We start from the raw sequence: 117,705 nt of genomic DNA on the forward strand, positions 1-117,705 counted from the left end.
GATGTTACGGGAACTATCGTTTATAAGAATAAATGTCGAATTATTAAAATTAATAAAAAACTTGAGATATTATTAATAGGGGACATGAGGATTTTCGTTGAGACTTGATTGTGGAGTGTGGGGAGGAGACCTTTTTGGTCTTCTTGTCCTTCGTGAGCGCTCACGAGAGGGAGGTCTAACGACTTCTGCATTAGGTCCGATTATTTTAAATATTAAAACAAAAAAAATGTTGAGGTTTACTAATTAAAGATTAATTAGTTATTAATGGTATTATGGGGAAGTCCTCCCTTGAGATGTTAGGATACTGTGATTATTCCTTAGCATATAGAATGCCAATTGCACTTCTTCCCTGATGACGAAGGCAGCCTCACGTCCTGCAGCTTTCCATTTTCGGAAAAATCAAATATGTAAAATCAATCTTTGTTTTATATAAAAGTTTTTTTTCCTTTTGAGACCCGATGCTGGGTCGACTATAATTATTTACGAATAAAATAATTCATGTGCATCCACCCATTTGTAGTGTGTACTTTATTATAGAAAATTGTACTAATTGCTTTAACTGCTTTGCATGTAGTGGAGTCTTGGAGGTGATGGGTGGCACAATCGAGATCGGACACTCACAGTTGTATCTCTTTAAAGTAGGGGCGTTTGACATGGCCACGAAATGCACGCCTTCAGCCGGCATTTCTTGCGACGATTTTGTGACATCACAACTATTTCAGTCCGATCGTAAATGTCGATTTTGTGTGAAACTGTGCGGCCTACCTCGAGACGAAGCTAAAAGAAACATGTGATAAGTCCCGTAGTACAGTCTGAGCGACTTTCAGCCACTCAGAGTGAACTACGGATGATTTCTTTCAGGCAGACCAAATGGTCTTGTAAGAAAAATGTGAGTAATTTATTAAAATGTCTAGAATTAAGGTTAAAAATAAACAATAACGTGTAAACGACTTGTGTGATATCATTAGCTAAATGCTGTAAACAAAAGTTAATTTGTAACTAATTCATTTTTTGTATCATATAAAATTAAAATTTTACTTACGTAAAAGAATTTGAAATTTCATTCGCGACGTATCTGCCGCAGAACATTGTAAAATATCTTAAATAAATAAAATATGATATCAGATAACGTCGTAATTAAAATGTAATGATTAAATACTGTAAGTATTGGCTGCGCACACCAAATTTAAATAATAAATTAATATAATTAATTGTAATAAAGTACGTACGAATTTAGTACCTACTTCTGTAAAAAGTAGATAAGGAAATTACGAGAATTGAAAATCTAATAATGGAAGTCAGAGGAAACTATTATTCTGTTAATTTACAAATAAAAATTATTTCTTAGATCTGTCAACTAAGCCCTACAGATCATTTTCAAATTGTAAAAAGTTACTCTAAACAGGTAAATTTTGAACCCCGAAAAACCACACTTGTCGTTGGAATATTAATTAGATCCAGGGCTTTTTTTTCCATTTAACGCGGTGGAACGGCGTTCCGGCACCTTTTTTCACGGTTTTATTTCAAAAACAATTAAACGAAAAAATATTTGCGCTTAAGTAATTACAATAATAATTCGTTAAAATGATAAAATAAGGTACAGGTGGAAGCCATTTTGAATGTTGGCGTGTTAGTGTTAGTGAAGTAACCGTATAGTTTAAATAGCAAACATGCGTATGTAACTAGCTTCATACGTATGCTGCGTATTATGATTTTGACAGTTTGACGTTTATCGCATGGCAGCATCTGCGTATATTGTTATTTACGTTTGTTTAGTCAGTTTGTGTTACGATTACGTGTTGTGCAACTATTTTATATATTATTTAGTGCAACCCCAAGTTTAAATATGAAAAAAATTTCCTGTTACTTCTCAACCACCGGCAGCGGCGCCGATTCCGCAAATAAAAAGCTCAAAACAGAAACGATGACAGAAGATATGGAAATATCGGTACATGTAGATGTTCCTGAATCATCTCTAGCTGATCTCGGGGATCAAGGTCGAACTCAAAACGATTGGCCAGACTGCTGGTCATTAGATCAAAAAAACGATTTTTGCTCAAAAAACGAATGGTTGAACGTACACAAAATGAAACTTGGCTGCACAATTTGCAGAAATGTTGGAACTCTTGGAACTGAAACGACAATGGGAATGAAAATATCCAAAGAATGGGCCAATAATGAAATCACGTATTCTGGGAAAGAGAGGAAGCTACAATTGGGGTCACTTCGAAAAAAAAATTTCGATCACAGAGGATCTATTGCACACAAAGCAGCGTTAAAAATCATTTCTGAAGCCAAAAAAAAGCAGATTGAAAATACTTTTTTAAAATCGTTATCTCGCGAAAAAGTAATAACAGCAAACATTTTTCGAACTGCATATAAAGTAGCTAAGGAAAATCAATCATTCAATATGTTTGAAAGTGAAATTAATCTCCAAGAACTAAATGGGATCGAAATGGGTCATATTCTCCATTCCACTAACGCATGTGTTAACATTGTAAATCATATATGTGATGAAATGAGAAAAAATGTTTTCAAAGAAATTGTTCAATCGAAAAATATAATTTCTTTGATAATTGATGAGTCTACCACCATAAGCCAAAAAACCACCCTCATTGTGTATGTTCGATGCTGTGTCGAAAGTGTGAATGAATTCACCAATTAATTTGTTTTTGGATTTGATTGAACTTAAAGACGTAACGGCAAAAGGAATATTTGAATCATTACTCCAATCTCTTGATTTATATGGGATGACAGAAGAATATTTAAAAAAATATTTAGTTTCGGTTGCATGCGACGGCGCTGCTGTGATGTTAGGTTCTAAAAATGGAGTGAAAAAATTGCTGACAGAAAAATTTCCTTCAATTATAGTTTGGCATTGTACTAATCACAGATTAGAATTATCAGTAAGTGATGTTGTAAAAAAAATTTCAGGGATCAATAGATTCAAATCATTTATTGATAAACTTTATGTTTTATACCACGCGTCGCCGAAAAATAATAGAGAGTTGCATTTATGTGCAGAATCACTAGGCGTTGAGGTACTGAAAATCGGAAGAGTTTTAAGTACCCGATGGGTGGCATCTAGTTTTCGTTCAGTTTCGGCTGTGTGGAATAATTATGAATCCCTTGTGCGTCATTTTGAAGAAGCGATGAATGACCCTACAAGAGATAAAAATGACAAGTGTACTTACAGTGGCTTAAAGAACAAAATAACATCAACAGCATTTTTATTGGATCTAGCATTGATGTGCGACGCTCTCCAAGAATTGTCGGAACTTAGTTTGGACCTACAAAATCGCAATGTGAACCTTTACATTGCAAATCGAAAAATAAATGAACTCGTTCAAGTTTTTGAAGAAAGAAAACAGAATTTTGGACCCTATTATAAATGTGCTGCAGCTGCTATAAGCAATCTGCATTTTCGTGGAGTTTTACTTCACGAAAAAGTTTCTAAAAATGATCCTCCTATTGATCCGAAAATATTTTATTCCACGTTGAAAACGTCAATTGAAAAAAGGCTGCTAGATAATAAAGATGTTGAGTTTGCACTTTGGGCTCGCGTACTTGACCAAAAATATTGGCCTGAAGACATTGATAATCGGTTGACATTTGGAGAGATGGAAATTAGAAACATTTCGATCAGGCTACAACTAGATGAACGAGAAATGATTCGTGGATTTCGCGAATACATTCTCGAAAAGACATATTCTGAAAAACTCTTGCGTTTGGTATATGCTCTGAATTCTATTCCCATTTCTTCAAGTGAATGTGAACGGGGGTTTTCGCAAATGAATCTTATTATTACCCCAACAAGAGCTTCGTTAAACACTAAAACAGTTTCGGCACTCTTGTTCATCAAACTCGTGGGACCACCCTTGACACTTTTCGATCCTTCAAAATATGTTGATAGGTGGTTACTTAAAGGAAGACATTCGGCCTTAGACTCTAACACTAAGAAAAGGAATCGAGATGATGTATCAGACGAGAATTGGAAAAAACTTTGGAAATCACTCTAAACTTTTATTCAAGTTCATAAATAAATACATTACATATGTATTTACAATTATATTTTAAAGTTAGTCTTATTTAGTCTTATTTGTACAATATATTTCAAATATAATGTATGTATTTTATTGTTTCTGTAGCTTTGTTTTGACTAAAATAAAAAATTATCGTAAAAATCAACCTTTTTTTGTTCGCTTCGTGGCATAGCTCCTTTAAATTTCATTTAAGTGACATTTGAATATAATTTTATTTAGTAAAAAGCTTGACATGAAGTGAGTTCCGGCACCTTTTTTTTTTAAAAAAAAGCCCTGATTAGATCTAAAACTTTATCTCGAGCTTATAGTGCCCCATAAATGTAATTGTATAAATTTGAGTCGTACCTACTCCTTGATGGAGTAAAACCGGTGCGAAAGGTACGGCCTATAAAAGAAAAGACGAGATTGAATTTTGACCGATTCAGACTTCAAAAATCTGGTAATTGCAATTTCACAATTGCAAAAGACTATGGAGCAAGCTACCACTATGGTAGACCAAGCCACGAAACTTGTCCAGCAAAATGGCTACTAAGGCCAATCCGTCCTCTCTACAGACGGCCATCTGGAACGCTCGCGGTACTTTAATTATTGATAAGGGGGAAATCATCAATTTCCTATCCAAGCACGACATCGACATACTCCTAGTTAGCGAGACCCACCTTAAACCTACCTCCCGTATCCATTTTCCAAACTACACCACGTACAGAACAGACAGACTAGCGAACAGAGGCGGCGGAACCGCCATCTTTCAAAGCCGGGCACTAGAATCATGCTCAATTATAGTTAACACCTAAAGCCGGGCACTAGAATCATGCTCAATTATAGTTAACACCTGTTCTTCCGGCAACGTTAAATTCACTTCTGTTTACGTTCCACCTTATAATATAGCTGACTCGATAACCAGATCAGATCTAGACAGCTTACTGGACAATAATGTTACCTCCACAATCATCGCGGGCGATTTCAATGCCAGGCACTCCGCCTGGCATAATCGTTCCAAGAATTTCAGAGGTAAAATGATATATGAATTCATTGAAGACAACAATATAACCTTAGCCGCCCCATCTGAACCCACTCACTATCCTCTAAATCACATAGGTCAACCTCTTATCATAGACTTTGCTTTGCTCGCGGAAACCGATTTCATACACGAAATTAGTGTAGTCAACGAACTATCCTCAGACCACAAGCCGGTACTTTTACACTTAGGTGACCCATCAAATGTGGTCCTAGCAATCAATAGACGCATCAGAACCCAAACTTCTTGGGATGACTTCAAATCAGCTTTAGAGGAAAATCTCACGCAGCCAACCCTACTTAATAATGAGGAGAGCATAGACTCCGCATTCGCGACATTCACGGGCGAAATACTAGATGCCGTAAACTCAGCCACCGTAGTTAGTCCATCAAATCATACACTCCGCCCAGACATCTCACAGCGCCTTAAAGATAAAATCAGAGAGAAAAATATAGCACGTAAGGAGTGGCAGGAGCAAAAACTCCGCACATCCAAAATCATATACAACAGGTTGATACCAGAAATCAGGAAAGAGCTAGCAGAACTTGATGACGCCAGTTGGTGCCAAAAAGTCAATAACTTAGTCAAGGGTAGCCCACCATACTGGTCCCTAACAAAAATTTTAAGACAGACCAAGCAGAAGATGACATATATCCAAGGACCTAATGGTCCGGTATATTCGTCTATAGATAAAGCCGAAGCATTCGCAATCAGCATAGCCAAACAGTTCTCTCCAAACACAATAGACAGGAACAATTCGGAAATAGTTAATCATGTTAGAAAAATCACCAGGAAAATCTACAATAAGAGGTCAGATCCTCCGCCAAATCCTCTAAAACCGGCCACAGTCACGGAAATCGGTTGCTTCATTAAGTGGCTTAATAACCGAAAAGCCCCTGATAATGACGGTCTAACAAACAGAGCTGTCAAAAACCTCCCAGACAGAGGTATAGAAATACTTACGCAAATAATCAACGCCAGCTTAGAACTCCAATATTTTCCAGCAGCATGGAAAGTAGCGGAAATAGTCCTTATTCCAAAACCCGGCAAAGACTTGACTAGACCAGAATATCATAGACCTAGTAGCCTCCTGCCTACTTTACGTAAAATCTTTGAGCGAGTCATAAAGCGCAGACTTCAAATCATGATCGATGAAGCAGACCTCATCCCAGAAATCCAACACGGATTCAGAGCAGGACACTTGACCAACCATCAATACTTAGGGTTGTCGAATACATAATCAAATCATTTAACTATAAAGTCTTCACAACAGGACTTTTTCTAGACATAGCTAAAGCCTTTGATAAGGTCTGGATCAAAGGTCTTATAGTTAAACTTTCAGAATCAGGACTCGACATAGCCATGCCATAGCCATAAGCTCCTTTCTCCGGAATAGGAGCTTCAATGTTAAACTTAACGGAATTAGATCCACAACAAAAACACACACAGCCGGAGTCCCACAAGGATCCGTGTTAGGTCCCACCCTGTACACGAAGGACATACCGATTCCCACCGACAGTTACGGTAGCTCGACCGTCGTAGCCCAATACGCAGATGACACAGCTATCCTAAGCAAATCGTACAAGTTACTAAAGTAATCAAACAAGTCCAGTCAGCGGCAAACCAAATATCCAACTGGTGCGATAAATGGCGTATTCAGATTAATCCATCTAAGAGCGCGGCCATTCACTTTGCCAGGCATACGAATAGGCACCGCCTTAAAATGATAAATCTCAAAATGCACAACCACATAATCCCTTGGGATAAGTCGGTTAAATACTTAGGTCTTACGATAGACAGCAAACTCACATTTAACAAACACATTCAAGAGAAAAAACGCCAAGCCGTAATAGTCAATTCAAGACTTCGACCCATGATGGGTCCCAGGAGTAAACTGTCTACTCGAGCAAAACTTCTGCTCTATACAGCAATCACCTACGCAAGCCCCATATGGGCTTACTCAAACCCCAGGCACATTCAACTCTTTCAGACCAATCAAAACAAGACATTGCGACAAATCACGGGCGCACCATGGTTTGTACGCAATACTACACTTCACAGAGACCTTAAAATAGAAACCATCCACGAACATATCATGAAGTTGTCGAAGAAATTCTACAAGTCCATGATAAACCATCACAACGCGACTATTAAAAACTTATTGATCGAAAACGGAAGCGACACAGACTACGTCTATAGGAGGCCGAAGGCAATCCTGCTGGACAAGCAACCACCATAGTTCCTTCACATCCTTACCACAGACTTCCTATCATCCAAGCGACTAATCTGTTATTTTCAGTGCAACAAGGAAAGACATTGATACCCGACCTTCCCCCGAGGATAATAAAAGATGAAGGGCACCCCGCCGCCTGACGCATGTGCGGGCGGAGGGAACCTTCCTCCCTAGTATTAAAAAATATAAATACACCATTCACTCATACAAACATCACAGGGATATAAGTATTAAAGATTAAATACTGCTCGGGGGGGGGACAATCGGGCTATCAATGTTACTGCAGAGATCTTCACCGGAAACCACCTGACCAGTGATATGACCTGAATCTGGGTCACATCACGGCCAGAATGAATAAAGTTTGTATATGCGAGTATGTAAACCTGTGCGTGTTTTTGTATACAGTTACAAAGGCACGCACCCTGTCCAAGCCTACAAAAAGCCAACACTTAAGACGAAGGAGATAGGAGGCCTAGCCCCGGAGCTCCAATTAGAAGTATAAAGGCTATATACTGAAGAAGAAAGAATTTTGACTCATTCTCTTCATCAAGATTCAAGTCGATTCTGACACAACTTCACAACACGATTCAAGAACAGTCGATTCTGACACATTTGTTAATATTACGCGCCGTTTTAAACCGGCAATTTTTCATTTTTGTAATCCTGATAATTGAATCAGAAGATATTTATCTAATCTACGTCAAAAGTACCAGAATGGCTTTTGCAATGATTATGAAACTTGTTTCACCTACGGGCCCGCCTGTTTTAATTTAATTAGATGCTCGTAATTTTCCGGAAAATCAGGGAAATAAACCGCTTTTCTCTAATTGGTCCGAAGGTCTGGCTCCTGGTCTGATGGAAGGAGGCAGAAAACAGCCCCATTGGTCCACTTTTTGCGTGTGAACACGCCCCGAAAAGTCATGTACGGCTTTTTCCTATCCTTTTCTATACTTTAAGTTATTAAAATCTATAATATAATGACAAGTATCGGAACCCTTACATGCTGACATAATTTCCTAATCAGAATTATGAACGGTTCTTTAGATAATTGATGAGAACCTAAATTTAGAGTCAGTTTTTCGGGGAGAAAATTTCCACATGAGAAATAAACGACGCGTCATATTAGTGACGTCATCGCCGAACTGCGACATTGATATAAAACGCGTCGACGGAAATCATTTGTACGTAAACGTATACGTCACTAGGTACTTTGTAATAAGTACCTCGCGAATTATCTATAAATGGAACATGGTTTCCCAAACTTTAAAGTTGGTGCCTCGATAATATAATAAGTGTGCAGCCATACTATAAATTAAGAATAAATATAAAAATAAATGTAGATTGTTTTATACTATAAATTAATTAAAAAAAAAAAGTTAATATAATAATTATTTAAAGCAGTATTGTCGAAGATCTTTTTATTTTTGAAATAATTCCATGATCTATTTCACGGGAAAATAATCCGGAATAGAAAATGGGTGACAGCTAAACAGCTGTTCTTGACGTTTCGTGCACGTGGGTACGAAACGAAATTGAATTGAAGGTTAATGAAGTATTTAAAGGATATTGACGTCATCCCTATTACTAGGTGGCGATTTTCTTTGAACAATTAATATAATAACATTGTTACGGTGTGTTCGATAGTGTCGAAATGAACTTTAGTTGACTACCCCCTCCGACTTAGAGCTGAGCTAGCCCAAAGCTAGGGTTCTCAACCTGGTCTAAGGGCAGGGCCGGTTGAGGGTATAATGCCCTTGTGGTCATACCAGGACCGGGGTAACGTCACCAACTTACAACAAACTCAAATTACGATGAATTCAATTTACGACGTATCTCAGTCGCATGTCGAGAAATACTTGTACTTACCTTTTTGGTCAATTATTATTAAATGAAACATAATCCAATGACATTTCGGAAGATAGTCAAATACTCCACCTCTCTTGCATGTCACGGATGACAGTTAATAAAAGAACATGAAGTCTGTACGTCTTTATTACATACTTTATTCAGCAAACAATAGTTTGATTACAATAATATTATTCTATTATAAAGGATGAACAGTCGCAGTAGTCATAATAATGTATCCATGAACTATCCACCATAATAATTTATTTTGTCTTATGTACCTGTAGTTGAACATTATTTGTTTGAGTGTTTAGCGTCTTACAGTGAGTAAGAAGATTATTCTGCAAACTTTGAACCTTATTGATATAAATTTTGTACTTTTCCATTTGAGTAATTTTTGCAACCGGGTTTCACCTTTCGTCATCTTCAGGCATTATCCACACTCACCAATGGCAAATGCACAACTGACAATTACCGTTTATATACCAAATTAAATCAAGAAATCATTATTATTAAGTAAAAAAGAAAATTCAGTAAAAATGAAAATTGAAAGTGTTGGAAATATCGTACATTAATTTAAATACCCACCGTTAATATGTACATTCAACAAGCTAATAAGATTCCAAAACTTAACTCAATTAAAATGCGAATTTCATCTAGTACCCTCAGTAAAGGATTGGTATAAAGCTTTACTGAACTACGCCTCATTTTTTGTGAAAATGATTTACCAGCAGATCAGTGTAAACATTACAATATTTCTGTAAAAAAACTATTAATATTACGCAAGTATTTTGATGTATCAAGTTCGGTTGGCAAGACTGCAGTAATTTCAAAATATTACACAGATTCTACTCCATATTACTAAAGACAAATGCGCAGAACTAATTATAATATAAAATCACACAAAATTGAAATATGATTAGATTATTGATTATTGAGGATTGATTTACAAAATCTGGGACAGCTCATAAGCCCTCAGATGGCTGCGTGGTGAGAGCACAACTGCCAGTCACGTGAATGATACGACTACTCAACAATGTATACTGATGTATAGAGGCCATTTTATCGCCAATATTCGGTCCAAGCACACAATAACCTTTTTGTTATTGGTTTTACCGATCTGAAATTTACACCAATCGATTCTTTGTGTTTGCAGATAGAAATGTAAAAAAAAATTGTCTTTGATCTATTTTCAAAGAAAGGCAAATATTTCTGTAAAACAACTAGGTAAGAAAAACAAATATACAACAATAATCCACACACTAACCATAAAAACCGCTGTTGGTAGATATTTTCACACAAAATATATTCATATAAACATACAGTTGTATTTTTCTGGTTAGTATCAATGTCATTTTGCGACTCACGCGCGCAAGAATTCATCATTATGACTGCAACTGTCCATACATATAAAATGGAAGGTGTATTACAAAAAAAAATATGTACAAAAACATTATAGGATGCCCAAATTATGCGAAGATTTTCACGAGATTGGTTTGGTATGATATACGCAGAATTGTTTTGCCAAATTAGCTGTCTTCAAGTAACACTACTCTAGTTTCGCCGTTTGATTGTGGACGATGATTAATTATTTACACAAAATTGAAAAGATTCACAAAGAATTTATTATGTTTAAAATTATAATAAACAATAAGACAGTAAGGGGGCAGTGTTGCCATCTTTTCCAGTGCTGATTATAGTACAAATCGTCACTGTTCTGGCAGAAGACACTTATTCGAAAAAATGACATATTGAGTTAGTTATATCAAAATGTTCCTTATTTCAAACTTTACCGTCTGGAAACGTTCTTAATAAATAAACAGTCTTTATTTTAAAGTCATCCTTTTTACGATTACTTAATAAACTCACATGATAGACCATTTCAAACATTTTAACAACTTCAAAGTCAAATTACTCAAAACTAGTATTCTCCAGTTAGTGTGTTCTGCCAAAACAGAGATGAAATGTGAAAAAATTATAGTACATATTTGGTATAAAATTGTAGTATTTTACATTTTACGGTGAATCAAAATTATAGTATTGTACTATAATTATAGTATGGTTGGCAACACTGGAAGGGGCACAGTATCAATATATAACATGCCGCCACCGATTAAATCAAAAATAAAGTGATGTTAAAAAATTCTAAAAGCATTTTGTTTATACAGTATATCGATACATTTTTAATTTGCCATAGAGGATTAATTGAGTTAAGTTGTATTTTCAAATAGCGATAAGTCCGCAATCCGGGTAATTTCCAAAGTGGTCAACTGGTAATGCTAGATCACTCTTCGACAGTGCTGTGATTTTCAGAACTAGTTGAAAAATTAATAGCCAGATTTATTTTCAAACAGCGTCAAATCCAATTTAACCAATCATATCATCACAAAGACAGACGGCATCTTGCTGTATGCCGTACATTATAAAGGTGATCACAGATACGTGTTTATTTTGTCATTTAGTAAACAAACTTTTCATGGAGGAATGAAAATATTGCATTTTCTCACGTTGCCAAAAATGGATATTATTAAAGTTGAAAACTACGTCCTGATTTGTGGTAAGTTGTCATTTTAGTATTTCATAACCACAGTTTTGTTGATTTTGGACACAAATCACAACAAAATAAAAAATAATTATGAACCCATATCGTGTTTATTAATGTTTAACCCCCTCCCCCCCCCAACTCCTTTGTCAGCAAAAATAAGTAAAATTTGACCCCCCCCCCCCAAACATGCTCACATAATACTTGAAGAGCCCCTAAATCACGTTTTTTTTGTTTCAAACGTAATTGGTTGATTTTAATGTTAGCTTCATTTTTACCATTGTATTATATTTTCAAATTCGAATAGTATGACCATTTTTATTAGTCAATCGACCCGTAATTGAACCGGAATTTACGTGGCAGAACTTCATTATCGTCAGTAGATGTTCCGAACAGCAAAACACTGCATTTTAATGCAGAGGTGTCTTCGATTTAAAGAGGAAAATAAATAAACTGAAAAAAAATGTGTATACCTAAAATAAAAAATCAAATTCATACAAAAATTATTAATTTCACAATCTCGGGTTTTGAAAATCGCAAAAAAAATTAATATCACTGACAATTATTGCAATGATAATATAACACATTCTAAACAGCATTTACAAAGTGCTACACGTTACAATCTAAAATTCATTTTATTGAAACTAGTTATTTCGTTAACACATTTCAACTAGAATTTTACACCTTAGTAATATATATATATATTCGAAATAGGTTTGTCGATAAATTTCAATAGTTGTACTCACTTAAACATATTTTTTCTAAAGAGGCATAACGCTAATATTTCACTTATCTCCTACAAAATAGAATACTAAAAATTGTCTTATAATAATATTATGTCAACCTGCCGATTGCGACGCACAATTTATGCTACATATAAAAATAATAAAACACCTCTTTTAACAAGACGTCAATTCATCGAACGTCAGGGAGTTTCATATCGGCGGGAAAAATCAAACGGTAAAATGGGGAACTGTAAATTGAACTAATACCAGTGCACTGGGACAAAATTCAGTCATCGACTTCAAAGTTAAATATGCAATTGTAAATTCTAGATAACTGTTTTCAATATTCCGTAAATGATCAGTCGTTTTCAAATGATCCATTATTACTATGGCGATATAAAATATTAATATTTTGCCATTTTCGCCATCAAAATAATATTAACATTTTTTATACAAAAGTGGCTGTAATCCAACATTGGGAATAAAATATTTATAATTTTTCATTTAAAAAAACTTTCGTTTACGAGGTAGAACTCCATTATAATCGTTTCGAAGCACTTATTTTTGTTCTTAAAAATCCTTCAGGGAGTTGTCTCGCGCTATGAGGCTGTGTTCGACAGGCCGCACATATAAATTTCGCGAGTTATCTCGTCCGACTTTAAACTTAACTTACTAGCCACCGTCGATTGATTTGCATAATCTAAAAAATTAAACACACAGTGACATATGTTTGAATAATTATGAAATACTAAACAAATTATCGATATTACAGCGATTGTATTAAGAGCTTCGCTCTACATTCAACGTGTGTCGTTAAAAATCTGCGGCCTGTCACTGCCATAGTAATATCGTGAATCATAGAAAAGGTTAACTGAATGAATGACTCAATTAATACTTTGGACGCGGAAGATGCACCCGGCGCGTAATGACCAGGTGGCCGATCGATGTAATTAACGTGCATTTTAAAGGTGCTAATTAAAAAATCATTATCTACTCAGCAGCGAATGAGTTAAAGTAGAATTAACAAAAATAACTTTGTTTCAGAACCATCATGTTAAGTAAAAATTGTTCCTGACTCATTTTCTATATATATATATACGTCTCTTGTACTAGTTCAATATTCAGCACCTCATAATAATGTGATAGTTGGACCGTATTTTGAATTAACAGACCGAGTGACATATCCAAAAAGTGTAAGTAATGAAATACTGAACATAAAAGTGGTTTTAAGACGGTAAAAATACTTATTCACGTTAGTTCAGGACCTCTAGTTTATTAAGCTATCTCGCGTTTTTAAGCTATATCTGATATCCTTTATGGTAAGTACTGCTTATTTCAAAAATTAAGCCATTGACAAAATTATTTGGAAAATGTGAAATTATATATAAGATACAGAGGATGGCTCGGGTATTTTGTAAGCCGGCTCTATATTCTTTGTTAATGGTTATTGCCCATTCTACGTACACACGTATTTCAGTTTGAAAGAAACCTAACTTGATCGATCAACACAAAACACCGTCCAGTTTACCAAACTTTCAAAGATTCAATGTACCCACATTCTATTGAATTACTTTTCACAAGATCGTATTACGATTTTATCATCAGTCTATCTTGTACATCCAAAACACCTTCTTTTTTTTCCAGAAGACGACAAAAACTGTCCAATTTTCGTTTTAAATAGAATTTTAAAAATGGAATATTGACAAAACTCTACACAATAATTCTTGATATTTCCGAGTTTTGCGAATTTTTGCGAAGACAAGAATCGTGAGGATTTTCTGAATTGAGTCACTTAGTAGCCAAACCCGCTCTGGACGATTTCTCAATAAAATTAGTTTTGAATGTACGTATGTGCTATATCGATAGGTCCACCAGCCTATCAAGGTAGGCGAGTTTTAAATTCCACCCTGTTTCGTTAAAAAATTAATATGAATATTGACTTGAGTCACTAAATCCGCTCTAAGGATAAATAACAGGCTACTAAATCTGACCAATCAGACGTCGCGATTTAAACTATGATTTTTAGCATACGTTTAAATCGCTATACAAACATCACCACTACAGCAGTGCCTAGCATCAACATCATCGTAAATGCACGAAACAGTTTTTCGTGATTTACTCGAAACTCAAAAAACCTTCAGAGCGGATTTACCAACTAAGCGACTCATTTGGTTTTTGAAATGATGAGATGTGTTATGGGTGCAAAAATCTTTCACAAAGGTGTCTAATTCGTATTATCCAAAATGGGATTTACAAGTTATACAAGATAAACCAACGACGTGGGATTTCTCTGAATAATTAATGTCATTCACTTCCGTCTTCACATCTGATCTTCCTTAATTAATAAATAAACAGTGCACATTAATCCGCCCGTAAAAGACTGAAGAACTTAAATCACAAAATTATATCCACTTTCATGAAACACTGAATTTATAAATAAAATACATATGTATTAAGAATAAATTATAATCGGGTGGTCTTATGCAAACAGCAACACAAAAGCAGTTTAGGGCATATTCAAGACTCCAAACCAACACAAACGCATCTTATAACCATCCTAATTAAAGAAGCGTTCCCTCCACCACCCACCGCACTCATTCGGGTGTACACCATTGCGTAACAAACAAACATCATCCTGGAAAATTGAGCTGGGAGGGTCACAACTGATCTATTCCAACTAAGTAAAACATGGTAACAATATTTAGTTTATTTTTCTGGATCCAAGATAACAACTTTGCGTACGAGGGACATCTAAATCAACACTACGACTTAGCCAAACAGTGCTGCGCATGCACAATGCCTTTACTTTGGTATTAATTTCCAAAAAATTCTAATCTACAAGAACCCAAACAAAAGTGAATGCGTTATAATATAACACTACTTTTCAATTAACTATTTCTTTTATTCAACGAATAATTCACAAGATTTAAGAATGTACCATTCTAATTATTAAACATACATAATTCTGAAAACACTCATGAGAAAATATAGCCAATAGAAAAAATCTTTTTCGAAAAAAGGGGAAGGAATCGGCAGGAATCGAACCTGCGTCTCTTGGATTTTGCGCCCTATGCATTATCACTATGCTACGACTGCCATGCTTAATTGCGACAAACTTTAAATATTGGCCTTTTTAATACCTGCTCATAAGCGATCTCCAAATTGAATTACGAGATACCTGCAGGGTGTCTTACTTTTTTCGAAGAAGATTTTTTCTATTGGCTATATTTTCTCATTAGTGTTTTCAGAATTATGTTCAATAACACTACTTATGATATATGACGCCAGTCTGAATATAAACAAAATTTAATTATCGAAGTACACAATGTTTATGATTCGTAACTTAAGATTGCTACATACTTATTTATCAGCTTTTTATTAGTAAACTATTTCTATCTTAGATCAACATTTTTTTTTTCACACACACGCAGCTACACCGCAGGCGACTGCATCATAGTGTATTATTTCGATTTTTAATATTGTTTCTGGAGTTAAGAGTTACGTTAGAATAGATCTGCAAGAAGAACTTCCCAAGACAACTTACCATTAATTTCTAATTACCGCTTGGAACAAAATAAACCTATGCGTTGGTTCATTAATTGCATAAGTCCACCCGATTAATTCTTTACTAAATTAACACAAAAAAGTCAAGCGCAGTCTTTCGGTAGTCAATAAGCTAGTTTAAACATTCTCGAGTGTCCCGGATAATACTGAAGGGAGTTTATCTCCTGTAGAAGGCGTCGATGATGCCCAGCGAGGACTTGTGGTTCATAGGATGATAGTCGACTGGGAGGGGGAGGGGCGCCGTATTGAGTGGGCCCCCGTCCATGAGGAGAGCGGAGGAGGACTGCCGGTCGCTTGGCAGGACGGTGAGAGGCGCCGACAAGTCGGGGTTGCGGTTCTTTTTGTTTTTGTAGGGCTTCTTTAACTTGAGGTGCACCAGTTCCACGTGGGTCTTGAGCGCCGTCTTCTGTCGGAAGGGCCGATCGCAGATGTCGCACACATGAGGCTGTTCCCCCGTGTGTGTCAGGATGTGATTCTTCAAAGTCGTCTTGTACTGCAAAAATGCGCAAATGTTATTTTAGTTTTTGAACTGAACGATCAACTCCAATTTTATTATGCCTGTTGAAATAAAACCCCTTTGGGAACCACCAGAACCAAAATCATCTACTCCAGAATTATAGCAACACCGTATCATATTGAAGCAATATGGCGGTGAATTCATTTGATAAAATAACGCATAATATAAAGTGGAAGTAGAGAGGAATACTCACAGCGAATCCCCGGCCGCAGGTCTCACACATGTGCGTTTTGGCCATGATCTTGCCCTCGTGCGTCCGTTCCCGATGGTGCTTGAGACCTCCGCGAGTCTGAAAGCGTGCCGAGCATTTCTCGCACGTCCACTTGAAGAGGTGCAAGTGGACGCACTCCACGTGCAATTTGAGGCGCCGTGCCGTCTCGTATCGCTTCTCGCATTGGTCGCACTTAAACCTAAAAAGGAAACATTCAAGATGACATCGTAGTTTAACCACAAATCTTGCTTTATTTCAATAATCTGTGCGGAGTCACGTTGCCCATTGCCCAGTCGCCGAATCGTCTCATCCCAAGTAATGTTATTGTCAGCTTCATTTACATAACACATAAAGGTTATGTCAAATTCATCCACAACCATATGTAGGTCCTGGCCTTGTCAAATAGTAAACACCAATCTCTCTATACAAGATATTTTTTTTTTTCAATATTTTTTGATGAAGCGAAAGATAGCGCGACTTACTTGAGGAAGGCAGGGTTGGCGTGCTTGACGGAGACGTTGAGGTGGGCAGCGAGGGAGGAACGCGTCTTGAAGCTCTTATCGCACTCTACACAGTAGAATTCCTTCTTCTCCGAGTGGCGGATGGAGTGCGCTTTGAGAGCTGTCTTGTTCACAAAGGCCATACTGCACACCTCACAAGAGAAGTTCTTTTGTCCAGTGTGGGCTCGACTGTGCAAAATATATCCAAATGAATGCAAAATTGTGACAATCGTGCTGTAATCAATTACAGGACAACCATGGCCTATACCAGCGCTTCTCAAACTAAAGGAGGAGTCTCCTCCCAGGTACAGTAAAGTAAAAAAAATTACTAATATGTATTTATAAATCGTTAGCGAAATCGAAAACCATGAGACAATAATACCATCATAGAATAATGCAGATTGCCAAATGCTATTCAACTGCAAGCGCAAATACTGCATATCTTTTGCTATATAATGTGAACATTAAATTAAACAAATTATAATATTGACAGCCATGCAGTTGCCGCGTCAACTTATAATGTCAACGGTCCAGGGCTCGAATTCCGGGTCTGGTAAAATTCAAATGTTGTTTTTCAATGTGTGATTGGACGGAATACGTCGAGCAAGTGGCTAACATCCATTGCTCATAAAAAAAACCAAAAAAATCTGATCTTCTTAGGGTTGAAAAATTTGAAAAAAATAATTCGAGAAACAGAATTTTTGAAACGGAACAGTCGACTATAACTATAACAAATATTTTTCCTACAAGGCTGTCAGATGCCCAAATCATCAGACAGGTCACGATCCCAAGTCATAAGATCCTAACGAAGAAGAGAGATGACACTCTTAAAAAAGTAAAACAAATGTGTTTGAATCCCACTTTTGTCTAAGATTCTATCTATTTTTCTAATAAATGAGACTTTTTAATAAAAAGAATGCTACATTCTTTTATCTTGTGTTTACTTAATCAGTCAGTTAAGATATAATAATTTTTAAATCGTTTCATATATTTTTTACTATCAATCGTAACAGATGAAAAAAATGTTAAGATTTTGCCAGTCGATACTCACGCTGTGTGGTCGTTTCTTGTGGTGCAATGAGTGTAAACCTTCGGACAGTAGGGGCATTTGAATCTCTTCGGCTCAGACGTGTGCATTCTCATGTGGCGTTTGTGGTTACTCTTCGATCTGAAAAAGAAAATTATTTTATTGATAAAATAATATCAGTTGGCGTTATCCAAACCGTTGTGTCTGAAACATCATTTCATGGTGGAAAGACGTGGCAGATGAAATAATCAATAATTTAGATGTCACTATGAAAACCATGAGGATATACAGTGTCCTCAGCTAAATATAATACGTTTGTTTAGGTTTAGGTTGAAGAATAACAATGAGAGAGTGATCGAGTTTTGATACTGAGTACTTTGCTTACTTGAAGTTGGACATGCCTGGTCTAAAGTATTTAGTTTGAACGGAGCACTAGAAGAAAGATAAAAATGTGGAGAGCCGTACGTGCTACTGCTGCCGCATACGTCGCACTCAAACGTCTGCGTGATGCCCTTGTGTTTGGCCACGTGCTTTGCCATGTGCGAGCGGCCGCACAGCACCTTGAGGCACTGCTTGCACTCCAGCCGCTCCTGGTGGATGAGAGTGTGACAGCGTAAACTGCGTGGCGTAGTGTAGCGCTGCTGGCAGATGAGACACAGGTACTTGCCTGCCGACTGCAACACACAAAAATTACCATATCCAATCAGAGATGACCTATTTTGGACAAGGTGCCGATAGTGCACAACTAAAATTTCTGGAAAATGGACATCTGGGATGATGAAAGGTGTCGATCGATTTCCCATCTATAAACGTATTTTCAGCAACAGTGCAATGTAGCCATATTAACAAATAGTTTTGCATATAATTTCTCAGAACAAAAATCCTAGGGCTATTCCGCACAATGAAGTAAATGTGTGAAGAATCAAAACTAGAGCTGTCGAACTCCAGTATTTTTAAAGATTCGGTGCCAATGAAAAAATAGCAAGTCTCCGTTGTATCAATATAAAATTCGGGACCCCAGTTCAAGGGTTCAGTTCAGGTTGTCAGAATCAAATCTTCCTCCGGCAGACAACATTTAGTATGGTTTCAAAAATTTAGGATGTGATTTTTAGTTTAAACTCTATCAAAAATTATATAGAGCATCATTATGTGTCTAAAGCCAAGATGCATAATCACTAAACACTATTTGGATCATTAGTGTTTTGATTGTGCGTCTGCGTCTTGCTTACAATGATATGCGCATGTCACTTATAACATATTGAGTGAAATAACCCTGACATATAGTTGTCTACTTGTTTCTGATGAATAAATGCGAGACTGACCTCCTCATGCCTGAGCATGTGTGCCTGCCAGCTAACTTCATAGGTGAACCACTTGGCGCATAGCGAGCATTTGTAGGGCGCGTCGGCGTACTGTTTCGTCTTCTTGGCGTCCTCCAGGTCCTGGATCTGCTGTTCCGTAGTAAGCTTCAGCACATTCACGCACGACTCATCAAAGTGGTAGATCTGCAGGCCCGTCTTCTCCACTATTCTCTTAGGTGGTCCTTTCTTCTCCTTCTTTGCTTTCGCTCTCTTCCTCTCTGCTCTTAGCTCACTTTTTTCTTCTGCGGATTCGTAACGATGCACGGCACTGCGCTTCCTCCTGAGAGTGGGATCCGATTGCTTCTTAATACTGCTCAAGTTCAATTCGTCTTCCGCATCGTCATCGGGAACAGTCGTGCTTCGTTTGTGTGTTTTTCTTTTTTTTCTCTTTTTTGGTTTGATTGATTCTTTGTTGTCATAATCAGAATACTCCTCCTTGAGGCTGGGAGACAGCGCTCCAGGATCAAAGTCCGCATCGTCATCATTATCATCGTTGAATTCAAGATCATCCTCGTGTCCCTTTGTGACTTCCACATACAGATTGTTACCGACCTCTTTCTTAACGGACGTCTCGCCTTTCCACGCGTCTCGATCATTAAAGTTAGGAAAATTATTCGGAAAATTCTCTCCCGTAATCGTGGAATCGAAAACTAAAAGTTTATCAGAGATTTGGTCGCATATGATCTCAGGGCAGGCAGCCTCGATCTGATCGAAGAACCATTCACCGTCGTAAGGGTTACAAGGGATAAAATTGTTAGGCGGATTTCTCCCTCGGGTGCCGATGAGACTAAGCGGCTCGTCCTCCTTGAGATCGAGATCGGCGAAGGGATCGGGGAAATTAGTCTCGGAGCTCTTGATGATGTTGGTAAAGGTCTTAGCTTGCTCGATGGTGCCGCGCCCGCCCTTATCTGCGCACTCAACCGTCAGCGTCTTGGACAGCGTCAGTTGGTTGTCATTGGAGATCTTTTGCCTTTGGGTGCGAAGATCGTTCAAGTCGAACTGGAAGAATACAAAAACCTATATATTTTACTCATCTAGCCTACGTCTATATACATCTGCTCACAAATAAATACAATTATTTGTAAACTTTTGCCCATACACAAATGCTTTCCTGGAATGTTTTTTGTGCTTCAAATTAAATGTAGATCGGACAATCCACATCGTAAAAAATTGTGTGATTATTCAAAACAACACAAATCATTATAATATTATGTTGCATTGTATTTTATCTGATCATGAAAATGAGAACAGACAGGAAATACATCATTCCTATAAAGTCAAAAATTATTCAGGCTTAGCTCGCTCACAGACACCAAAAATTCTTCATTTTCAACCTTCACACGGACCAGAACGTGGGTCGATTTCTTTGTATTAGTTTTTTGTAATATCTTGAGTGGTAACATACAAAGCCAAAATATAGGAATGACATAACAATATATAATGACTGCAGACATCTTAGCACTGATCTGTGGTACATATCTAAGCCCAACCCCCGCGTATGTATCGTTTCAATCATCTCGTAATAACTTTTGAACAAAAATCTTTTTGAGAGTGAGTGTTCAAAATACCATACCTGTCCACCGAACGTGAGGCTGGTCTGCAGCAACTCTGCCAAAATTCTGTTGGAATGCAGACATCTGTTTTTAAACCGGATTGTCTGTTTGATGGATCTTGAGCAGTCAACGCATAGTCTATGCGGGAGTCTGCTGTCTTTGGATACCTGAAAAATATTTTATAATTTACTCGACAAACAAAATAAAAATTAAAGAAAGCAGGCAGGATTAAAACATAGATCTTTCAACTAGCAAGTGTACACGTTGGCAACTGCACCATTCCAGCCATCGGGTAAGTGACAATTTGTTATCCATAGAAGAAAACTATTGTAGAGATTAATGTTGATTGCAGAAGATACGATTTGGACGGTTACAGCTAAATTGCATGTATATAGTTCACTGTGAGCTGTTAACAGATGGCCATAAATGAAATTAAAACCTGAGCTCTTAGAACCCTCATTTTTAAAGGTTGCATTCTAATGTAAAAATTGAATGGATTTCAATTCCATCATATCAAAAACTGGAACTTCAATTTTTGTTTTGTAATGAAACAATATTGCAGTAATAGAAGTAGGATCACATAGATACCCAGACTTTAAGAAAATCACATATATGTAAGTATTATAACTTCGCTGTGAATCAAACCCGGAGTCAATACTTTACGCACAAAGTTCAGTTCTGGTTAAGGTAAATGTGCCGCAGAGGTGGACATGAGATTTTAAAACTTTCTTTTTAGACCAAACCTAACCTAACCTATTCCAACCTAATATTACCTCATATAATCTTAATTTGTAGTAATCGTGGTAATGGTGCATCAAAATGTATGAAAATTTCAAATTTTCAATTAACGATTATTGGATCGAAAAGCCGATGCGCCGATAGAAAAAGGTATTTATTATAATTGTCTACATGGAATAAACTGTTTTCGTAAAAAAAAAAATATAAAAGCTCGTGTCCACCTCTGCGGCACAATTACCCTGGTTAATTTAAAAATCTATATATCTACGGATTACACCTACCTACCTACCTTACTATATTACTTATATATTATACATTTTTAAATTAATTTTTTAAGACATCCTTACCAGATAGGGTTAGTAAAAAACTTTTGTAAAACAATACGCCAGAATGTATAACATAATTTATAAATTAATAAATTTTGGTAGGCTCCAGCGAATGATGACCAGGATTAATAACATACTCCGGAAACAGGTTTCAGTTCCAAAATAGTTGAGGGGTTCTCAGGAAAAGGATTGAATATATCAGAATATCTCATTCACTGAACTTTTGTTTGAAATCACTAATAAACATTGGCTGGTATTCTTTATTGACATTGTACACAGCATAACTCATTTCATTAATTCATTAAAATTGATTTAATAATTAATTCTTAAAATCAAAAGCGGTGTAACGTCTTTTAAAAGAAATAAAATGCAGAATAATGATAGTATTACTTCGAGGAAGATATCGTAATATTAGTTGTTAGAATGTTGTGCTGTTTGCAAACAATAATGAGATGTCTTACATTATGCGCCAAAATAATGAATAAAAAACACCCACTAATTATCAACGATGCTTCATAAATGTAAATAGAACATTTAGAGGTTTAATAAACTTACGTTTATCCCTGATAATTCTGTGAATGAGCTAAGAATTCGATCGTCAAGAGGTGAGAATTCGACAGTCGATACAAACAAGCATCCTCTGCAGACGTTGTACCTGAACTCGCAATTGAGGGTTTTCCCATTATCAATCGAAGCCATTGTCGTCATGATTGTATCTGCAATAAAATACCATTTATCTTGTCATCAATTCTGCATTTTCCGAGATAAATACACTCGCGTAAATGACATTTGTTTTCACGGAGTTTTGACAAGATGACATCACGAACAGGTACAATAAACTATAAACACAAATGAAACACAAGCATAGAGCAAACTTGCTATAACTAAAAATAATATATTTTTTACGTTTATACCTTTTCATATTTCATTCTAAACAAAATATAAATGATACCTAGATCTTTTTAAATTCAGTACTATTTTTTTCAACATCAAAATCTTAGCGAAAATCTCCAAAAAAGTTGTGAAATGTGGAATGCTATTTGAAAAAAATCGATTTTTGTATTGACGTTTATTCTTGTCTATGGGTATTTGGCGGCATTTTAAAATAATATTTTAATTGATTGTGGTCAATGACATTATTAATGGACAACGCACGCAGTACAGTAGCTAGCAAGTAAATTCGCCCAAAGCGACATCGCATATGTATAGGTAGACGTCACGTGACAAAATTTCACAATTTCCATTATGCGATATCACGCATCGGGAATTTATAGCAATTTCACCTTTATTGTAATGGCGTTAGAACAGTGTTTCCAGTGTCAATGTTTATTTGTGCGAACGACATTGATATTAAAATATGAATTATGCCATTCGGCAGACCCGACAGAAAGCATCGGTAATTTATAGCAATATCACCTTTATTGTAATGGCGTTAGAACAGATTATGCCATTCGGCAGACCCGACAAAAAAGTGAGTGTCATTTTTTTTTTCCAGATGATTCGTCCATATTAATGTCATTGATTGTGGTACATACATTCCATAGAACACAAAATTAAACTGCTAATTTGTACGAAAGAAAATTGGTCGAAATCATCAAGCTAATTCACAAACGGTAGAGAAGCATTAAATTCGAGTGGAATTTTTGTTGATTAACTCTTTACACTATCAGCAATTTATACAAAAAAAATTAAAATAACTAGCTAGAATATATTTGAAAACAATTTTCTTCTCATTCTCATCTTTTATTGTAGGTTGTCAACCGAAATGCAGTATATCTCCTTAAGCCTCAATTACATTGAGCTGTGTGTTGGCGAATTTATAATCTGCCTGTAAAGTCGCCCAGTGTAATCATCGAACAAGCTAACATGTTCTATGATTACACTGGGCGAGTTTACAGGCAGATTATAAATTCGCCAACAAACAGCTCGTAAAGAAGCTCAATGTAATTGAGGCTTTACCAACGCCTAGGAGCCACTTATGAAGTTTACGTTGTCAAGAGAATCTCCTTTTGGCTACACCTCTGCTACGCTATACCATTACATCCCTACATTATAAGCTGGAATAAAGCATATTTCAAACATGGTTGAGCTATACAACATTTCTGCTGGTTTTTGTCGTTCGACTGTATGTTGAATGATAGTTGAAAGTCAATTGATAAGTGGAAACCATATTTCAACCATGTTGAATTGAATGAAGTAGGGGTCCTTGGACTTTTAGTTGGTTCAACAGTGAATCAATCAAGTCAACTAGTTGCCTAGACAAGTAAAGTTGTCTACGGTAACCGAGTTGATATGTCCTTATATCTCATATAGGCATGTCTAACTTGTTTCTAGTTGCAGGTGATAGTGTTTTCATCCAAAAAGGTTTGACGATATTAACGAACTAACAAATTTGCTTAACCTCATCTTGATTACAAGTATCGTTTTAACGTGGAAACATTCCATATTAATTTCTTTTTTAACATTCAATATTCAAAATCAATTATAGCAACAAAAATCGACACATGAATACGAGGCGTTAGATAAGATTGGATTTTTATTGGAAATAAATATTAAATGATAATTATGTGTACTCACCACATTGACTGCTGACTAGATAATTACTTTTTAATTATAGTCTAGCAAAGAAAACTCACGTTAAATATGATTTATTGTCATAGATGAGGATCGCTTCTTCCCTTCATTACATTAGTGTTGGTGAGGTTTGCGTATTTTTAATAGTCTGAGCGAATGAGCAAGGCCAAGATAATATCATTATTATAACACGTCACTAGAAATTTATAGAACGACATACATACCTACCTAAGTTATGTTATTTTGAAGGATACAGGTTTTTGGAACAGAAAAAAGTACAATAATTATTATGTACATTCATTTATTATACATATTTTGTTGATTGCACAATTCAGTGGTTATTTTTAAAAACAGAATACACAGAGTATTTATTTTTACAAATTATCAATGGTATAATTTTATTTTTCAGTGTTCACCATAAAAAAATATCAATACTATACTTTTTACAGGTTTCAAACAGTGAGCATGATAAAAATAATAATGGGTGAGAGTTTTACCTATCTTTCAATATTTGTGTCTATGGATGGAGTTTTAATAGATCTTTGTGTTTATGTATTTTTCAGATAGAAATAGTTAACTGTCAAAAAAAGCTTTTAAAAATATAATATATAAATAATTAGATACTTTTGTAAAGGAGTTCTGGTGTTCAAAAAGTAATAAATAAATTGAAATATCAGCCAGAGATACAACCTCAGAATCTATAAAATAATTTACATGTACCTATACGTATACATGGATAACGCCAAACATATAAAATTTTCCTAAAAAATGCCCGAACCTTAAAAAACCAATATTAAAAATAAATTTCAAGCAATCTATAAAAATATTACAGATATACATACAACCTACCATGATCGAAGGTACAAAAAGGTACAAACGAGAATTATGCAAAAATTTATTAATTATTAAATAATTTGTACATCACATGGTAAAGGTGGTAGCATTAGTTTGGTGTCACGTGTCACCAACCGTATCCGTCATTGTTGACTGTCTAATAATTAATAATCAAGTAAGTATTGCACAAAAAAAGTATTATAAATGTCAAGGCAAGTATTTACAGTAAACGGTAAGTATTACGAACCACTGCTTCGGCGACGACAACTGTACCAATTAGTTGACCAGAATGCTAGAAGCAGTAGCATTGATTGAGACGAAAACCCTTTATGGTAAAAAGTTTCACTCCTAAGCAGAACATAATATGGGCCTACAAAGGGAGCATTTTATATTATCAACTTTTAAAAGTTTTTAGCTATTAACCCAAACCATTATCTGAATCAAGCACACATTGAAAACTTTTGAAGGGTGTGGGACCGAAACAGTGCCCATGGTTTCTACGCCAATCGTGGATCACTTTAAATATGTACCTTGTATTTTTCGATTGGCTAGCAAATCAAGATTAAAATGTCACACGTCAATTTTGTATGTTGGCTGATTAGATAGAATTTACAGTATATACTTGCCATTTTATAATGATACTTACCAAAATTTTTGCAAAACTACTTCCCATTTATTCATACTTTTTTTTAGTTTATGCCATAATATGAGGCATCCGATTGTAAAGGTGTATCAATAAGAGCTGACAGTTTTAATTTTTTCACCATTTTGCACTGGTGTCACTGTGTCAAACGTAATATCCGGCACTTCATCGGCGATATAGCCTAATATAGCAAATATGCCTAAAAGAATAATCACCTGTCAAAGGAGCCGAGGTGGTTGTTTGAATAATGTTGACAAATAGTCCTGTTACTTTTTATCCAAAAAACAAAACCGTCAGTTTTTATTGAAACACCTTTATATTCAGAAGGCCGTTAGCAATCGAAGAGATTGCACAACCATAACTAGTGTAGAATTAGGATAATGGGTCATGGTCGTTTCACCGATATCGATCCTGGATAATTGACTATTCAGACGAGATTCAAAAAAACTTAAAAAACAATGCTTGCGTATTGACACTGCTTCACCACAATTTGATTTTACAACCAATTCAATTTTCCATTAACCGACGATTCATCATGATACCTCTCCTTTCTACAGCGAATTCTACATTTCAAATGGAACTGCATGTATGAGTGAGAGGAACAATACAATTACAAGCATTCTCAAACATAATATGTATTCTAATACCCAAATTATACCAGCAGAATCGGCAATTCCCGCCAACTGTCTAGCTCAATAGAGAAATGTCATTTTGAAAAAAGCACCGTGAACGAAATGGAAATTTCTGTATTTTAACATATTGATTGGCTCGAAGACATTCTTTCAATGTTGTCAACTTGACGTTTGCTTTTATAATGATAGTCGCTTGACTTCATTAATTTTTTTAACAACTACAATTTGAGGTACAGTGGTTTGAAGAACTAATAGCTCGCAATACTCACATTGCGACACTACCGCCAAGATCTATAAATACAATCAGCAACTTGTCCAAATGAAATCTCCAATTCTCCATCTCCGCGATGACATTTGAATAAGGCCAACTGTATTCAGGCTGTGGCATTATTTTACTTTATTAATTACAAATTACCACGGTAGTGCGAATATTTTGTTCAAATTATTACCATTTATTTCAATAAATAATATACAAGAAATATCATTTTCTTCAAAATTGCATTCGAAGTATGAGCAATTAACAATTCTAACACTGTCATAGAAGTCTACAGTTTCATGGCACGGCCTGACTATAGTGGGCCTTGCATTTGAAGTAAGAAAATATGTGGGTACTGTTTAATGTCGCCACCAAACCGTCCAATGCATTGATATTTTGCTTAATAATCCTGAACACTAGCAATACAACGTATGTTCAGTGACGTCCCGTGGGGGATATTTGTTTGCGTGTCCGGAAACTTGAACGTATGCAGTTCTTCATATCACACTTCACCGTAAAATGCTGTATCGGAAATATATGGCCGTATATTAACTCATTACGCGCGTCCAATGCAACTATTGCGTTGACCATTACCGGCCATTAGATATAATTAGCATGTTATTTAAATGTGGTAATTGAATAGTAATTAACAGGTCTGCAGTGAATGCGTTAAAGACCGTCCAACCTCTTTGGGTCGTATAGTACTGACATAAAATTTGTGTCTAAATAAAACACGGTTCTTGTCGGTTTACACTTTACAGTTTACAGGAAGCCAGCAGCAAACAAGTTTTCAAAATAGCCGATATACTGGATTATTTGTTAGGTTAGGTTAGGTTTTCATTCTTGAATTCATGAATTTTGCCAAAATCAGCTAAACTCACAGCGAACTCTGCCACGGTGAAATGTTTTACGTACAATTTACATGTAACCATTTTTTTGTTTAACTTAGCTGAAAATAAACAATAAAATAGGTAAGGGGGTACGTAACGAATTTTTAGACAGCTTGAAACTAAGAATGAAAGGGGGAGGCATTCTGAAACTGCTTAAAGGCGGCACTTTGTCCAGGGACATCACTGCGTATGTAAATGTACCTTATTCTTTCGTATAAAAATGATATTTCAGGTTGACAATCAGCAGCGTGAGTCGCCGAGTCTGCTTAAGTAATAATAACATAACACGATCGGAGAAATCTCGTTGGTTTGATTCGTACACAATTACTAATCTAGTACCGCCAAATATCTGTGGCAGTATTGATGCTTTAGTCGAGTATGTAAGGCCGGTCGCTAGTGTGTGTGCGATGATGTATCTTCAGTTTGTACTTGGACTGAAACAGAAAGAAAATAATAAAGGTTATGACAGGTGTTAGCCAATGATTGGCAGGCAGGCCCAGACTCCGCTGGTTGGACGGCGTCAATAAGGATGCTAGTGCTATCGGTGCAGACACTGGGCCGTTGGCTATATCATAGTTCATCGTGAGTATCGGAAACCAATGTCTGTGTAGCATTGAGATTCATGTCTATATAGACTTAAAACCATCGAAATACAAGGGAAATACAGAAGAAAATAGGTAGGTAAGTAAATTTGAAGTACAATTATACCATATATTATATTTATACTAGCTGACCCGGCAAACGTTGTTCTGCCATATAAATTATTTCTAGTGAATATTTTGGTTGTTAAATAAAAAATAACGAATGTATCGTAAGTGTGTGGGGATGGGATCTATGACAGAAAGAGGAATAGAGCGCTGTAGACGATGACCGCCGATAAAAACAAAAAAACATCAACCATTCATTTTCTCAATTCAAAATGAGTAATGATGTTCATAATGAATGAATTACATGTGACAGGATCTCGTTGTTTACTGTTTATGCAATACCCGTCTTGTCCCTACCAGAAAATTAGCGGATATTGGAGAGCGTCGTATGAACGGTGTGTGTCAGCGATGAACTCCAGATTATTGTTTCTTCTTCGAATCACGATTTCTCGCGTCGATGTGCGGTCGCCAACCATGATTCCAGCAATGTCGTCAACAACAGTCGCATTGAATCGACGTACGTGCTCTCCAGCTGGTGTTTTATCAGGATTGATGACAATAGCGTGATTGTCACTTTGCAATTCGTGCATGTGTGCTTTGAAGAATTTCAATAATTCATTGTGCTCATTCAACAGGGCGTCCAGTTCGCTGACGATGCGCCTGGCATTAGGCGAATTGAGGCTATTGTAGCCGCAACGTGCATCCACATGATTGATGTCCTCACCGCCGCGCCGCGCCCATGAAATAGATTTGTAAAAATGTATGAAAAATGTATGTGGTTCGTTTGGCATTGGCAGCAATGAGCCTACTTTGTGGTATACTTGGCCTTTGATTTTGAACGTAGAATGGAATTGTTGACCATTTGCCGCAGTATTGTGAACTATTTCTGTTGCTCCGGACGAAGTCATTTGGAAGCATGAATTGAATGTGCGAATGGACTTCAGGAACAGGTTTGAATCTGGAACCGTGCCGATGAGCAAGCCGTTCAATGGTTCTGGTGGTATCTCAATTTCTGGTAGTTGCACTTTTCCTGATGCGCAACACATCCCGGCTGACTCATGTTTGAATTTGAGCGCATGACAATTGGGACATTCTTTGTCCATAGCACCAATCAGCACTTTCGGATGAGCGGAATATTCAATATCTAGCTCGTACTCGAATGCGAGACGAAGGAACGAAGCGGATGTAAATGTTCGATGTACTTGTTGGCGTTGTCGGTCATTTGCTCTGCGTGTGTTAACTACGAACCGGCGCGCTTGGCTCCGTTCCAATTGTCGTTGTTGATTTCGTTCAGCTCGTGCCTCTTGTGATTGAGATGCACGCAATTGCGACATGCTTACACGCACGTTTTTGTTATCTTGTTGGATTTGTTCGTCTGTTCTTTCTGCTCTACTATTTCGCATGTTTGTTGCTTTATTCGTTCGACGGCCCAAATGGCCCTCCTTGCGTCTTGCTGGCATTGTGCACTGTAATACACGCACATAAAAATAGATAAATTAAAATAAATCGTATAAAATTTTGCACGCACTGCGTTGTGATATGCCGAATGAAATGTCAAAATGACGCGACGCTTCTCTTGAATTCTTCTCGGACGTAGCGCCATCTGTCATTCAACAACATAAATAATTTCGTTCTGTTTGAAATACGAACGACGGTTAAATTTGTTCATACAAAAATAATAAAATCGCGATTAAAAATTGGGAGGGTAGGGGTAGGAGGGTGAAAATTTGGGGTTATAAGTATTTTTTTATGCCAAATAATAAAAAAAATACAAAAAAAAAATTGTCAAAAAAATAAAAGAAAAATTTTCTGGATAGAGATACCCTAATCACAGAGCGGTATGAAATATACTTGTTGACCTATTCTCATACCTAACAAATATACATAAAAAAAATCATAAAAATCGGTCGAGCCATTTCGGAGGAGTTCGACCACAAACATCGTGACACGAGATTTTTATATATATAGAGATTAAATTAAGTAACGTAGGTAACAAGTCGTACCTATCAATTATCTGATATTAATGACAGCGTTAATATCAAATATTTGATACCAATCAATGTCGAATTAATGTTCTCATTGAATCGAATAAAATTGAAACATTAATGTCTGCAATGCTCCACTAACACGTCATTTTTCGATCTCAATACTATACGGTCATCTCTTTCACGGTGAACGTAATAATATAATACGTACAATTTACATGTACCCTGGGCTAGAATAGGGGAGATGGCGTTTTATGGAAAAGGCTAGAACCAACCGAGGGTTGTTGGCCCACTGACGACGATGTAGGTGAATGAAACAGGAAAGGCGAAAGTAACGGCAGATTGCTTATTGGTTGTATGTAAACGACAAGAATAATAATAGCACATCAGTCAATATACACAATAACGTGCGACAATTTGCCCCCGTTAACTGACGCATCCAAAGAGTTTCATTACAAGAAGAAATCATTTTATTACTAAAACACTGACGATCTTACCTTTAATTAAGAGATATTGAAGAAAATCTTCTCCCAAAAGATGGAGCTCAAATATATGGCAGTGAAGAGCTGTTTCTATAGAGAAAATTTTTTCAATGTCTTACTAATTTAAGAAGCTCTGACAAAATAAAATGTTGATGGCAGCTTACCGAAAATGAGCGTCCACATGTGTCGCACATTTGATTCTTGAGACTGACTTTCCCCTCGTGCACGCGATCCCGGTGATGCCTCAGGCCACCGGGTGAGCGAAACCGAGCGGAGCACTTCTCGCAGGCCCACTTGAAGATGTGCAAGTGCGTGCAGTCGATGTGTAGTTTCAGCTTGCGCGCCGTGTCGTAGCGTTTGTCGCATTGCGTGCAATGGAATCTGCAATCCGACAACAATGCTTTAATAGCCCAAGCAAATTCAGCAGATTAGTATTAACTATCAACGAGCTGAACTTGCAATTCATTTGTGTATAAAGATTCTTTCACAACGCCATATAAAAAATTATCTGTTCTCAGTAGCCAATCGAGCAGTTTCCTCAGAAACGGACGAATCGCTTGTCTGAGATGCCAATTGAAAACTTTCTGCTCGAAATGAAATACATTTGGGATTTTTTCTACATTTTTCGAACTGCCTAAAATGATCATTATTAAGATCAGAGAATTTCAATTGCCACAAAAATGATGCTTTTGCAAACATAAGTGTTCCCCATATTTTTGTATGGTGTCGAGTGATGGACCGTGAAGGCAAACGAGCGCAAGGCAATCGATCCCTTCAAAATGTGATGTTGGCGCCGAATGCTTCTTGGACAGAGCACTACTGCTAACTACTGCTACTACAGAGACTACAGATAAAGTAACGGCTTTTGACAATATGTTTGAGACGCATTCTGCAGTTTTTTCGGACATAATGTCAACTGAACCAACTTACTGGGAGCAGCCTTCACTCTGCCCTGAGAAAAGCAGAGGAACGAAAGGAGTGGAAAGTCTTGGTCGTTCAGAAGATGACGAAATTTGATAATGGTTAAGATCCTCACCCATAAGGGAATGACCAAGAAGAGAGAAGAAAAGAATTATTGTAATATTGAGTAACAATAAATGCATTAGTACTTGAGGTAAGCAGGGTTCCCGTGCTTGGAAGATACGTTTAAGTGGTGAGCGAGGGAGAAGCGCGTCTTGTAGCTCTTGTCGCACTCCACGCAGTAGAAGTCTTTTCGCTCCGAGTGCTTGATGGAGTGCGCTTTCAGGGCCGTCTTATTCACAAACGCCACGTTGCACACCTCACACGCAAACTGCTTCTGGCCAGTGTGAGCACGACTGAAAAATAAAAAAATTGTTAATCTAAAGACACAGAATGCCAACCGGAAGTGGCTGAGAAGCCGGCGAAGTGTGGTTGATATAGGCCGGATTTAATTGAATTTTAAAAACTGCTAACACAATCTGCAATCTATTCTTAGTTCAATGAAAACAAATAAATAGCACTGACAAAGTATAGGGTGCACTATTCAGGTCATATCTCCAGAGCCTACATGTACCCTTCGTCACTGCAGCCCACATACTTGTACAGTGTAACCAGCAGTTTACAAGCTTCTTCACAGTGTCCTTTGATATTAAAAAAATTGGCCCCATAAAGTAAATTACCAAATAGTAGAATGGTAAGCCTGTTGTTCATCATAGTTTCTTAGAATTATTTATAATTATCCTCATGTAAGTGGAATATATCAATATTCGATTTTGGTTGAGCACAGTTATTGCCCGCCCAATTGGCATTACCAATGGCAAGTTAGTTCTGCACCTTGAGAGAACAAACAACCTGATGTTTCTGATATTAATAATAATTACATATAAATGAACACTATCAAGAATGGTAGAGTTCATATTTACATCGTATAAGTTGGAAGAAGTACGTAGCCAAATATAGACTTCGACTACAATATGTCAACATACCTAAGTGAAAGTCAGTTGGATAAAACCACGGATAGTATCCATATAGTCACAAGTAAAGAAGTTTTAAGAATTTCTTCTTAACCCTCTCCACCATAAGACCGTACTTCAACTGATGCGGTGCCAAAAAATAGACCCACTCTCAAGCCAACTTCGAACTAAGAAATTATAAAGAATATTTATAATCATCATCAATCATCTGAAAAGATCCGGGATGGAGGTAAGACGAAGCCCAAAATTTGTAATGCCTTTTTACAAATGGTAACTATATTGCCACAAATTAATGTCAGTTTACTGCAAAACGTAATGCCAAGATCCCTTACAGATGATATTCACAAACTAACAGTAGATTTCAACAGTAGACTTCACAGTTTTTAGAGAAGGTTTTCTTTATATAACAGTAGCCCGAGAAAAATAGTATTTCAGCATTTTCAATCTCAGGATTTCAGGAATCAAGAAATCTAGAGGGATCCTGAGATCAAAAACATCGGTACAATTTTCTAAATCATAATTATTAAAGTTTATATTATTTTATGACAATCAATCGATCTGCGGATATTAAAGGGTGCAAAAGGAAGCTTCCGTTGTATTAGTCAGTTACAATTGTATTTTCAGCATACACAAGAAATTCGAAGAACTTTTATCACTGTAAATTGTGTCCTGAGCAATGGAGGTGAAAGGATAAAAATAATACTGACATGATGTGGTCGTTCCTGTTAGCTGAGTGGTTGAAAGCCCTCGGACAGTATGGACACTTGTGTTTCTTTGGTTCTGACGTGTGAATTGTCATATGGCGCTTGTAATTACTCTTAGACCTGTAATTAAACAAATGTATTAATTTGTTGCCATGTTCAGTTTGCGAAAACAACTGCAAAATCAATAAAACGCAGAATTTCTGGGACTCATGGTTTCTACTTGATTAAAACATTCAACTCAACTTGTTTTTGTCTTCCGAAAGTTCACTGTATACCGTCCGACTCATTCCTGCCTTGACAGCGTTCGCGAAGTTTCCAATAACTCGCTCCTATCTACAGAACATTCTGACATCTGAATCAATCATGACACATGCGTATAAAACTTGGTGTAAGACTGTTTCACGGTCAGCCTCTGACATACATGTTTCATGTCAGTCGTACAGACGCATGTCTAGTCAACAAACATTATTCAGTGAGTTAAAATATTTGTTCACAACATTCTCCAATGAAGTCACTAAATTGTCACCAACTAGGCTTAGAAAAGTCCATATAGTCAATCACTGACAATTGATGGTTGGAAGAAAATGAGTCTATGTCTTACGTGCTGGTGCTCCCACAGATGTCGCACTCGAAGGTCTGTGAGAGGCCTTTGTGTTTCGCCACATGCTTGGCCATGTGGGAGCGTCCGCTTAACACTTTGAGACAGTGCTTGCATTGCAGCCGCTCGTCGTGGATGGCCGAGTGGCACTGCAGGCTCCGCGGGGTTGAATAACGCTGCTTGCAGATCTTGCACATGTATTGTCCAGCCGACTGAAGTCAAACATAATTGACAATAATTTGTATTATTTATTTTCATTTTTTAGCCAGGAAAGCTCCGGAAAATATACACAAATGTGATTCTTGCTACAAATTTATTTGCAATGTGTTAATCTTGCCCATTTTTTGAATAATAAAATGCCTAATTCTTGTCAAATTTGGGATCACAGAGATTATAAATACAATTTTTTATCGTAAATATTTCACTATAATAATGTCGATATAAATTATACTGATGGTTTTATAAATGCGTTTAAAAATTAATAAATGTAAAAAATCTTAACACCACTGCACAGTTATGTACTGAAATATGACTATATTCTAAAACATTAGAGCGAGAGGTTTAAAAGAATACTATTTTATGTAATAAAAATACTTTATGCAGTCATCAAATATTTAAAATAAATATAAAGGATAATAAGGCTTCAAAATTATATAAATAGATTATCTACAACGTTTAAGGTATGTCCAGGATCATGCTTTGAAAATAGAACAAAAGCTTCATTTTGACCTACGCTGAGCATGTTTACCCCTTAAGCTAGAAACAGTATACCATCATAACATGTGAGCACACATAAGCTCATGGTAACCTCTAAACAGTGTGCAATTTTGTTTTGTATTTAAATCTATCAGAACCATACTGAGGCCACCTCACGTGTATCACACCACATTATCACCCTTAGGTGATAGTACTCGAAATAGTACATTCTTTTATTTTTAGAGGTTTGAAAGGAAGCTACAAATGACAGTTAATTGACGAATGATTTCGTAGAACGTAGATTGTCAGTTTATATCATTAAATGTTCTTGTTGCTCTAGCATGTGAGCTCACGTGACGTGATGGTAATGTGTTTCTAGCATTACCGATTGAAATGACTCCCAAACTTCAAAACAATATACATTACAATAATTATTGGTTCGCCATCAAGGATTGTATTGGAAACGGAATACGATATTGTTGACTGACCTCTTCATGTCGCACCATATGCCCCTGCCAGGTCAGCTCGTAGGAGAAATATTTAGCACAGTCATCGCATTTGAATGGGGCATCTATGTACTGCTTGGTCTTTTTTGCTTCAGCCAGGTCCTGGAACTGCTCCTCCACAGTGAGCTTCTGCACGCTGACACTCTCTTCGTCGAAATGGTAAATCTGAAGACTCCGCTTCCTCACCATCTCTGCGGGGTCTTTCTTCAACTCAGTATGCTTTTTCAATTTTGGCGTTTTTGATTTTTGCTTTTTCAGCTTACCCGATTTTGCACCACTCTCGTATCTCAGAACCGCGCTTCTCTTCCGTTTGAACGATGACGGCTCAAGGGTGTATTCTTCATCATCTGAATCTGACACTTTCTTTTTTTTCTTTGATTTCTTCTTGATTTTGGGCGTAGCCTTTTCGGGGACCTCGAATAATTCTTCTTCTTTGATATTAGGCGATGCAGATCTCGCATCGAAGTCATCATAATTTCTATCTTCATCATCATCCTTTGTCACTTCAACATAGAGTGAATTATTAAATTCGTTTTTAACAGTTGTCGCACGTTTAAAATGATTAAGGTCCTCCAAATTCGATTGATTCTTTAAACTGTCTTCTAACGATTTCGAGTCGACTACGAAAAATTTATTCGACACTTCATCGAAAACGCTTTCAGGGCACGAATTATTAAAATTATTTAAGAATTTCACACCATCGTAGTCGATGAAAGAATTATCCAGAATCTTTCCTTGGGCTCGACCGATGATATTCAAGGGGACGTCATCTCTTAGGTCGAAGCCGGCGAAAGAATCGGGAGGCGTTTGTTGCGGTGAATTTTTAACAGTGTCAGTGAAGGTATCGGTCTCTTGGGGTGGACAAGTGGCGAGTGACTCCGGGCATATGATTGTCATAGTTTTTGAAAACGTAAGTGGATTTGTGGTGTCAATATATTTTCTTCTTTCTCTACGTAGATCATTCAAGTCAAACTGCAATAAAATTGAAACGTCATGAGAATGAAGGAAGAAATAATAAGTAATATACGGAAGAACATTATGTAATTTATTTTTTAATTACAATTTATTTGGGTGTTTAATGTAATTGAGCTATGTTAAAATAATTGTTTATGTGAGCTTTCTTAAATGATTGTATCCTTTGGACAGGAAAATAAATTATTTCTGCCAATATGACGCACATTACGAACCGCACATGCCACATTTATGTGTTTAAACACATTCAACTTTGCCAATCTTAAATGTGTGTCGTGTGTCACTGCATTGGCGTTAGCCTTGCAACATCTGCTGTTTAACGAAATTTACCGTTTAATCAGGCCTTAAAGAAATGTTGCAAAAGAATAAATATAGATACCTGGCCCGTGTACGTGAGACTTGATTGCAACAATTCTGTTAAAATCCTGTTAGAATTGAGACAAGTGCTTTTGAATCTATTTGACTGTTTGATGGCGCGCAAGCACCCATTGCATAGCCTATGCGGTAAACTGCTTCCGTTCGACACCTGGAAAATCAGAAAAATATTCCTCAATTGTAAGCAAATGTTTTCAACTTTCCCTTGGTATACAATATTTCATTAGTGTGATTATAATCAAAATATAGTTTATGGCGCTATAGCCCGGTGTGGTCTCTAGGTGTCTCCAATATTACTTTCCACTATTCCCTCTCCCTTGCTCGGGAATGCCAGTTAGACACACCGACAGTCTGTAAGTTATTTTCTAATCCAACCAGTTAATAAAGATGTGATCTTCCCGTGCGTCATCAACCTTCCGGTATTAATACCGGTATTCATAAAATATTTGGAAAAAACAGAAGTACGTATCTATCAATAAGTATAATATATGTAAAAATCTCATTAAAATATTAATATTTTATAGCATGTGTCATTACTGGTCAGCAAGGTCGATGAATGGCGACGGAAGTAAACCAGACATCGCGTAATCCGATAAAAAATTACAGCCCTGTTAAACCTTTTATGTTACTTAATTAATATATTTTATTTCCACCGTCAATACCGAATATATTGGTATTGTCTGATTTTTAAATCCGGTATTTCGGTATCGAAAAATACTGGGATACCGGTATTGCAATCCCTTTTATAATGGTTTTGTCTAGCCACGGTTTAATTGAATTTTAAAAACTAGCCAATACAATCTACAATTTATATTCTAGTTCAATGAAAACAAACAAAGTTCTGTGTACACTATGTATATCGAATCTCCACCCTTCTCCACTGTTACCTGTACTAAACTAAACCAAATTGATGAACAAACAAGTATTCAGCGATAGTTCATTCAAATGCCTGAATTATTGAGTTTATTTTCTTAATAAGCATTAGTCATGCCAATGTATATTTACCCCATAAATCACAGCACTTCAATTATGGGGTAAATATACATTGGCATAACCTAAATGACCATAAATGACCTCGGATAACAGATGTTGGTCGTATGGACAGGCAGTATATATATACACGTGAAGGCGGCCACATCGAATCATCATCTCGGATTACGAATTCGGACCGTGGAAAAACGCCTTTAAGATGGGAATGTTGAATGGATTTTAGAATTGGAAAGTAGGTAAGTAAACATGTCTTGTAGCAACCTATTGCTACAATATCCAAACTATTACTATAAGCCAAGATCATTAAAATATATTAATATAAAATAACTGGCAGAATCTGAATCAAAAATTCTTACATTTATTCCAGACAATTCTGTAAAAGAATTTAGAATACTGTCGTCGATGGGTGAGAATGCTACCGACGATACTATTAAACATCCCCGGCAAACGTTGTACCTAAATTCGAACGTCAAATTTCTCCTGTTATCTGTGGAATTCATTTTTCTCTTATTCTATATCCAGTGTTGATTTTTCTTATCAATCATTCAACTTTCGCATTATTTTGTATTGATACAAAATTACAAAATTTTGACATTTGTTTTCTTGGTTGACAAGATGACGTCACTAAAAAAATTAATCCTAATTTCCCAATATTATTTTTGCTTTTCCCTTTTATATCTATGGTACCGCATTTTGTTTTTAGTAAAATCTCTCATTTTTCTAAAGATACCTACCAAAGTTGTGCAAATGATAAATCCTTTGCAGACAACATTAGGATAGGTATTAAATTATTGTATTGTTTCTGTTGGTATATTACAAAGCCCGTAACTGACAATTTGACTAGGTTAATACTACAGACTTGTAACATTTTTTTTGTATTTCATGACGGGCACTGGCAATACAGATTCTACGGAAACCAGTCTACTCCTACTCTATGGATTAGTCTATGACTATACGTCAAGACCGCGTGGCGCGTGTTTGTGTTTAGCGTGTTATTTGACGTGTGAAAGTTTTAACTTTTTCTTTATTATTTTAACTACTACACAGTAATCAATATGGCTAAATCTCTCCGGAGCAAGCGAATGAGACAAAACCGTGCTGTGAAGCGTGGCAAAAACGCTAAACTCGAAATGGATCGTCTCAAAAAGGCACTTAAGAATGACCCTACCAAAATGACTTCAGATTTGGTAACTGTCACGAATCCGGCAACCTCTAAAGCTGAAAAAATATCAAAAAAACAAACAAAAGACGCAAAAATGGAAGGCGATTCAGAATCCGAAGAAGAGCTTATAACAGTTGCAAAAGGTAAAGATGAAACACGGACTTTCAATTCAAAGTCGATGAAGGACGAAAATGGGCAGTATCCCGTTTGGATGCACCCGAGAAAAATTAAAGCAATTAAAAATAAACACAAGAAGACCGACAAACACCACAGTATTAAACAGAAGACAATCAGGAAAAAGAGCAAAAAACGTAATAAATCTTAAATATTCCTAACCTAAAAATTTTAGGTTTTTATATTATTTTATGCTTGTCTTTTCACAATTATGTAATTAATGATTCACTTATTATTAAATAAAAAATATTGTTTAATAAACTGTTTTTATTCGACATCTATTGGAGTCAATCCGTTCTATGTGCATATCATAATACTAAATAAAATCTGCCCATATTGCATTTCACTTCAAGGATTCATGGGATAATTACCATTAGAAACAAGTCACGCATTGATGATTGCATAGCCGCTATTCTGTGACACGTAATATGGATATAATATGACCGTTTGCCTCCCATGTAAATTTTCCCTCAAAATCTTTGAAAGGAATTCTTGAAGGCATCCATATTTTTTAGCTGAGCGGATATAACCAAGAAGCTTTTTTGAAGGTTTAGTTCCTAGACATCACAATATATCTATTAATTTGATATATTTAATGAACTTGTTCACACTATAGATTCAGTACCAAATCTTGAAATGTCTCTTTATTATGTACTTCTTTGGTAGCAATTGATAAATTATGATTATGCGATATCTATATTCAATCAAAAATAGGCATTTTTAATACATCTTTCCAATGGAGGAAAGGAACTTTTTGGGTATCTCTAAAATAAAACAGACAATATCTTAATACACAATTTTATTATCGATAATTGAGTAGTATAAAAGTACAATATAAAATTATTTTAAGCATATTACCTTGTTGTACATTCAACATTATTTAAAATTGTGCGATTTAAGGTAGGCGCGGGAACGGCCACAAGGCATAATTTCCGAAGCGATGCTGACATAGTAATCAAAAGAAATAAATAAACGCCAAATATTATTACATAATACTTAACAATATATCGGTTATAGGTTTATAATGAAATGATTATTTCCACTTATACTTGAGCACTAGGCATATATTATTATGAGCAAGGATATTTGATTTTATTAAAAATCATTCAGCTAGCTATGTCTCCAACTAGTAGAGAATGAATGATTTATGGAAGTTAATAAATATGAATAAGTATGGAAGATGCCAGACTTTATAAGACCTCGTCATCAGTATAGGAAAGCCTAAAGATATTTTCGATTTATAGAGAAATGACTTGTAAGTCTCTGTTCAATTCTGATACAGTTTTATAGTATAATGGTATGACTGCCAGGAATAACATGATAAAAGAACGAGTCCAACGGTATGTTATCGTATTAAAAGTGAAAATGGGACATTTGATTTGGCTCGGTCATGTGCTACAAACAAGCCTAGTTAATGCGTAAAAGAAGCTTAATCAATCAGAACGCAATAATTAACGTGAATGACTTCTGTTGTCACATGACTCATTGTCTGTCAACAAAGATGTCTTCATATTAAATGTATAAATGAAATTTCTTCAGAAGAAGCAAAGAACACCGGCAATATCAGTCAATATAGTAGTCAAATTACCTCACCATAAACAAACAATTTATCATTTCCAAAACAGTTTGTGTCAATTAAACTATTATGAGGAATACCTATTAATTTCTATATCTAGAAATTGCATTTTGGTATTAAATAATATGCATTTATTTACAGATTTTAGCTAAAATCATTAAAAAGTCTGGCATCAACCAACGTGCAAAAAACCTAACCGAATGTGAAGATAACAGTTAATTAATTTTCTGTTCTAATAATAATGTTGTACTATATATTGGATCCTTTCAGGCAGTAACACTAAAGTCAAATTAATATGTAATACTAGAATGGAGATGAATATCACAACGGTTTCTTTAAAAAATAATACCAACGCTTATGAGTGACAAAAATATTAATTATGAAGAAACATTTTGGCAATTTAGTTTGTACATTGTTTCCATAACTTTATTATAACACAATAATATAATAGGGACATTTTTTAATGATAACGATATGGTGAAATTTTGTCATCTTAGATTACAATAATAATAATTATAATATGTATTAATTTTAGGTGGGTACGAAATAATCAGGTTAAAGCAGTCTCATTTTAATAAAAATATTGTCAAAAGCCTAATATAGCAATATTCTAATACTAAGTTAGTAAGTATATTGTCATGTAGCACTTATCATTGAGTTATCATGCAGGCGCCATACATTTCATACATACATAACTGCACATAAGTTTCGACTCGCAACAACTTCAGTTTGGTGTCAGTTCTGATAAAGCATGACGTATGTTGTGCGCCATTATTTTATTTTTTCATTTTTTAGAAAGAAAATTATACAAGTGTATCACAGTGACTTTGTAGTACACGCGAATGTAAAAAAAGTGTTGGCTAATATCATCACGTCAGAGATAAAACTCATGTAGTGCAATGTTAAACCAAAGATATCTCGGCGAGTGCGAATTCATCATATCGCGATTAATTTTTAACATTTTTGTATTGTTACGAAGACCAGTGAATCAAAAGTAAGCTGACAGGCAAGCAGGGTAAACTAGATTCTTTTTTGCAATGCGGAACAAAAGTTATATTACTTTTATTTTATGTATGACATTTAATTTATCTAGTTTATTAATGAAGTATTTTCATACCATAAATTGTTTTTTTTAAATCTGTCGATGAATTGATCCAAAATGTATCCCCTACAATCAACTGAGAGGTTAGGTTACCTGTAGTTAATAAATTTACCTCTAATATAATGACGTATTCTATTGACACTGGTTCTGTGTCATTCCGAAGTACACTTAATACAATATCAATTCTCAATTTGATCGAATATAATATTGTTTTTGCTCTACAAGTTAGCAATACTCATCTGTGTGTTTTCGCCCTTCAACAATTAATATCATGTTTACATACACAATATTTGCGACTGATTCAATATGAAACGGCGTGCAGCTTAATTTCATGTATGACCAAACCAACACTGTCGAAAATACGATTTTTGTGCATACGGGTAACTCCAGAAGTGATAGTGAAATGATAACCCAATGGCACTTATTAATTACAAATACATAAATATAATTATTATGACATTCTGTCTTAGATGTTCATGAGCAAGCAGAGATATTATTATACTTAGAAAAATACTGCTTTTGGAAGTAAACTATTTAAGCCTTTATAGTCGAACCTTGTTATGTATTTACAGATCAAGTGCTAGCAGTCATCAACGGTTAAAACTCTAAATTTATTAATGTAGATTGAAACAGCTGAACAGTCAAGCGTTAGATTAAGCGCCATTAAATGTATGATTCTAGAAAATGAAAATCTTTAAAACCAATTTGTATGTATATTGAATTCACGAAAATATTACTTGATCCATAAATACGTAACAGATTATAAATTATATTTCGTTAAATAACAACAAAATTGAGTGACAATACTTATTATCGTTGATTCCGCAATACATGGTAAGATTACAGTTTATTACGTAAATTACTGGACAGATAAAACAGAAAAGTAAAAAATTTATTATAAAATTATATAATATTAAATAAATTGGTAAAATGTCAATTCAAAGAATGAAAATAAACAATTTGCAGCAATTGCCTTGTAATGGTAAAAATAGATGAGTTAAAAGTATCATATCGAGTCATTGTCACTGGCATACGAGCCTCCACAGACCGGGGGTTATTAAAAGATTTATTTTTACGAAGAATGGTTGTCAGACATTAATTGTCGAACCCATTTGGTCGCTGCTTTGTATTAAACAACATGTCATTAAATGTTATGCCTGACCTAAGATTGAACCCGCATCCAGAGGTTTGGAAACACATCAACTATGCTACTGTGGGTCACGTGAAATATATTGAGCAAGTTACGGGTGGAAACTTTTTTTAGAATATTTTGATGATTCCAATCACAAAGCAAGTATTACAAACTGATGAAGAAAATCTCCGCTTCTGAAACCATAGCGCGCAGATTCAAATTCACATGTTCTTTCTTCAATGCATGTTTGCGTCCAGAGCATGGACCTAATTGCTTGAGTGAATGGCCAACAACCATATATCGATTATAAAACTGTAAACAAACCTCTACAGTAAGTGGCCAAGATCCATACCGGATTGCACAGAAAGGGATAATTAAAATAAAAACTTATCCGGCAATGCACATAAATCACAAAAGATGCCCAAACATATTATGTATACATTATATTAAATTAATAATATGTCAATCAGAATTAGAAATTGAATGTTTCCCTCGCAAAATATTGCAAAGAATTAGTTTGTATGCTAATAGGAAAGTATTATATTATTCGAGACATAGCATTGCAAGACCGGTGTCAGAAAGGGGACAACTGAGAGGCGCCACCCCAGTTGCGCGACCAAGTGGGTAAGAAGAATGAACAAGTGCTTTTGTCATACATGGTGGCTCACTAGGGTCGTCCATTTGCTATTCAGATTGCCACCTCGCTAACCTATTAAGTATCATTCAGTCTGTCACAGTACACCACCAAAAGCATCCACGTTACACTGGACAACATAAATAATCTCAGATCGACAAAATGAAGTGGCATGACCCGGGTGGCTCCATTTGACACCGGCCTTATTAAAGTTTTCATTTATTATGGGATATAGAACAATAATACTTTCAGGAAGTATAAATAAACATCAATATTGCTTATACACAATGGACAATTAAATTTGTTAAACAATATATTTACTAAAAATTGTTTTAGAAAATATAAATAAACTTTCGATGTCCTCGATTATTCCAAACGAAGTACAGTATATGTAGCATTAGAGAAAGCTTATAGGCCTCCCTTAGATTGGTACTACTGATAAATTTAAAGCCTCTGAAATTTTGAGTGCCTTATTAATAATTGCTTTTAGTCCAGCAATTTCTCAGAAAAGCTGAAATATATTAATTACAATACCAAAATATTTAAATCACAATTGTTAATAATACGTAGCTAAAATAATTTTAATAGAAATGTCACTGTTAACGTCAGTCTTGATAAAAAGTATTTGATATAGCCTCAATTTGTAGATAAAAATAATTAAAACTATTTCTTAATAATAATGCTTGTTGCAATAATTTAATGAAGAGCTGAAGATTAAATGAATACAAGTGAACTAATTTTTTAATACTACATACAAGTCACAGAAATAACCAGGCTTTGAAAAAAAAACCCATGGACATATTGTGACCTCACCGGGAATCCCCGGATGAAAAGTTAGTGCCTTACGCATTGGACTACGGGGGCCGCTTGAATAAAGTGCAAATATAATTTTTACGTAATTTTTTACAATGTTTTGAAAATTAAGACTTGTTCTCAAATGATTCATTACATATTATTATTATTCCATGAAAAAATATTGATATTTCTTTATTACATATTAATGTTTTTAGTGTTTTATGGACAAGTCAGACACAAAACAATCAAATTAGTATGTTTCTATGAAAAAAATAACATTTTATTACACACAGAACATCATAAAATGTAATCCAATGTCGGGCTTAATATGCTTATAAGTTTTCACGTGTGAACCCTGCTTCACACATAAATAGGTGCATATTATGTCACTTCTATTCGTTTAATCTTCAGCTCAATTAATAATTGAATCAACAGAATAAGGCTGAAGCAATATTTAATATGGATTCATAAAACTATTCTTTATTTTCAATCAAAATAATCAGCTAATGGAATTCATTCCTCGGTAAAAGGTAAAAATTAAAGAAACTAGGCTGCCTTATAGTAAAATGTAAACTAAAATTAATGCGAAAAGCCACAATATTAAATAAATAATAATAGTAAATGAAAAAGTCTTATAAAACTAAAACAAATGTGCTCATGAAAGCTTACATTAAAAAAAATATGTAAAAATATAAAATGCATTAAGATGAACAAATAAATGCAAAACCAGAAAAATACATTAAGTAGTGTGTAATACTTATTGGTAATTGAGAAACCAGCCGCCTGTAAGGAGATCAATTATTTAATACATTCTATTTGTATGAAACTGAATAGCTTAGTTTAGTTTATCACCTCGACTAGCAAGTGTTTGTAATGTGTGCATACTAGATGCACGTCTGCAGTATTGATGCTTCTAGAATTTTAAATTCACGTTTCGGTGGCTCCCCCGCGAATAATACTGACATGCATTCTGCATCAATGTTTCATATGTTTCAATGTTATTCGCATAAAAAAACCCTGCGAATTTTAATGACGGTGTCCTAGAACATGAGTCATGTTTTGTTAAAACAATTCCAAAAAACAAATTTTTTGATCGTATGAATTTTTCTTTGGTATATTATAATTATTTCAAAAGTGTTATTTTGATTTATTGTTTTGTGATAGTACTTTTTTGTTCAATCGAATCTCCCGAGAAATTGACTTGACATCCACATAGCCAGTTGTGAGGAACAGAGCGTTGAAAGATTTAATTTTTGTTGGTGCAAATGCCTCATTCGATGGGAAGTGTGAATAAAACCAGTAGCAGTTTTCGATGAAGCGGTCGCTGCAACAAGAAGTGCCAGTACGCTAAAAAGACAAGTATTGTTCTGGCACTCTCAATTTTATTACAATCAGAAGGTATAAGCTTTTAACCCAAGCCAACGATTCTCAAAAAATAAAGCAGAGCATTGGTGATGTCTTTGGTTGAACACGTAGCACATCAACAATGTATAGAGGTCGAGGATTGTACTTGAAAACAAATAAACCGATGCTAAGGCGAGCGACAGAAACATGCATTCCGCGATATGAAAGCTACGATTATAATACTAGACATGTTGGAGGGTCGGCGGCCATCTTGAGCGGGCAATCTCGTGCGAGATCAACGGAACAGAGAGCGGGGCCGTCTGCCCATGAAGTGCCAAGGGTGACCTAAGGAGCGTCGACTCTTGCGGGCCGGCGAGAGACTGCAAAAAACATTGAACAATCAGTTTAATTTTACCTTCACCAGGAAACAATATCAAGGCAAATGAAAGAGGTAGTCTAGAACGGTCATCACCAGCATAAAATGCATTCTTAACCACAATTAGTATTATGTGATGCCAAATTGTTATATCGGTTGTCACCTGATGAAGATATCACGTTGCCGCCTCTGAACCTTGTTAGTTGTTTCGTGCATAGCATAACATGAATAGTAGAAGACTTAGTCAAACAGAATTTAAATTCAAATTCCATCAAGTACCTTCGGTCAATAGTATAATTTTTTTTTTAAACTAAAAATAGTTATTTAGCTGTCTCTTCTATCATTTATAAAGTTATGTTATATCTTTGTGATATAAACCCAACCATGTCACTCTGGATACCCATGGCTATCTAGGTATATGGAATGAACATAGTAAGATATTGCGCATGTAGCATGCTATCCCTTTCTAAAATATTGCTGTCAAATGATGTCACCCAGCACACTGACTAAACAAAAATTTATATAATAAAGTTGTCAAACGAGAAGCATAGGAAAGTGATAATGAATAAACTAAATAAAAACAATTCAAACGGTGAAATATGTAGCGTTCGAGTGCTATGAAAACAATCATCATCATTTAGGGCACTAAAACCCTTGGCAGGTCTTGGGAGTCTTTCAAAAACTGCCTCTATCCTGGACGGTCTAACGCTGACGCTCTCCAGTTCCATTGACCGAAGATTATTAAATCTCCTATATTTTTCGCCATCATTCACAGCGAAAATCCATATCTGATTCTTATAAGATCATTTGGGCCTCCAGCGTAGACAGATTTAGTTAACTACTATTCTTCCAGTCACTGACTTATCGATACAATAATTATGCTCATCTAAAAGTTAGACTTGATTGTACTCAAAAATTGGGTCAATTGAATTAGAAAATTTATTTGTGATATTTTCTTACTCGTGTTCCGGAGTATCGGGATAAAATCGGTGATCATTGTTTTGGTCGGTGACGCAGCGAGGTGTTTCAATTCCAAACGGGCTGTACAGCTTTGTCGGAGTACGGCCCAATACCTAATGGAACAGCAATAGAGATTAATGACACGATCCTCATATTTTAGATATTACATATTACAATGACATAAGTAAAATATGTAGATATATTGTTGAGATTTTTAAAGCATTTGTTGCTGTGAACACCATGAAACAAGGTGTGAGTAATTTCATTAATTGTTGATCATTGAACAAAAAACTAATAAGTATGTTATATAATATAATTTCACAAATGGAATGAGTGCGGTGTTATTATTATTGGTTTTCATCAATCGAAAACAACACCGAAAAGCCCTTTTATTTGTTATGCTTCAAACGTGAAACAGTACCTGACGACATCTTCCCTGCGGTGTCCCAGGAGTGTGGCAAGGAGTGTTTGGAGCTTCCGTCAAACGTTGACGTCTCCGTGTACCCATTTGAAAGTGCTGAGGAAAGAAAACAATATTCGGTTATTAAATATATAGAAAGTCGCACAGCGCACCATTAAAGAATGCATGTTGGGAAAAAGGCACTGGGATCGAAAAAGAAATAAATGGGTAAAGGAGTAAGCAAGGGTATTGAATATAATACAAAGTCTAAAGACCATGGGCAGGATATCACTCGAAGAATAGACTATTGCTCAATAAATCTTATCATCAATTGGTAGAGGTGTTATATGCCTCAATCAATCAATGAAATAATCATGATAAGCTATCATGAAGATCATGAGAAACTGAGGACTGAACGAATGCAAGTAATGCATTGGTGACCAAGTCGGGTAAACAACTTCAAAGTTAAAAATTCATTATAAATTCAACAAAACTATTTTCAACATTCTGTAAATTTGGTCTTGTTCTCCCAAGGGAGGGCAATAATTGTGTTCAATCAAATCGCTTCGGATATTGATATATTCCATTTACGTGAGTGGTGGTGTTGTTTTATAAGGTCTAATTAGTTCGCATCGTGTTTCTTTATACACACTACCATCGTTTGTTTTTTTTTGCCGAACCCAGGATTCGAACCTAAAACCCACATGATAAAAAACTATCAAGAATGGCAGTTTCCATTTCCACCGCATATAAGTCTGAAAAAATATGTGACTTATGTCACAGAGACATTATAGATAGACGATTATTTTTTGACTATTATCTATTATGATATGGTTAGACAAAGCGTAATTGAATTTGAAAAAACTAACCAACACCTTAAATTGTAGACTTAATTCAATGAAAACAAATACGTATTACTAACAAAGTTTATTGTGGACTATTTGTCGGGTGTTAACAGCCTACCTCCACCCTTCGCCACGGGTAGATAGCAGTAGCGAAGGGTGGAGGTAGGCTGTTGGTTAGTTTTAAAAAAAAAAAAACTTTGCCTAAGCCAAGCCATAACAGTTTTAGTATATTTTAGGCGATGTGACAAAATTTTGCACACTTTTTCATTCATACCTACTTGGTTTTCGCAGGGTTTAATTGAATTTTAAAAACTAACCAACACCGTTTGTATATTAGTCTTATTTCAATGAAAACAAATACGTATGACTGACAAAGTTTGTTGACTACCTATTTATTTATGGCAGATTTTAACAGCCTACCTCCACCCTTCGCCACTGAGAGATACGAATGTAGTTTTTGTTTTTAATGAACGATTATATTTTATTATGGAATTATTAAAATACCACTTGCCGAGGCCACGTAGTCCGTATAAATGTGACATATTTCGGACACTTTAAAAAACAACCTTGCACCCCTAAGAAATTTCAAGGCTATATTATCCACTTGAAAAAATATACTATTATATAATGATATAAATGAAACCGACTCGTTCTCAGCTGACACTAGTAGCTTTGTGTAATTATATGATACTTTTAGACTGAAAAATCGATAACACTTCCTTTATTGAAAATGATAAAATCAAATTTAGACTCGCCTGGGAAAATGATCCGAATGTCGTTCGAACGCGTTTAAATGTTTTTGATATTTTCTCTGCGCCATTTCGTAAAACTTTGCGTGAATTCGCTAAATTCATTCTCGTCAAGACGCCGGGATTGCAATTCACAGCGAAATTAGACTTTTCTCTGATCGGGCTACCAGACGGTTCGTCCCGAAATTTTTCCTCCAGATTCCTGCATATCTTCTTGCTATCGTTGATAGAATCGTCGCAATCTCGAGACGAAGGTCTGAACGAGAGAATTTTGCTGTCGGATCGCATTTTAATTGAATATTTAAAACTTTTATCTGATTACAAAAAATGACTGCATAAGACGTTATTCGATTGACACCCCACTACAATTCAAATTTCCCTTTGTTTGGAACGATATTTTATTTGACATCGATCCGTAACCAACACACGAAAAAAAAATAACGGTTATAATAAGGTACATGAAAAATTAATCTTCCCTAACCGCTAATCGTATTCACTACGGCTGTAAAAAAAATATTTACATTATAAATTAAATCATTAAAAAAAGATTATAAATTTCGAAATAATTGAAAAAAATGTATTGAAAACATTTAAATAATCTTGCACATACCTACGTAATTATTCAACAGCACACGGTGCATGTATACATATTAAATATAATTTAGGTTATATTGTTCTCAAGTTGTCAGCTTGATACAGCTGTCAAATCAGCAATTTCCGAAGTGACAGTTAGTTCAATCGTATCTTATCTATGGTTCAATCCTGCCTCTTTGACGTTTTGTGTGTTTGTACTGAAAATGTTAAATTAAAATAAACTATTTTATTGAGAATTAATGATTAACTAATTGACCGATTCCAATCGAAATGTCTTATGTAAACTTACTCAATATTTTAATTGATAGATGTCGAATTTGCCTGGAGGACGATGGAACTATTGACATATTAACAACCTCCGCGCTCCAAAAGAACATTGAGTTGTGTACCGATATCATGGTAAGAATATTAGTATTAACGTCAATATATTCAAATCGAATACATGACAATTATCAATCATGCAATTCGAGGTTTGGGTGATGGGGTTAGAAGGCCAACTCATAGAGTTGAAAGGTAAACATTGGCAAATATGCTATATCGCACCACATTGTTAACATACATTTATTATTTTCTGTCCCAAATAGGGGCTCTATAATAAAACAAGGACAAATAAATATCTATACATGTGTGTTTATAAAGTAGTGGATCCCAGGTTCAAATCCTGGGTCTGCCATATACACATTGTTTTTCAATTTGTGTTTGCAACCTAATAGGTGAGCAACTGGTTTACAACCATTTTTCGTAAAAACAAAAAAATCTGTTAATATCTGTGGAGGCCCGTATGATGATTTTATTAGGATCGGATATTGTCAAATAATAATATATAGTTTAGTCAGTTTAGTGTGTGAGGTGTTTCGCTCATGGAGAAACTAAAATCTGACGAATTGGTTGCAGATGGAACTCATAAACCGGCCAAAGACTGATGCTTCGTACACGGCGCTACTGAAACCCACTTACAATAATAATCTCATCCTCAAACTGTCAAACCCATTGTCTTTCATACTTCATTCTAAGCTTTTTTCCCTAATATCTTAACGGGAATATTCTGACAGCCTGTAATTATACAGGCAGGAGTATTTCTCAACTTCTATCACAAATTTTAAATTAAAATTCGGTTTGCCCATCTTTAACTTTTGATGTCTTGACTTATTGCTTGTTCAGTTCAGTTCAATGCAATGTTTGCAATGTTTTCACATGTTTCTGTGTTTCTTCAGTAAGTTGTGTTAGGATACTGGGGGATTGTTTATGGAAAAGACCACCTACTGTCACTGGCCATTCATGCGCGCTTGCCTCTGTCATCCTGTTAAATTTTCATGAAAAACAATTGAATCATAATAAGTACTTACATAGTATAAATAGGTGTACATATCGTAAGTTTATTTTGATTTTTACATTGTATTTATTTGACTATATGGAGTACTGTATCTTTACCCAATATTTATACAGTATTCCGATGGCCTAGTGGTCGGTTTATAATGTCGGGGTCCCAAGTTCGAATCCTGGGTCTGACAAATACACATATTGTTTTTCAATTGTGTTTGGAGTCAGAGTATGAACCTAATGGGATGATCAAGTGGCTATTGGTTCGGATACATTATGATGCATGCCACGTACTGTCATGCTGTCACAGCAACAAATTTAGTCTATGGTTTCGTCATTCCGCCGAATATTTTGAACGATCACTATCTCTATAAATTCAATAATGGAGAGTGCTACAGAAACAGCCCGAAATTCACATTATTAATAGTACGAGGGTGGGTCAATAAGTCCTTAGAAAAGCCGACAAGTGGCGCGACTAGTACTGTAAGCGGTTTGTTTTCATGCAGCGGCACTACCGATTCAGTATGCTGCGAAGTTTCAATCAGATTGGTCGGGTTGTTGTGTGTTTTTCGTACATTTAAAAAAAAAATTGCTTGTGGAAAATGGAAAAATGGAAAATGGAGAAAATTGAGTTTAGAGCTGTTATTAAACATTTTAATATAAAAGGGTTAACAGCAAAGGAAATAAAAAATGAGTTGGATTTAGTTTACGGCATATCTGCTCCTTCACTTGCAACTATTTATAACTGGTTAAATGAATTTAAACGTGGTCGTACATCAACAAAGGATGAACCACGCTCAGGACGTCCTGTAGAGGTGACTACACCAGAAATGATCAATAAAATCCACGATATGGTGTTAAGTGACCAAAGATTAAAGTTGAGTGAGATAATTGAGGTTACAGGGATCTCAAAAGGTAGCGTCATTTCTATTTTACATGACAAATTGGGCATGAAAAATATTTCTGCAAGATGGGTGCCGCGTTTGCTCACAGTCGACAATAAACGCAATAGGGTGGTGGCCTCTAAAGCCCTGTTGTCGCTCATGCAACGCAATCCGGATGAATTTTTTCGTCGCTTTGTGACTGTAGATGAAACATGGATACACCACTATACTCCCGAGACGAAAGAACAGTCAAAGCAGTGGATTGCGAAGACAAACCATGTCCAAAGAAGGCGAAAACCGTAAAATCAGCTGGTAAGGTTATGGCTACTGTATTTTGGGATGCACGTGAAATTATTTTCGTTGACTATTTGGAAAAAGGAAAAACAATAACAGGGGATTATTATGCATCTTTATTGGACCAGCTAAAAAACGAAATTGAAAAAAAATGTCCTCATTTAAACAGGAAAAAAATCCTCTTTCATCAGGACAATGCCCGTGTTCACACATGTTTACGATCAATGGCTAAAATTGAAGAATTGAAGTTCGAATTGGTCGACCACCCACCGTATTCGCCAGATTTAGCCCCCAGTGACTTTTTCCTTTTCCCAAACTTAAAAAAATGGCTAAGTGGACAAGGTTTTTTTTCAAATGAAGAAGTCATCGATCGGACAAATGCTTATTTTGAGGACCTTCCGAAAACTTATTTTTCTGACGGTTTAAAAAAAATTGAGAAACGTCTAACCAAGTGTATTGAGCTCCAAGGAGATTATGTTGAGAAATAAAAAAAAAATACAAAAATAAAAACTGTTTTAATGCTTTTTTCTAAGGAATTATTGACCCACCCTCGTATTTATTTCATCTATGTTTTAATTGTGTTTTTTTTTTGTCGATATGGAGCACGGTCTTATCATTGATTTTTCAATTTCTAGGTAGAAATAACCACAAGGAAAATATATTTTTCTTTTTACTTCAGGTTCTGGGAGATGATGATTTTCCAAAAAGTATTTGCGCCTCGTGCAATGAATTAATTCTGACCTCTGTTCGATTACGTTCGCTAGCCACTGAGACAGACACAAGGTTGAAGAGAATCAAAAATTCAGAGGAATCCGTAGAACTTGTAAGTCTATATAAGTGTAGGTATCTACTTCGACAGTAGATAGGTGATGCAGATGAAAGACGGTTGTAGTTGTCCGTGATGATGGAGAAGCAAGAGTTTATTTACTGTTACATAAGTACTGGGGTACAATCGGGACTATAATTATAATAAGTACATTGGCAATACGGTGCAATGTGTTTCTACCGGAAACTTATAATCGAATTACCTTTCAATCAATTGTGATACGCTATTTATTGACGTACCTACTCACAATCAAAATAATATCTAAAAATTATATTTTGGAAATAACTATTAAAATTCAGTCAGCTATTTTATAAGGAGTTTGCGTCATCGGATATAGCTGACTATATTGTGAAAAACGGATATGCAGAAATTATCATGGCAGTTAGTTATTTACTGAGTTTGCCATAATTGGACTTTACGGGAAATTGATATTTAATATCGCCGATCAATATGCTGACACGGATTGATTTGTTTATCCTCATATAAGTACAGTGAAACCCTATTTTTCGTTTTTGTGAAGGGGCTGATAAAAAAAATGCTAATAGAGCGAAAATATGTTTTAAATTATTTTTTATTGAAAAATCATGCAAATTGGTTTTGTGCATATTGTTGGCTTATCAACTCTCATCCCTAATTGGCTAAAATAAAAAATCATATTTTGTGGTTATGTATCAAAATAGTCAACACGCTGATTAAAAGTCAACTGTAGGTACATTATTCACACTTCAGAGACATGCCTTAGTGAAAAAATGATGAGTACCTCCGCTACACGGAAGTACATTGGAACACGTATATGTCTGAGAGCGATTGAAGACACATATCCACATTCCAATGTACTTCCATGTAGCGAAGGTACTCAGCATTTACCCACTAACCAAATATTTTTTTCAAAATTGGTTTTTTTACCCAGGCAAGTGGTAAAACATATACATGTTAAAATTGCCTACCAATCGCATTCTATAAACTCGGCCTTGGGCACTGCAGCATGCACATAAACACAAACTGGCATACTAAACAATCTCTCTATTAAAATCGGCTGCGTTCCATTATGGATGATTGTAAATTATTCTTTTTTGCAGGACTTATTCAACGACTGCACACCAAACATTGAAGTTTCTGAAGACATTTACTGCCCAATACAAAATATAATAACCAAAGACGACTCCGTGCCACCTGGCAATCCAAATTCCACAAACCCAAAGACGACAAGAAGAAGGAGAAAACGTATAGTTATACCCGCAGATGATATACAGAATGAAAGCGATAGTTTCATGAAAAAAATACGGTACCTCGGCAATCCAGTATTGAAACTTGAGGATACGGATCACGATCGAGTAAGCACAGTATTAAATCGTCGTTGAATTGATAAAACATCCGATGTGATAGAATTGAAATTTTACAGGAAACAAAAAACTTTTATGATCACAAAAATAGGTAATAAGTAATTAATAAGATACAATTAATCTAAAAGCCAGTCACCGTGGATTTATTTAGAAAAAATAGTATTATGGCATTACAGAGATAGGCCAATCCGCCATAATACCCCGTTTACACATGCATAGATGTACTGTGCACAGTAAGAAAACGTATGGGGAAACATGTATTATCCTCCAGTTGGCAAGATTGCGTGCATGAATCAAACAAGTTTGGAAGTTTCCTAATTGTGATGATTTTTTACGCGCAAGTAAGATCTGCGCCTGTGCAGTAGAACAATAATGGCGAACCTGCTGGTAAAAAAAAGAACTGCTCATTTGAGGTTAACCATTCCATTAATCTAAAGATGGCACTGGGTTAACCGATTTTCAATATGTCCTGTCAAAAAAGTAGTATAAAATGACAACATCGCGTCTCGCTTACTCTTGAAGAATGAGATTCGAGAGACAGTTAGCACTTTTACGTGTAAACAGTTATTGTAATGATAGTTTAAAATAAGTACTATTGCCGACAGTAATTCCATGCACGTTTACAGATACTACAATACATAATAAAATACAAAATATAAAAATGATTTAATTACGAATAACAACCGACGTAATAATAAAGTAAAAGAGAAAGTAGTATTCCTATGTAAATATTAAAGTAAAATGATAAAAACAATAACAAATTTAACATATTTAACACATCCACGAATATAATATAGTTCAAAAAAATAAATCAACCTTTATGGTGCCATCAAACAAGTTAATCGCACTATACACAACATAATGAAACATCACAGCCGTCCTGCGACAGGGTATCATGAAGACCGCAGAGTTATGAGTGATATTGGTGGGAACATAAAAATTAATATTTGCCAGTATAGACAAATTTTAAATGTAACCCACGAAGAAGTAAAAAGAAATGCTTTGAAAGAGCAACCACTTTTCGGGTCGATCAAGGTTTTGAAGCCATGTTCGCTTTATTAATTTATGACAGAATTGAAAAATTCAATCAATTGTACCAATATTGATGCGCGTTTCTTTAAACTTTAATGCATACATATTATGGTACAAATCGAAAATAACATTTTCTTCAATACGTGTTTAAGTTTATCCCATATTTCCAAAACTTGTTACAACCTCTCAGAGAAAGCAACCCACGTCCTATTATTTTATTTGACGTATAATGTCTATTTCGATACACTTAGGGGTCGCTCGACCCTTTTGAATGCAATATAGTAAACTGTTTGTGAAAAATGATGATTATTGCACATATAAATGGTAATAATTTGAACGAAATATGCAATCAAACATCTTCATTTATTGCGAACAGGTCACCGCATTGCATTCGAAAATCATCAATAACTAGCAATACCAACGTAATTCCCAATCAGTGTCACGGCTTGAATATTGTCAGCCTCGATATACATGGCAAACTTTCCATTGTAGTTTGTAATTGACTATATCGTCGGTGTTTTGTAAAAAGGGCGAATTAACCAAAATGCTATTTTACAGGAGGAGGATTTTTAACTTTTGACATTTATTTGTTTATTACCTGTGGATGATTGTAAATATCTAACAAGTTTATAATAAAGCTTAGAAAGAATATTGTCATTATAATAGGCATTATTATATAATATTTTAAAAGGCCTAATATGTCACATTCGCTTTTTATTCGTAATTTTAATTAATTTAATTTTGGTCGATTATCGTTTTTTAAGTACTTTCCTGTGGAGACACAAATTCGCCGTTTTTACACAACAAAGCTAGTGGGGTACATATTGTATCTTCATTAAAATCTCGATTTCGCCAAAATGGTTGATTCGCCCTTTTTACAAAACACCGAATATGTACTATGTGTATTTGCCATTATACAGTGGAACTCGGTTATTACGATCACGGATATAGCGAGATCTCGGATGTAACGAGGAAACATTCGTTGACATTTTAGTTTATGATTTTCTCCATACATTTATTCACTTTTATAACAAGCTACTTATCAGGTATACCGAGCTAAAATATCGTCAAAAATTTTGTCAAAAGTATTAATGTGTCGATCGTTTAAAAACATTTCGACCCTAAGCAATAAAATCCGACCGGACAGGATGCCGCCAGGATCGGATTAGGTTTATGATACTAAGTACCTACCTAATTGGTGTTTTCGCCGACAATATTGAAAAAATTATCCACGCATATGGTTGAAATTGCATGTAAAAAATCCAAGATTTGTGAAGTCAGTAGGTACATTACAATAAACAACTTTTTTTGTAGTTATGAATGCCATGCTTATTTCGGGGAAAATTCTAAGTATTTTTGTTTGAAATGCGACTTTTTGTGTTATGTGACCGCTCATTTAAAAATACTTATTGTCTGATATAACAAGTAACGCTTATAATGAGCAAATTCAGTTGGTCCCATCTTCCTTGTAATAACCAAGTTCAACTGTATATGTTTTCTTCAGTTCAGTTTGTTTCGTTTCAATTTATGATCTATGTAACAGTCGCACAGATACATAAAGGAAGTAATTGTATTGGAAAATTTGGTGCACTGCGGGCAAATTAGTTTACTAATAATCTGGACAAATTTTAGAGTAATTTCTATTACAGTATACTTTAGTGCTAGAACACGGTGGTCGAGTGGACGGCGGGGCGGCACCGGCGTGTGCAACTCAAACGTATAACCGTGTGTGAAATGAGTCTACACATTCACTCTGGCCAAGCACTTAGTATGATATGACTTTAACTCAAATACAAATTATTGTTTTCTTTCAGAGTTTTACATTCAACGCCAGTCACAAAGAAGAGAAATCATTAACCTGTAAGGTAAATCATTTTCTATCCTATTCTTTTACTTTGACCATATCCACTCCTCAGTTCAAGCATGTGAATACCACATGGCGCCTAAAAGAATCCCTGACGTCTGCCGGTTTTCTTGCATCTTCCCAGGTTATGCTAGCAACTCGTAACTGGTTTGTAATGGATGGTAATTAACAGCCTTCCAGAACACCGGAATCCAGTTTGCTTGAGCATGCAGTTATTATTATTTTTAGGCAATAAACTAGTTTAATAAAAAAACACCCCACTATTTGCTAACGTTGATTTAGTGGCTTCACGTCCGTTAACCGAACATCCAATCAAATACAAAAGAACTATATATATATATATATTATATTGCGAGGATTAGACGCATTCTAAATGCTTTCTCACTCGGACTTATGTTTAGTTCAAGCCTTGTTTCATAAAGATAATAATTGAGGTGCTGAGAATTGAACTAATAATACAAGTGTTACTGAAATCGACTAATTTTTTCAATGTTTGCCACGCATTGAATCGAATACGTAATTGCAACTGAATTTTGAATATTTCTATGTAAATTACGAGAAATAAAAATGTAAAAGGGGGAATTAATTGTAATATAATTACAAGATAAAAAGAACTTTTTATATACGTTTTTAAATTCAGTTGAACCATATAAATTTGACTTAACTAGCTTAAACGATTAAAAAAATTTGTACTTTACATGTCATATTGATTTCCATAGTAACGCACGTATATATTTATAATTTAGTTGCTAGGACCCCTAGCAACGAATAATGGTGTCGAAATAACTTTTCATACAAAACAGAATTAACTGAAAATGAATTCAATTCTACTTAAAGATGGCTAAAAGTATTTAAAAAATGCATTGGCATCGTGTTCTGATACATTCTAAAAATTTCAAATGTCTAGCTAGTCGGGAAGTTAGTTAAAAATCGATTGCAAGATTTGTACCGGACAAAGAACCACCGGACAAATAAGAATACGAGCTAAGAAAACGTTGTAAAAATGAAACAGGTCTACAGTAATTACACTACTAGCGGGAAACTGTGAATTCAGGCGCGTAAAATCGGGGTTCCACCGTATTTCAAAACAAATGAATAACAATATTACACTCCTCATTTTTTTGGAGTACGCAATTTTGATTTTACGGAGATCTTCAATATTGTATGGGTATATTACAACTCAATTTATAATGTTTAATTAATTCTTGAAATCCATATCTCGTTGATTTTGTGTGTCTGTCTTTTTTACACAGTTTTTCATATCATGTACCTGTAAATCGAGGGATGAGCGTACCTAGTCTTTTTCATGGATTCTAAATGATAAATTTTATTAAAAATATTTTAAACCCTCACAGATTTGCGGCAAACTGTCGAAAAGCCGTAGCTCTCTCTACCACCACCACAGAACGCATGATGAGGTAAAGAAATATCCGTGCACCTCTTGCATCAAGTCTTTCTCCACGAGGTCTGACCTGGTGAAGCACACACGGGTCCACACGGGAGAAAAACCCTTCAAATGTGACATCTGTAGCAAAACATTTACGCAGAACGGAACCCTCAAAGCGCACCGACTCAACGTCCACATGCATAGTTTGGTAAACGAAAGCTTGACAGTTAAAATAACTCATGAATAAATGATCAGTGACATTAAAAAATGCATTTTTATTTCACTCGTCAATATTGAGGAAATTCATTCACCAATCAGAAAGAGAGGGCAAGACTGTAAAAGAGCACCCGGACAGTTACACGTGCAAACAGATTCACAACAATATTTAAATAAAAAAAATGAAATACTTAAATAAGATAGAGGAGGACTACGTCACTGTTGTGAACGAGAAGAGATACTGATATTAAGGTATCGACATATACCCTCTCACTCTAAGCGTCTGCGATTGGAAACTTTAAATCTTCAACTTCAGTGATAGTCGACTTTTCCGAAAATGGGTTTAGTGCCAGGAAAAGCTGTCAACTATTATTAAGTATTAATTAAAATATAAGACTGTATTTTATTTTAATAATTATTACAATATATTTCCACCAAGGAATGACAGTTGAAACCATAAAATGTAGTTACTTAAGAAAGTTGGTATAATTATTCCATAATTGGAGGGAATGGGAATTTTTAATGTGGGGACCAACCAGGGCTTAAATTGTCATTAATAAATGTGTTATCCCTTTTCTACAACGCATCACCTCTTGAGGTAGGCTGTGGAGATCCGACATACATAGTGCACACAAAACTTTGTCAGTCACACGTATTTGTTTTCATTGAACTAAGAATACAAATTGCAGATATCGATTAGTTTTAAAAATTCAATTAAATCCTGATTAAAGCAAACCATAATAAATATTAGATAAAAATTATTCTTCTATCTATAAAATATCGAAAATTATGCCATTAAATCACACATAACTTTAGATATTTTATAGATAGAAGAATATATTTTATATGTTATGGTTTGGCTTAGACATGGTTTAATTGAACTTTAAATTATTCTGCAATTTGTATGTTAAATGAAAACAAATAATTATGACTGACAAAATGTAGTGCGCTCTATTTATGTTGAATCTCCTCAGCCTACCTCCACCCTTCGCCACCGCTTCATAAACCTCCTCCCCCCTATTACACAGTATTGACAATAATCATAACCCTACACAATTTCAAATGTAATTTTTTTTTTTTTTTTTGTGATTTTACCGAGGCTTTGACTGCGACTCGCTGTCATATCGCCTCTTCTCTTCTAGAAGGGGATCCTTCGATCAGGTCCTCACTCCTATTCTGTTAAATGGCTTTATAATTATTTTGTCTAGCTCTTCCGTCTTTCTTTCTTTCTTCTTTAGACGCCAGTGTTTTATGCACCAGAATCGCTCTCCTCCGTATCCATCCCTTCTGTATTTTCGATACATCATGTAATCATTGAATTTCAGATAGTCTAATTCAGACCTCAGCCAAGTCTCTGAGATTAATGCTATTGAAATTTTTTGTCTTATTAAGTAGAGTTCTATATCATCCTTTTTTTGCTTCATACTTCTGGCATTCCATTGTAAAATCCTAATTTGTTTTTTTATTATCCATTTTGCTCCAGAACCTCCCCTAGAATTTCCTTTAAGTGTCCTTCTTTGAATTGTTTGCATACCCAGTCCACTGCTTTAATTATTAGTTGTTTAATGATCTGCTGCCAGTCTCCCCCTTTCAGCAAGACTTTCATAATTTCTCCCATCGCGTTAACCTCTGTCTTCCCCTTTGAATTTTTCTTATTTTTTGTAGGCTTTACGCTACTACCTGTAGATATTATTGTTGAGCCTGAAGCTTCTACCACCGCTTCTTCTTTCTTTTTGTTTTCCTTAGTTTTTTTAATTGTTTCGCTTTCATCTCTTCCTACGATTTTTTTTTGTTTTAATATGTCAGCATAGCTATTATTTAACATATTTTTTTTTGCTTCCTTGAAAGGTATGTTCATTTTTTTCATTGCTTCTTTGCAATTCTTTTCCTCTTGCCACTTTGGGCATTTTTGGCTGTTTGCCGCGTGGTTACCTTTGCAATTGATGCACGTAATTTCCTCATTTTTTTCGCAGGTTTTGTGGTTTTCACCACACTTAGGGCACGTTTCTACTGTACGTCCGCAATTGTTCGCGATATGCCCATATCGCCAGCATTTGTAGCATTGCATAACCCTGAATACATACGGTTCTACAGCAAAAGAGACTCCATATATGTAAATTGTTCTCGGCAATATTTTCTCCCCAAATTTAATACTGACTGACGAGGTCTTTGTCAGCTCTCCTGTATCACCTTTTCTTGTCAACCTCTTAAGGTTGATTACTTTTGCATCACTTTTGATTTCCATTTGCAGTTCTTGGAGGTCCATATCAATATCGACTTTTCTTATTACTCCATAAGAGCAGGAGTCATTCTCTTTGGTCACAAAACCGAGATCTTTGAGTTCTCCAGCTTGTTTCACTTTATCTGCTTCTTTTTCGTCTTCTACTTGGATGTACGTCTTTAAATTTTTATTGTAAATTTTCTGTACTTTTACTCCTGCCTTATGCAGCATCTGCGCTATTTTCAATTTTAATGGAATTTTACTTCCCGTCGCTATCATGACGATGTTTTGGTTTCCCTTTGGAGTGACCCCAGAGTCTCTTCTGGGTTTTTTTCCAGAGGTCACCGTCTGCCATTCTTCTTCTTTTTCTCCAACCACTTCCTCTTCATCATCGTTTCTTTTCTTCTTCGTTTTTTTGGTTTCATTCACTTCCATCGTGGTGTTTTCCATTTTATTGCTTTTGCCGTTCACGCGGTCTTGGAATTCGCGCAACAGTGTGAACAAAAAACAGTGTGGACAACCCCTCGCTTCACAGCGTTTGACGCACTCCCCGCACAAAGTGCACTATCCGTGCAACAATAAATATTTTTCACTTTTTCTCAAGCACTGGCACTGATTGTCAAAATCACATGGGACCACACATGTTGAGTTTATTGTCAAATTCATTTACAAACAATATTATTTTTGTTGTATCCCGTATTTATAACCGTTCGCGAGTAACCAGGCGAATATCGTCCCGAATACGCAAGCGAAGTTGTACAACCTCACTCCACCGCTGTTGGCTTCCGACTCCCAAATGTAATTTTTAGTGCCCATACCTGAAAAAGCTTACCGTGAGTAAAACACGTGCTGCAGAAACAATAACATGGTGAATACCAAGTGTTTTATTTGTGTCCGGAAATTTGTACGTATGCAGTTGTCCATATCACACCAAGAGATATTGATTTAGAAACCGATGGCCATGTAGCATTGAAATCAAATTCACGTCAATAAAAAAAGACAAGAAAATACATAGGTAAGTAAATTAGATATACTATCATATCGTATATATTTATGTAAAATTCTGATGATTCAAAAGTAGGTTAACTCGTAAAGCATCAAGTCGTACCTATCAAATTAATGGACATTGAATCTAATAAAATTTGATCATTACTGTCTGCAATGCTCCACATACGATGTGTTTTTTTTTATCTCAATGCTATACGCCCTCTCTTTCGGGTACAACGTTCGCGGTGAACTGTGATACGGCGAAATGTATATGTACAATTTACATGTGACAACTCTGAATCTCTTGAAAAGACCTACATAATATCTTCGCCCCAAAAGCAAAAAGGCACTTGTGCATAAATTGAGTTTTTGAGAAAAACGCATTTTAAGTGTTTTTGGAGTGAAACTTAAATCGTGGATAGGTTATTACTTAATATTTTGAAATGAAATTTGGAACACATGTGACCTAATTAATCAAGATTGAAATGCAATTTTTATTTTTTTTATAATTTGTCAATTTTTGATTTTTAATAAGTTTTAAGTCACATGTTACCTTTTTCCTATATGCATTTATGAATAGCTTTATCTTCATCTTTTGATTTGCGAGCGTCCACTTTACGCTTATTGTGATCTTCCAAAATATTTATTTGGGCCTCTTTGTCCGCTGCCAACATGTTTTTAAATATGTCACAAATTTCACAAGTGCCCTTTTTCTGCAATGAAATTATTTTTTTGTACAAAGGCCCTTACTCACTTTAAATAATTACACTTGTTACCTTTTTCCTATATTATTTTTGTAAACACTGCACATAGTTTATTTTATTTTGTTAACTGTCAATTCATGGTGGAACTGCATTGGTTTGTTGTTTTTATTTAATAAAACGCAATTTTTTTGTTGTACTTATTCCACTTTTAATCAATAGATTAGGACCGGTTTCATCCGCCTCAGAGGGACATTTTACTCCTAGTTCCTAAAATAAGGTACATGTTACCTTTTTCCTATACATTAAACGAAGATCAGTTTACAAATACACAAGTAACCTTTATTTTCTTTGCTCAATTGTGAATTCATGGGTTTTGCTTCATAAATGCCGTTTTGCCCATAATGTAGAGAAAAAAATTATGAAGAAAACTGCATTCATAACTCAAAACCGTCAAAATTGCACATGTACCCTTTTGCTTTTGGGGCGACGATATGTTCATCGATTCTAATTCTGAAGGTTCTTTAGATTTTCCCAATATAGATTCGGTTACAGTCATTGCATGCCAATTTATTGTTGCTGATCTATGAATTATGAATTGAACACAGACAACAAATTATTTTATATTTCAATTCCAGGATTTTTTTTACCATTTATACATATACCTACTCTATGTTTTCTTTGACTTAACCGGTTCTATGCCTTCGGAGAGGTTTCTCGCTCTCTATGACACCGTGATAGACAGGCTGCACATACATATTTCGCGAGTTATATCATCCGACTTTAAACTCAAATTACTAGCTACTGTCGATTGATTTGCATTATCTAAAAAATTAAACACAGTGACATCTGTTTGAATAATTATGAAATACTCAACCACAAATTATCGATATTACAGCGATTTTAGTAAGAGCTTACATTCAATGTGTTAAATATCTGCGGCCTGTCAAATACTGCACATGATGCATAGAAAAGGTTAATAAACATCATTCAATTGACTGCACTCTAGAATCATTCATTCAAAATTCTGAACAAGACACTCGAATCTGTGTTATTAAATGTTCACAGCGAATTGACAAGGATTGGTGTAAAGGGTTCAATAAATAAATCATAATTCATATTGGTTATTTTATTAATAAAATATAATATACTATTATATTTATAAATTTTCTAAACAAATAATAATACACTATAATGAAACATTTTCTTTTATAAAATACATTCTTAACATTATTGTAGATGTGAGTCGCCTACTTCCAATATCCTCCAACTTCACGGACAATCAAATGGATTGTTTTATGCAAATGTAGATAAGATTTAATTACAGTCAATGTCTTTAGGACTCAGATGACTTTGATGACTCAGACTTTATTAGATATGATGGATAATAGAGCTCTCCACAAAGTTTATGAAGGATCCCATGTAGGCACTCGACCCCTGGGCCGCCTCCAGAGATGGGCGGATAACGTTAAAAGGGAGGCTAAGTGTCATCGAGAGAGAGATAGCTGGATGACCTGAATGGTCTGTACCGTTAGCTCAACTAGTTATTGTTTGTATTGTACCTATTTAGCGTAAAGAAAATTTCTATAAGTAGTTGGATTTTTAATTTTTTGATTTACACAATTTATTTTTCAATTAGATTTTTAGTGTAGGTATGACCATCAATTTCTAATGTCCCCTCTAAAAATTTACACAAACTTAGAGGGAACACCGGTTGTCATTCTCAAGTATTGATTCACCGTATAAGAAAGGCTTTTAGTTAAATTCACAATGGTTTTACGCTTATATAGATTTTTAACATTTCGTAAGTTAATCGGGGTTATTGATTGGTTGGCGTATTGGTATCATTAATAAAATGCATATTTTTTTGTAGTACTTATTCCACTTTTAATCAATAAATTAGGACCGGTTTCGTCCGCCTCAGAGAGACATTTTTAACTTCAGTTAAAAGTGGAATAAGTACTACAAAAAAAAAATTGCATTTTATTAAATTAAACAATACAGTGCAGTTCCACCATGAATTGACAGTTAACACAATGAAAGAAAGTATTGGTATCAGATAGCCAATGAAGTGTCGCTAACGCAAATGTGCAGGTGAGACAAACTAGAAAGTGGCTCTGTACAATTTTTGCTCAAGATGATTGAAACATTTTTTCTTGACACATTTTTTGGGGTTGATTTATATAGGTATATAAAACACAGTTCACTTTGTGTTGTTTATATACACCATATCAAGGTGAGGGGTGGAGGTAGGCTGTTAAGATTCAACATAAATAGTGCACACTAAACATTGTCAGTCATAATTATTTGTTTTTATGGAACTAAGAATACAATTTGCAGATGATACTGGTTAGTTTTTAAAATTCAATTAAGCCCTGCCCAACCAAACCATAATAGTTTAGGTATGCTATGGCGATCCAAAAAAGATAGTGCACACTAAACTTACGCCCGTGTTCGAATCCTTGGTCTGGGAAATACAGATATTGTTTTTCAATTTGTGTTTGTAGTCAGAGTATGGACCTAATAGGTTGAACAAGTGGTTAAAAAAAAAATTTAAATTTTGTCAGCCGTACGTATTTGTTTTCATTTAACAAAGAATACAAATTACAGAGTGTTAGTTAGTTTTTAAAATTCAATTAAACTCTGAGTAAACAGCCTACCTCCAGCCTTCGCCACTGTAGCACATAATATATATAAAATAATATATTAACGATTTTTTTTTCATGTTAGGAGACAGTGGATATTGGAAAAAGACAACTCGTATAGAATATATCCATATGTAATTATTTTATTAGAAATAATTTGATTTAAAAGGTATCATGGTGCAATCCGAAAATAAATACCCTAAAATACCCTTAAGATATAACATCGTCACCGCAATACTGCAGATATCTAGCAGTTTTGAGCATCACCGCCGCCGCACCTCAAGTTATAATGTTGTCGGTATCTAGGTAATGTGATTTATGCTGTTTTTGAAATTATTACTGTATGTTATGTAACTCACAAATCCCATTTTGGTCAAAAATCAGATTTTTATTGAGTACACTAATATTACCGAATATTATCCGAATCAATCCACAAAAAGCTTCTAAATCGTGTCAATACAATTGAAAAAAAAAACACCAGTAATTGTTTTTCGAACTTCTATTATACGAAATTTAGACGGTTTTATTATTTCCTGAAAAAAATATATGGTTTATGAGGGTTTACAAGATTAATCTACGATATGACACATTCAAAGAAAACTCAAAGAAAAAAACCTTTTATAGAAGTATGAAAAACATATAAAATTGAAGCAATAAAAGATATCTGGTCTACTGATTAAGTTAGCTACAGGTGACTTCGCATTGCAGTTTCAATTGAAGAGAATTTCACACTTCTATTACATATGACATTTATTTGCCAATTGGTAGGTTCGCCTTCAAACATGAAGACGTCTCGTAAAAAGATATTCCCTCGTCAATTTTATGTAGATAGCAAAAAACCTAATCATGTAAAATACTAAGAAAGATAAACAAAACAACATATTTAAAATTTAGCAGGCCGCCAGTTTGTTTTTGGGGCTGCCAACTGCAGAAAAAAATAATGAACTTATTACCAATAAAAACTGTCACTATAGGGGAATTAATTCAATTCAGTTTTACAGTATGTACTATGTTTAAAATTCAATTTCACTATAATATTCCCAATCTAGTATTGAAGTGACGATATGAATGCATTGTGGCCTACTTCAATAGAAACAGCATTATGTATTTATCAATGATATTTTCTGAACTGTAACTGTAATAACTGCACTGAAATCAATAATTATACAATTTTTTCATTAGTGATCTAAAGAATTCTTATGACTTCGAACCTGGCAGGAATTTCATTTGGCATCTACAAATCATTTTCCGCAATGAGAAGTACGATCCAACTCATAATGCAGGGGAAGGTATAGAGCAGCAGTAGCGTAGATTCTCTTGGCTACGTAACCTTCGTAAGTGGGTCAATATCCAAGGCGTTGGGATTTGATACGGCTGACACAAAATTGGGAGGTTTACTGCAAGTTAGTCGTCAACTTTCAATAAACAGACAGCACCAAAAGAAAAAGACAGATGATACTTGCATTTTTTTTCTATAAATCAAATTTAGCATTTTTATAAAGATTTGGCAAAACAATACGACTTTTTTATCAAGTGTTCTACGTCATGCGCTAAGGCTGTTACGTCACGTGCCCTTTATATGTTGACTTGCCATAGCAGATACTCTATCTCTGGCACTATTGAAAGGAATTAAAAGCTTTCTTTTATGTTTCTCGTCCTCACAATACTTCTACATTCGAGATATGGTTTTCGTCTGCTTCCGCAAAAGTTTAGGCATTTTAATGTTAATAAAACTCCAACACACACTGAACTATGAGCACGGGGAAGTAAATGCAGGGGTGGGTTGTGACGTAAAAGACTTGATATAAAAGCCGGTGTGGGTCTTGGCCGCTTCCAACATTGCTCTCCACCATTTAATCTACCATGTTCTAGAACACAAATGAAACGTATAGGAATTTTGGAGCTCCTTTCCTACTCCAATGGAGTCGTGGTCATCATGCGTTGTTAATTGCTTCGATAATGAATCATTCTGTGTCACATCCAGAGGAGTTGTTGAATTTGTATAAATTCCACATCAAGCTCATCACACACCAAGGCCCACTATAATAATCAGGCCGTGAAATGAAACTGTAAACTTCCTTTTAGCCTTGTATCATTATGGTCGCGACAATACCTACTGCCGCTAGTAAATCCATGCACATGTAAACTGGCTGTAATTTTATTTTAATCATGTAGTACATTTTTTGATACCGACAGTAATAGTAGTTTTGTCTGCTTAATGAGGGTAGGTACACAAATTTGAAATCTATAGTAAATTGTAAATGAATGCATACTCCAATCGTATCCAGAATTTGCTAGGACCAACCCAGTAGGGGAAGGGAGGGAGACATGATCCCCTGGGAGACTTGTTCACCCACCAAGAACTCGTTGTGTAAAAAAAATCTTTCAATATTGGTAACACTGGCTGCCCGCCATATACCATAGACGTCAGAATATATTCAGAGCTGTCGAAATCAATGGAGTAAAGAACACATCTGACCGAACTCTTTTTGACAATTAGGCAAGTTTTTTCTAAATCTTTGGACTTCAATATCTACTTTTTACATAACGTTGAGTGATTGCTGTATTTATTCAGTCTATATGTATATATTGAAGATTTATTTGCTGTTAGTAGTTGTTTTAATTTCGTTTGTAGTTACCGTTTTAAATAAATAATTTTGATTTTACTGGTATTGGGGACACTTGATCACGTTTACTATGGGACACTAGATCCCTAGGGATCACATCTCCCATAGTTAGTTTCTATAGGCTATTGGGGCAGAATATATGGCCAGGGAACATAAAGGGGACAAAGAAAATAGAATGGAAATCTGAAAAGCAAAAATAAGTTTAAAAACTAAGAAAAATTTGAAACAAATTCAAAATTCTTCAAGTTCATCGGAAGATGATGTTTCCGTTCCTCCATCGCCTGATTCTCTTTACAACCTTAGTGACAAGTCCTCGAAGCTGATTTTTTTTAACAGAGTGCGAATCAGACGGCGATGATGACTTTGAGCTTACGGTAGATGATTGGATAATTAATTGTCAACTTTATTTCACACAAAAAGAAGCTACATCGTTACGTTGGGCAGATTCAGCAACAGACAGCAAAGCGATTTAAAGTGAAATTTGCCAGAAAATGTGACCACAAGACATTTAAATGGCCTGCAGTCGAAGACATAGGTGATGTAGCGAGATATCAGATTGCAAAGAATCTACTTAAACCAATTTTGAAGTCTATGAGCAAGCGAGTTCATTTTTCCGCAAGTCTCTTCGCAATTTTAGTGTTGAATGATGTGCCTTGATTTAGGTAATTATTAAAAGTATAAATTATTATGTAGAGTTTAAGGTAAATAAAATATTTTCTTTTAATAACTAGAGGTATTATTTATGATTATGACTATCATACATATGTGGGATCCCCCCTAATCAAATCTCCCATATGTAGTGATCAAGTCACCCTCATTGGGGGTGACTTGATCACTTTTCCCATGCCTGACAATTTGTTAAATATATATTTTTTAAATCAGTTATCCACATTTTGTGAAATATAAACGAATACCTAGATAAATTTTGCAACTAATAGGTTATAAAGAATTACTACAATCACAGTAGGAGAAAAGTTATAACAACAAATATAAAATGGGGATCAAGTCTCCCTCCCTTTCCCTACTTACTTAACCTAACCCACCATTAGTTGTAACAACGAAATAAAATTATTAATAACCAAACACTTTATTAATAATAAAGAAAATTGTAGAATTGAATTCAGCGTGGTTATTACACTATTATAAAATGAATTTCAATAAATAGGTAGGTATGCAGTATGTGAAGCGGTGACTTGTCTTAGGCGCCATTGCGAAGCTAAAATTTAATATGTGGATAATATATACATTATGCAGTCATAAAATTAGGTGAACATAATAAAAATAAAATAATATTCTACCTTGGAAAACATTACAATTTTGTTTATAAAAATAAAAACATATTATCAATACAATGCATACAATTAATAAATGATTAATATATATTGTAAATATTAAAATTTAATTTATTATTGCAAGGGGTACAAATCAATTTTTACAATGCCTCCGTTTCTTTCTCCCTGATTTTCATTGCAGGACTTTGAACCATTGAGATATTATGTATATGTGGCGTATATTTCCAAAAACCGATCTGATAAGTCTACAGTCAAAATCTAATAATAAAATGAGTGTCTGTGCGAACATACGCGACGGAAGTGATATTGTTTGTTTTGCTCTCCATTTTAGGTATCTTCAATATTGTCACTGTTAATGTACAGCACAAAATTCTCATCATCACTGTAATTCATCCAATCTTCACTTCCACTAAGGTATTCAGCATACTCACAAAGGTACTGTCTTCATGACATATTTGAATAGGTAAAAGACAATATAGTGAAAGTTAGTAAAGGTGTAGGTAGGCTGTTAAGATCCGCCATAAATAATACAAATAATTTTTTTTTTTTTTCGACCATGTCCGATCCTAATAGGATCATATGGGCCTCCACAGAGTAGAGGTTTGTATTAACAGATTTTGTTTTTTTACAAGAAATGGATGTCAGCCACTTGCTCAACCTATTCGGTCCATACCCTGATTCACACACAAATTGAAAAACAATATGTGTACTTGGCAGACCCAGGATTCGAACCTGGGACCCACGGCGTGATAGTCCAACACTTAAGCCGCGTGGCCACCATGGGTGTTTTTTGTTAGTCATACGTATTTTGTTTTTGTTGAACTAAGACTACAATTATTTACAGATGGTGTTGGTTAGTTTTTAAAAATCAATTAAACCCTGCCTAAACCAAACCATAATAGTTTTGGTATATTTTGGGCGATACGACAAAATTGTCCACACTTTTTCATTCATAGTTATTTGTTTTCGTTGGATTAAGGATACATATTACACATTTTTTTTTAAATTCATTAAGCCCTGTCTAAACCAAACTCTAATAGATAAAAAATATTATTCTATCAATAAAATATCCAAAGTTATGTATGATTTAATTGCATCATTTTAGATATTTTATAGATAGACGAGTATTTTTTTACTATTATCTACTATCGCTTGGTTTCGCACGGTTTAACCCTTTTACTCCCACGGGGCCGATATTTCGGCCCACCATACCTATGCGAAAACTCCATCTGGGCCGATCCATCGGCCGAAAGTTTGGAACCAAATTTACGATTCATTCCAAATTTTTTCCCGTCATATTTCGTTCATGTAGACGAAGCATTATATTCACTGTGTGTTGGGTGGTGACTAACATTTATTTTAGTGTCGGCATTGTTTATAATTATGCCATACCCTAATAACTCACAAGTCATAATTGCTCTGCTGTCGAACTTGAGACCAAAGAGGGTCATAAAAATAATAAAACATTATTTTTATGACACATTTTAAATTCTGATATTTCTTTTAGTTGTTTTATGATTCATATATCACATTACAAAATGAAATTTGTAATTTTTGAACTAACAATGGATGCCACTGTATTTTTGGTACGATGGTGAAAAAATACATGAATATAAATAATATTATAAATGATTTAGTGCTTTGAGACTTATACTTAATACTGTATCGAATTCTCTTGCGATTTCGTGAATTGAATAATATTCTTGAATACCTTGACACTATACGATTTTTTTTGATTACTTTATAAAAATTCTATTTCATAGAGAAATAATAATATGTTTATTTTTTTTTCTGTTACTACATAAGGATAGATTATATTATAAAATTTGATATATCAATTATAAATAAAAAAATGTTGTCACACTTGTTTTGTTGTTCAAACATAGTTTTATCCGTTCATTTCTAAATAAATATTGATACATTATTTTTTTCTTTTGTTTTATTGATGTAAACTATCAATATTATTACTTATTATTGCTTTATACACCATTGAGAACACACAAAAAAAGTTTCAAATTTTTAAAACATGTGTAGAATTAGTTATTTAAAAAAAACTAAATCGACGATTTGTTGTCAAAAAACGCTTGGGATATTTCGCATATGCTAGGCTAAATCAGCTGGGAGTAAAAGAGTTAATTGAATTTTAAAAACTAACCAACACCTTCTGTAAATTGTAGTCTTATTTCAATGAAAACAAATACGTATGACTGACAAAGTTTAATGTGCACTATATAGGGCGGATATTAACAGCTTACCTCCGGCCTTCGCCACTAGTATGTAATATGTATTACGGCGTGCCTTTGATGCTTCGAACGCATGATGTATTAGAGTTAAGTGTCAATTGGCGAATCTGTTTTGTTTTTGTTAAAATTTCCATGAGAGTCCAGTGACTTCAAATTAGAAATCAAAGCAATCCACCTCGTCCATATTCATCCACCGGAATTGTGTATCATTGATTGAATTGTTCTCGTTTGTCACGGCCTTGTAGTAGGCCCAGAACCTTGTAGTATTAGGCTCGCGTAATGTTAAAGCTAGTTATTTACATTTGAAACAGAAACACGTCGGAAATAGACGCCACATATAGAAATACTTATAGCTAATATCGGATAGTTGTTATGCATACACAGTTTTTGACATTTCACATAATGCAATTGGGATGAGGCGTATTACAGCCAATGAAGTTTCATTTTGCTATTGTGCAGCAAAAAATACACAGTAAAACCCTGATTTTACGTTTTTGAAGGAACTGACAAAAAACCTAAATAAAGAGAAACTTTCTCTTGAACTTGCAATGTTTTTCTTTGCTGAAACATTATTTGAATGGGTGTAAACAAGCAAATAAACGGATACAACCGCATTATGTAACCTTGATCTTGAGCAATAGAAACACATATGCGTTTGGAATTCATCTCAATGTATTGATTTGAATGTGTTCATATATGTAATATTAATACTATCGACGGGGTTACTTGACGGAATTTGAATTCTAATGGATTTAAGTTTTGGAATAGTACAAAACTTAAATCCATTAGGTGTTCATATAAATTGAATTTGATTATTTCAGACGTAAATTGCGGGAAATAAAATTATAACAAATATCGTAAAATCGGGGTTTCACTCTATGTCCAAACCGACAGTGATCAATGCACGATTTCGGTGCATGCAGGCATCTGTCGTAGTGTTTTCTTTGCCAGCACCGTGCTCATCAAAAATCGGGGCACACATTGATTTCATTGGATGTTCAGTCCCAAAGACACCATAATGTGCGACCTTATACATTTACGGAACGGCCAAAGTCAAAATAAGATATGAAAAGATGAATATAAATCATTTTGATTATCCGGATTTTAAATCTCTCATAATACATTCATCAGTCGTTTTAAAAATATTGAGAGATTAAATTTAATGAGGTGAACAATGGAGAAGTGAACACAACGCCAAACGAGGAACTTGTTTAACGAGGGGTCATAGATACTTAACTGTAGTTATGAGAAAAACACAAACTGTTTTATTTAAAGAAAAAAACCCCAATTTTTTTAAAGGTTCACTTTCAGTGGTAAAATGGAATGGGGATCGATTCATCGAATCCAAAGTCAGAACCCTGGTTCCTGATATCAGTGATAAATTCTAATAGGGTTCCATTCTATCGATTCTAAAATTAGAACCCCGGTTCCGGAGAACGGTTTCAGTGGTAATACTGAATGGGGTTCTGCAAGTTTTTTAGTAACCATGGCAAGACAAGTGTTGGCCACTTATCCTCATATTTCTTGTACTTATCTAATAGTTTATCAACCTCTGATTCATTGCAAGAGTCTATTTAGGTATTTTTGTAGATTATGTAACTTCTTCACTGCCCGCCTCAATATGTTTAATATAAAAAGAGGAAGAGTTTTCAGTGAAACGCGTACAGGAGTAACAGAAATGTGCAGACACCGACCACGCCTCCGATGATTAAGGAATCTCGCTTTTTCCTCGCCGTAATTCGATGGATGAGACTGTGGATGGCGGGGAACCTGTAACACAATTCATACATATGACAATCGAATCTATCACGGGACCCCGACCCCACGTTTAATGTGAAGTATCAGTAATTTTTTTACGACTGGGAATGTCTCAGGAGCAGTTACCCAACACTGAAGTCACCATGTACTCAATTGTGGTTTGACTGAGTTTATATATTTTTGTTAAGATTGCCCATGTGAGAGAGGAGCATGTAGAGGCAAAGTGAAAAACTCTAATAAATTACAAAAGCTAATACAAAACTGCCGAACAACCTAAGTGAAGAGATCTTCACGTTAGCAGTATGACGCCGCAAATTTTCTAAATGCAACAAAATTGGTGACCAGTTTGGACGGAGAGAGTATGTTTGTGGTAGCCCCAGGCTAGACCGGGAAATAGCACCATTACCCTTTTCAATGCTAAACAACGATATATCGTTGTTCATAATGCCAGCCAGAAATGCTAACTAAGATCATTGTTGATGTCACAATGCTTAGAATGATTTCACGTGAGACATTACTGCTCTTTTAAATGGATTATCAACATGACATTCTGTTTAGTGTCCAACATTACACTTTTCACAAATTGGATTTGCTTCTACTTTTAAATTAAGGGCGGACGTGCTCAGCGTGGGTCAAAATGGAGCTTTTTTCTATTTTCAAAGCATGATCCTGGACATACTTATTATTAGTCTTACACTGAAGAAGTTGGTAACGTATACTCCTATACATATTGGGTTAATTAAGTAGTAAGACTTGAGAAAACTAGAGTTTTAAAACCTTTATCCATAAAGATACTTTCGATATATTTACAATGCTTTAGTTACCTATTTGACATGTCGTTAAATCTAGTCTGTAGTCTTTTGAAGGAGTGACGCTGCGAAGCAAGGTGCTCTCTTGTCTCCATCGCTATGTTTATCTGCTCATCCACCAAGTGATGAGAACTGCCAACACAAAATTATCAGCATTATTTCAGCCGTGGAAAATTCCAGGTTTTTTTTATCATTTTGGTCAGGAATCGATAAAAAGAAAAATACACTGGTGTAACCAATTGAATTGGCTATAAATTAATAATGATCAAAATCCTAAAGGAGAAAAATCAATCTGCATTTTAACGACTGTCAATCATTTAAAATCCCTCGATAATTGCTACCATCTTTTAACCACAATCAAAGTGATATGTTGATTCATAGTTTCCAAATATTAGTGTCAACATCATATACTTTTTACCATCTCCGACCCTTATATACCCATATCTGCATCCACAGAGTGTAGATTGTATTGACAAGATTTTGTTTTTTACAAGATATGGACTTTAGCCAATTGCTCAACTTATTAGGTCTATATTCTGGGTCCAAACGCACATTGAAAAACAACGTGAATTTGCCAGACCTGAAATTCAAACAAATACAGGACCTATAACATTACAAGCCTGACGCAGAACCGCTAAAACCGTTAAAATTCATTAAATATTCTTTATGTATGACTGAATTAAGCTACCTACCAATCAGAGTACAAGAATTGATTAAAAAATTCTTTAATAGCAAATATTTACAAGGAGTTGGAAGCTTAATTAGTTAAAGCACTTGCCCGGCAAGCAAAAGATGTTTGTACAAATCTTTAGATTTTCATATACTATTTGCATTTCTGAAGCTTTTAAAAGTTATGTATTATGAATCTGTGTAAGCCTTCTATAGTGTAGGACACGATTTGTTCAAATTTTTTCGGTCAATATTTCGGACAAACATATTGCTGTCAGTGGCGATCAGTGGTTTCAAATTTTTTATCATTCATAGTGCACTAAAAAAATGCAAGACAACTTCTTTTAACGCCCAAAGTGACACGTTCAGTGAAGAACAAATACCTTCAGAGTAATTCTTTAGAAAATTTTAGGGAGTGCAGTGCACTTGTATGGTATTAATATTATGAAGATGATTTTTTTTCCTGTTGGTGTACAATACGCTGCAATATTTTACCTATGCAAATGTGCACTCTCTTTGGTGTACTGGTCGCGGCGGGAGAGTCCACCGGAGGCAGCCTCAGCTCCTGACCCTCGCAGCAAATCTTCCCGCTCGCGTCGCGCTACCCAATTTCCTTGTGTCTTCCTAAATTCCTGCTGGTAATCCTGCAACACAAATTAACGTTAAAGCTCTCCACTAGTCGCAAAAATTATACATAATCCCGCAGCGATGCGACAGGGATTCTTGGCGGCACCGTGTGGTATCTAAATGCTCCAGCTAAGGGGCGGACAAGGGCAAAGAAGAAAGGAGAGAAGAACATGAAATGGGATTGCAAAAATAACATGCAAATAGCAGGAAAACACAATTTCAGGGCATGTAAAATCGGGGGTTCCACTGTAATATACTACTACCACAATATGCAACATAAGACCGCAACTTACTTGTAATATTTCTCTATGCCTCTGTCGTGTGTGTAACATCGCTGCTCCGCTTGCTGTTTGTTCCGCCATTTTGTCATTTACAGCCGCCAACTGTAAAAACCAAGCATTACAACATATTCCTGTAATGGACCATTGATATAAATTATATTGGGATTAAATTAAATGTTTACCAAACTAAAGTCTGCACCACTTAGTACTAAACTGTACAAAAAAATGAATATAAAAAATACTTATGCCTCGAAGATAATAATATATATATTATGTAATATAGATCGAAAAACTAAATGTGTGTCACAAAAATAATAACAGTTCTATTTGTCACACTACTGCTGAAATAAAAATTTACTTTACTGCAATTATTGTGAAAATTTTGTAAAAAAAACTATCATTATGTCAAATTATAATTTAGCTAGCATAAGTATAGAACCACACCCCGAAACGCTTTCGCACGCCCCTCCCTTTCTTGACATCCCGTGTCGCCATTTATTATATTGTGATTTTATTTATAATAATATGTGTGACTGATTTCTATATCATGATTATTCTACATAATAAGACTTAAACACAATTAAACACAAATTAACACATATAAGTAACTATAAGTATTTACAAATTACTGCAGGCAGGTGCAGGTATTCATACTTATTAATTTTTGGTCAGAAAAGAAACTATAGATTTAGTCATGAATTATTAGCCCTTTACAAATACCTACCCTTCATGTTATCGTGTTAATATGTAATATCTAACTCTGCGCAGATGTATTGAATTTCACGTTATGTTTCCTTCACTTTACTGCTAAATAACTGTGTGATTCAAACCCCTACAAAAACCCTTCTCCATTCTAATCCCAAAAGTAAGGACTCCTTAACCATCCTCACATTGGATCCTGCTAAAACTTGTCAGTACACACAATGAAAAAAGCGACCTGCAGTGCAAGAACCAGTAGAGAACGACTGATATAAATTTCCAACGAAGATTCCAGTATAGATTCTTTTGAACAAGATTAAATGTTATCTATTGAATGTTTTGCTGAACTAATAGGACAATATCATCCGGGAAATGTCCTGCTCGAAGAACATTCATGTCCTTTCTGTAATAAGCACATCGTAGGATTACGAAAGGTGATCCACAGTCAACGCCATGATTCACTCTGACAGAGACACACAAAAGTCAGTTGCCAAAACTGTCAATTGAAGAAAATAAAAGCCTTACTCTATTAATCAGCTGCTGTATTTCCATGGCCATGGTTTCGAACATGTCATCAGCGCTAAGCAGTGGAACGGCCTCGGCCTGTAGACTTCCGCTCGCCCCTCCTGCTCCGAGCTTGCTAAACGCCACGAGCTTCACGTCGATGTCATTTTCTAGATTCCTCGCCTGCTTCCGTAAATCTACAAAAAATATTAACAAAAAATTAGTTGATGCAAGGAAATGGCTTTTACAAAAAAAAAATTTTATTCCGGCGCCTGTGATTGTCTTGTTTGTTTCTGTCATCGATAGGTTGAACTCGAATCATGTTTATTATTGGTAATAAATGTATTTTTTTTATTGTTTGATATTGCATAAACTGGTATGATATACTTAAATTCATTGCAAAGAATTTTGACTATAAATAGAAGGATTCTTATATGTTATTCCTGTTGTAACATTTATTATTTAGCAAACGCATGAAGCATGGTTAAATTGGTAAACACTACTGACATGGCATTTTCTTGTTCACATAATATAGTTGCCATTTTTTATGTTCATTGTGATCACTTACTCAAGTGCAGTTATTAATGGTTTTAGACAGTTTTTCAACTAGATAACAATGCCCAAGTGTAGTATTATTGGCTGCTTATCTACTCATCCTGACGGATTGTCTTTTTATACGACATTCAAATTAGCAAATAAATGTAAAAATGTGAAGTTCTCTGCAAATAAACCTGCAATGCAAAGTCATTTGTTGCTAACTTTATCAGTGGGCCAGTGCTCCTTTTTTTTGCTTTTATTCCATACATTTAGGCCAGGGGTTCACAAACTTTTTCATCAAAGGGACAATTTTGAAATCAAAAATATTTGGCGGGCCACCGTAAATATTTTCTGTTTTTAAAAAACATAAAGCAAAAAAATAAAAATATTTCATGTGTAAACATATTTTTAACTAAATATACTTACATTATTATTACACTTATTCATATACTAAAAAATATTTTAATTTTTTCATTGTGATTTGTGCAATTTTTGTTTGAAACTAAATCCTGAAATCTAGCCTCTAATTTTGTGGTGTGAATACGCAAAACAGATGCAATATGGTTGTCTGTTAATTTTGATCTTAGTCTGATTTATTAATGTTCATTGTAGAAAATGTTTTTCACAAATATAGGTACTTCCAAATAAAGAAACCATTTCATGGGCATGTTTAACTATATTCGGATATTTTTTTTTTTTTTTTTTTTTCCGACCATGTCCGATCCTAATAGGATCATATGGGCCTCCACAGAGTAGAGGTTTGTATTAACAGATTTTGTTTTTTTACAAGAAATGGATGTCTGCCACTTGCTCAACCTATTCGGTCCATACCCTGATTCACACACAAATTGAAAAACAATATGTGTACTTGCCAGACCCAGGATTCGAACCTGGGACCCACGGCTTTATAGTCCAACGCTTATGCCGCGCAGTCCTGTGTAGATAAGATAAGATACGATAAGATGCTTTTGCTTCCACGTTATCTGGCAAATCTATTAATTCAAACTGAATATTTACGGGAACAGCGCCCGGGTTACATGAAAAGCCAGAGGATATTTAATTTTTAATATGAAGAATAAAAAAACAGATTTAACATAAATTGGGACATAATTGGCCCGCGGGACACACTTCGTGAACCCCTGCTTCAGGATCTATCTCTATAGAAGAGGGTTTTTAACTTCTTTCAGTATATCTTATTACTTAATTGGGTTTGAGTTGAGAGGTTATCCATTGTAACTAATTTAATCAGTGGACAAGTGGTCCTATTTTTGCTTTGATTTCATACATTTAGGATACATTTCTATCAAGGGGGGTTTCCACATCTTTGGGTCTTTGTTATTTCTACATTTGAAAAATATGAGGTATGGGTTATTTTTCAAGGTTTTTTTGAAGATATGGAGTACTGCATCTTTTCCAAGATGTTTTTTTATGTGGTTATTATAAAACTTTTTTGATTATCTCCACAACTGATATAGAAAACATATTATTTTTCTATGTATTGTTTATAGTTCTCGCTATAATCATGTTAGTCTATGTCCTATGGTATTTTACCAATCCTCCCCAATGGAAGTTTTCTATTTTCAAATTTAATACGTAGCGACGTATGCCTCAATGAATACTAAATAGCCATATAATTTATATAGAAAGTTGGTAGATTTTTACGATTATCCGAGATTGCTTTTAATTACCCTGTATTATTTCGATAGATACTATTTTCGAAAAAAATACTGACTGCAAATAAATCATCACGCTGTGTATTGCTTCAAATAGAGGACACACAGTTTCTTATTATTGAGGACGTCAAACATGACACTTGGAAGTCTTCATAACAATATTAATGGCAGCTTAGGAATTTTGAAACAATTCATATAATTTCCCGTGAAGGTATAAACGATATCATTTCGATTCCAGCTTCTGAATAAACTGATAACGGCTTCCTATATAATTATAATTTAATTACCTTCCCAACCGGCCGACCCGCCACTCGCCATTTTTTGGATTTCTGAACAATTTTATTTTGACAATCAACTTTGCTTATCTTCGTTTTCAATCAGTTTATGGCTACTATGTGCGAGACTGATTTTGCTATATGACCTGCTAAAATGATAATTTATTAAGATATTATTTTCATTTAAAGGTTTACATAATAATTAATAGATGATAAAATAATAATATTTCGATTAAAATACCTAACCATATTTTTATGAGAATGGAAAAATTATGTTTTTGTTGCCAAACCTCAATAAATAATTGCTTGTTTGACAGTTTGTTTCCATAGACAATAACCGTAAATGTCAATGTCACTTTTGACATTTCAAAAAGCATAATAATAATATTATCAAATAATAATACAAACTCATATAGTGGTATTATTAAAACGAACCGGTATTAAATGAATGCATTAAAATGGCAACTGTCAATCCGTATGATCATCTGATTACATTATATAAATTAATAATATTTTCACAAAAGTAAGTCTTATTATTATTGAGTAATTAAGTAGGTACCAGGTTTTATACGACTTATTATTGAAAACTGTTTATAAAACTAATTTTAAAATTCCTTTTAGAAAACCTGTAGCGAATGCAACGATTAAAGAAACAAGGGTCAAGGATACAGTATCCCCAAAAGTGAATCCAAAAAAGATTGTTAAAACTGATGCCATTCCAGGGACTTGTATAGTGTGCCAACAAGAAACCAGTTTGAAAAGTTTGCACACAAAGTATTTATGCAATGGAGAATCTGAAAGTTATTCACAGATGCTGCTTTCATGCTACAATATACAGGTTAACTGACAATTTTAATTAATAGCTGGTGTACAAACGTAACATCAACCGGGGTCAAACCGATGTTGGATTTCTTCCACTTCCTACAGTAGATAGGTTATCGCTGCCACATAAAACTAATTTAGTTAGGGCGCCTCCAAGAATCTTTGTCTTCTTGCATCATTCCAGGTCAAATAATCAACATCCCGTAGCTCTGCCATATACACTCTATAGACAGTATTTGGTGGCCTTCCAGGAGGCTGGAATCCGGTTGGCTAGTTGACAAGCAAGCCAGGTTGAAGTTCTCTTCTGGCATCCGCTGCACGTGGCCGAGCCAGGCTGCTTGGTGCGTTCTCTTATCTCCCCGTTTGTTGTGTTGTACATAATGTGTTTTGTGTTTAAACACAGTTCAAATAATGTCCCAGCAACGAAAAACATTGTCAGTTCATGAGAAAAAGAACATTCTCAACGTAAATGTACATATTGACAACGTATACCTACCTACTTCAAACCAAATTGTATGATTTTTTCAATAAAAAATAAATAAATTTTTTACAAATTAATAATTCTTGCCGTTTACATTGTTTTTGTCAGTTCTGTCAAAAATGTGAAATCGGGGTTTTACATTTTAAATTTTAAAAATTCAATAAAAAATAACAGTATCAATTTCTTTTTATTCAAGTTGGTGAGTGTACCGGCAAATGAAGACTTACAAATATGTGAGGCATGCATAGATCGTTTGCAAGATGCTTTTAATTTTCGGAAACAAGTGGAATCTGCATATAAACTATTACATAATTCAGGTATAATCAAAATGTATGAGTTATATTTCAAATTCTTCTTTATCCTTTTATGCCATTTGAATTCCCCGTCTGTCATTGCCTTAGACAGGGACCTCAAACCAGTGTCTGAGATTTAAGATTATTTAACTTAAGCAATTAACATAATAAACATTAAAAATAGTTATAACTAGGACACCAAAATTAAAATCGGGACTAACACTGACACCATCCATAAATCAAGTTAGTAGTGTTCCGCGTATTACGACGACTATCCGCTTGCAACTGACGGCAACAGCTGGTGGTAATTCGTGCTACATTATGTGTACTTTATCTCATGTTATTACCTCTACAGTGGTACCCCCCACTTTCTCTCTTTTCATATATAAACTCTACACAACTTTCGCGGACTCCGTGTGGTTTTGCACACCCACCAGCCGTTGAGTGGAGTTGCGGCAACTAGCCGTCGTAAAGATCGGAGGCTCATACATTGATTTAAATTACTAAAATGGTTGCCATAATAGCAGTGAATTAGTGAGGTGAGGTAAAGCGACCATGTCTACACCGAACTCTCCATTGTCGATCTCGGTGATTTGAAAAAAATCAAATCGACACAGTCTATTTTTCTTCATGCTGTATATAATACATTTACTTACTATATTTACATATTTTACGCTGATAAAGTTGCAGGCGATCGCTAGTTAAAAATATAAATGATGTTTTATTAAAATTTCTCAGGAAGTCGTCAAAATGGACTGCAAATGAAAAGTCAGCCGAAAAGTGCAATTATTATTAATGATGTAGAAAAAAATTCCATCGATATTTTGCTACAAAGTCAACTTAATAATTCTAGTGACAATCTGTACGACGATGACGATGAGATTCATAATGATGATTGGTTTTTTGATCAGCATGAGTCACTTGTTGACGATGATTCAGACTTGAAATTACAAAACAAGCCGGAGGAGATGGTTATACCAGAATTGGATCGTTTTGCAACGGTGTGTCCGATTTGCAATGAAAGATTTTCATTGTTCCGCGGACTGACAAAACATTATCTCGTGCATTTTTCAAGTTTCCTCTGCGACTTTTGCGGAGCTGGCTTCACTAAAAAGAAAAATCTTGACAGGCATCTGGAGATGCATGCCGGCAAAAGATACAATTGTAAATTATGCAAGAAACATTACGCGGACTCAGCCGCGTTGGTGCAGCACGTGGCATTGTGCCACACGGGTATTGAACCTTATCGATGCTCTGTGTGCGGGGAGAGGTTCAAGCAAATTGAGTCAAGGAACAAGCACACTGCTGAAGCGCACGGGATAGCTGCTAAGGTCTACAGCTGTCCCAAGTGTCCTAGGACATTTAAGCGGTCCTGTATGTTGTCACAACATGTGCGAAGGGACCATTTGAAGATCAGAAACCACAGTTGTTCGACGTGTGGAGCGAAATTTTTCAGTAGAATAGAACTCAATCATCACATGCCGAGACATACAGGTTAGTCATAAAGATGCGTCAAGTCAGGCTTGAAACTATTGTCATCGCAAACATCTTATACGCAACTTGGTTACCACTTAAACCCCCCTCCCGGGTCAAGTAAATTTATCACTAGGCCGCTTTCTGTGGGTTCTCTGCCGTAAGAAAGTAGCAATTGAGCACAATAATAACATACGGCAATTGACCAATAACGTTGTAGGCATCCCGGCATATTGCATTGCACAATATTCAATAATCTTTTTCGAAATGTGCAAATGAGTCGCGTAGAGTCATAACCTACATTTTGCAATTTTGTCATTTTTTTAGTTAAATATACCAAGTGATTCTTAAGGCATTCTATATAAAGAAAAATAGTTGGCTATCAAAAGTCACTCCATGTGAAAATCGTTGACAAAGTTGCCTGTTGGTGTCATAACTCACATTTTTCAATGAATACTGTGAGTTCTGTCATCAAGGCCTCTCTAACCAATCAGGGAGTTCAATTGCTCATAGTGTGCTGTGTGTCTGCAGCCTTAGGAGTATTATATATATTTAAAAAAAAATAATGTAAATCGACTCCACTCGACTCACTCATTAATTAATATTCAAGGGAGTTCAATACTTTTCTTCTAATTACAAAAAATAGTGCTCTGGTGGTTTTTTTGCGAATATCTCAAAACTTGATTTTTGGAATATGTGAGTTATGACTCTAGGCAACTCAAATATATACCCAATAATTACTGCTTTTTGCCAAATGTTAGAAGGTTTTCTTTCCTCTCCAAAGAAGTTTATTTTCCCATGAATTTGCTGATCATGTACGAGTGATTGGAAAAGAGACTGATTAAAATCCGTCACTAAAATGCCATAGTCAAATCTTTATAGCATATCATTAGCCGAAACAAATATACCATCTCTGGTTCATGTCGAGGGCATCTTTAAATAATAAAATACTATAGGTGCTATCACTCCCCTCCATTTTGGTATGTGAAAATTTCTCAACTGTCACTTTGTGTTTTTTTTTCGTCTGGATTCGGGATGGAAGGTGGATAATTATGACACCGGAATTGTGATGGAAGCGGCGAGTTTATTTACGTTTATTATATATGGTTACAGTTTTTAATAATTTAATTTTACGGAGGGCGAAATGTACGCGTTCGCGATTTTGCTGCTTGTCGCGATCTCTGCGCGCCATCTTGTGATTTTTTTCCAACGAACCGTCGTCGAAAAGAAAGCGACGTTGCAAATCTCCAACGGTTATATTTATGGCATTGTTGCCAGCAGATATTCAACATTATTTATTTTCGTAATCAGCGCTTTATTATTTGTTGGCTTTGATACCGATTCGGGCGTCTCCAGATACACAAAGACATCCCCAAATGGGGACCATACGGGGGTGTCACAGTGCTTTTTAATAATATAGAACCTATTTTTTATGTCCATAAAATATTATATTCCTATTCTATGCCTCACGATATTACTATGGCAGTATCTGACAGATTTTTAACAGTACACATTGAATATAGAGCGAAGCTCTTACTAAAATCGCTTTAATGTCGATAATTTGTCGCTTAGTATTTCATAATTATTCAAACAGATGTCACTGTGTGTTTATTTTTTTAGATTATGTAAATCAATCGACAGTGGCTAATAATTTGAGTTTAAAGTAGTAAGTAGATAACTCGCGAAATTTGTATGTAATGCCTGTCGATCACGGCTGAAGGCATAGAACCAGTTGAATAATCGTGTTCACAAAGTGACTAGCGAAGCTGTGGGGACTATAATTAAACCTTTTTCCAAACAAACTGGAAATCATTTGAAATTATAGTTGATCTTCTTTCTGTTTTTTTTAGGTATCAAAGAATATGGATGTAATGTCTGTGGCAAATCTTATGCAAGGAAGAAGACTTTAACGGAGCATCTTAAAATTCACGCAGATTTACGGGCCCACGTTTGTGAACACTGTGGACAGGCTTTTATTCAAAAATGCAGTCTCAAGGGACACTTGAAGACCCATCATACAAAAATATCAACATGATTTAAAAAAAAAAAAAAAAACCTATGTTACTATGTTTGTTTTTACTAATGATACTTGATGTACCATGTTACACACCAGTGGCGTACAGTGGGGGTAGACTATGGAGATCTGACATAAAGTGTGCACACTAAACTTTGTCAGTCATACTTATTTGTTTTCATTGAACTAAGAATACAAATTGCAGATGGTATTGGTTTGTTTTAAAAATTCAATTAAACCCTGCCTAAAGCAAACCATAATAGATATTAGACGAAAAATATTCTTATATCTATAAAATATTTCTTATCTATTATGGGTTTTTTTTAATGGTTTGGTGAGGCAGGGTTTAATCGAATTTTAAAAACTATCTGCAATTTGTATTCTTAGTACCTACAATGAAAACTAATAAGTATGACTGAAGCTTAGTGGGCACTATTTATGTCGGATCTCCACAGCCTACCTCCACCCTTTGCCACTGATACATACTATGATCATGCATAAGGTTTCCAATATTATTTATATACACAATAAATTACAAAATCTTTTTTTTATAAAAACTTTATTTCATAAAATTTTTATAAGGAATGTCTATTGCCCGATCCATTAGGTTCTTGTTTTGGACAGGCCAGATCTTATGACGATTGGACCGAATAACCTAACCTGGCCGCGAGGCAAGGTGCGAACCCTAAGTGAGTTCTGGTGTCACAATAAAAAATAATAAAACAATGTTTTAAGGTTTTTAAGGTTTTTAATTGCATTGTCAAGTAATTGAGTGAGTTAGTATAAAACATTAAAAATGCAAGACCCCTTTGTGGTAAAATTACAATATAATTATTAATACTATCGACCAAAGGTGCTTGCTGGAATTTGAATTTAAATTGTAATGGATTTAAGTTTTGTACTATTCCATTTTAGTCGTTTTTGCGACCCTGGTACCTGAAGATGCCGAAAGGCGAAACCTGTGTCGCAAAAAACGACTCAAATGGAATAGTACAAAACTTAAATCCATTAGAATTCTAATATAATTATTGGGATCTCTAATAAAATTAAAATTGATAAAAAGGCTTCATAAAACAAATTCAAAATAATTCCGTTGACATCATGAAAGATGCGGTACAAAGTAATATTGTAAGTATATATTTTTGATATACATATTTAAATGTCTGGTAAATTGTTATAATATCGGTATAAATAATGAAGTTGTTCCAAAAAACTAAAACAATAATAAGCAACCCCTCTCCTCTATTGTCAAAATGCAAATAGCCCCAATCGGGCCTCGCGCTAATTGCTAGGACCGACCCTGACTTTCGGATTAAACTTACCTACATTAAAAGGACAAAATAATTATTTTGGCTAAATTATATTAGATTTAACCCGTATCCATGACTTCAAAGAGGGTTGCTCTTACAATTTTTGCCACTATGGAATATTATATATAAGTAATAATATTATATAGCAATGTTTCTTAACCTTTTTACATCCACAGACCACAAAAAATATTGACATTGGAATAAAATTATAAATATTTATATAAATACTATTTTTGAAACAATTATCGAAATATAATACAACCCCACTTCAAATGCTGGGTTTCTAGGTAAGTACCTAACTATTTTTGAACTGCAGAAAATTTTTGCGGCCCACCCAAAGGGAAAAATTGGTAAGTACGAATTGTGCATTGGACTCTAAGGCCACAATGCTCCCATTAAATAACTTATAAGTACTTACATATAAGTATAATCTTTGTTTTGTAAACATAGGTAATTAATTTATGATGAATAAAAAATTTTACAAAAAAAAAACAATTAAATAAGTAGATAGATAAGTACTTAACTTAATAATATAAGGTACGGTTTTTCTTATTTCTAGTTATGTGTTATTTTTGATTTTTTTTGTTTAAAAATAAGTTGAATTGACATTAACCAAAGAGATTGAAGACTTAACTGACTTTTCATTTACCTATCCTCTTTGGCCCCGAAATGTTTGCTAAAGAAAAAATGGTCCGCGGCCTAAAAGAAGTTGGACAGCGCTGAGTTACAACAATGTTTATTACAAAGAGATTGAAAGACATAGAAATAGACATAGATAGAAAGAAAGGAGTCCAATCTCTTTGGTTTATTACTTATTTCATCATTAAATTATACAAACCAAAACACGTCTAGATAAATTTGAAAGCAATAAAATTATACCTACGTAATATTATAATAATAGGTATCTACTTATCATAAAACAATACTGACTATACTACATGGTTGAGTATCACCATATTGTTATACACACACAAGCAGTGATTTATGAGTATGGCAATGAATCTAACATGGTTTGTTCCCACAAGCGTTATAAATGGTTGATAACTGGTCAACGCATGCGCAATAAATAAACCAAAATATATTTGGGATTGGACGTTCCCTTTTCATTTCCACAAGCATTCATTGGTTTCCAGTGGTCAGAAATCGTTTGATTTGACAAATGAACCAATTTTTTCCTCTTTTGACTTAAAAAATCAATAAGAGATTGTCTACGGTTGTCAAACAGTACATAATTTAAAAACGATATTCATGTATTATTTTTTGTAGGTACTTATTAGGTATCTTGACATTGCGTTAAATATAGATATTTTAATATTAATTGCAAGATAACGAGAAATCGGGATACTAAATACAACAGTTTATAAATCTTGAGATGTTCGTATTAATATGTTAACCGTCTATACAATAAGCGTTCACATTCTTTTGTGTCATTAGATTAGATGCACCTATTATACTTTGGGAATCTACACGTATTTCTTTCTATAATATTCTCACCATTGAACCGATTCTAATCGACTGAATAGTAGACTGTCGAGCATAAATCGTAAAAAAGAACGTAAATCGAACAGAAAACGGTCAGGTTTTATTTTTAACTGATTCCTGAAGTAAGACGTTTAGATTCCAATTGATTTAATAGGTAAATCAACCTCTTTGAGGTACAGCCAATTTTTCTCCATTTTTGTTCGTTTGTCGTATAAGTCGTAAAGTCACATTTATTAGACGGTAATAAAATTAAATTTATGTTTTTTCGTAGACAACGCGCGAGTGGAGAACTACAAGGTTCTAAGTGTTTGTCCTTGGAGAAACAAAAGTAACAATGAGGCAGCTTAGAATACTTCTTCTTTGTTGGGTTTGTTTTTTCAAGGACGAACACTTAGAACCTTGTAGTATTAGGCTCACGAACGATCTACAATAAAGGTAGCATTTTTATTAATGTTTCGTGTTCGGTTTCCAACCGAACGTCAAATGCCTTATCCAAGGGGTAAAATTTTCATATTTACTTATATTATTTATAACCAGGGCTCGAAATGACCGGAGCGCCGTTTCAGTACATATAATCCCCATAAATTATCGCTCCGTCTCGTGGGAAAATTAATTTGACCGTTTGAGCTTGATAGGCCATATAACAAAAAATTAAACACCATTTTTTTGAAAATACACAAAAAATTAGATAATTATGTTAATATTTTCGAAAAATTATCAAGCGCTCCGGTTCGTAAAATTTTTCATTTCGAGCGCTGATATTCTTACGTAATAAAGTCGGCTGTGGTGTAGCAGATTTACCTACCAAAGATAACTTTACGTGTTGACCGGCAGTTCAACCTGCTACTCAACCCGCCGTGACAGACAGATTATTAGCTATACCTTGACAACTGGTTTGCTTGGTTTGCTTTTGCGGGAACAAACCACTTATTCGAAATGTTTTCAATGTTTTCATGTTTTGTGAAATAATGTATTAAAATACGGCGAAATGTGAAATGTAAATTGATTTTATTCCCGTGCGTGTAAACCCACGACTGTATTGTAATTGTGAAAAATATTATGTTTACCATGCATATTAATCCCCTACCGATCGTTCTACAAAAGACGTAACAGTAATTAATTTTGTTGAGAAGAAACAAGGACAAAAACAAAATACTACTCCGTTTCAAAATGGCTACTGTCAGCGAATTGCAGCTTGAGAAGATATGTAGGGCCTGTTTAATGATTAAAAAGGACATGAGACCACTCTTTGGTGAAATGATAGCCGAAATGCTGATGTCCTGTGCATCTGTGCGGGTAAATATCGGAGCTTTAAGCCTCTTTGTGATGTTATTTGATTTCTGTCTTATTATAGTGATGTCTCTTTCATTTCTGAAGGGACGCCATTGAAAAGACAGTAGTATTTTTTCTATCTGTTCATCTTTATGTATAATTTGCTAAAATTCTATTCCAGCATGACAAACGTCAAAGTTTTCGACTTGTGTACATTTATTTTTTGACACATTAAAAGTCTTTTATTTAATGTGGCTTGTATTTTGACTTTTTACATAATTGAATAGGGCGGACACTGAAAAGTAAGAACCAATATTTATGTCGACCTCCTTTGTCTTTTGCAATAAATTTTCAAACAATCTCATAAATACCTACCTAATCGTTACCTTACTTTGAAAAGGTTCTAACTGACATTTTGGCCTAAAATGACTTTTTGGTATGAAAAGGTTCCATTAGCCATATTCTATCATATACATTCATTTCAGAGACATCTATTGTCAAATATGGGAGTTAGCAGTATTCCGGAGTTCTATCTACACGCTTTTTTTCATAAATATATTTTACAAGGTTCTAAAATACTATGGAACTATTTAATATTGACTTACAATAAAAACACACACAGCATATTTTATTTGAAAAGGTTGTATCGTCCGGTTGAACTTTCTTCACTCCATGATTAGTATGTGTTTGACAGTTCTCTATCGATGGTCATAGTTGAAAGTCGTTTTACGTTCGTTCAATCAATCAAGAGTTTATTATTATTCTGTTGTATAATGACTACGTACCTACTTATAAGTAATAAGAGTTGTAATAAGTAATAATAATATTGTGGAACAATTCTGTGTATTCTGCCACTACAAAAAATACGAATAAAAGAGACGATGGAATTTTCAAATGGACTAGTTTCTTTGCCATGCTCTTATAAATCAAATAGTAATAATGGTTCTAATGATTTCATCCTCGACATTACACCGGATAATAAAAACAGGTGCGTAAATTAAATGAACATATATAATTCATTACTCTTAAAGTCAAAATTAATGAGATAAATTAAATTTTAATTAAATTAAAAAAAAAATTAGTCATGTTTTGTTTCTAGAGTACTAGTAGGTACTATTTATTGTTCATAAAAATCGATGCGGCCTTGTAGTCCAGTGCATAAGGTGCTGGATATTCATCTGGAGGTTCCGGGTTCGATTCCCGCTGAGGTCACAATATGTTTATGTAATTTTCTCAAAGCCTGGATGTTTGTATTTGTTTCTATTCTATTACTAACTACTGTTTCATTACACTACATTGGGCCTCAAGGTCTGTTTAGTGTTAAAAAAAAAATACAATATGATATGTATATATATATTTTCTAAAAATTTTGAATATTATGTTAATTAAGCTATTACTTCCAGTATATATTAAGTATTTCTTCATTGAAATACATTTTACCAGTAAAGTTAAGATGAATTTGACAACATTATTTTATATTTGTTTTAGATTCGATGTAACTAATAATGACACACCACATCCAGAGGCCTTGTCTCCAGACACTCCAATTATTATAATCGAAGAAATCATCATACTGCCATCAGGTTCTTCTGAATTGCCGTTGATCTCAGATACTGATCGTATTCAAACTGCATCACCTATACCTGGACAAATAGATGCTGAAGAAAACATGACTCCGAAAAAGAAATGCCGTAAGCGAGTGGCTAATCCTAGTAAATGGCACTGCAATGTTGCAAAAAAAAATTATCAGGCTGGGGAAGCCTACAAAAATACCCGCGGAAAACTTATCCCTAAAAAAAATTTAAAAACCGTTAAAAACTGCATTGAATCGTGTTTATTTAAATGTAGTAAAAACATTACAGTTGAAGAAAGAACACAATTATTTAATTCGTTTTACTCATTAAATGCTAATGAGAAAAAGCACTTGTATTTGAACACAACAAAACGAACATTAACGAAACGTCTTAGTAGAGATGACTCTGTAGAAAAATCTCGTCGACAATATTCATTTGAATATTTTTTCAAAGTTAAGACAGAGCAAATCAGAGTCTGTAAATCATTTTATTTAAGCACGCTTTCAATATCTCAAAAGTTAATTTATACCGTTCATCTTCAAGAAAGCTTGTCAAATACTCAGAAACTTGATGGAAGGGGTTTTCGGATAAAAGTATTCATAAACTACCAGAGGAACAAAAAATAAAAGTTCGTGAACATATAAACTCCTACCCTCGTGTAGAATCACACTACAGCCGAGCGACAACGACTAAAAAATACCTGGAGTCAAATCTAAATATAGCAAAGATGTACGAGATGTACAAAAGCCTCGCTGTCACTGTCAATTTTAATCCAGTTAAGGAGTCTTTGTATCGAAAAATGTTTCTCACAGAGTTTAATTTAGATTTTCATAAAAGAAAATCTGATCGTTGCGATCTCTGCGAGAAATTCGATGTAGCCAAGAAACAATCTCTTGTGACGGAAGAGTTGCAATTGTCCTACGACCATCATATAACTGTGAAAAATGCCATGAGAAGTGAACGAAAACGAGATAAAGAAGGAAATGTTCCAGTACTTTGTTTTGACTTGCAAAATGTCCGCGAGCAGAAATAAGTTCTTTCTTTTATAGAAGAAAACTGAACGTATACAATTTGACTGCGCATCTCTCAACAACCAAGACGGTGTATTGTGCCGTGTGGCCAGAAGGAACTTCTGGCAGGGCAGGTAATGATATTGCAAGTGCATTTACGAAAATACTGGAACGCGTTTGTGAAGAAAATGTCATTACAGATCTAATTACCTGGAGCGATTCTTGTGTGCCTCAAAATCGCAATTCTATCATTGCAAATGCAGTGATGGATTTTCTTATAGAATACACAGAGGTAAACAGCGTGGAGATGAAATACTCTGTTCCGGGGCATTCTTGCATACAGGAGGTGGATTCAGCCCATAGTGCCATTGAAAAAGCTTTAAGTAAAACAGAAATATTCTCCCCGGTGTCTTTACTTAAAGTTTTGAAAACCATGAATAAAAAAAAACCTTACCAGGTGATACAAATGCTTCCAAATGATTTCAAAGAGTTCTCCACAAGTGCGAAATTATTTAATTATAAACAAATACCATTTTTAAAAATAGCAAATATAAAGTTCACTCAATGCCTTCCTGAAATTGAATACAAGCTCTCTCACAAAGATACAGAGAGTGTAAATATAGTTAATATTAAACGATTAGAAAAGCCTCGTCAAGGTAAGTTACCACCAACCTCACCAGCAGTGATCAGGCCGAAAGTTGTGACCTAAAAAACAGATATATCTGATGAGAAAATATCAGATATAAAAGCTATGTTTCCTTTCATGCCGTTAGTTGATAGAAGTTATTATTGTGCTTTATTAAAAATTAATCCTTAAAATACTGAGTTTTTTTAAATGGATTATTTCATTATTATGTATAAATTTAAATTGTTATAATATAATGTATATAACAATTAATAGTGTAATTTTATTTTATTACTGAATTAAGATTAAATAATAATTTGTATCTGAAAGGTGTTCTAAGGTTAAAAAAAATGTAAAAATGATACTATATTAATATAATACCATACTCTGTTTGTTAGAATATATTGATTTTTTTTAATTACCGTGTTTTTTATGAAAAATAAATAATTGTTTATTAATACCATCTAAATAAATCTTTTATTAACCATATTTACATAAAGAAACATCTCAAAAATGAGAATAGTTTGTTTGACAAAGTTCATATAGCCAATAGAACCTTTTCAAACAAATTATTGTTGTCAATTCAGTACGACAAGGTTCTAATTACAATTATAGGTACTAGTTATTTCCTAATATACTGCTTTGAATTATAAGAAATTATTCTTAAAACAAGTAAAATATCTATAAACATATTGAAAAATCATTAAAAGCACCTTTTTTCTTTTTATATTCAAAATATGACCATTCGAAATTTCAAACGCTCATAGCTCAAAACATGGTCAAGTGCAAATAGAACCTTTTCAAAGTAAGGTAACGTAATGTTATTGCATTTACCATACATCAACATTCGCGGACGCATTAAATTATTTTATTGGAAATTCTTGAAGTAGGTAGGTAGTTTTTTCGATTTAGTTTCGTTTTTTTTAGTTTCGATTTAGTATATAGAAATGGACACCCAGTGGGACTCGAATCTGCATCCACTGGATTCACGCGAAATTAACACAATTGTTGTGCGCTCCAATAATGTAATAACTGCTAGCTAATAATTCATTGCGTCGTAATTAGATAGGACGTCCATGACTTAATTGGTAAAGCACAGAGAACTCATAAATAATGTGAACCGAAATACCTAACGGGTAAGGTGAAGCAGGTAGCCGATCTCGAGTAAGGAAGAATATGGCATAAATTTAAACACATATTATTGGTATATAACCTATCAGAATTCTATTTATTGTCTGTTTTGTGGTAAAGCACATTGGAGCGAATCCATATCGAATCGAAAATATTATAGGTAGGTACTATGTCTGAGGTGTTTTCAAAAATTATTTATTGATAACATTTATGTTTATTACAATCCTATTTCTCAACACAATTAAAATACCCGTGACTTGGAGACATAAAAAAACAATATGAAAGCAACATTATAAAACAATACAATAATTCTTGCAAAAAAAATTAAAAGATAGGTACATAAAAAATCTGGTATAATTATAATTCACGAAATTATACCATTTATCAAGGAACACTTTAACCAGACCGTGACACAAAACTGTAAATTTCGATAGTAGTGCTAGTTATTGCTTATACTTTGAATGCAGTATGGTAAACTTAAGTGGTAATGATTGTTTCATATCGAAATAATACCCCATTTATACGTGCATGCATTTACTGCTGACAATTATCGCAGAAATAACTAGAAAATGCATGTGTAAACACGTATTATCGTGCAAATTGCAAGCTTGCATGCATGGATCAAAAAGTTTCAGAAGCTTCTGAATTTTCATGCGACAGTTGGAATTTGTGCAATATCTGCTCATCCGCAGTAAAACGATAGTGGTGAACCTAACGGAAAAAATATGAACTACACCACGCAGATTTTTTTGACTGTTGACGTTTATAATTTTTTACAACCAGTCAAATAGCACCGTAACACGTCTTCCTTACGCTTGAAGAATGAGATTGACAGTCGGCACTTTTATGTGTAAACAGTTTAATCGCGATAGTTGAATTTACACACTATTCGTGTCAGTAAATCCATACATGTGTACAGGCACTATTAATGGTAATAATATTGTGAACAGGTCCCCGCATTGCATTCGAAAATAATCAACAACCAGCGCTACATACCATCATAATTCGTAAATTTTAGCATATTTAATTTGTTTTATTTTGTTAACTGTCAATTCATGGTGGAACTGCATTGTATTGTTGTTTTTATTTAATAAAACGCAATTTTTTTGTAGTACTTATTCCACTTTTAATCTAAAAATAAAAAAAAATAAAAAAAAAATTGCGTTTTATTAACTCTTTTACTCCCAGCTGATTTAGCCTAGCATATGCGAAAACTCCCAAGCGTTTTTTGACAACAAATCGTCGATTTAGTTTTTTTTAAATAACTAATTCTACACATGTTTTAAAAATTTGAAACTTTTTTTGTGTGTTCTCAATGGTGTATAAAGCAATAATAAGTAATAATATTGATAGTTTACATCAATAAAACAAAAGAAAAAAATAATGTATCAATATTTATTTAGAAATGAACGGATAAAACTATGTTTGAACAACAAAACAAGTGTGACAACATTTTTTTATTTATAATTGATATATCAAATTTTATAAAATAATCTATCCTTATGTAGTAACAGAAAAAAAAATAAACATATTATTATTTCTCTATGAAATAGAATTTTTATAAAGTAATCAAAAAAAATCGTATAGTGTCAAGGTATTCAAGAATATTATTCAATTCACGAAATCGCAAGAGAATTCGATACAGTATCGACGACTAACTGATATGGAATGAAGTAATTTCAAAAAATAAGTCTCAAAGCACTAAATCATTTATAATATTATTTATATTCATGTATTTTTTCACCATCCTACCAAAAATACAGTGGCATCCATTGTTAGTTCAAAAATTACAAATTTCATTTTGTAATGTGATATATGAATCATAAAACAACTAAAAGAAATATCAGAATTTAAAATGTGTCATAAAAATAATGTTTTATTATTTTTATGACCCTCTTTGGTCTCAAGTTCGACAGCAGAGCAATTATGACTTGTGAGTTATTAGGGTATGGCATAATTATAAACAATGCCGACACTAAAATAAATGTTAGTCACCACCCAACACACAGTGAATATAATGCTTCGTCTACATTAACGAAATATGACGGGAAAAAATTTGGAATAAATCGTAAATTTGGTTCCAAACTTTCGGCCGATGGATCGGCCCAGATGGAGTTTTCGCATAGGTATGGTGGGCCGAAATATCGGCCCCGTGGGAGTAAAAGGGTTAAATAAAAACAACAATATTTAATTTGCATCATCTTTTACGTTGCTATTTGAATTGTTTCAGGTAAACGAAAGCGATGGTTTGCCCATGCACCTGTGCCTGCAGTGCGTTCACCAAGTGTCACGCGCGTACGCGTTCAAACAGCAGGTGGAAAAGTCAGACTGTGTTCTGCAGGCATACGTCAGCGAATCTCCACAGCAGGTGAGAATTATACAGCGATACCAAAGCAACCTTTATAAATTGAAGCTGCATAGCTATCATATAATCTGCACTTACATCTTACTCATCGATTATCTTGTATGGCAGTGGGTTATAAATGATGGACATAACAGAAACATCTTGGATGCTGTAGTATAATAGTATCATCTGCGAATCTCAGTGCAAAGTGGATTGAGCATTCACATGCATTGTTATTTACTCTTGGAAGTCTATAACATTGATTTTTAATGTTGTCCACTGCTTGAAATGATTCGTAATCGTCCACCGATGCAAATGTACAAATGTAAAAATGCGTGATAGCAGTTGCGAGGGGGGGAGGTGGACTGTTAAGATCCGACATAAATAGTGCACACTAAACGTTTGTCATCATTTATTTGTTCTCATTGACTTAAGAATACAATTTGCAGATGGTACTGGTTAGTTTTTAAAATCCAATTAAACCCTGGCTCAATTTACCGAGAGTACACCGCAGAGAAACGTCAGATTTTTTTAGTCAATACTTGAAAGCATCTAAGCGACACTTTTTGAGCATAGACAATCATGGAAAAATTGCTATTATATGGCTAAATCGCTATTATAAGCATAGACAATAAGTACAAATATAAAAATCTTTTTCAATGAATAAAATTCAAACATTTTCAATTACCTAATAAAATTCGCCGTTTTCAAAAATCAGTATAGCACATTAGAGTTCGCCAATGCATTTCATAAAATTTAAATAATTATAAAGTAACCTTTGACACAAAGACACTCGTGCTTAAACCTTCGTATAAAAACGCTCTAAATAGGTAGGTAGGTAGATATGCGAAAATAAGGAACATTTTTCAAAATAACGTTATAGATAACAAGATTTTTTATATAAAATTTAGCCGTGTTAACTAAACGATATTGTTATTATTTCAGATAATTCCGACTCAAATTTAATCAATAAAATAAGAAATACGAGTGAAAATGGCTTGAATGACTTTTATTTACTCTTTGATTCGATTTGACTTTGATTAGGTAGAATTAAATTGAATTTTAAAAACTACACCCCAGCTCTGCAACCTGTGGACGGTTTTGTGATGTAAATGTGTTTAAATTTTCAGCGGGATCTGGCCAAGCAGCAGGAAAGTGAAATCAGTATCCAAGCTATCGTCACCGCAAATGAAGTCCAGTTCACCTACATTGATAACTGTACGTACACACATTTCTACCAATCGTTGTGTATATTGCAAATCATTAATACCAATATCAAACGTGAATCCCACCATATCACGCCACGCTGTCGATTTGCTAGATAAGAAACTAATAGCATTCCTTAGTCATTTATCGCTTCATTATCACATATAGCGCAGTTGTTATAAATGAAGCTGACTTGTAGAGCTTACCAAATCAAATTCATTCTTGTCTCCTCTCCTAAATAAATATTCTATTCAACAATTTTTTTTATTTTACGAATAATTCGCAAGATTCTTACATATACAAGACACTTATTATTATTTATTTAGAAAATCCTGTAAGATTTGTGAAAAAAAGCACTCGAGTGAGTAATGACAGTGGACAGATAAAATAGCAGCCATTGCGTGAGTAAGAATATCAGAATGCAACTGAGCGATGCTATCAATGAGTATAAGCGAGGTTTATCAACTTAACCATGCTTCATGCATTTGCTAAATAATTTTATAGATGCTGTGGATGCGGCGCATCGCTTATTTAAGTTGCCTATGTGAGCAAATGTGCTCTGGTATGGTTCTTGCTATTTGGTAGTATCTTTTTCATGCTTTGCAAACAGTTTCTCGTTATTTAAATATAACGTCAATTTATAATGTCATTATGAACTAATGACAGCACTACTACATTCATTTGTTATGATAATCTGTCATTGAGTATTCAGAAGAAATAATGAATTTCAAAATTGAAATAATATATGCATAATATGGTTTTTAAGAGCATGTCTGATCTCAAAAGACACCGCACGCCATTGATTTATATACTTTATTATAAATTAATATTGTCTTAATATCCGCACACCTCTTACACGTTTTCAATTAAATAATTTGATGAATTTTGTTCTTATTAAGTTTCTGTAATTATTGTTTACAGCACATTCACAAGGGTCGAGAGATTCAACAGATTCGGGACCCGCCTTGGAAGCCTTTTATATCAATGCGCCGGATCATTCGACCGATGCCAACAGTGCCACCCCTCAAATACAGGTACTGCCCGCTAAATCTCCTAACCTCTCCTCTTATCTCCGAGTATGATAGTTTTTTTGCAAACTCTTCCACCTATGTATGTAAAAAAGTGGAATTAGTACTAAACATTGTGTTTCATTTTAATTATTACGAAAATGCATTTCCTCTATTAATTCAAAGTTAACACCATAAAAGAAAGAAAAAGAACTATGTAACGATGTTGAAAAAAACCTTCTTCTATGGAGATGAAGCCTATATATACTAAATTGAAGCAAAAAAGGATCTCTGGTCTACTGATTAAGTTAGCTACATGTGACCAATGGCGAAGGATGGAGGTAGGCTGATGTCCATGACTTTGTTTCTATTTTAGGATGACGTATTGAAGATGGAAGACAAAGATTCTAAATCCAACGACAAGAATTTAGACGACGATGATTGTACAGTGAAGGAGCAACCGCCTAGCGATGCAGAAGAAGATGACAGCTATTTGGGTAATTTTACATTTACATATCATCAGACTTTGGTTTGAACACTGAAAGTTATTTGTTTTTTTTTGCTGGTGTGTCACTGTCTGGCTTTTAACTTTCAAGCATAGATTTTATTTTATTTAAATGGTGTCACAGGGAAACTTAAAATTACGTTTTCCGCATGTTATACGTAAATAATTACAAGATAAAAAGAACTTTTTATGTACAACGTTTTTAAGTTTTCTGTTGAATCATATAAACTTGACTTGACTAGCTTAAACGATCAAAAAAATTGTACTTGATAGAAATACTGAATAATGAAATGTCATTCCATATTGATTTCCATAATAACGCACATATATATTATTAATAATTTAGTTGCTAGGACCCCCTAGCAAACAATAATGGTATCGAAATAACTTTTCATACAAAACAGAATTAACTAAAAATGAATTCAATTCTACTTAAAGATGGCTAAAAGTATTAAAAAAATGCATTGGCATCGTGTTCTGATATAGTCTAAAAGTTTCAAATGTCTAGCTAGTCAGGAAGTCGATTGCAAGATTTGTACCGGACAAACAACCACTGGACAAATAAGAATATGACCTAAGAAAAACGTCGTAAAATACATATTATGCATGTTTGTTCTATCACAGAGTTCAAACTTCGTATCAGTTTAAATGTGTGGGACTTTGCATGTCTGTTGTTTGTTATAATCCATTTACTAAATTAATAACTAATGAATATTATGCAGATATTGGTATTTATATTTAGTTTAGAAATGTAATAAAACTACCAGTTTGTAAAAGGGGTATTTCTTTTACTTTTAACAGCATAAAATGTCGGTGATGAATCTCTTGAAAATTTCACTCGAAAATATCTATTGGTTATGCAGTTGAGTTGATTTTATGAGAGTAATGTATAAGCGCCTGATTACAAAGTGTTAAAATACAAAAGTAATATTGAATGTTAAAACCCTAGACATGGATGACTTCGGTTGATAGCTCAATGGATGGAAAAGTCACCCCCCCACCAAGTGAGAGTTGCATGTTTAAATCTCACTGGTTCAAGATTTTTAAGTTATTTTCCATATTATGCCATAAATACCCGTTTTCATATTTGTTTTTCGTACAATTTTTAAATAATACCAGTTAAGCGTCTTGTCTCGGGTGTCTTAATTTTTTAACCGTTTTCCAGAGCTGGCCACATTCCAGGCGTCTGCCTCGGTCACGCCCGGCCGCCACATTTGCAACTTGTGCCACCGGGAGTTCAAACACGCCAAGTGGCTCAAAACTCACATGCGCCTACATAGCAATTGGATTAAGGTTCGTATCACATGCATATCACTCACTAACAAAAACATTATTAACAATAGATAACAATTTTATATTGGCCGTAATGCATGGTTATCTAGTTGTAAACATTTGGAAAGTACCTAGTATATAATTATTGAGAGACATACATACCACGGTCCTACAGAATATTATCTGAACGTTCTTTCTGCGTGCATCGTGCGTGTTCAGTTGGTTGACAGTGCCCAGGCAGAGAGAGAGATACCATGTTCATTATTGTATGCAAACCAATAATCATAGTGCAACACTAGCTTTTGTGTAATCGTCTTTTATTACTGTTTGTTACATTCAAAAATCCTCGTAGTTCTTTAAAATACTTTGACATGATTTCGATAAGATATGTAAAAAGATCATCCAATGGAGTAGATATTTTAAACTTAACATACAAATTCTCGCAATACATTTGATGCCGTTGGAAAAGTAGTTTAGCAGATAATGCCCAATCCATAAATTGTCTTATATAAATGTTTTAAAAATATCCTAAAGCTTAAATCTGCAAGAGAAATAAATCAAAAATCATCACTAATTCTTATTAATTCAACCCAAAAAAAAAAACCATTTCTTAGATCAAGTTAATTAATTAATGATAATATGAATCCATAGAGAGCAATTAACTTATATATCATCAGAATATCATTAGTAAATTCAATTCTTTATTGTATCGTTTGTTGGGTTATTGACGTTTGTATTTTTCTCCTATCTCAACATTTCGAAATCATAGAAGAGTTCATTTGTAAGGGAGATAACTGTGCTGAAGTGTGATACAATTTCTTCTTTAAGAATTAACTCTGCAATGAGCTCGAAATGTAGAGATATAAGTAAAATATAATGCACACAGCAATTGCTCAATTCTCAGAGAATAGGCGTCCGATTCGATTGACGAGACCAATAACTTAAGAGGTATGCAGAGCAATGAAGTAATGTTTCTCTCTGCGCAGGCAAACTGTAAGAAGCCGCCGATGTGCACGATCTGCCACCGCTCGTTCAAGGGCCCCGGCATGCTGAAACTGCACATGCGCACCCACGAGGACCGGCCCCAGCGGCAGCCCACCTGCACCATCTGCAACCGCCTCTTCAAGACCAAGACCATTCTCTATCGCCACAGGCAGACGCATTTTGAGGTGTACACTCTAGCCTCATCTATAATATAGTTTTTTTTTTTGTACCTAATGAGACCCCGGGGAGGGGGAATTGGTTGCGTGGCACGCCAAATAATAATTACCCAAAAAATTAAATATTATTCCTTTATTAATATGGATAAATAAAGAATAGATATATAATTTAATATTACTTGGATGAGCGTGCGACGGGGCGGCAGCGGTGTGCGCAACTCAAACGTTTAACTGTGTGTGAAATGCCGAAAAAAAAACATTGTCTACGAACATTTCACACACGATTATACGTTTGAGTTGCGCACGCCGCTGCCACCCCGCCGCACGATCGTCCACGCAGGCCTTACGCTTGTACCACAATGTGGGTGACAAGTGTGAGGTTTTCCACAAATGAATCTACAATGCAAAATAATTTGCTGCTAATTTAATTAATCCTTTTTCTTGTTCAATTTCATGTATTTAGGCTCATATGTCTATAGGAAAACATGTTCTTTGACCTCTTTAGATTATAGCTAATTTTGATTCCGATCGTGTGGTAATAATTTAAAAATTTTCTGGTGTGTTTTGCAGCAAAAGACGCACCCGTGCTCGATCTGCGACAAGAGCTTCATCAGCAACTATGCTCTGCAGGCTCACCTGGCCCGGCACCGTGGGGAGAAACCTCACGCATGCATCACCTGCGGGAAGACCTTCTACAACACGACTGATCTTAAGGTAGGTACACACTCTGCCAAGCTGCGCCGCATTACATTTTTTACACATTTTGGTACTATTGTCGTATACCTGCCACACACTGGCAATTCCAAAAAAACTATAGAAAATAATTCAATTTTCAATGACACTAATAAAGGTAAGAAAACGTGTAAAAATCATTTTTCGGGAGGTAGTTTGTAATGACGTGAATGGTTGAACGGATTTAACACTGTTTGAAAATTAACCTTCTGGATCCGTCCAATATTGAAAATTAGCCAATTAATTAATAGACTTTTTAAATGATTTGTTATTGAATTTGGTGAATTCTAAAAATTACATAATGTCAATCACTCTCAAGAGAGTGATCTAGCATTGCCTACACTAAAATTGTTTCATAATTACTATCAAAAGTTTATAATAATGGTTCACAAGTCTTCACTTGTTACAAAGTCAAACTCTGTTGCATTACTGAGTTGAAAGCCTCGGCCATAAAAAATAAAATGATGAATGCTGCGATGACTGGCAGAATTGCTAATAAATTACTTGTCCCAGGTCCACATCCGGCTTCACACGGGTGAAAAACCCCTGACTTGCGGAGACTGCGGCAAGACATTCCGCCGTCACTCGACGCTGTGTCAGCACATCAAGAAGCACCGCGGCATCCGCGACCATGTCTGCTCCGTCTGCTCCAAGGCCTTCTTCGAGGTCTCCAAACTCACCGCCCACATGAGAGTTCACACAGGTCATTATTCTGCTTATATTACTCTCGGCAACAACATAAAAGGGTTACTTATTGTTATTGATTGTTTAAATAATGTTCATGTTTCCAGGGGAAAAACCATACGAGTGTTCGTACTGTTCGCGGTGCTTTGCTCAGCAGTCAGCGCTGATCTACCATCAGCGGACGCACACGGGCGAACGTCCCTACCCCTGCAAGCAGTGCGATGCCCGCTTCACCACCTCCTCCGCTCGCAACAATCACATGGTCACGCACACTGGCATCAAGAAGTATGCTACTGATATTAATGCTTTTAATTTTTTTATTGGATAGAGATGCACGTTAATGCTATTTGAAACATTGAAATACAGCGAAATCCCAATTTAAATGTAAATAGAGAATGTTCCTTTTCTCTTGACTTCTGATGTCGTTTTTTGCTAATACATTATTTGAACAAGTGTAAGCAACTTACTTGGTCTTGGGCACTGCAGAATATGTCTATAAATAAAAACAAATGCGTCTGGAATCCATTTCAAATAAATTGAATTTTGAATATTTCAGATGTAAATTGCAAGATATAGAGAAGTAAAACTGGGAATTAAATGTACTAAAATGAAATAATACTGCAGAAACTACTGTCGAACAAGAACTTCTTGTCCATGTGTTAAAGCTGTGAACTAACAAGCCCCTCTTTTTTAGTTAACCGCACTTCCGTTTTCAAATGAGGAACGTCCCTAAATTTATCATTTCATTTTACGCTTCAGTGGTGTACAGATCTATAAATTACGTACATTTATAGATTGATGCTTTTTATAATAAAAATATGTCTAAAACGTTCACGAAAAATATTTAAAATATTATTAGTAAACTTTTTGTTCATTGCGAAGAAGAAAAGGAGTCGTACCTAAAAAGAGAGCCGATACATTATTTAAACATGCGTTCCCGCCATAACAGGAGAATGTCACTGAGAAGTCTTTTATACACAACTACAGTGACTTCCGGTTATTGACGAGATCTTGTTGTCGGACAGTACACGCAAATAGCTGGAAAACATGAATTTCAGTCGTAAAATCGGGATTTCACTCTAGGTCATTCCAACATACTATTTTGAACTTATAATATTTAGATACTATTCGCATTGAAAAGGATTATTCTAACATACATATTATATGAAATATGTATACATTCTTCAAATGTGTAACAAAAAAGGACCACTAATTTTTATACAGAAGTAGCACTGGGCTCAAGAATTTTTATAAGGATATCACAGATACAACATCTTTTTTTGGAATTAACCTAACAACTGTCTGGTAGTCAACGTGAACCAGATGAAAGATGTTTCAGTGTGGAGACTTATTAAATAATGGCTAAAGAGCGGTGCAGTTTTCTCTGTTTATATGTAATAATAACATATTATGTAATCCGAATTGTATGGCAGATTCCCATGCACTATCTGCAACAAGGGGTGCACGAACCGTACGGAGCTGCGCATCCATATGACAAAGCACACGGGTGAGAAGTTGTTCCCCTGCACGCAGTGTGACCAGCGGTTCTCCACCGCTTCCTACCTTGCAGTGCACCGCCGCCACCACACCGGGGAGAAGAAGTACGTCTGCGCCACTTGCAACAAAGGTAACTTCATTTCTTACACTTAACTCAATTGGTTATATTATCTACAAATTAATTCAATGTGAATGCTTTTATAGACTTACCGATATATCACGGCGCCGTGTGCACCTACATATCCACTTGATCTTAAACTTAATCACTATTCACCTGCCCCCTGCTTCTGTCATGACATAGCAGCCATGATAATATGATGTGGTTATAGAATAGTTTAGACATGTTTCTAAGGTGTTTTCAAATTATGTACCTATGTTTAATAAAGAATGTTACATTGGTATTTTATCATCTTGTTATTACGTTATGCACCATCTAATTCATCAGTTTCCCTAATGGAATACTCCCAGATGTCACCAAAGAAACATTAACTCACGCTATCAAGAATACATTCGAACTAAACTATTTCGATTGTTGCTTTTGGGGAGTATGAGGGAAATATTTCAATGATATTATTTATTTTATTGTTAATTTTTTCAGGTTATGTGGAATCGGGATCATACAAGAAGCATCTGCGGACTCACTCTCGGGCAGAGATCGAAGAGGCGGAAACGAGAAAGGTGCAGGAACAACAGCAGGCGAGCAACTCGCAAGCCGCACCCGGGCCCCCACAGCTGGCCACAAAGAACTACGCTTGCTCCCTTTGCCCCAAGTCTTACACCCAAGGACAGAACCTTAAGAAACATATGGCATCACATGGAATGCTCAATCCTGTATGTATTTGCATTTTGTGGTTTACAGTTAATTAACCATTATTTTTATATTATTTTGACGTATGGACTACTTGTTAATATGCTATTATAAATCAAGTGTAGTGAGAATACATAATGCTTTTGCGAAACTGCAATAGTTAACTTTGGAGTTTTGTCTTCACTTAAAACTCTATGCAAACATTTGTTGGTAGGTAAGTAGGTGAGCACAGGCTTTACAAATGTCTTATGGTGCATACTTTTAGTTGGGAGATATCTATTCTTCTTTGACCATGTTTGCCCCTTTGCTGTAGCTTATGGACACCACGGCACCTCAAGAATCCCTGTCACTCGCCAGTCCACTTAAATTATTCCTGGTCATGCCAGCATCTTGTAGCTCCGTCGTATACACTCTGTATATAGTATTTAGCAGCCTTCTAGGACACCAGTATCCGGTTGGCTTGAAGAACAGTCAAGTGAGATTGAAGTTCTCTTCCGGGTCCGACGACACTCTCAGCGTAAAGAGAAGCTTCTTGGTTTCGCTCACTAATATCCTCATTACTCCTAAAGTCATACCACTGCACTCCCAGTATCTGTCGCAAACATCTGTTCTCGAAGCTCAGTATACGGTTGCTCTGAGCTTTCGTAAAGTTGGTGATTCGCTACCGTAAAGCAATATCGTCAGAATGCATGTATCGAATAGGTGGCATTTGGTTTTAACACAGTCGTGAATCCCGTACACTCTGCATCCAATCATTCTCATTCGGATATATATCACTAAAACATAAATTATTGCACATGCTGGGACTATTTACAATTGAAATATTACTCTGCAAGACTGCTGTCCAATCGTGTGTCAGATCCATCAGACATGCGACACCTCGCTAAGTGGCATAATAGCGGCTCTCGTACGTAGTCCAGTGCATAAGGCGCTGACCTTCATCCGGGGGCCCTGAGTTGGATTATTAGTATACAATATATTTATGTGATTTCTCAAAGCCTGGGTGCTACACTACTGTCATTGGGCCTCGTGGTCTGTTATAGCGTTAAAAAGAATATATGTATATATATTTTTATATATTGTAAAATAGTTTTAAATATAAAATTATTAAATTATGACTTAAAAATTCCATTCATGTCCTTGAATTTTAAAAATAAATCATCAAAAATCAAAATTATATATAATATCATGTACGCCCGTGCGTTCGCAATGCTGGATCACGTTGTGACTAAAGTACAGCCTTAATCAAGGTGGAATCAACATTGAGTATTCATTCATTGTTGTTTAATTCGAATTACCGAATGGAATCGTTTTCTCTTTTGCTCAAATGATGAAAATGCACCTTAATATCTAGTATCATCTAGTATTTTTTTTCATATTTTATAGAAAATGGTAGCCCTCAATAAGATCACACTTGAATTGAATGAATTTTTCCATTGTTCTTTCAGTCGGCCTTAGTAGCTGTGACCAATGCACATATAGCTCAGCAACAACAACAGCAGCAGCAGCAGCAGCAACAACAACAACAACAGCAACAACAACAACAACAACAGCAGCAACAACAGCAGCAGCAGCAACAAGTTCAACAACAAACACATCAGCTCGTCCAGCAACAATCACAACCACAACTCGTTCAGACTATTCAGATCCATCCGCATGTAGCCGCGCATCACGGACATCAACCCATACAAATTCACGTAAGTTTACTTGCTTGTTAACTCCTCGCACTGGTACATCAACCGACTCCAGTTTTAGTCATAAGACAAATATAAAACGAGCGTGTTGAATTATATGTATATATTAGAATACTTTGTATAGAAATTCTAAAACATTTTTAGTATGGTTAACATATAGAAAAGTAAATACATATGTACCTCAGAGTGTCTTATGTCCAATTTTGCCAAACATGAGTACAATTTTTGTATCTAAAATATTTACACTTTTGATAAAGCTAGAAATGAAATGACTTCCCCTCTAAAAAGATTGTTATATTATCCTCTAAATTGTGATGTGTGTGTTGTGATTCAGGCGGTGGGAGTGCACCAGGTCCAACAGCAACAGGTCCACGTAGCAGCATCCGGTTGCCAGCCCGTCCAAATTCCCAACATCGTGCAGGTAACCTAACCTAACCTTACTTTAAACTTATGTTTAAGCTAAGTCAACATTTGTCACCCAGTCAGTCCAAGGAATTTTGAGGTTGCGTCTGTACAGCCACATTTCGAAAGCGTCAACTCTCCGTGACATCTTCTGGTTTAGCGTCCTTACCTACATACCATAGAAAAAGATTGACGCATGATATCACCGAATCATACGCAATCTCAGGTTAAATTCAACAATGAAAAGTCTGTTTATATTATTTCATCATCCAAGAGTGCTGCTCTACCCTTAAACAATTTCACTGTAGTGCGCTTTTATTTTCTAATGATTATTGTGTGTTTATTCAGGTCCAGCCTGGTCACGTGGCCGTTGGAGGATTGCAACAGCATGAACTGTCAGCCGTTTCTGTCGGCAATATCGCCCACAGGATCATCCTGCAGCCATCCCATCCCATGTATCTCCATCACTGACTTTGTCTCGTCTGCATCAATCACCGCACTGAAGATATTACCAAAACTATTCGTGATTGTTTATCTGACAGTATTCCATTTAAAATTACTCTTCGCATAATAATTATTTTGTTTTCATACACGCGTGTTTTAATGATGTGTTTGAATCAACTGAACGTCGTTTTTACTGTCTTGAAATTAATGTGTAAAATCAGATGCACAAATGTTTATAAAATGTTAACTTTTAATCACAAGCAGTTGTATCGATTATAAGAACAAATCGACACTAGGAATTTCTATTTTGTTTTTACGATCGTAAATGTTATTAACCTGTACATTAACTACTCTATCATGCCCAAATGAATTGATTCTATGTTTTGATACGCATTTAAACATGTTTGAAACATGAAAGGATTAATAATATCAGCCATTGATACTTTAAAAAAATTACCTAGAGATATAATCTGTTATGAATCTCAAGACGCAACTTGGTGCACAGTCATGTATTCTTCTTTTTCTTGTGCGATTCCATACCGTTGGTTGACTGCCATCAGGGCGATCTTCACTATTGACTGCGGCCCAGAATAGTTTGATGGAGCTGCATTTGTACCAAACATCTTCCTCTGCCACATATACCATTGCTCTTTCCTTAGATAATGAACTGAAGAACGCTGTACTCGCGTACTCTGATAATGTGGCCGAGGTAATTTTCTAGTTTCTAGATTTCTTAGTCAGATTAGTCACCCTGTCAGTCTAAGGAATTTTGATTTGGTATATGTCTAAATAGCCAATGCTCTCTAACACCCAATAACACCATTTTGTCAAATTTCTGAGATAACCCCAATGTATTATGGATGTATCTTTGAATCGGTACCTGTGTTTCACCCATCTTTCGAACTCATGCATGCTTCGTGACTGTTTCGGGCGATGTCGCAATAAACGACAGCTCTAGAAGTTAATTAATCTACCTGGCGGGACCTCCGTTAAAAGTATTGTTTTTGACGCTTCATACAAAACATATTATAGACACAGCATATTTGTATCACAATTTTGCATTATTTCGGAGTTGTTATGGAAGTGCTATGTTGGAATAGACCTGTTGAAGGTCTCAACAGTGTTTGCGATATTTCCTGGTTTACTATCCATACCTTATTTCTACTATTTAGGTCAGATATAATTGGGACTCGACTATTTTTTAAACTCAGAAAAATTATTTGAATTATTAAAGCAAATGATATTTCCGATGTCGACATTGGACATCGTAGTGCATTGAATATTAAGACTCCTAAGTGCTCGAAGCAGATTGCTGCATTTATAAAGAATATGAAAACTGACTTGTCTGACTTTGCCGGTGACAATCGATAGTAATACCTGCTTTTATCATTTTTTCCTGATCCAAGTTTTAAATCAACACCATGGAAACATAACTAGGTTTATAAAATTGCGTAAGTAAAAATTTGCACTACGTAGAATGAACATCTTGAACACTTGTATATTTGGTACTAAACCATTGATCGTATGCCTTAGCTCGTAAGAGCTGCTGCCCTCCCACAGAGCCTATGGTATGCCGTATAGTTTTAGTGAAGGTTCATTCAATCGTTGCTGGGATTATGTATGCTATAAACACAACCTCCCTTCTTATATACCTAATTATTTTAATTGTTTATACGAATCTGCCATTCAATTGTCTCACAAATTCGGTATGTCAAATTTACATAATATAATATTTATAATAGTAGAATGTAGATAGAGAGTATTGTAAATGCTAATTCTTTACCTGTAGTGTTTTATGTATACATAGTATTAATTATCTCATGGTGAATCCACTATTTCACTACTTTATAAAGCAATACTAAACTAATTATGACGATATTTTCAACTAAAGACCTTGACGGGATACCTTTTCTATGATAGAGCCTAAATTAACAGTTGTAAATTTAAGACGATTAATTTTTGTTTAATTAACGGTGTTTAAATTTGTTGCAAGTCATTTCGCAATGCAGATTCATTTGTAGCTACCTCGACACTACCTATTCGGTTCATCGCACATCATGATGGCTAGGCGTAACAACAAATAGCAGTCTGGGTTCCGACATGGGAATATTATGCAGGGGGATGCGGAAGTGCCCCATGTCGGAACCGTCCCTGAAATGTACATTTGTAATGCTATGTCTTAAATCTGTGGCTGTGTCTAGTCACCATAATGTGCAATGAGTCTTATTACCATGACTACACAGACAAAAGAATCTTCCCTATGTTATATTTGGATTGCATTATGTTGAAGAGTTTGACTATAATGAGGGGAAACCTATTATTAGTTTAGTATTAAAATACTTATTGGCATATTTCAAACTTTTTTAAAGCGGTTGATTTGGTAATTAAAGCAATTTGTAAGATAGATAAAATATAGCGGTTCATTCATAGCTGTCATCTCTGTTTTGACTTTTTCAATGCGAACGACATACTTACGTTATTGGCATATTTGTGTTTGTCCATCAAAATAGCTTGACAATAACTCCACATATTGTGCTAAATACGCGCTTAATTATGATTCAATTCTATATTGAGCAGCCAATTGACGATTCTCTTTCAGGATAGCATTGTCATTGACCATCTTGGACCGCGTACTATATTTCGATCGCAAAAAGATGGCAACACTGACTCTGTCTAATAGAAAAGGGTTTCTTCAATGTCTTCCATTACACCATTATGATGCATTTATATTATTTTGTTCTATATATATATATATTTTTTTGTATATTATATACAAGTCGATAGATATTAGCAGCGTATTTATGATAGGTAAATATTTTCATTTTTTTGTAAATTTTTATGAAATATTCATTATAGGCATCGTAGCGAAAAAATCATATTGACATGAATTATTTTTTTTTTTTGATATTTTAAATTATTTTTATTCCACATCTTTTATGAATCATTAGAGGTTAGTCTGTAAATATGGAGACATGTGTATAAAGTATTTTTTAGCTAGATATTTTAATCTTAACATAAATATTAAACATTTACACTAGTGCAAACACTTAGGAAATTTACAAAACCACGTTTACACCAAATCTTGTTACGTAACATCACCGCGACAAGTAAATACATGTATTTATTAATGCTTTTGATTGTACGTTCAATTCATGGCTGTGTAATCCTATTAGGTTCGGCCCATGTTTGAGGAGCAAACATTCAAAAAGTGATTTGTCACACAGATGTTGAGCTGAGATAATCAAGAAAAACATATTGTACTCAAAATGGTTTTTTTATTATAAAACTGTTTAAGGAAAGAATTTTAATCCTGGTATTTTGTATAATCCAAAATTCGCGGAAGTGGTTCATTTTTTGATTTGAAATTTGGACAAAACACGATTTGCATGAAACTTGTGGGCAAAACACTATTTGAATGAAAATCACGGCATTATATTTTTTTATAGGATAAAAGGTTCTTTGAACACTGATTCTGGTTTCCTTTCATAGATTTGAATATGGACTATCAGAATTGACAATAAACGGCATTTTTCAAAATGTGTGACAAATCACATTTTGAATGTTTGCTCCTCGTTTAAACATTGTTTAAATAAGTTATATTTCATAATGTTAAATAATACGTAACACATTGTATTATTTAATTTTCTTATATTTCGTTTTTATTATTAGCAAACTTAGACAAATCTTGTTTGAAATCGAATGTTGGATTATTTCTTCTTCTTATTTGATACTTTTGTATATTATCTTCATTCAAGACCGTCTATAGTCAGGCCGTGGTACTAAATGGTGACTTGCGATGATAGTGCCAGTTATTGCTTAACTTCGAGTGCAATGCGGCTACCTGTTTGTAGTAAATGAACCTTTTCGATTGCGTATTTCGTTTACATTATGTACCTTTGTGTATCTACCATTTTTTTTTACACTACAGTTTACCATATTGCATTTAAAGTAAGTATAAGCAATAACTAGCACTACGATCGAAAATCACAGTGTCATGTCGCTGCCAAAATATAGTATATATGCATAATACACAGTGTTATATTCTAGAAACGATGAGTTGTTTTTATAATCTTTAAATAATTTTATGTATATCTAAACTGAAATAAAAATTATAAAAATCAGTCATGTTTTATTTTTATGCCAAACCTGAATATGCGTTTAAATTTCAAGAGATGTCCTCGGAAAGCTGAAGTTTTATATGATCATATCGTCTCTGTTCTGGCAGAACACACTAACTGGAGAATACTAGTTTTGAGTAATTTGACTTTGAAGTTGTTAAAATGTTTGAAATGGTCTATCATGTGAGTTTATTAAGTAATCGTAAAAAAGATGACTTTAAAATAAAGACTGTTTATTTATTTAAAGTTTGAAATAAGGAACATTTTAGTAAACTAACTCAATATGTCATTTTTTCGAATTAGTGTCTTCTACCAGAACAGTTGACGATATATGACGTATTTGTATTACTTTGTGTACAGATCTCCACTCTGTGGAGGCCCGTATGATCTTATTAGGATCGGACATGGTCGGAAGCAAAACTCTCGATAGAACATGGATGTATTAATTTGGGCTGATTAAATTTTAATTTTTTTCATTCTGTTTAAAACTAGATCTAGGAAAGGACATTTTCAATCGGCTCTTTACCACGTAAAGATCCATGTCATCGTAGAGCTGTTAACAACCTTTAACAAAAATTGACAAAAGCCAAATTTTTACAGTAGGTATGTAGATTAAAAGAAAAATTATAAACACAAACTTGAAAGTAGACTGAAATTTATTGTTTATATTTGAATAACTTAATTTATCTAAATAGCAGGTAGTGAACGGCTTGTCATCATTGAGAGTTTGTAATAGTTCTGTTACTTAATTAATATTAATTATTATTAATATAATATTTTGTAATAGTTCTGTTACCTGATTACTTAAAAATATCACACGAACTCACACAGATACTAACAGGCCACGGAGCGGTGCGAGCTTATCTAAAAAGATTTAAATTGAGGGATGGTGACTGTTGTCCATGTGACGGCAACACATCTCAAACTGTGTGGCATGTCATCAACGACTGCCCTATACTAGAAAGGGAGCGATGGACTCTCAGGACTCGATGTAGACAACATAATCATGAAATTGACCTCCAAAAGCCTCACGAAGCACTAAGCAATAGAACAACACAAGAACACTACACAAAATATTTAATCCTGGCCATAAAGAAAATTAAAGATATAAATGGAGGCACCTAATTAGCCCCACATCAATGCAACTAACCCACCCAACCACCTTGTACGAAAAAGCAAGGGTATGGTTATTATTAAAAAAAAAAAAAAAATAGTTCTGTGATTACTGAATTATGACACATCATGTTAAATTAGAGGTCCCTATAATTAATTTTATTTTAATTTTGGTGCAGAATGTCATTTTCATGTCGGTTTTACTATGTTGTGTATAAATGAACTGCAAATAAAAAAAAAACAATTTAACAAAAATGCCATATTGTAAGTTTTAACAGCTCAATGACTAATATGCTACGTCTTAGCAGAATATTTACCTTGTAAAAGAGCAATAAATCATAAAATTTAATATGTTAGAATTCATTACACATAAATGTTTCAATATGGTTTTTACGGTTGATTTAGTGGTGTTGTCGTTAGGTAAAAGTGGCAACACGCTTGTAGTAAAACGTATAAGCTTTGATTTATGACCTCGTGGCATGACATGAGCACTCGTTTGGAAACAATGAAATATAAAAGGGTGATTCTGACATCTCCCTGTCATGCGATATGATAATAATAATATGTGAGATACATATATATATGTAATATTATACACGACAACAAACATTCTTGAAGTAGGCTTATTGTATGTGTGAACGGGATAGAATGTTGCAAAGAAAAGAAAAACGGACAAGGTAAGCTTTTTATTTTAAGTAGGTGAGTATTAATTGCAACCGTTAGAAATGATCGACTGAAGAGTGAGAATGAAGGAATCTCCTTGTCATGGCCAATTTCCAACCCGGGCTGCAGAAGAAGAAAAGAAAGTAAAAACCAGGAACCATAAGCATTGTGCGGTGATTTCTATTCTCACACATTTGAAACACCGTTGGCAGAACTGATTGGAAGGGAAAAGAAGGTTCAGAAAACCTAAACTGTGATGGTTTTGCTATGTATAGACAACATCCTTGGGCTGCGGCAGATAGATGGGAGTGAAGAAGTTTCCTAAAAGGCAGCAAGGTGTAGTCCATAATGATGTCACAAGATTTTTGGTGTTGATTTTTTGTTTTAGTTGAGAATGATCAATTCTAGTTTCTCACAGAATATTTTATTTGTAATTTGGATATTTCCATCAATCCCCTTCTGCATGAATCATATCAAACCCCCTTAAGCCGTGATGTCATATATCTACGACCCCCAAGACACTCAAGTTATAGTGCCATGATGATGCCAGCCCGGGTGTTTTTGGTAGTGTTTCCCTCTTTTTAGGTTCTACTTCCTCTGGTAAACTTCATACTGAAATGTGTAGGTATTTTTCACTAACTTTTCCTTAATACCTATATCATGTAAGTACTTATGTATCAAAATAAAATTATTATACATGGTAAATTTGAAAGGATATGTTGACGAAAACCTTCTTCTATAGAGATGGAAACTAAACCTATGAAAGTGAAGCAAAAGAAAAGAGCTCTGCTCTACTAATTTTCATACAAACAAATAGAAACTCATTGTTGTATAAAAAAAATGGCACATCATGACAGACTGAAACTTGCTTCAGCAATTTTTATAGATAAACTACAGAAGCCTCCATCTTCTATAATATGTAAGATCTTTTGCAAATTACCTTTTCACTCTCCTTACAGACATTTTTTTAGAAGAAATGGTTGCTGGCCATTCGCTCAACCCTTGTACCAACACAACCCGAGCACTATATTATGTTGAAAAGACTGAATTTTTACCTGGAATTCGAACCTGCAACCCATGAGATTAGAGGTGGATGTACTGCCACTAGTCCACGGTGGGAGTTAGTTACATAGATCATGATATGATGCCAATAATACCAAATAAAATTTTCCCAATCTTCCAAAATAATCAATGTAATAATAATTTTAATTCATTTTACTGATGAAGGTACTGTGCATGTCGACCTGTTGACAAAGTGATGTAACTTTGAATTAACCTAATTTTCTATTTAATGAAGCCTCAATATAAAATGTGAATTATTTAGAAACGAAATACCAATCTAAAGTGGAACACTACGATAAAGTTGATTGTTGTCATAGCAATATTAAAATAACGTATTATACAAAGTTTATGGTTTTTACTTATCTCCCCTCATGTCAAACAGCTATTAACGTTAATTCGAAGAAGAGAATATTCAAATAAAAGTATTCCAAATTCAAATCTATTCCTGTCAGATTAATAATGAAGAAATCTTCTATTTAGTTTTAAATGTCATTGGTCATAATAGACAAACATTTAAACTAAAAACTAATAATATTAAACGCTAAATTACAAGTTTTTAATAGGCAGTGAAGTAAATTAGAAAAGTTTTCCTACAATAAAGCATCACAGAAGCCTCAATGTGAAATATACAGCAGCTGACTTATACAGCCTTATGGGATAAATCAATAAAGAAAATTTTACTCAGCATTGTTTTGCGTATGACTTCATAACATGAATATGAATGTACAGAAGCCAGGATTATTGATTATTTTCTTTATGTGTGTTTGTTAAAATGTTGTGTGTGCACAGTAACTAAGGGTTTCCATCACATGTTTGTGTCTGTATTGTTTTAACACAAATTGTGATATGATTGACATGGTAACTTGCTCAACATTTTACGCGTGATACCATTCTCAATATCATTTTTACAGCATGAGAGAACATCACAGTCAGTGTTTTGGTTTTTAACAATATAACATTGAAGGATTCAGGTTAGACATGCTTTATTTAACACTATAGAGATTAATATTGAAAATTAATTAAGAAATAATCTATTTAGATAATTAAATCATTAATAGATATATTATATTCTCAGTAATTTAACAAATCATGGTGATTCAATAAGAGTTGTATCATTATTATTCACCAAATAGTATAAAAAACTAAATTTGTGGAATTAAACATTTTTTATTTATTTATTCATTGCGAACCATGCCCTTGCTTTTTCCTATAAGGTTCAGAAAACAATTGATGATGTATGTGTTATTGAGTTGATTAAGTTATTTATATATTATAGTGTACTTATGATCATGACATATTTTTTGGTGAAGTGTGTAGTTAATTATTTTCCTCCATTAATTTGTTTAATTTTCTTTATGGTCAGAATAATCAGATGTTTTGTGTAGTGTTCTTGTGTTGTTTTGTTTGTTTAGTATTTTGTGACATGACTGGAGATCAATTTCGTGATTATGTTCTCTACACAGAGCTCCGAGAGCCCGTCGCTTCTTTTTTAGTATTGGGCAGTTGTTGATAACGTGCCATACTGTTTGAGACTTGTAGCCGTCACATGAACAGTAGTCCTTCATTGTCTCTCAATTTAAATCATTTTAGATAGGCTCTCAATTAGTATCCGAGTGAGAGTTTGTGTGATGTCTTCATATTCCCGGCAAGAGTGGTGGCAGAGGTTATGCTTGTAATACATTTTCGCATTATTGATCCTGTGACAGATATTGTATGTCTGCTGTTCCATAGCTCTATTGTGTCTTCGTTTAGTTTTTTTTGTGAAAGTTAGGGGGAAGTATGTGTAAGTTGAAGTTCTTTTGTCTGTTGTGGCTTGTTTAGTGTATTTGTCAGCTTCATCATTCTCGGCTATCCCTCTATGAGTTAAAAATTTGAATCCAAATCTTAGTGAATGGTTTCTCAATTAAATAATATCTTCTATCTATCTCAATATCTCGCTTTACAACTGAGATGTTTCTGGAGAGTTTGCCATTAAGCAAATTGCCGTATAATGAATCATTTGTTTCCAATCAAATCCACGCAGTTTCAAAGTATTTAATTGAAATTGCATTTTTTTATTGCATTCTTCATCAAGATCAATTTTAAGTAGTATGTTCATTCTTTGTTTTAAATGAGAAAGCGCTTTTGAACAAATCCTTCGAGGTCAACTGTAGACCAAGTAGTAAGTTCTTGTCACGTGTCATCTGTTAAATTTTATGATGCAGGTGTTATGACTTGTTATCGTTCTTATATATCACATTTTTATGAGTGCAATTTTTTTTCCGGTGGTCTTTAATTCTGTCAGGGTAGAGTGAAGTGACTGTCCCCACTAAATTACTTCACTCAGTCGCTCCATCACACTCTTCCTCTGCGTTGTCTTCCCTGAACAAACACCAGTGTATCCAGATTCTCTGGTCCGCGACGAGTGATATTCCTGAAAATTTTCAGAACCTCTCTCTCAGACAAATTATTATTCACAGCTGTTTTTACAAACAATGCAACCTTTATTTTGAGTCTCTGAATGTTTGTTCTGTTCAAGGAATTTAAAGTATTCAGTGCCCATACCACATTATTAGGTGCAGGTGGCTAAATTGATAAAGCACATCGGCCGGAATCTGATAGGTGCGGATTCGAGTTACGCCAGGCGCCGATCTGTGCATCCAGCGCATTTATGAGGTGTTTCCGAATTACTTATGTAAATATATAAAAAGTATTTTTCCCCACCATATTTATGGAGAATTTAATCATTTGAAGTGGGAAAATGATATTCATTCATTGAATAATCAGGAATTAAAACCACAGTAGACACGTCAAGGCATCGATCCACGCAATAGGCTCCAGTTCGGCTTGGTGTTAGGTTTAAATTCCTCCGGGAACTTTTTCATGCTATACTTATGCAATCATAGTATAAGCACATTTAAAATGCCCACCAATTCACGGTTAATCCGCTTCTCAATATTTCTACGACACCCACACTTTTTCTTATTTTTTCTGGCACTACATCCCCTCGTGAGTTTCAGCCTCCAACAGCATCTGGGCTTATTCAAAGCTGCTTCCCTCCAGTTTTGGACTACCGAGGTCTTTAAATTTTACTAGGCACTTTTCATTTTGTACGTGGTCGACCATCTTATCGTTTGACTTTATGCGTCACGAATGTCAATTATTTTGTCATGCATTGCAGCCTAATTTGGTAAACTACACAAAATGTGTGGGGTATTGTACAAAGCGTATGGTTCATTATTGTATCCCCATCTCAACCTTGGTTAACATGACTCCGATAAATCCAGAGTCAACCTACAGTTATTAATAATATCTGTACCTCAGAGGCAGACGGATGCAACTCCGTTTTTGGGGAAAATGAGTTTTTTTAAGAATCGTCATGCTAAAGGCTTTATCTATTAGTGGCAGAGAGGTGAAAGTCCTAGTCCAAGATATGCATAGAATAAAGATGCAAGTGCCATACCCAACTTAGAGGCAGAAGGATGCAAATCCAATAATCCACTAAGATAAAATTCTCTCAAACCGTCTGCAATATGTACTAGACGAGAACCAGCCAGGAGAACGAGCTTTAGAGGAGGATACAGCACTATGGACCATATCCAAGTCATCAGAGAAATCAGAGCGCTAACAGGAATACAAGCTGCCGCTATCCATGGGTTTTATAGACTATGAGAAAGCGTTCGATTCCATAAAGAAGTTTTCAATACTCGATGCACTCAGAAATCAAGGAATCCCCGGGCGCTATATAAATATTTTCAATAATATATACAGTAGCGCAACAACATCTCCATAAACCATTGCGCATTTCCTATCAGCAAAGGAGTCCGACAAGGTGATACAATCTCACCTAAACTATTTACAGCTACATTTGAAGACTTATTTAGACAACTTGACTGGAATGATACGGGTCCCCATAAATGGAGCATACGTGAGTCATCTACGCTTTGCCGATAACAATAAATAGTAGTTTGCAAGACTCAGAAGGCCTCCAAAGCAGAATGCAGTAACTCGCTGGAGTAAGCAACAAAGTAGGCTTGAAAATAAATGTAT

General features: G+C 34.8%; 7 protein-coding genes across 11 annotated transcripts; 4 read left to right on the forward strand and 3 right to left on the reverse strand.

The window, feature by feature from the left end:
- Nucleotides 1-15,824: 15,824 nt before the first annotated feature.
- LOC147069688 (uncharacterized) lies at nt 15,825-38,547 on the reverse strand. The gene is made up of 15 exons (XM_085950726.1): nt 38,278-38,547; nt 36,936-37,082; nt 35,567-36,556; nt 34,386-34,594; nt 33,788-33,904; nt 32,256-32,462; nt 31,311-31,527; nt 22,759-22,944; nt 21,160-21,306; nt 19,548-20,585; nt 18,691-18,899; nt 18,250-18,366; nt 17,181-17,387; nt 16,681-16,897; nt 15,825-16,463 (listed from the first exon to the last, which is right to left on the reverse strand). The coding sequence occupies exons 1-15, from the start codon at nt 38,419-38,421 to the stop codon at nt 16,128-16,130; spliced, it is 4,488 nt and encodes a 1,495-aa protein (XP_085806852.1). The 5' UTR covers nt 38,422-38,547; the 3' UTR covers nt 15,825-16,127.
- Nucleotides 38,548-38,846: 299 nt separating this feature from the next.
- On the forward strand, nt 38,847-39,518 carry LOC147069689 (protein LLP homolog). Its single transcript, XM_085950897.1, has one exon. The coding sequence runs from the start codon at nt 38,977-38,979 to the stop codon at nt 39,406-39,408; it is 432 nt and encodes a 143-aa protein (XP_085807023.1). The 5' UTR covers nt 38,847-38,976; the 3' UTR covers nt 39,409-39,518.
- Nucleotides 39,519-45,607: 6,089 nt separating this feature from the next.
- LOC147069690 (uncharacterized) lies at nt 45,608-49,557 on the reverse strand. Its single transcript, XM_085950511.1, has 4 exons — nt 49,177-49,557; nt 47,598-47,693; nt 47,177-47,289; nt 45,608-46,220 (listed from the first exon to the last, which is right to left on the reverse strand). Exons 1-4 carry the CDS (start codon nt 49,456-49,458, stop codon nt 46,136-46,138), a joined length of 576 nt encoding a protein of 191 aa, XP_085806637.1. The 5' UTR covers nt 49,459-49,557; the 3' UTR covers nt 45,608-46,135.
- Nucleotides 49,558-49,901: 344 nt separating this feature from the next.
- LOC147069691 (uncharacterized) lies at nt 49,902-59,053 on the forward strand. Of its 2 annotated transcripts, XM_085950699.1 has the most exons (6): nt 49,902-49,958; nt 50,073-50,163; nt 52,942-53,085; nt 54,168-54,422; nt 57,278-57,328; nt 58,683-59,053. In XM_085950699.1, the coding sequence occupies exons 2-6, from the start codon at nt 50,161-50,163 to the stop codon at nt 58,959-58,961; spliced, it is 732 nt and encodes a 243-aa protein (XP_085806825.1). In that variant the 5' UTR covers nt 49,902-49,958; nt 50,073-50,160; the 3' UTR covers nt 58,962-59,053. The 2 variants fall into 2 exon arrangements, with proteins under 2 accessions (XP_085806825.1, XP_085806824.1); XM_085950698.1 differs by having other exon boundaries at nt 49,902-50,163; nt 58,683-59,045.
- A 10,901-nt stretch (nt 59,054-69,954) lies between these two features.
- On the reverse strand, nt 69,955-79,572 carry Gos28 (golgi SNAP receptor complex member Gos28). Of its 2 annotated transcripts, XR_015071197.1 has the most exons (7): nt 79,491-79,535; nt 77,015-77,190; nt 75,803-75,892; nt 75,378-75,526; nt 74,229-74,345; nt 71,599-73,416; nt 69,955-70,282 (listed from the first exon to the last, which is right to left on the reverse strand). XR_015071197.1 is itself a non-coding variant. In XM_085950701.1 (6 exons), the coding sequence occupies exons 1-6, from the start codon at nt 79,519-79,521 to the stop codon at nt 73,296-73,298; spliced, it is 684 nt and encodes a 227-aa protein (XP_085806827.1). In that variant the 5' UTR covers nt 79,522-79,572; the 3' UTR covers nt 71,195-73,295. The 2 variants fall into 2 exon arrangements, 1 of the variants encoding a protein (XP_085806827.1); XM_085950701.1 differs by lacking the exon at nt 69,955-70,282 and having other exon boundaries at nt 71,195-73,416; nt 79,491-79,572.
- Nucleotides 79,573-79,826: 254 nt separating this feature from the next.
- Nucleotides 79,827-85,111, forward strand: LOC147069693 (uncharacterized). Its single transcript, XM_085950691.1, has 5 exons — nt 79,827-80,001; nt 80,100-80,316; nt 80,978-81,098; nt 81,813-82,568; nt 84,398-85,111. The coding sequence occupies exons 1-5, from the start codon at nt 79,937-79,939 to the stop codon at nt 84,580-84,582; spliced, it is 1,344 nt and encodes a 447-aa protein (XP_085806817.1). The 5' UTR covers nt 79,827-79,936; the 3' UTR covers nt 84,583-85,111.
- Nucleotides 85,112-88,314: 3,203 nt separating this feature from the next.
- Nucleotides 88,315-110,814, forward strand: LOC147069694 (uncharacterized). Of its 3 annotated transcripts, none has more exons than XM_085950459.1 (15): nt 88,315-88,649; nt 95,196-95,333; nt 96,440-96,527; nt 97,437-97,549; nt 97,899-98,019; nt 99,193-99,320; nt 100,286-100,468; nt 101,030-101,173; nt 101,705-101,894; nt 101,983-102,160; nt 103,309-103,502; nt 103,971-104,203; nt 105,629-105,877; nt 106,209-106,295; nt 106,625-110,814. In XM_085950459.1, the coding sequence occupies exons 1-15, from the start codon at nt 88,524-88,526 to the stop codon at nt 106,745-106,747; spliced, it is 2,295 nt and encodes a 764-aa protein (XP_085806585.1). In that variant the 5' UTR covers nt 88,315-88,523; the 3' UTR covers nt 106,748-110,814. The 3 variants fall into 3 exon arrangements, with proteins under 3 accessions (XP_085806585.1, XP_085806588.1, XP_085806587.1); XM_085950461.1 differs by lacking the exon at nt 88,315-88,649 and adding an exon at nt 88,810-88,927; XM_085950462.1 differs by lacking the exon at nt 100,286-100,468.
- Nucleotides 110,815-117,705: the final 6,891 nt, after the last annotated feature.

Source organism: Rhyacophila brunnea, unplaced genomic scaffold (genome assembly GCF_057557595.1).
Source record: "Rhyacophila brunnea isolate RB1 unplaced genomic scaffold, BYU_Rbru_1.0 scaffold_23, whole genome shotgun sequence".
Lineage (NCBI taxonomy): Eukaryota > Metazoa > Arthropoda > Insecta > Trichoptera > Rhyacophilidae > Rhyacophila > Rhyacophila brunnea.

What these genes read in the sequence shown, in the direction of transcription:
- LOC147069694 (XM_085950459.1), top strand. Translation starts at nt 88,524, where the DNA reads ATGGCTACTGTCAGCGAATTGCAGCTTGAGAAGATATGTAGGGCCTGT. An exon ending in AGAAGATGACAGCTATTTGG is followed by an intron (nt 98,020 to 99,192) that starts GTAATTTTACAT and finishes ACCGTTTTCCAG; the next exon opens with AGCTGGCCACATTCCAGGCG. An exon ending in ATCAACCCATACAAATTCAC is followed by an intron (nt 105,878 to 106,208) that starts GTAAGTTTACTT and finishes GTTGTGATTCAG; the next exon opens with GCGGTGGGAGTGCACCAGGT.
- LOC147069690 (XM_085950511.1), bottom strand. Translation starts at nt 49,458, where the DNA reads ATGCGATCCGACAGCAAAATTCTCTCGTTCAGACCTTCGTCTCGAGAT. An exon ending in CATTCGGATCATTTTCCCAG is followed by an intron (nt 47,694 to 49,176) that starts GCGAGTCTAAAT and finishes TTCTTTCCTCAG; the next exon opens with CACTTTCAAATGGGTACACG. An exon ending in CCCGATACTCCGGAACACGA is followed by an intron (nt 46,221 to 47,176) that starts GTAAGAAAATAT and finishes TGTTTTTTGCAG; the next exon opens with TCTCTCGCCGGCCCGCAAGA.
- Gos28 (XM_085950701.1), bottom strand. Translation starts at nt 79,521, where the DNA reads ATGGCGAGTGGCGGGTCGGCCGGTTGGGAAG. An exon ending in CGGGTCGGCCGGTTGGGAAG is followed by an intron (nt 77,191 to 79,490) that starts GTAATTAAATTA and finishes TATTTTTTGTAG; the next exon opens with ATTTACGGAAGCAGGCGAGG. An exon ending in TTTAACGACATGTCAAATAG is followed by an intron (nt 73,417 to 74,228) that starts GTAACTAAAGCA and finishes ATTGTGTTACAG; the next exon opens with GTTCCCCGCCATCCACAGTC.
- LOC147069691 (XM_085950698.1), top strand. Translation starts at nt 50,035, where the DNA reads ATGTCTTATGTAAACTTACTCAATATTTTAATTGATAGATGTCGAATT. An exon ending in AGGATACGGATCACGATCGA is followed by an intron (nt 54,423 to 57,277) that starts GTAAGCACAGTA and finishes GTTTTCTTTCAG; the next exon opens with AGTTTTACATTCAACGCCAG. An exon ending in AGAAATCATTAACCTGTAAG is followed by an intron (nt 57,329 to 58,682) that starts GTAAATCATTTT and finishes AAACCCTCACAG; the next exon opens with ATTTGCGGCAAACTGTCGAA.
- LOC147069689 (XM_085950897.1), top strand. Translation starts at nt 38,977, where the DNA reads ATGGCTAAATCTCTCCGGAGCAAGCGAATGAGACAAAACCGTGCTGTG.
- LOC147069688 (XM_085950726.1), bottom strand. Translation starts at nt 38,421, where the DNA reads ATGAATTCCACAGATAACAGGAGAAATTTGACGTTCGAATTTAGGTAC. An exon ending in GTCTCACGTACACGGGCCAG is followed by an intron (nt 36,557 to 36,935) that starts GTATCTATATTT and finishes ATTTTATTGCAG; the next exon opens with TTTGACTTGAATGATCTACG. An exon ending in GCCTCACGTTCGGTGGACAG is followed by an intron (nt 20,586 to 21,159) that starts GTATGGTATTTT and finishes GTATTCTTCCAG; the next exon opens with TTCGACTTGAACGATCTTCG.
- LOC147069693 (XM_085950691.1), top strand. Translation starts at nt 79,937, where the DNA reads ATGGCAACTGTCAATCCGTATGATCATCTGATTACATTATATAAATTA. An exon ending in TTAATAATATTTTCACAAAA is followed by an intron (nt 80,002 to 80,099) that starts GTAAGTCTTATT and finishes AATTCCTTTTAG; the next exon opens with AAAACCTGTAGCGAATGCAA. An exon ending in TAAACTATTACATAATTCAG is followed by an intron (nt 81,099 to 81,812) that starts GTATAATCAAAA and finishes AAAATTTCTCAG; the next exon opens with GAAGTCGTCAAAATGGACTG.